At 46.2% G+C, this 144,179-nt stretch overlaps 1 protein-coding gene across 1 annotated transcript; it reads left to right on the top strand.

The window, feature by feature from the left end:
• The first annotated feature begins 61,396 nt into the window (after window positions 1–61,396).
• Window positions 61,397–120,175, top strand: LOC144828923 (nuclear receptor subfamily 1 group D member 2-like). The gene is made up of 8 exons (XM_078687566.1): window positions 61,397–62,085; window positions 92,422–92,706; window positions 96,073–96,161; window positions 100,096–100,240; window positions 112,702–113,207; window positions 113,916–114,101; window positions 118,660–118,870; window positions 119,576–120,175. Exons 1-8 carry the CDS (start codon window positions 62,070–62,072, stop codon window positions 119,770–119,772), a joined length of 1,635 nt encoding a protein of 544 aa, XP_078543692.1. The 5' UTR covers window positions 61,397–62,069; the 3' UTR covers window positions 119,773–120,175.
• The last annotated feature ends 24,004 nt before the right edge of the window (window positions 120,176–144,179 follow it).

The following is a 144,179-nucleotide window of genomic DNA, read 5'->3' as shown; positions in this document are numbered from 1 at the left end:
CATTATCCTATTTAATCCAACAAACAGACTCACATGTCCACTGCTCAAATTAACATATTTCCCAATTTCCTTACGCTATTCATTTTTGGGTTCCGGAGTAGCGTGCTACTCGCCAAAAAAACCTTTGACGCCTCGTCAGTGATAGTAAGCGCTATGTAAATACAATTACAATTTCAAAAACCCTGCCGCAGAGGTACTCACCAGAAGCAAAGAATAAACAAGAACATTACGTCAAGTAAATAAGTTATCAAGGGAAAGTGGCCCACTAGAATATTTACTCTGGAAGCCGAGTCAGTACAATAGTGCTCAACAGAAGTGTGAAACATACTTCAGGGGACTACCTTGCAAATGTCTGGAATTCGGACATTAGATTAAGAGCAGAAGCAACTACCTTGCCTCTGTCAGAATGCATCCTTGGAGTTATCCAGCACAGGTTCATTCACTTTCTGATAACATGCTAAGATACATGATGCTATTCATCCCACTTTGGTCTCCTTTGTAGAAGGCATACCTATATGAACAACCCTCTGATTGACAAAGACCTGTTTGGATTGTCTTGAATCTTTTGGATTTTCTTACGTAACATCTCACAATTCCGCTTACTTTAATGCCTGTAATGTGTGAAGTGTTCTTTGCTCTTGGAAGAAAGGGTCATGGAAAAAGGCAGAAGGATAATCAAATTTATTGAGATGAAAATCTGAGTTTACATTTGTAACAAAAGAGGGGTGAGTTCTTATAAATTCGTGACTGCTATTGACTATCGTATAAGGTTTTTCCAATCCTTCAGTTTGAAGCTGATTTGTGCATGTGCATGGAAGCTCCCTTTAATTTAAAGAGGGCAATGTAGATCTCCCAAAAAGGAAATGATCTTGTAAGAGGAGGAAAGGCTTTTCTAAGGACTTCTATTAAATCTTTAATCACAGCTATGGTGAAAAGAAGATGGCAAGATTGACTGTATAAGTAGTAATGGCTGTTAAATGCACTTCTAGAGTTGAAAAGAAGTGAAATCCAGATTTTCCTAAAGTAAGAAAGCAGTACTGTCTCAACCTTGCATGCTTTGCTTCCACCCGCTTCTAAAGGCATCAGGTGCAAGGTATCTTCCTCTTAAAGATGGGCAATGATTGGGTGAAAGGATATCTGGACTTCAAATATTCATTTGGGAGATTCAGATGGCCCTACTGTAGGACTTCAGCTGCCAGGTAGTCCAGCTCATCAATAGCAGACTACAATGAAGGATAATGGCTGGCATCCTGATGAGAAGGTCTGGCTTGCATGGAAACCTCATGTATTGATGTAGCAACAGGTGAGGCAAGTCTGGACACCACCATAGTGGGAAGAATTCCAATCATTGTCAGCTTCAACTTGGCAATCAATGTGTGGAGTAATATCATAGGAAAGATGCATGTGAATGTCCTCTACCAGCAAAAGGGCATTCCCTAGGGATGAAGGTTCTGTAAACTTAGATGTGAAGCAATTTCATATGTGTTTTTTTTGTGGTGGGGAACAAGTCAACTGGTGGAGAAGACCATCAGAAATAAAGATACCTTTTTAATTAGAATAATTTACCTTTTTAAAACACACTAGGTAGATAAATATATTTGTTTTTTCCAATACAAGTCCCATATTATACTTGTAGCAATAGGTCCAGTAAATACACTTAAAATAGTGAAACAGAGGGGGCGTGGCCAACTGCCGAAGGAAGTGGCCGCACGGTAACCGAGCTCTGTGACGCCACTCCTGCATCATCCGCTTTTAGTCCATCCGCTCTGGCCTGACCCAATCTATGAGGGGACTGACATACCTTGTTGGTGTCGGGCGAGCTCGGGTGGTGGTTTGGTGATGATGCGAGCCGTTTGTGAGAGGAGACGTCCGGGGAATTGCCCGCCAGCAGTAACTGGGCCGAGAAGGAGGGTTGCAAATCGTCCATCAGGTAATACGTGACACACAGCTCCGGCCTAGGTCCCGGATGGAGCAGCGGCGGATCTCTGGGCGGCGAATGCGGCTGGGCTGAGGCAGTGTTCGGCGACCAGACAAAGGAGCTGACCTGCAGGTGAGCGGATACGGAGCTCGCATAGCAGTGTGGGCGAAGGCCACGGCTGAGTTCCCAGGCCGCCATCTTCAAACAGGAGATCATACGGAGTGCTGCCCAGTCTGGGGTCTATTGATAGTGGGGTGGTCTATGCGCCGCAGGACCCGTTGATTTACTGTGGAGACTCTGGGGCTCGGGAGTGACCTGGCTGCCTGGCAGGAGTGGGGTCCGTGGTGAAAATGGCAGAGGATACAGGTGAAGGGCGGCGCAATCCTGGGTGTGTGTTTGGCTGCTGAGGAGGCACTGATTGCCTTCAGGAATCCGGCCCACCTGGCGGCCGATCCATACTGCCCCCTGTGCTGGGATCTATGGTGTAGGATTGTTGGAAGTGGACTGAATTGAGGACAATTTGCTGTGTTTTGCCCGAAACTGAAGTAACTGGCCCTCCTGCAGGGCGGCCAGTGTGGGTGAGGCCCAGTTGGAGGTGCAAATTGTGGGAGTGAACTGGCGACAAAGAGGAACTGAGCTATTGTCTGGCCGCATTGGAGCTGCTGAGCCCGGGGACAGATAAGGAGTGTGTCCCCTTGTGCTGGGTCCCCTTGTGCTGTTATGACTGTTGTGGGGTGGTGATACTGCCTTACTAACAGGGTGCTACTAGCCAAAACCGACAGACTGAGTGGAAGGATCCACTACAGGCGGCGGTGAGTAACAGGTGCACCCCTACTTGGTGTGGCGCCCACCGGGACGAGCATAACATGGCGTCTGGATGCAGCTACCGCACGGCGACTCAGGCCAAATTGGAAACGTTTGCGTGGCAAAAGCAACAAAGCGAGGACCGAGGGGAACAGGCGACCCAGGGTTAGGCCATGGAACCCATGAACAAAGATATTCTAGAGGCCATCACGGCGATACGGATCTCCCTGGAGACTCGGATAGATACAGTAGCAACAGAAGTTGCTCTGATCTGTGAAGATATGAGGAAAATGGTGGAGCATGTGTGAACAGTGGAAAATGCAACCAAGGAACTCGTTACATATACTACCCTGCTGAAACGTCAGATGACTGACCTGCGTACTTCTCATGATACAATGGTCCTGCAACTGGACGAGTACAAAGGCAGAATGCGGCGCAACAATGTCCGCATTATTGGCGTGCCGGAGTGCGCAGAGGGGCAGGCCACGGGTTTGTTTGTGGAAGAACTAGTTCTTAAACATCTGCAACCACGAGGCCTGTCCAAATGCCTTTCCATTGAACGGGCTCACCGCGTGCCAGGGGACTGCCCGAAACCGGGTGCACCCCCACGGCCGCTCTTGGCTCGGGTGTTTAATTTTAGGGACTGCGACGTTATCCTGTAGACCGCAAGAGCGCCCCCCCCAGTGAACCTAGAGAACAGCAAAATCACTTTCTTTACGGATTTCACCTTGAGGGTCCAGAAACAGCGCCGTAGTTTCCTGAAGGTAAAAAAGAGCCCTCAGGGTTCAGGAGATCAAATACGCTATGATGTTCCCTGCTAAACTAAGAGTGGAGGCTAATGGCAAGCTGTGGTTCTTCACTAGGCCAGAAGATGTTTGGGACTGGCTAGACGGATGGCGAACCGCAGGAAAGAAATCGCTCAAGGCACCCTCCGGTGCCGATGGTACGGACGATTAGCGCCAACAGAGACGTTCCCCTCCACATTCCGATTCGGATTCCCAGGGCCCCACTGGAGGGCGCTGACTCTGAAGACAGTGAAGAAGCAGGTGGACACTCCCTAGACTTTGGGTGCCGTACGGGGTTGTGTGGTAATATTATGCATATGCTGTTTTCTTTTAGTATGGTCCTATGTGTTGTACTTCAACTGGGGGGCCATGGACTCCTGGAGACGGTTCACTAACTGTGTCCCATATTTGAAGAGTAGGCCAGTATGGGTCGCTGATCTTTACTTGCCTTTTGGAGGGCGGTGGGGCCGGGGAGGGAACTGAGTACTGTATACAATTGTTTTCAGGGAGTGGGGTTGCCCACGTTCCCGAAGGAGTTTCAGGGTGGGCGACAGGCACCCTGCATGTTTGGGGGTGGCGGGCGGTTCTAGTACCGTTGTGCAGGAAGGCAGGGAGGGGGCGGGGAGTTCAAATGGGGTTGAGTTGGTTGGGTTGCATCAGTTGTGGGGGGTTTGTTTTTATGCATCGGTGTGTGTTGCTTCTGGGACAGTTGGCATCTTACTTGGCATTAATGTTGGTAAGGTCTCGAACTATTGTACTGCAATTTGGTAGACTTGGTTTTGCTGTGCACACTCCATCCGCTGAAGTAGATGAACCGCTGCTATATTTCGATGGCACCTGGTCCTGGTCTTAGAGTGTCCACTTGAAACGTGAATGGATTGGGGGACAAAATTAAACGGGCTATTGTCTTACAATATATTCATAGACATGCACATGATATAGTACTGCTACAAGAGACGCACCTAATAGGGAACTCCTTTATGGCCCTGAACAGGAAGGGATACCGAATGACAGTACATTCCGGTTTTACCACAGGCTCTAGAGGGGTGGGGGTCCTCCTACGTAAAGGCTGCCCCTATGTGATACACAACACCTGGACAGATGCACTGGGTAGATATGCAGCGAGCACAGGTACGTGGGACTGTAGAGTCCTGAACGTGGTCTCAGTATACGCCCCACCAAGAATGCAGCGGTTAACATTGCAGGATGTAGGGGCGTTGATATTAGCCTTGCCCATGGGGTCGCTAGTTTTGGGGGGCGAGTTCAACTTGACTATGGATGGCTCATGTGACCGACTTCCACCCAGAAGGGCCGGGTGCAGGGCTCACAACTCCAGAAGTTCGCCAATGCTCTGGGGGTGGTGGATATATGGAGATGGTCGCACCCTCACCATGTGCACTTCACATTCCAGTCGGGGTACATGGTAGCCAATCACAGATTGATTACTTTTTCATACATGCCCAGGACATACACGCTTTTACTGACTCCACCTGTCTGGCACGAGGCATATTGGATCACTCCACCATCTTGACAAAATTTGGCGCACAACGCACTCTGCGTCCCGGCCCAATCATGATACACCCGTGGGCATTGAAGATTCCACATATTAAGGAAAATCTGCGACAAGACAGATTATTATTTTACTGAAAATGTGGGATCGGTCACGTCAGCAGTAACACTCTGGGGTGCATTTGGGGCAGTTATTAAGGGCAGGGCACTGTCCCTGATGATAGGACATAGAAATGAACGTAATAAAAGGGTGGCCGAACTTGAGAGAGACATACTGCAGATGGAGGAGGTCATTTCACAGACCCCTGATCCTGGCATCCAGCACAATATAAACATAAAGAGACAGGATTACAGACAGCTTCTCTTTGAGGAGGCCACTATGCGCTCGTTAGCTACTCGCCACCAGATATATGAACAAGGCGAGCGCAGTGTAAATTCCTAGCATGGCTGGGTACGCAAAGAACAGGCGGCAAGATGGGTGCGGGCAATAACGGGCCCTGACGGTACACTGATAACTGACACTCAGGAGTTTGCTGATGTCTTTGCGTCTCATTTTGAAGAAGTGTTTAAGGTCCCGCTGAACTCTCAGGTTTCCCTGTCACAAGATCTCCCCGCCACCTTCGAGGTAGTGAGTATCCCACAGCAGGATAGGGAGGTACTAGAGATGGACATCTCTGCAGAAGAGGTCCAAAAAGTGATACAGGATGTTCGGTCTAGTAAGGCGATGGGTCCTAATGGCCTCCCTATCGAGCTCCTTAAACCGATGGCAACAAAATTAGGTCCCTACCTGTTGCACTTATACAACGAATGCTATGAGTCTGGACTTCTCCCGGCTGATATCCATACGGCTACCATTGTGGTAATCCACAAGCCCAAAAAACCGGTAGGAGACTGTAAATCGTACCGACCGTCTCGCTGCTGGCAGTGGAAGCAAAAATCCTGGCCAAGCTTCTGGCCAATTGACTGCCCCCATATCTTAATGTATTGATTCACCCAGATCAGTCTGGCTTCATGCCGGGTAGGAACACATCTCGAAATTTGCAAAGGGTACACGGGGCATTAGGACGAATAGTAACCCTAGAGGAGGCAGCGCTTCTATTGTCACTCGATGCCACAATGGCATTTGATACCATAGAATGGGAGTATCTTTTTGCTGTCCTGGCTCGCATGGGGTTCGGACCCAAATTTATCAGATGGATCAAGTTACTATATACGCAGCCCATGGCGCATGTCGTGCTGAATAACCATCATTCTGCTTCTTTTCCCCTTTGCCGTGGCACGAGGCAGGGTTGCCCACTGTTTCCGCCCCTATTCGCCATGGTACTGGAGCCACACGCTGTCTGGATCAGATGAGACCCAGGTATAAGGGGTATGAAATGGACATGTGACAATGAGGACCGAATATCACTTTATGCGGACGATATCTTGCTATAGTTGGCGTCTCTGGCATGTTCGATGTGACGGGTGTTACACATCTTCCATATATTTGGCGCACATTCGGGTACCAGATATACTGGTCCAAATCCCATATGTATGCATTATGGGGTGCACCGCCAGCCAGTCCTGGGGGATATGACATTCCAGTTGCGAAACAAGGGTTTTGATACCTGGGCATTGTTATAATCTCCGACGCTAATCTCTTCACCGAGCGGAATCTGCAGGCTCCCCTTCAGCGCCTAAGGTCGGATGTTAGGCACTGGAAATTGCTGCGTCTCACTCTCCTGGGACGAGCATCCCTGGTTAAAATGCTCGCTGTTCTGCGCTTTCTATACATGAGGCAAAATGCTCCCAACTCGATTCCTGATTCATACTTCTGTTGATGAAGTGGTGTGGAGGTTGCTGTGGGAAGGCCGACCTCCGTGGATCGCCACCAATAAACTTACCGTGGGGTGGTATGATGGGGGTATAGGGCTGCCAGATATGCGTCTTTACTACCAGGCTTCACAGTTGACGGCCATTAATAGATGGGTGTTTGGCCCGCACGATGATCCTAGTTTCTGAACGGACCACTGGCTCATGGTAAAGGGGGCTATAATAGGGCATTGTATTCTAATCATCGGAAGCTGCAACTGACTGGCCCCACGGCTTGAATGGTAAAAGTGTTGCATTGACTCCAGGGGAAGCTGGGATGGCGTAACCTCCTGACTAAGGCAACTCCTCTCTGGGAACCCGATATATTGGGATGCCGCAGCACCTGTCTGGGGTTCGACAAATGGGACATGTTTGGGATCTCCTCGGTGGGTGACATGTGGGTGAAGGGGAAGAAGGCCACATTTCAGGATCTTCAATCTAGGTATCATCTCGCCCCTTCAGAGACTTTTCGTTACCTTCAAATTAGCCATGCCATTGATTCAGCCCTCCCAAGGGATACCCCTGTAGGAGAGTAGGATCTGCTTACTATGGTTACCCCTACTTTTTGCTGTGTTTCACTGATTTATCAACTTTAGTCTAGCTGGGGCCCTGCTAACCAGGACCCCAGCCTAGCTGCTTCCTCTCTAAACTGATTGCATGTACACCAGGTACACTCCAAATTGGTTACTGGGTTACCCTTGTGAGTCCCAAGTATATGGTACCTTAGGAACCAAGGGCATAGGTACCCCAGACGCCGAATAGGGGCTGAGGCATGTATTATGCCACCCCCGGGAAGCCTTCCAAAATGACACCACAGGTCTGCTACTGCAGCCTGGGTAAGGTGGTGCTTGCACCCCTTACTTAGATATAGTATACCTATATCTACCTTTTAAACAGACACATATAAACCTATAAGTCACTCCTATGGTAGGCTTTGACAATCCTGAAGGCAAAGTGCTTGGTTTTGTGTGAGAGGGTGCCCTAGCATGAGGTGATCCCCTCTGCAGCTTTCGGAACCCCTTCCTTATAGCTGTTCTGTGATACAGTCATACCATATACTCTTAAGTGCATTATAACCTAGTGGTTAATGCCAACTTTGGAATGGCTGCATCAAAACATGTCGTGTTTGGTGTCAAACACTTTGGAATACTACCCCCCTGCCAGTTCTGGCGGCGGGGGTAGCATTCCACCCTTCTAAAGGGAGAAGACATGTACACACTGGTCTAACCGGTAAAAGTTCAACAGAGCCCCAGCATCACAAAATGCCACAGACATGAATCTGACCTCCTGCTGCTGGATAACTCCGGCAGGTGAGGCTTGGACAATAGGTTTTCTGTCCAGAGAGGTGTAATCACCTCTACAGACAGGCTTTAGTGTATTGGAGCAGGGTAGGTGCATTCACTGAATGCTTTTCAGACAGTGCCTGGGGCACACAAGGTGTCCCCATGCATTTCCCAGTTCAAACCGGTTGCTGGGGCACTCAGCCCCAGCTCTGGCACGAAACTGGACAAAGGGGTAGGGGTGTAACCACCCCCTCCCCAGGTCCTCCCATGGGTGGGACCTTAGAGTTACTCCATCCCCTAAACTTAGTATATGTATAGGAAACCAGTCCCTAGGACTTTAGATTACCCTGGACGAAACTCTGAAACATATATCTTGGACCTTCGACATTCCATTTCGACTGGAAGATGGACGAAATCTCCCTTGGGGTCAAGGAGTGACTCCCCTGTTCAAACAGGTACTAAAGAAGCATCTTGCCGGTCTGCATTTTCGAGTCTCCCGCCAGATCCCGAAGAATCTGCGACACAGGACATGGGCTTCCAGACATCTCCGAAGCCGACACAAGTCCCCAGCAAAGCTGAGGCCTTTAGCCATCATGAGAGACGTGAGACCGGAACTCCTGGACATCCAGCACATTTGCTAGTGCATCGACTTCCAGAGCTTTCCCAAAGTTGTGCATTTGGGCATCTTGTAGTCCAAGCCCTGAGCACCTTTTGCATCAAAGATTGTGGGCCTTGACTACGTGAGTGTTCCGTGGGCCCGCTTTTGGCATTTCTGCTCGAGGCTCCTTCGCGATCCCTGGTCCGTTGACTGGTGGGTCCCCACAAAGGTACATCCTTTGTTTCTTGGGCTTTCCTGGTTGCTCCAGAAGTGCCCTGACTTCCCTCCAAAGGGTGAGTCCCTCAGACCTTGCTGGTCTGCACCAAAGTCAATCCTTCCATTCTGCGTGGGTTGCTGTTGCCAAGGCTTGTTGGGTCCAATCCGGATACCGACGCTGCAGCACTCGACATCCGACGCAGGACAGCTCGAATCCAGCTCCTGGTTGTCGTCGACGCCTCCTGGACCTCGTGGCGGAAGAGTCAAGCTTCACCCACATCACCTGAAATCACCCGACATCGGCTGGCATCTTCTTGTCGCCTTCCTGGTCACTGGCTAGTGACCCAGACTATGTCCCCTCTGCTTTCAGGTTCTTCAGATCTCCGATCCACCCTTGGATCCTTCCGGACACTCTTCCTTTGGTCGCCTGCAGCACTTCTTTGCAGCTCTCCATAGGAAACAACAACGAAACCCGACACGAAAAGACACCTATGCACCCGGCTTCCCTAGGTGAGGTAACACAAGTACTTTGGTGCTTCCATGGGTCTTGACTCTCGAAGAGTCCAGTACCGAAGGGGTTTGTTCCTAGTCCACTCCTAAGTGTCCTTATTCTTTAAAAATCTAATCGCGACTTTCTACATAGAAGTCAATGGTGATTCGCAGCTGTGTTTAGACACTGCACGCGTCCCCCGTGGATCTCCTGCGTCTCTACCTTGAGTGGTTCCTGGTTGCCCCAGCGGTTCTACAGGTCCTAGGCCTCGCTTCTATCTCTCTCGTGGTTCTTATTCCACTTTCTTAGTATATGGTTTGTGAGGCCCCTAGGGCAAAACGTATACTGTGCTAATTTACTGTGTGCTATTTAAGTAATTGTATTGTACTTTTGCTTCAAGCCTCATAAAGAGACTAGAGGGGTGTGTTTAGAATAAATACATATATTTTATATATATACCTGGTGTGGTCCTCCTTTCATTTGATCATTCATGAGATTATAGACTGGTAAAACAAGCTGCTTTACATTCCTTAAAGACTTAGGGGCAGATTTATGATAACTGGTGCATCCCCAGGGATGCGCCAGTTATTTTGCGCCGCTGCTCCGCCACCCATGGTGCGCCGCATTTACAATGCGGTGCACCATGGGGCAAAAACGGCACAGATGCGTGACGCATCTGTGCCGTAAAGGTGGCGCATTGCTGGAGTTGCGTCGCAAGCGCGACGCAGCTCCAGCAAGGCTCGGGGGTGCCCCATCTTTACAATGCTGCGTCAAGACCTACGCCTGCTTCAAGCAGGCGCAGGGTTCTGACGCAGCATTGGCCTGAAAGTGACTGAGTGAAATCTTATAGATTTCACTCAGCCACTTTTGCGAGGCGCACCTGCCCCGGAGCGCCCACCCTGCGCCGGAACGCCCACAAGTGGCGCAGGGCTGTACAACGTGACGCATCTGCCTAGATGCGTCACGTTGTAAATGGGTCGTAGGGATGCGCCACGTTTAGGCCGCAGTTGCGTGACGCAAACGTGGCGCATTCCCAACATAAATCTGCCCCTTAGCCTGTAGGCTGCTCTCCACAGCTACCACTAGGATAGCATTCTATAAAGGTTGTCTTTAAACGTACCATCAATAAGGGTCATTTGGACTGGTGCAAGGTGCCCACTAGAATAGTGGACAGCTTATTTCAGGCCAACTTCTCATACCCCCCTTCCAGATTCCTCTCCGTTGGAGGACCGACTGCTGCTGGACCCAAAGGACCACAAAGCTATTTCCCTCACATATAAAAAACTAGTAAACAATCGTACTGACCCAATGCTGAAACTGCGGCCACGCTGGGAGACTGCCTTGGGTGATATAGATGATGAGGAATGGAGAGAGGCACTTGCATATCCTCGAGGGGTGGCGGTCTCTATGCGACTACGGCTTGTCCAACTCAAAGTTCTTCACCGGGTCTATTTTGATGCCACTTTATTGTTTAGGCTGGGTAGGAGGCCTGATCCACTCTGCCTCAGACGCTGTAGGGGAGATATATGCATCTCTCCGACAGTGGAACTGAAAAGGGAAAGGCAAACCTTGATGGCTAGACTAGGAGCGGCTCGTGAAACCTCCCTTCTGGGCAGCCAATAATGTACTGTTATTCTGTGCGAACCAGTGGTCTTTCTGATCAGGCTTTCTTACTCTGTGGTACTGCTGAAGCTATAGACAAAGGGGTGGCCTTGTAGGCTGCGTGTATGTATACTGCTGATACAGTGCAATGTGGTGAATCAATGTAGATGTTTTATATTGCTAAGCCAAAGATGATTGTATTATGCCTTGCACTGATACATTTGTCGTTATCAATAAAAACAGTAACAAATAAATAGTGAAACAATCTGTTTTAGAGTAAGAAGGCTGAAACGCATTGATGAGGATAGATAAGGAATTCATTAAATACATATTCAGAATCTTCAAGTTAGAATTATATCAGAAGTGAGTTGTGATTCATGGGGTTCCTCCTTTTCCCCCTGCTGTTAATGATTGAGCCATCACAGAGGGTTCTTCAGCCCTCAAAAAGGATCAGCACGGGGCAGGTATTAGTATTATAGGATGTGTATGGTTGGGTAAAAATATAATAAAAGGTGCAATTTAGTTTGAAGTCCATACCTACATTAGCTTTATGGACCACCACCATGTGTTGCTAGTAATATAGAAGGAACAGAAGAAAGACCTCACCACTCCCCACCACTGTAACCTGTATCCACGTCTGTGTTCCCTGCTACCTGCAATGTCTTGAGGTGCTCCCTACGTTTGGTCATTTCCCACACTACCCAAACATGCCTCAAACACTGTCACAACCACAGTGCCAGCAGGAAAAGATGCAGAAGTCATTAGCGCCCCTCCCCTACAGGTCTGTTCACCCTATGTACTGGACTCCTGGCCTGTGGGGGGAACCTGTTAACAGTGGAAAGAGGGACAGGAGAGGGAACTCATCCCTGCAGGTGGTAATATAGATGATCTGGGATGGAACAGCAGTACCAAGACTTTTGGCACAGCCCACGAAGGAAGACCCAAAACGCAGCTGATCACGTTCCATGAAGAAAAGAGTACCATGAGCATGGACAGAACTCAAGAACATGAGGAGAGGACAAGAAACAACTGGAAGTATTTCTCTTGTCCAAGTGCATGAGATTTGTATCTTTGATCGCCCTGTTCTATACCTTTTCCATTCCTGATGTCATCTCCATTTTTTCAGGCCTTTTCTGGGTAAACGTCTCATTTGCCTAAACACTTTGGGGTCTGTTGGGTCACAAACTTCAGCTTGCATAACATGAAGAAGTACTGAGCTAGTACTACTTCACACACAACAAAATGCTATTCAGTAACTTACCGGCAAAGATCTCTACCTCCACCTCTCCTATCTTTTCTATGGGGAGAGCTCTACTGACATTGCGGAAATCTCTGCACACGTAAATATAGGAGTTAGGTGTAAATGTGGGAGAGACTGGGGGAGTGGTAGGAAGATGGGCTATATCTACTCCTAAAAGGGAAGTGTTTAGGGAGATGTAAGGAGGGCTTCAGTACAAGTTAATGCAAAGACATCCCCACAGTAAAAACATTTTTGTTCACAAACTACACTTCTAAAGTTACTACAGCCCTAAAGGTCACCGAACAGGTGTAAATGGATCCCAGCTCAGCTTTGGAGTAAGTCAATCACCACACATGAGTACTCAAGTACGTACTGTAACACACTCTCATAATAAACAATGGAGCCAGGGAAATAAAATAATACACAGTAGAAAATAATGTTCAAATTTAATTTACCATTTTGACTTTTAACTTAAATACATATATACATTTTTAAGTGTTTAAACATTCTTTTGAAAATATGAATTACATGTTTTATTATTTTAAAATGTAATAATTAATAACAATGTATTTTAAAAATAATTTGTATTATTAACAAACGAATGATAAAACTAATTAAACAAATTAAAAAATAATTTCTGTTTGTTAAATGCATAACTTTAATTACATGCACTACGTATTAAATAAAAATGCAAGTGAGCAATCTTTTTTAAATTATTTTCTTTAAAAAATAATTAATACAAAAATCAATATATTTAAATTATTTAATCAACTTATTTTGAAGGATTAAAATGCTGTAAATGTGTTTTTGTTTTTTAGCTCTAGGTTAAAATAATTATTATTTAGAATACTTTTACATTTACAGTTTACATTAAAATAGTTTGTTTTTAATCAATAAACTCTATTAATCTTCCCTTGCCTTTTACAGAGGGATCTCTCCGCGAAGAAAGCAGATAGCTACAACTATGTTTGGAAAGTTACTAGTCCCAACTTTACATTCATAACTTCAGTCTTGGAAGTCTGATCGCCCAGAACTGAGGAGGTGGAGTAAAAATCTGCATTTAAGTGTAAATCTACTCTCAGAAATTGGAAATAGCAAAAAGTGTAGCTTTACTCCTAGATGCAGTGGTAAATATACACATGAGTACATATGCAAATGCATATTTACTGTTGTGAATAGGCACTATATGCCTACGTGACAGTACTATTCCCAAAGGAAACTCCTCCTCTCTAGCAAGGTCTGGGTCTGTGAAATGCAGAGACCAACTGCAGTGCATGAAAAAGACACCAGTTCCCATGAGTAGTCCGGCACATTTTACCTGTTCATTCACCAATACTGTAAATGATCCCTATTCTATCTACAATCTAGTATAGCCTCGCCTAGTATTCAGGATTCCCATCAACTGAAGTAGGAGGGACTGAGGGACTGGGTGGCATTGCCTTCTTAGCACGAAACACATGCAAAACTGGATGGATTTTCTTTGACCAGGCAGGTTCACCTTGACACCAACAGGACCCTACTTGTTTTGCTATCCGAAAAGGACTCACTTAACAAGGGGCCCTTTTTTTGGATGAATCACAGTGACGGAGAGGTAATCTGTAGAAATCCATACTGCATCTCCCGCATTAACAGCCAGCCTCAGACTATGATGGAGGTCTGCAATGGTCTTAAATTGTCTTTTGCCAGTCCATAAATGGCTCGGGGTAGAGCTCTGTATTTTTCGGATGTCTTAGGTAAGAGGCTGTCCTGATGGGACAGCAGAGCTAAAATAGTCTGGAGTCCAAATGAAAGGGCGAAACCTTGAGGAACCACAGAAAAGTGTGTAGCCTAAAGAAATATGCAAAACTGTTTTGTTTTCAAACTCAACTATGTGTATCACTGCGCCACTGCATCTGGATAATGCATACAGAATCAGCACAAATATTGTTTCTAAGTCTGGTTGAGCCTATAGGTCTGTCCATCAGTCTATGGTGGTATCTGGTGGATAATTACAGCATGACTCCTAGTTTTGGGATCCCTGTTCTTGCTGATAATTCCTGGTAACCATTGGAGACAAAAAAAAACTCATTTAGAAAGGTCAATACCAATGTGGGGGCTGTAGGGATATTTCACAGAGGAAGCAAGTGAGCCCATTTAGTAATATAGTTTGCATCTAACAGCAATAGTGTTTTAAGTTTGGGGAAAATCAGTGATGAAGCCCATGAAGAATTGAGACCACGATTGCTGTAGTGTAGGTAAAGGTTTTAATATGACAACGTCCTTGACTGGAGCACAGATTGATGCTTGATAGCTAAAACAGAAGGGGAACTCCTGACAGGTTTTAGTTCTTCATCTATATGATTCAAGGCACTAACCTTTCTACCAGTATTGCCTGGATTATAGGTAACCCGATTAAGAGACCACTGAGCTTGTCTAGAGTTCACACATTTCATTGATTTCAGATAACCCAGATTTTTATGAACAATCCAAATGATTATACAATGTTCAGCCCTTTCTAAGTCAAGACTCAAGTGCACCAGAACCTCCTTTGTTGCTAATAGTTCTCGGTCGAATATGGTATAACTAACCCGTTACGTAGTCAGGTTTGTGGAATTGTAAGCAAAGGAATTAACTGCACTGATCTCCGGATGCTTTTGAGAGAGAATAACAACAATATCAAATGAGGAAATATACATTTCCACTATAAAAGAATGAGCAAAATCTGTATGTTTCAAGATGGGTGCTACAGCGAGTGCTTCCTTTATTCTTAAGAAGACGCTGTCTTCTTCAGTACCCGCGTAGTATGGTTGATTGAGTTGACTGTGTATTGTACGTTTATTATGCATGATTAATAAAAACATTTGCATATAAAAGACATTATACAAATCCATACAAAGCGGATTAGAAAAAGGGTTTAAATATAGATCGAGACAGGTTACAAACTGTAAGGGCATTGGCATTGAGAGTATCAAGTGCAAACAACGACTGGAGGTAGGTGCGTGAAGCCACTCTGTACCCTCAGAGTGTTTACAAGACTGTGACATTGTGCTGTAGGCACAGCCATAAAATGGGTAAGATATTGCCCAGGTGACCAATGCTTGGGGTCACGACCCATTAAGGTGGTTAAAGTGCAGAAGAAGTGCAGATTAAAGTGCATAGTGCAGTTCATAGCAACCAGTTAGAATAAAAGTCTTTTGACAAGGTTCATGACCAGTTAGGTTAAACATATCATATGAGCGTGGCCCGTCACTTTCATTAATTTGTTTTCCATCCCCTGATAGTATTTCCCAGTCCGGCATATCAGTTGTGGATCTGCTGAGTGGAGACAGGTGATTACTGCTTGTCTGCAGGAATGTAGGCCTTTTTGGGTCCAGATTGGGCAAAGCAAGGCTCAATGGAGACTGAGCGTCCCTTTACAGAGGCACAGGGCATGAATGATATCCTCCTTTACGTAGCCAGACAGCCTGCAGCTGCCTGTGTCATCCCTTCTTAGCCATGAAGGTGCCTTCAAAGTTGATGGTAGGAGGCCCAGTTGGTCTTTCTGGTACTTCGCTTTAAGTGCACTATTGAAGACATCTCCCAAATATTGTTGCGGCTTCAATGTCTTGTAGCTGTTCATGACCATCCAAGCATTCTTTCTTTTAGCTAATGTGGCTTTGTCCTTTAGTAGCAATATTTGTTTTGCTGTTTTGACACTTTCCTGAAGGAGGCATAGCTGGCAGAGGAGACCCAGACTTCTTCTAGATCAAACATGGAGATTGTTGTATTGAGATATGTTCTGGCAGGTGAAGGTAATCTGTCTTTAATCTCCAGCCATATGTTATAATTTATAGTGTTTTTATCAGACGTTTTGAATTTGTAGCAGCAGGTGGTGATGGTCGCTCTCCCGCTAGCATCTGTTTGACTAGGCCCAGTTCCAGTCAGATCTGTGCTGGGGATGTGTGACTGGCTAACAGTAGAGTTTGCGTATACATCATCACTAAGGCTTTGTCCAGGATCTCCTCATCTAGCCCCTGCGGCACCTCACTCTCATAGGCCAGGGTGCAGGTAATCTTTGCCCGGGCAACTTCCAATATGGGGGTGTTAAGGGCCCTTTTAGTTTGGAAATAGGGTCCAGAGTGCAATTGGTATAGAGGGGGTTGTAATGTGATATACCGGAGAAGTACTTCCAGAGGAAGAAGAGTGTGATGTAAAGAATGTACCATGGGCTCCAGACACAAGATTGGGTAAAGGAGATGTTTGAGAGGCATGTTGTAGGGCATCCACTCTAGGAGTCACAGCTTGCGTTTCTTTTTGTAAATTCGAAATTAAATGCACCACATCGGCTAAGGTTATTGATGTTCCTCTATTACACCCAGGCGGAAATTAAAAACAAGGCGCTTCGCGTTCTGTGAGACTCACCTGGGTTTTCCGCCGGGGTGAAGTGGAAGGAACAGATGCTGGGTCCCAACTTCCCTCACCCACCTCCTTTGCCCCCAACAAAGTCAAAGCAAAAGAGGAGAAGGTGGGGAAGAGGAGGAAACAAAACAAGGAAAGGGAAAAGGAGAACAATGCACTGGTCCTTCCATTGTGGTGTTGCATATGTTTCCTAATGGGAAAAGATACAATTGTCAAGTATGAGTCTAGAACTATGAGACTGTTATACAGAACATGTGGTAAATGTAGGAGTATACCTGCTGAATGTTCTGCTGGTGGTGTAAGGAGATATGAACAACTAGAACTTGAGACTGACACAGTAATATATAAAAAGTGAAAGTATACTTATTAATCACTAGAACTGCAGAATTTAAGACATAAACAATGATAGGTGTGAAACATACAAACCTTAACGGAGACCACCATTTGAATTCCTCAGACTCATACAAATATATACATCCTGAAACACTAGGTAAAAACCCTAAAACGTATTTTCCTATTCAGGATAACAAAAGAGAGAAATAAAAAGTGTCTCAAAAAGGTGCTTGGTCGGAATGGGTAAATTACGTAATTCAAGAATCAGTAAATAATATAATTATCTTCTTTTTTACAGCAAACGAGAGAAAAAAATGAATCAAAGCAGAGAATGCACTCCACAACGCTGAAGGAGTGCAGAATCATAGAAGTATATCAGTTTCAGGACAAAGCGTTGATATATTGCCTCCTACCTTAACTAGGAACTATGATTCTTTAAATACTTCTATAAAACTTTTGCAGGCACAGCAGTAGAAAAAGCTGCCCGAAGAAAAGCAACGAGGCTGGCCGGCGAGGGGGGCAACTTTTCGAGAGTTGGTAAGCGGGCGTGTGCTGTAGACTACGGGCGGGGCTGTAAGCGCTGCTGCAGTCTGCGTAGCATTACACTTTGTAAGAGTTAGTGGTCACTTGTGATAGATACCCATGTCTCCTTATTTGCTTAGTGTACTCACAGCACCAGCAACTTCCCATATTACACCACTGACTATAAACCAGCTGGATAAATAACTGGTCCTCTTGAACTATGTTACAGAGCCATGGAACCCTAGTGGGCTCATTAACTTGACATTAGAACTCAGACCAGTTCCCTTTTTAGTGGAGGAGAATCTTAGTGTGCTGGGTCGTTGGGTTTTGTGACTTTTCCTATTTACGTTGCATGCGGTGTCCCATTGTGGGTGCAGGGAACACCTACATTTGTACACTCCAAAATATTCCCTCAACAGCATGCCCATAGTAGATGAATCGGAGACGTTGTTAAACCTCAGTTTCATTAGGCAATGTGTCCTCAAGATAAGGCACTTACAGCATGTCAAAATATAGTCAAGTAATTAAGGACAGACTCAATTATTGAGTTCTAGAGTGGAAATAGACATTTTAAAGATTATTACAAAAAAGTCAAAAGGTGTGATACAGACATTATAGGGTGCAGATGTATAAGGAACCAATGCCACGAAGGCTCTCAGTAAATAGGACAATACAAAATAATGTACAAATCAGAAACATTCAAAATCAGCATGCCTAGCAGCAACAGAAAGACTTTTTTCTCACCCCCATAACTGAGGTTTATATGTCGTTTTCTTGATAGGAAATCTTCCGTTAGCAGAGAATCATTATGATGTGAGCAGAAAAATGATACACTCAGCAAATGAGAGCACAGTTCTATAAAAAGTTATATTGACTTAGTATCTAAACAGTTGCCCACTACATGAATATTGATTCTGCCCACTCTTTCCTAATATCATCCAGAGATGGCAGGATTAACTAGTTACAAGAACAACAGCAAACTATTGTGAGCTAATGGAGTCCAGTAAGCAAGGGGAAGGGCCTCGGAAAAGTCCAACATTACTGTTACCCTATTGGAAAGTTTATTCGAGAACAGCAAGAACAAGATCAATGGAAATAAACAAACATATCTCAGCATGACTAAGCGCTGCAGAAATAATGAACAGTGAATATGTAAGAGGAGACATCCATTTTGAACAAGATGACTTTTGAGGCCTTGTAAGTGCAAGCCAGGAAAACACAATTTAACAAAACATAGCAAATTTGTTTCAAATGCAATAGAACCCTGTCAGTGAGTACATGTAAATTTGAGAGTAAATCTAAGTTCAGCATGTGATTAATATGCAAAAGTATAACATGCAGAACAATGTTAACACTATGAGCTGCCCACCTTGAGTCTAGAGCCTAGGGATAAGGAGGTATTGCATCAGTTACCTTGAAGCAAACATTTTGATTTTACATTCTGTGCTAGGAGACAGCCTGATGATCCATATAAGTTAAACAGGTTTTGCCATAAAGCATAGTTGCTTCCCTTTGAAAATGGCCTCAAGGGCTTCCCCTATTTATTTATCTGAAACCTCCTGATATTAAAGAGAAGCTATGCATGTCATTGACACCTCCTTTCAGGACCCATGGTATGTAGTTGGAGAACCAAGATCTGGATTGGGCCTTCAGTATGAATGGAGAAGGTAGGGTATCCAGTAAGCAGAACACTTACTAGGCCTCTTTCACTTACCCTAGCAGACAGTTAGCATGTCGGTCTTCCTGGAGAGGACAAATGTTCCAATTGTAGCATGTGTGTAAATAAATAATAAAGGAAACTAAGTTTAATTTCTTGGACAGAAAGTTAAATTCACTCAATCCATTCTCAGCTTCCAAATAAGGTAAAGATAAATGGTAAAATAATATATGTAATCTGTCTTTAATTCTGTCTCCCCCTCAAGCAAACCTGCATACTGGTACATGAGTCAAATCTCCCCAGCTGCACACATCAAGGAAAGAAAAATGAGATGCAACAGTTACATATTACACTTCTATGACAGTGATGTGTTAACTGTGAGCTGTCAGCCTTATAACCCAGAAATATGATTATGAAACATTTTCCATTGAGCAGACATCTTACTCTCGTTCTCAGTGCAATAACTGATACATGTAGGAAGCTGGTTTACTCAATAAGTCAAATCCTCCCACTGTGCTTAAAAAGCTTATAGTCTTTCATACATTGCCTCTCCAAGGCAACGTCTACAACCCTCTTAGTAGTGCAGAAACAAGATGAAAGGATACTTCGGAAAATGTGTTTTAAGGGTTAGCAGTAGCACAGCATTTGGATCCAGAAACCTCTCAGTAAAGCTTCCAGAATCTGGACCAATTTAGTAAAATTAAAATATATTTTATTATAATATATTTTATTAATAAAATAAGGTCAAAATGACAGAAATTGGATCATTCACTGCTCAGTTATAGAATACTAGCAGCCCATCCTGATGTTGTCCGGGTATAAAAACGAATGTCTGCAATGGTTGTAATAGGTATGGATAGTGCGCAAAGCCCCCTGAACCGTCCTGGCTTCTACGAAGGCTGAGCGTGTGTTTCCCCTCTCCGAAAGCGACAGTGTGCAAATGCCCCTGAGCCGTCCCGGATTGGTCGCTTGACGTACTCCTCACAGACGGCGTGGTGCACAGATACGCCACACACGGCGGCAACGTCCGACGGCAAACTTTACCGAACGCTACCCCCCGCTTTACAATGCAGCATGCGTCGCAGAATGCACAGGCCCACAACAACGCTGAACGCCACGCTCACCTCACGACGTGCACAAACGCTAATCTCACTGTGATAGGACGCTGTTCTCAGGCTGCAAGTGTCTCCATGGGTTACAATGCTGAATGATTAACGCACTCGCCCACCCTCGCAGAACACACCTGACGACGTGCTCAAACGCTTTTCTCACGGTGATACAACGCTATTCTCCTGCTGCAGGCTTCTCAGACGTTACAATGGTGAATGCTGAACGCACACGCCCACCCACACGCCCACCTCAGAGCTGGTGCTACTTCCAAGGGACTACTTTGTCAAACAACATACTTTTCCCTTCTAAAGTATATGTTTTGCTGGTATATAGCCTATGTCCATCTGCCTTGCCCGACCTTTCCAATGCTGCATGCGGCGCTCCGGTTGGCGCTGTGGTTCCGGAGCTTACCCGCCTCAAAGGTTTGGTCTCCCTCTTTATTATATTAGTATGGATCAAAGTACTAGTTCTGTATATACAATGAATGACAGTGCCAGCACAGTATTCATAAGTGGATTCTAGGATGCTTATTTACCAAACCCTTGCGCTGCTGGTGTGTCACTTTTAATATGGGAAAAAGTAACATACCAGCAGCACAAAGGGCTTGTAAATAAGCTCCTAGTGGCTTTTTTCCTCACCAGTAGCATAGAACCCCCCCCCCCCACTCCCGGCTGACTCTTACCTTCAACTCGATTAGAGGGTCTGGATGACAGGCAATTGCTTGTGCAGGCAGGTACAGTTCACTGCTTCCAAAGTTCACAGAATTTTTGTAAGGGTGTCTCTGGCTTGTGCACCAATGGCAGACAAACTGCATTCTGGTTCTTGCAGGTCTGCCAAGGCCTGTAGACAGTAACTCCTCCCGAGCTGCCAATTCAGTCCCAGCTTTTTCGCCTTCCACTAGAGAGTTCTTGTTCTAAATTAACACGTTACTTAATTTCGGAAATGCCATAGCTGGTAAAGAATCTATCTAGTCACAGATTGCTTACCTCGGAATAATGTCCAGGCATCAATTTGAATCTGGAAACTTTTTGAGCTTCTGCGTGCCAGTAGCTGGTGTTGTTCAGCTCTGCGCCGTCCGCACAGGAAGTGGCATGCGTGGTGCCTATATAGGCGCCACCCCAGCGTGCACACATTAGTTACTTTACGTGACCTTTCCATGCCAGAAGGGCAGAGCCACGAGGGTTGCTGATGTAACAGTGTGCAGACACTAAGAACCTCATTAAGGTTATCCTGAACTCAGTTCATCGAGCGGGGAAGATGGGAGGGTCAGTAAGGAATCTACGCCTAGATAGAGTCGCTACTAGATAAGGCGTTACCAAAGGTGAGTAACTTGTTTATCTGATAGAGACGTCTAGCTGCAGATTCCTTACCTTAGAATAGAAACCCAAACAGTACCTCTCCGAGGTGGGGCTGCAAACAGATTTAAACTAGGAAGTCCTGGAGGACCGAATGTGCAAAATGCCTGCCATGATTGACCTGACTGTCCAGGCAATAGGGTTTAGTAAACGTGTGCATTCTGTAACCTGGCAGATGTCCAGGATAGGTACTGTACGAGCTAACACAGTTGTCCCAGCATTGGCTCTGGTGGAATGACTATGCAAGCCCTCAGGGGAGTTGCATCTTGGCCAATGCATAGCAGATTTTAATGCAGAGCACTATTCATCGTGAAATGGTCCATTTCTGCATGGCCTTCCCTTTCTTTGACCCAGCAAATCCCAAAAAAAGTTAATCATCCACCTGGAACTAGTACGATCAATGTATAACGACAGCTATGTTTTAGTCCAGTCAGTGGAGTCTCTCCTCTTCTTTGGAAGGGTGAGGCGGAGCAAAGAATGTAGGCAAGGTGATGGTCTGGTCTACATGAAAAGGTGTCATCACTATCAGGAGGAAAGAGGCACATGTTCTCCGAACAGCTTGTCTGGGAAGAAATATGTGTAAGGTGTGTACACAGCAAGTGCTTGCAGATCACTAACTCTCTTGGCCGATGTAATGCCCACAAGAAAGTCTAATAAGTGAAGGGGGCAATTGTGCAAGGGCTGGAAGGATAAACACATAAGGAAGGTTAAAACTAGCTTCATGTCCCACTGGGGCATGATGAAGGGTTTTGGAGGAAAATATGCCTCAGTCCCTTGAGAAAATGTGTCACAGCCGGTGACCTGAACAGGGAGGGCTGATCCAGCAACAGCAAGATTGCTGATATGGATGAAAGGTACCCTTTAACAGTGACCAGAGCAAAGATTTGCCAGGCCAATGATAGAAAAATCAAAACGTCAGATAAAGATGCAGGAAGGGAATCAACCTGTTTGGATGCACACCAACCCATACATTTGTCCCAAATGTCTTGGTTGAGGGAGCCTGGCTGCCAGATTTCAGGAGGGAGGTCAACAATTGTCAACCATTGCTGCTCAATCTCCATGCATGAGGGTGTGCAGGTTTGGGTGCAGGACCCTGTCCAGCTCCTGCAACAGTAGATCTTCTCGAGGAGGCAGCCTGACTGATGCTCATGCTCAGGAGTTCTGGATACCATACTCTCCATGTCCAATCCAGAGGCATAGGAATAACTTGGGCCAGATCATTATTGATCTCTTTAAGAACTCTGGGAAGGAGTGGTATTGTGGAAAGGCGTACAGGATGCCTGAGTGCCACTCAAGATGAAAAGCCTCTCCGAACGATAGTCACCTTGGAACTCCAGTGCACGCAAGTGCTGACATTGCGCATTATCGGTAGTGGCGAACAGATCTAACCAAGGTTCTCCCCCAATGGCTGAACAGATCTTGCACTCCCTCCAGATGGAACTGCCAGTCCTGTTCCGCTATGCATCAACAGCTGTGTTTGTCCGCTGTGGCGTTCAGAGAGCCTGCCAGATATTGAACCACTAGGGAAATGCCCTGATGTTTCAGCCATGTCCAGAGACATAGGGCCTCCTGACACAGAGTCCACGACCCTACCCTGATGTGCTTGTTGCAATACCACAAGGCGGTGATGTTGTCCGTGAACACCTGAACTAGCCTCCCCGTGATCAAAGGAAGAAAGGCTTTCAATGCCAGTTGGATTGCTCTCAACTAAGTTGATGAGCAGTTGAGACCCTGCCAGAGACCAGAGTCCCTTGATCTCCATCTCTCCCAGGTAGCCACTCCAGCCCCGGAGTAATGCATCTGCCACTATAGTCAGCTCTATTTGGGGAGGGGAGAGGAGTCTGCCGCTGACCCAATCACAGTCTGTCATCCACCACTGCAGGTCTTTTGCAGTTCCCGTTGATATCTGGACCAGGTCAGAGAGATTCCCCTGATGCTATTCCCACTGGGATTTAAGGTCCCCCTGCAGAGCCCGAATATGTCAGTGGGTATGTGTTACCAGCAGGGGGCAGGAGGCCATGAGGCCCCAGCAGCATCAAAGTCAGATTGACCGAAATCCAGGATAAAGGCTGAAACATTAGAATCATAACTAAAGTATCCGGGACTCCCCATTACAGAAGATGGGCCAGAAACTGCACTGTATTCAGAACCGTTCTGATGAAAGGAAGCATCTGACAGGAAGACATGTGTGACATCAACACATTTATAGTGAACCCCAGAGAATGCAAGAGCTCCGCCGTAGTCTGGAGATCGAAGACGACTACCTGGGGCAGGCCCGCCTTCAACAGCCAGTTGTCAAGGTAGAAGACTGAAACCGTTGACCTACGCAGGTATGCTGCTACCACCGCCATCACCTCGGTGAACACTCAAGGGGTGCTGGTAAGGCCAAACAGGAGCACAGTGAACTGCTAATGCTCATGGTCCACCCTGAACCGCAGATAGCGCCTTTGGGCAGGCAGGGGGAGAATATGGAAATAGGTGTCCTGCAAGTCCAGCGCAACCAGCCAGTCTCTGGGGTCTAGGGCAGACTAAACTTGAGCTAACATGGGCATCTTGAATTTCTCCTTTCCCAGGAAGAAATTGAGAGGATGGAGGTCTAAAATAGGGCAGAGTCCTCCATCCTCCTTAGCCACCAGAAAGTAGAGGCAAATGCAACCACGACCTACTTTCAATGCCGGAGCCTCTCGATGGCTCTTTTGGCTAAAAGAGCACATATTTTCTGATGGAGCAAGGAGAGACGGTCCTCCATTAGCCAATCTGAAGATGGTGGCATGGGCCATGGGGTTTCTAGAAAAGGGATGGTGTAGCCCTGCTGAATGATCTTAATTACTCACATATCCGATGTTATGGATTGCCAGTGGGGCATGTGATATCGGATCCTGCCACCAACTGGGTACCCGTGATAGTATGTGGGCAACCTAAAGTGGTTTTGAGGCTGTGGCTGCCAGGGGGGTTAGCTAATTGGGTTGACCTCTGGCTGATTGTTCCACAAGGCTTGTGGGAACTGTGTCCACAGCCACAAAAGGACTGAGGAGTCTGTTGGCCGTGGTGGCTGAGCAGGAAAGGATGCAGTTGGTAGCCCCTAGTATAGCCACAGAAGAGGCAAAAGTCAGAATGGGGTTGGTGTGAGGCCATTGGTTGGCTCAACAACCTAGCAGGGGTTAAGCTGTCCTTAAAGAACTTCAGAGCTGAACCTGCCTTGTCTCTGAAGAGAGGGGTACCATTGAATTGAATGTCTATGACGGATGCCTGGACAGCCCCAAAAAGCCAGTTGATCTCAGCAAGGAGTGGCATCTGAGTGCCACCTGCAATGCAATTGCTCTGCCTGGGGAGTAAGTCGTTTCCAGTCCACAGCGAATGGATAACTTTGCTACATCTCTGCCATCTGTAATACCCTGTGATAGTATGGCTCAGGCTTCGTCCGAGACCATCTGCCCAAAAGGCACATAGTGTTCACTGACCACAGTGCAAGGCTGGCGAAGAAGAACATCCTCCTGCCAAAGTTGTCCAGCCTCTTGGATACCCTCTCCAATGGTGTGGTAGGGAATGCGCCTAGGTTGACTTTGGAGGTGGAGGTCAGGATGGCCATACTCTGCGGCGTCAGGGCTGGGTGAGGAAATATGGATCCCCACAACCAGGGCGATGGCGGAGGGCAATTGTCCTGTGCACAGGTGCCCCTGTGCAGGGCTTGGCCTAGGCCCCGAGCAGGACATCAGTGAGGACTTCATTAAAACAAAAAAGGGGTCCTGAGGGGGTGACTCTTGGGTGAAGCACCTTCCAGTACCTCATAACAGTCCTCATCGACTTCCTCAAGGGGTTTGTAGCTATAAGAATCCTCAGATCCTACCCAATCACACTCCTCTCCAGGTCTGTTGAAGAAGGAGAACCTGGCTTTAACTCAGAAGGTTGAATTCTGGTCGAGCCAGATTCGGCAACGCAGGTCTGGCTCCATATTGGAGTCAGGTATGATGATGGTGTCAGTGCTGCTATGAGGCATTGGTGGTACGGGGAAATACTTCATTGGAATGGGTTCTGGGGAAGGTCACAGTTTTCTGACCCATTATGGATCCTGACATGGATCCCAACTGGCACCAATCGCGAACTAGGCAACAGAAATTCATTAGGGCACCCACCAAACCTATGGGACCATAAGGCCCTCACAGGTGTTGGCCCACCCAAAAATAAAGTGTGTGGCCTCATAAAGTTGTGCAGGGGTCACTCTGGCTCAAGGAAACTCAGGAAGGCAGAGAGCAGACCCAGAAGCAGAAGTGAGAGTGGAGCCTAGAGTGACATTGTTCCCCCACCTCGTCTGAAGATTTGGACCGGCGCGGTGAAGTCGATGAGCACTTTGACTTAATTATTTGACCTTTTGTGGGACTTATCAGATTACTTTGAGTGCTATGATGAGCAACTGGAATGACTCCGCGAACGGGCCCACTACCTTTCTCGCAAGAGGGACTTGGAGTGCCATGGAGAGGACAGGCGTTGGGCAACTAGGTGCTTCAAAGAGCGCTCCCTCACAGCTTTGGGTTTCATGGTGCAGCAGTCCTCAAAAGTCTTGGAGTCGTGGTCTGAATTCACACAACACTGACAAACCAGAAGGGGGTATGTCACAGACATCCATCTGTGACATGATCCATAGGGCTTAACCACACTGGTTTTTTGGGGGACATCCATACACACTGGGAGACAAATCTTGAAAAAAGAATCTCGATAAAACGTCCAAAAAGTCAGTCAATAAATGACTATAGGTAGCCCTCTCTGGATCTGCGCTGACTGGCACAGAAAGAAAAGAACTGATGTCATCACGCTGGGGTAGCGCTTACATAGGCACCACACACTTCACTTCTGACATGGACGACACCGAGCCAAAAACACCACCTACCGGTGTGCAGAGGTATTGCTCAAACAGTTTCCCAATCCAGTCTAATGCCAGGGGATTATTCAAAGGTAGGGAGACTGCGATTAGAAGTCTCTATCAGATATCAGCTCGCAGTGAGTGTTAACTGGCTCCACCACTCACTTTCCAGTTTCATCAAAGAATCTTCACCATGTTTACTGCCAGACCACTTACATCTGGTTAACTGGTCTGCTTCAGGCGAGGAGTCTCTGTAGGGTCCTGGGAGCTCCAGGGGATGAGTCTTCCCTGATCCTTTGTTTCGGTAAAGCTGACAGTCCTTGGTTTGGAAGGACATTACTACCCACAGTTCAGCAGTCTCTCGCTCACTTTCAAGTCCCACACCACATATATTTGTGGGTCTCTCTGTCTTCCCTATGTGTTCAGACGTCCACTTGGAGTCTATTCTCTTGGCAGTCACATAAGGCTGGGCTTGAATGCTACTAGGCCACACACAAAATTCCACTAATACCCTCTGGTCAGGACGTCTGTGTGTCCTGCCCTAGCAACTGTGGGAGTGAACAATCTTACTTTTATCTTCCACCCACAGTTCACTGCAGTCTCTGACTTACAGTGAAATCTCAGCTAAATTAGTAACCAGTTCAAAACATTCAAAAGATGACTTTAGAACCTTAAAATGGGCTGCCAGTGCCCCATATATATTGCTGCCCTCCCATGGAAAACCAAGGCTGGTGTCACCCTGAATTGTTTGGTGATCCCTAAACTTCCATAAAAGAACAGGTCAGAACTATATTTCTCTCTGTGTCCTCTGAAGCTTTACTGCAAAAGTGCAGCTAGTCCGCCTATACATATTTTTAATTTACTATTGTCTCTCAGGTCTTCCTAGGAGTGTGGCTGCTAACCAATATTCCAACGTAAGACTTCAGACTGAGGTTGAGGAAATGGAATCTGCCCTCCAGCAGGTTTCTCGCGCAAAGAACAGACAGGTTGCTTGTGATCACGGGGCTGAGAAACTAAATACAATTAACTGATACACTATATAGGAAACACATGCATTCAGAACCAGTTATTAGTTTCACAATGCGCTGACCAAAATTTCAGCAGTATCTAAAAGAGGAAAAGGACGGCAACCGCGTGAAACCCCAGATTTTCAATAATACATCAGTAATCAGAAAGCTTGCTTCGCAGCAGTTACCTTAAAGTTGTTCATTTAGAGGTCTCTGGCACATTTCAGTGCCAGCTTCCCGGTCTGTCAAAAAGCAGCAGGTCAGAAGCACGCCACAGGAGTTGAACTGTAAGGCATAAGCTGTGCCATTTTAAAGGAATGCCCAATTATTTCAGACCACAGACAGAATAGACTCAGACACACATATGAGAGAGCTATTGGCTTTATCAATATTTGTTTGCCAAGTTCTTCAGCACCATGGCTTTTGTGCAGTATTGTCACACAAAATTAAAAATCACTATGACGCGGACAGATTTGGCAGCATCATAGGCCTTTTTAGGTCGAGGGACCGAAAGGCTGCGCTTGCGCAGTCTCCGTTTGGAGATTTAATAATTTTTAGTACGGGGCTTGAACCCGCCTCTCTCTTCCATTGGCTGGCTCCCTAAACGGAGGCCAGCCATTGGATGAGAGGGGCATCTCTCAGTTCAAGCCCCGTCTCTTTCGGATTCGGGGGCGTGTTTTTTTGCGTTCTTTCGACTGTGACATCATCTGTCACGCAGAACGCCAAAAACACGCCCCCAAATCCGAAATTTTCTGAGCTTTGCGGCCGCCATTTCAGGCCGACCGCCGCCGCACTATGTCACAAAATATGCTGCTTCTGTGCAGGCAGTACTTGTGCTGTCACTGTTTGCCCGCGCTCTTTAAATTCGGACTGTCTTACTACTAGCACAATAAACTCGAGTCTTCTCCTAAAGCCGATAACATAAGCGCCATTTGCTTGGATTAACGATAAAACCGTGTATTTACAATAGCACGCGCTGTGTCCCCACATGCAGTTACAGTACATAAATCGCATTATGCAAAAACAGTGGCTTAGAGAGGCAGCGCATTTCGAGATAGTGCTCTGCTTCTTATCATCCGGTCAGTAAATAGTCATGTGGCATAGCAAAGATCTCTTTTACGTTTATTTCCTTACATCTGTTTTCAGCCACAGAAAGCCGACCTAGTCAGAACACAACATTCATAGCTGCTGCACAGGTTTGAATGCCAGCGCCGTCAGCTCCGCTTTTCGACATTTTCAGATCGTTATAACGGGTGCCATTTAGTTGAGATATTTATGAGTGGCATTATGCGCCTGGAGCACTGCTGCCCACCGTGGGCGCTACATTAATTGTGAAAAAAACACATAGTGGTACAGGTATTGTCTATAACTTATTTATTTTAAAGGCATGTTGATTTAATTGATGATCAGAGGAACGCATTTGCCCGGGCGTTGCGAGCTTGTAGCTTCACACCTGCACTCACTTTAACGGCAGGTTGCACGGACGGACTCACCACTATAAAAATGCATCAGTTTCCATGTGTGGGCAATCAGTGTGATCATCAGTTTCATGTACACAGTGTGTATAAACAGCAACTGCGTGCGAGTGCTCTCAGAGCTTCTAGGAGCTACAGCATGCCGAGCAGAGTGCAGATTCAGAGTGCAGAGTACAGATTCAGAGTGCAGAGTGCAGATTCAGAGTGCAGAGTGCAGATTCAGAGTGCGGAGTGCAGATTCAGAGTGCAGAGTGCAGATTCAGAGTGCAAAGTGCAGATTCAGAGTGCAGATTCAGAGTGCAGATTCAGAGTGCAGAGTGCAGATTCAGAGTGCAGATTCAGAGTGCAGATTCAGAGTGCAGAGTGCAGATTCAGAGTGCAGATTCAGAGTGTAGAGTGCAGATTCAGAGTGCATATTCAGAGTGCATATTCAGAGTGCAGAGTGCAGATTCAGAGTGCAGAGTGCAGATTCAGAGTGCAGAGTGCAGATTCAGGGTGCAGAGTGCAGATTCAGAGTGCAGAGTGCAGATTCAGAGTGCAGAGTGCAGATTCAGAGTGCAGAGTGCAGATTCAGAGTGTAGATTCAGAGTGCAGAGTGCAGATTCAGAGTGTAGAGTGTAGAGTGCAGATTCAGAGTGTAGAGTGCAGATTCAGAGTGTAGAGTGTAGATTCAGAGTGCAGATTCAGAGTGCAGATTCAGAGTGCAGAGTGCAGATTAAGAGTGAAGAGTGCAGATTCAGAGTGAAGAGTGCAGATTCAGAGTGAAGAGTGCAGAGTGCAGATTCAGAGTGTAGATTCAGAGTGCAGAGTGCAGATTCAGAGTTTAGAGTGCAGATTCAGAGTGTAGAGTGCAGATTCAGAGCGTAGAGTGCAGATTCAGAGTACAGAGTGCAGAGTGCAGAGTGCAGATTCAGAGTGCAGATTCAGAGTGCAGAGTGCAGATTCAGAGTGCAGATTCAGAGTGCAGAGTGCAGAGTGTAGGGTGCAGATTCAGAGTGTAGAGTGCAGATTCAGAGTGTAGAGTGCAGATTCAGAGTGTAGAGTGCAGATTCATAGTGCAGAGTGCAGATTCAGAGTGTAGAGTGCAGATTCAGAGGGTAGAGTGCAGAATCAGAGTGCAGAGTGCAGATTCAGAGTGCAGAGTGCAGATTCAAAGTGCAGAGGGCAGGTTCAGAGTGTAGAGTGCAGATTCAGAGTGTAGAGTGCAGATTCAGAGTGCAGATTCAGAGTGCAGATTCAGAGTGTAGAGTGCAGATTCAGAGTGTAGATTCAGAGTGCAGAGCGTAGATTCAGAGTGCAGAGTGTAGATTCAGAGTGCAGAGTGCAGAGTGCGGAGTGCAGATTGTGTGGGTGGCTCTGTATGTGTGGCTCTGTGCGGGTGTAAATGCAATAGGTCATGCATTGCGAGCGATTAAGCTATTGGCATTGTAAATGACAATGCCATTTATTTAACGATTACGCTATTGGCAATGTAAATGACAATGCCATTTATTTTTGATTTAAAAAAAAAAACACCCCCAAAAAAGTTATGAGCAATGCCAATATCTCTACCTTTAATAATGCCGAGACCATTGCACTGTAAATGCTTGTTTTTATAGCTGGCGGGGCAGGCAGGCTGGAGGTAACATTGAAAGAAGCAGGAAGGACTTGTGGGGGACAATACACATGTGGGAGGGTGTGTGAAAAAGCAATATAACGTGGACAATGCTGCCCGCTGCAGAAGAGACAAGAGTGCATGAGGCTTTTTACAGTCAAGTCACAGGTGAAGCAACCTGAGCTGCCTGCCTTTGAACACAACAAAAATTGAACTTTCCTACAGTGACTACCTAGAAAGGCTGAGTTTGTCAGTGCTCAGTGAGAATATCCCACTGTCAAAAAAGTGCACAGATTATGCCTGCCACAGTCGAATACTGAATAGGCAGGACGTATATCATTTTTTGGGTAGATAGGTTGCTCTACAACAAGTCTTCTATCCAGTACTATGGATGCTTTAAGAGATTAATGTTCACTGGAACACTTACTGCAGCTGGCTCCAGGGGTGGCAGGCTCCCTTTCAAAGTGGTGGGGCAAGTGAAGTGCCCCACCACTTCACAAAAAAAAAACGCCACTCCAAAACCCCAAAGTAAATCCCTCATCCTTCCAAAAGATCAAAATAAAATACCCCCTCCCTCCAAAACCCCAAAATAAAACACCCCTCCCTCGAAAATTAAAAAAAGCACTAGAATAACATTTTAAATGATCTTTTTATTAGAATAACCAGCTCCACAACAGTGCACATCGGTCAGCATCGGAAGTTCATTGACAATTACGAACAGAATCAATCATAGAATCACTGTAAATAATTGGACCTACATACAAAGATCAAGCCCCTGAACAGACATTGATGTAACGGCAAAGGCGCCCCAATTGCCACAGAAATAAGTCAGACCATCTGCAATCATCATCCACAGTTCGCTCCCCCCCTGTCCCTCCGAATCCATATTGTGTCCATCATGATCCACAGTAGCAGCCCGAGTGGCTCAAAGTAGGCAGGGTGACACAGAACATCATCATAAACAGAGCAGTCAAGAAATAAAGATCCGTACACATACATTGCATTAATCAAGTGCAGACACAGACTGGGAATCCATCAACTCTCCCCTGTACCACCTCCTCCCTATTTTCTCCCATTTCTTGGGACAACCTCGTCTTTTATAGATAACTTTTTCAGCCAGTTGGCACCAGTTCAGATCCCGCTCCCATTCTTCCACCGATGGCAAAAGATCACTTCCCCAAAACCTTTCTATATTTCTCTTGGCTACAATACTCACCAGAGCCAGCCATATCTTGTCCCATTTCGGCCAAGTGATGTCGCTCGTAACCCCCAAGACATGCCATCTGGCTTCCAGCGGGACCTCCGCTCCCACCACTTCCGACATGATGCCTGCCAGTCTGGACCAATATGCCCGGACTCTGGTGCAATTCCACAAAATGTGGAAGAAGGTGCCCTCCTCTCCACACCCCCTTATGCAAAACCGTGAATCTACATACCCTATCCTGTACTGTACCGTTCGTGGGGTGTATGATCTGTGCAAGATGGGTAACTGGACTAGTCGAAACCGGGCGCGAATCGCCACTTACCGGGGACACTGTAAGGCCTCCTCCCAGTCGTCGTCCTACAGCAACCGCAAATCAGATTCCCACTTTTCTCGCAGAGGTCCCAGTGGGTCAGTGAGGTTATTGATAAGCTTCCTATATGTGAGGGAGATAGCTTTGTCGATCATGGGGTCTAGCAGTAGTCTGTCTTCCAGCGGGGCTTACTCAGGTTGTTGTTCCCCCTGGCTCAGGTGTTGGTGCAGGGCATGTCTAAGCTGTTGGTAGTATAAAAACTCCCCACTCCCCATTTGGAATTCCGCCCGCAAGTACGCAAATCCCCCCCCCCCGTTTCCAGATATCCCCCAGGGTGAACAGTCAAAATATCGACTCCAAAATATCGACTGGACATAATATCGAGTTTTAAATATCGACTGGACAAAATATCGACTGGACAGAATATAGACATCAAAAATATCGTTTTTAAGGTAAGTAAAGTAATATCGACTGTTAAAAATATAGACAGTTAAAATATCAAAGTATATAATATAGGTTATTAAAAATATCAAATTTTTAATAATATTGAATTTTTTATAGTGTTTTTTATGTTATTATATGTGTGAAAAGTGTGTATTTATGTTATAAATAATAATAATTAATGATTTTTTTATTTTATTTTTGCGTTATTTAATTCTGTAGCGGGTTGTGGGTTTATAGGGGAATAGGGTGGGAAGTAATTTAATAATAATTAATTAAATATGTAAATTTATTTATTGTTATTAATTTTTAATTATTTGGTAATTAATTTATATTTGGTAATTAATTAAATTTTAATTGGCATTTAATTTAAAATAATTGATAAATTGTAAATTATGTTAATTTTTCTAATTTATTTTCTGTAGCGGGTTGTGGGTTTATAGGGGAATTGGGTGGGAAGTAATTTATTTATAATTAATTAAATATGCAAACATATTTATTGGTATTGTTGTAGAATTCATTCTTAATTAATTTTTTATGGGTAATTAATTAAATTAGAATTGCTAATTAATTTTATTTAATTGATTAATTGCTATTATGTCAATTTAATAATTTATTTTCTGTAGTGGGTTGTGTGTTTATAGGGGAATAGGATGGGAAGTAATGTATTTATAATTAATTAAATAAATCAAATTCAATTTATTGAATTTAATTTGAATTTATTGTAAATTTATTTTTAAATGTTAAATTATTAATTGTTAATTTGTAATTAATTTGTATTAATAGTTAAATAATTGTAATAATTAAATTTAATTTGTAATTTTAATTGATTAATTATTATATTATATTAAATTCGTAATTACTTTTTTTTAATATATATTTTTATTGATTATAACACAAGAGTAAAATATACATATCGGGTGTCATTTGGCGGAACATATTACAGCAGTGAACGGGCCAAGGAGTTGAAGTAGTACACTACAATTATAGGCATCTGAGAAATATCAATACCAGCTTAGAGCTGGGGCAAAACAATACAATACAGATAAATGTAAGCAAACATTATCAGAACCAGCCCACCATGGGTACAGGATATGAAGATTGGACATACGACACCCAGATATGAGGAACAAAAGGCTCAGGAGAATATGCCACATCTCTTGTGAAGAAGAGAAAAGGGAAATAGAAAGGTCATAGAACAAAATAAAGGAAAAAAAAAAACCCACAACCCCCCACCCTGCAACCCTGCAGATGGCTACGACCTAACCCCACTAGCAGCGTGCCTGTCGCCCCCTAAACTACACCCCAAGGAAGGGAAAAGATGGAGGAGGAGATGTAGTACAAAACGATACGAGCTCCCGGACTCCCCTCCCCCCCGCCAAAAGCAGACATCCCCTACCGTGGTATTAAGCGAGTTATAGAAGACTAATAAGCAAACCGATAGGGGAGTCACCGAAAGAGAAAAGGCCATCCCGCCCAGCCCCCGGCACCACAGAGGCAGCAAATCCCTTTTCGAACCTAGCCGTCACACCAAACCCAGACAATCAGAATTCCATCTGGCCCTCACTCCCACAGATACAACCCAGCAGAGCCAAAAGAAAATCACAGTACCGAATTCAAACAGTCAAATTCAGCCCTGGCCCTTACGATCCATTGCACAAACCCCATCCAGCAGGACCAATATAGTAGCAAAAGAGTCAAAGCGTTGTTGAAAAAGGAGATCGATATAGCCTGAAAGGGTAAAAAAGGTTAAGTCTCGAAGTCTATCAGATACACGAAAGTCAATCCAAAAAGTATTTATGGAGGTCTCCAGAAACGAAGAAAGAAATGAGTCCTGTGCGGGCGATAACTTTGCCGATCTTGCTAGTTGCTCAGGGGCTCCGGTAACGTACCGCTGTAGCTGCGCGGATACAATTGGTACCAGTTTCTGATTATCTTCGGGGTCCTCCTCTCGAGGTAGATCAAGCTTCGCGGGGGTCACCGTATCTTGCAGGTCTGACACAAGGCTGGAGTCCGGTCTCAAACAAACAGTCTCGATGCTTGCAATCAAATTGTGGAGACAGCCTCCATTTGCAGGCAAAGAGCCCCGATGGCGGCCATTACGGTCCCCAGGGTCGGTCCACACATCGTCCGATCCATCTCCGCGTGAACGATAACAAAGCAGATCTTCAACCCCGGAGGCCGGCTACTCCGGGGAAACCAACAGGCGCGGAGCGGACGGAGGCGACTGGCGACTCTCAAGCTTGGCACTCTTTACACCGCTGCCGAGAGCGGGGTCCCCACCCGCGGACCCCGAGGGCTGCAGCAGGGTCCCGGGACCTGGCCCCCCACCCACCGCGGCAACCACGTCTCGTCGCCGCTCGTCTAGTATTCGCCGGGACCACCAGGATCGAGAATATGTTCCACTCCGATGAGACCGGACTCCGCCGGGTACCCGCGGCCGATGTTGTTCAACTGAAACCCGGCTGGGTCAGTACTCGAGGCCCCGGCTCACACACTGGAGTAGGCCCGAAAATGAAAGACGGCGTAACTTCTTCAAGAAAAGCGATAAAGACTCTGGGATTGTCCCCCTGAGCTCAGCAACGATTCAGACACACGGGAGTCTGGCGGGAGGTCAGGATGAAGTTCAGGATAAGTCCGCCAGTAACGGAGGTCGACGGAGCCGGGAGCTTATGCGGCCATCTTGGTTGCTTGCGTAACTCCTCCTCGTAATTACTTTTAATTCATTTTTGATACATATTAATTTATATTTATTGATATAATATATGAAGTATTTAATTTCGCTACTGTTGCACTCTCTGGAGTGGGAATAGTAATTTTTACCCCTATGCTATCCAACGCTTTCCCTACTGTTGCACTCTTTGGAGTGGGAATAGTAATTTTTACCCCTACGCTATCCAACGCTTTCCCTACTGTTGCACCCACTGGAGTGGGAATAGTAATTTTTACCCCTACGCTATCCAACACTTTCCCTACTGTTGCACCCACTGGAGTGGGAATATTAATTTTTACCTCTACGCTATCCAATGCTTTCCCTACTGCTGCACTCTTTGGAGTGGGAATAGTAATTTAAACCCCTACACTATCCAATGCTTTCCCCACTGTTGCACTCTTTGGAGTGGGAATAGTAGTTTAAACCCCTACGCTATCCAACGATTTCCCTACTGTTGCACCCACTGGAGTGGGAATAGTAATTTAAACCCCTACGCTATCCAACGCTTTCCCTACTGTTGCACTCACTGGAGTGGGAATAGTAATTTTTACCCCTACGCTATCCAACACTTTCCCTACTGTTGCACTCACTGGAGTGGGAATAGTAATTTTAACCCCTACGCTATCCAACACTTTCCCTTCTGTTGCACCCACTGGAGTGGGAATAGTAATTTAAACCCCTACGCTATCCAACGCTTTCCCTACTGTTGCACTCTTTGGAGTGGGAATAGTAATTTAAACCCCTACGCTATCCAATGCTTTCCCTACTGTTGCACCCACTGGAGTGGGAATAGTAATTTTTACCCCTACGCTATCCAACACTTTCCCTACTGTTGCACTCACTGGAGTGGGAATAGTAATTTTAACCCCTACGCTATCCAACGCTTTCCCTACTGTTGCACCCACTGGAGTGGGAATAGTAATTTTTACCCCTACGCTATCCAACGCTTTCCCTACTGTTGCACCCACTGGAGTGGGAATAGTAATTTTTACCCCTACGCTATCCAACGCTTTCCCTACTGTTGCACCCACTGGAGTGGGAATAGTAATTTTTACCTCTACGCTATCCAATGCTTTCCCTACTGCTGCACTCTTTGGAGTGGGAATAGTAATTTAAACCCCTACGCTATCCAACGCTTTCCCTACTGTTGCACTCTTTGGAGTGGGAATAGTAATTTTTACCGCTACGCTATCCAACGCTTTCCCTACTGTTGCACCCAGTGGAGTGGGAATAGTATTTTTTACCCCTACGCTATCCAACGCTGTCCTCACTGTTGCACCCACTGGAGTGGGAATAGTATTTTTTACATTTTGCTATTGTACGTTAATAATATTGGATATTATGTAATTATATTATGTTAATATATATGTGTTTTAACAAAGATGATTGTTACAAGTATTTTTAAGTATATTTTAGTAATTAATTTTACATTTTAATTTAATTTAACACTGTTTTTAATAAAGTCGATATTTTTTAAAACTATATTTTTGTAAACGATATTTTGTACTCGATATTTTTGTACTTACCTGTTTGTACATACAAACTCGATATTTTGTCTGTAGATATTTTTTCCTCGATATTTTGGGTAGTCGATATTTTGTCAGTCGATATTATGTCAGTGATCCATCCCCCAGCACATCAATGCCAATTAGGCTCCATTGACGATGACCCTGTAATTTCGCAACCTCCGGGAGGAAGTACCCAACCCACAAAGGAGTTTGTGCCATGAGTTTCGCCTCCCATCCAAGTAGTTTCGTCGCCCACACTCCTACCACCACCGCCGTTTGGGTGGCCGGCCACACCTGCCCCTAGTGTAGAGAGCTGCTAAATAAGTAACACTGCCGAAGGCCATACGGTCCACCCTGTAACCTGGCTCCTAGAGCGGGGCAAACACCCACCCATTGATATTAATCAGTTGCGTCGCCCAGTAGTAAAGGCGGACATCCGGTACAGCGAGTCCTCCCTCATCTTGCCCACGCTGTAGCTTCCTAAGAGCTATTCTCCGGCAACCCCCAGTCCATAGCAGGGAACGCTGCTCCGATTCGATCATTCTAAAAATCTGTACCGGGACCGGAAAGGGCGTACTCTGCAGAACATATATCAGTCGGGGAGGGCCATCATTTTAAATAAAACAGCGCGCCCCATCAAGGAGAGCGGGAGGGTCTTCCAATGTTCTACGTCCCTGTGTAGCCGCTCCAGTTGTGTCGACGTGTTCAGGCGTACGTACTCCCTGTCCCTTTTGTGACCCAAATATCGGAATACCTCCTTCCAAACCAGGCCTCTACAGTCTTGAGTTAACTGTGGCTGCGGCCCTGCTAGAACATGTCCTAGGGACTTGTCCCAGTAGATGCGATATCCGGAGTACTCACTGAACTCGCGCAGAATTCCCATCAACCTCTGAATGGAGGCGGCCGGTCTCTGTACATATAATAAAATGTCATCGGCATATAGCGATATACGCTCTTCCCAACCCCCTCCCAGGTCAATGCCCCACACCATGGGGTCCGCCCGTATCCAGTGTGCCAACGGTTCCAGCGCTAAGGTGAACAGGGTCGGAGAAAGTGGGCAGCCCTACCGCGTGCCCCGGCTCAGTTGAAACTCCCTCGATAGCACGCCATTGACACGGACCCTTGCGAGCGGTTCAGTATATAAGAGCCTCACCCACGATCGAAAGTTGTCACCAAAGCCCAGTTTCTCCAAAACCGCATATATGCACTGCCACTCCATGCTATCAAAAGCTATGTGGGCATCGAGGGATAGTAGGGCCGCCGGCACGTCGGGTCGTGCAGACACCGCCTGCAATACACCAAACAGGCGTCGTAGATCTAGCCGCGTGCTTCTATGAGGCATAAAGCCCGACTGATCCGGATGGATCAGCGATTGGACAACCAACCCCAGTCTTGTGGCCAGGATCTTTCCGAGAACCTTTGTTTCATAATTAAGAAGGGATATGGGCCTGTATGAACTGCACAGATCTTGCGGTTTACCGGCTTTATGGATTACTACAATCGTTGCAGACCTAAGATCCTTCGGAAGCTTCCCGACCTGTTTGACCTCGGTGAACATGCGCAACATGTGAGGCGCGATTCTACTCGATACACACCCAAACGCCTCTGCCGGGAACCCATTAGGACCCGGCGCCTTCCCCTCCTGCAAGTCCCCCATGGCTTCTTCCACCTCCTTGACTGTAATATCGGATTCCAAGATGTCTTTATCCGCCTGATCTAGGGTAGGCAACTGTAGGGGGCCAGGAAATCCCCGCATTCTTGCTCTCGCCTGGTAGTTTGCGACCTATAAACTGCCTCATAATAGAATGTGAACTCCTCCGCTATACCCTTGCCCGTGTCCTGCACAGTCCCGTCCGTCAGTCTAATCCCAGGCACCCAGTTACGTTCCCGATCCCGTTTCTCCAGCCAGGCTATCATCTTATTGGCCTTGTTCCCTAAATCATACACTCGCCTCTGGGTGGTAGAATAAAATTTTAAATAAATAAAATGAAAAGTACTTACCCATGGCAGCATGTCCTGCGCCCTCCTCGGTGTTCCGCTTCTGAATCTGCAGTCGAGTTCTCCTAACCAATCCAGACGCTGCTCTCAAGCTGTTAACCAGCATGAGAGAAGCACCGGGATTGGATGGAGGGGGCTGGCTGGACGCTCCTTCAGACCATGTAGGCCTGTGCTTGGTCTCCACCCAGCTGTCTAAGACAGGTGAGTGGAGAGCTTCAAAGTGCGCATACCATTCTGGCCGACACAAGACAGCTGGCCAAAGTCACATGCACACTTTGAAGCATCCAGCCAGCCACTGCTCCTGTCCTCTGCTGCCAATCGACAGCAGAGGACTCACTTCGTATGTCTCTGGACTCGGCTGGCTGCTGCAGTGCGCACGTCGGAAAAATAAAATGGCAAGGAAATCTTTTCAATGTCATTTTATTATTCGTGCATGGCTGGCAGCAGGCAGTTAGGGCACCCCCTCCCCCCCCCCCCTACCCCACCCTAGTGCAGAAACAGGTTCTGGCTAGATCATGGGGATCTTTGAGTATTTGAGGATGAATGTTAGACCTGTCACTGACTGTTGCCCAGACTCACTACGTTGGCTTCTCCTCCCAGGAAGGAGAGTATGTTAAACTACTTGAGCTGTGGAAATCTAGAGACCCAGAGAAGGAAAATACCTGTAAAGTTTTAAAGGAAGGCACTGAGTGGTCATAACGTATTGAGGTAATGGGATCTAAAGAAGATGAGTGCTAGTGTACAAACAGTTTTTGGGTCTCACATCTGTGATACACAAAATCACAGGGTTTGAGACAGCAATTAAAAAAATGTCTGTGTCTTTACTGTGAAATAATGTTTATACCTGCTTAAAGTACTACTACGGTACAAAAGGGGGTGGTGATGGACGGAGCATCTGAATCAATCAAACACTCACACCCAGTCCAAAGATCTGGGTTTAATCCATCACCGTTCTTTAGCCCACTCTGCCACCCCAGTTCAGACATGGCTATATGCAAATCAGTCTGACCCTGTGCCTCATGGGAACAGTCCAGCCCGAACTGCCAAGCCATGTCTTCCCTGGACCGGAAACAAGCTTCCGAGGACCGGTTTCTGGCATTCCAGCCGTCTTCAGCCCGGCTTGCTTGAATCCAGTGGCAAAGTGAGCAAGGGACTCACGTCTGAGCATACCCTGCCACACTTATGGCGGCCAAAAGCGGTACAAAAGGGGGTGGTGATGGACGGAGCATCTGAATCAATCAAAAACTCACACCCAGTCCAAAGATCTGGGTTTAATCCATCACTGTTCTTTAGCCCACTCTGCCACTCCAGTTCAGACATGGCTATATGCAAATCAGTCTGACCCTGTGCCTCATGGGAACAGTGCAGCCCGAACTGCCAAGCCATGTCTTCCCTGGACCGGAAATAAGCTTCCGAGGACCGGTTTCTGGCATTCCAGCCGTCTTCAGCCCGGCTTGCTTGAATCCAGTGGCAAAGTGAGCAAGGGACTCACGTCTGAGCATACCCTGCCACACTTATGGCGGCCAAAAGCGGTACAAAAGGGGGTGGTGATGGACGGAGCATCTGAATCCGAAACCGGTCCCAGGATGCTTGTTTCCGGTCCAGGGAAGACATGGCTTGGCAGTTCGGGCTGGACTGTTCCCATGAGGCACAGGGTCAGACTGATTTGCATATAGCCATGTCTGAACTGGGGTGGCTGAGTGAACTAAAGAATGGTGATGGATTAAACCCAGATCAATTGACTGGGGGTGAGTGTTTGATTTGTTCAAACGCTCCGTCCATCATCTCCTTTTGTATCGTAAAGTACTACTACAGCATTTGCATTTGTGTATATGAACATGCATTTTAAATGTACTACCATCTTGTATTTCGGGGTCCACATTGCACTATTAGCCTGAGTGCTAAAGTAAGGGTAGCCTTGTCTTGAAGTTGGCATAGACAAGCAAGGAAGTGCAGAATTAGTGAAGCCAACTTTCCACTGTACTTCTAGCCCAAATTATTCTTGTAGGCTTCCCAAGAGAAGAGCTGGGCAGATGTTCATTTGTGACTATCTTGAATTTCCTATTAGATCACAAAATCTATCCTCGCAATTCTATTCTCTGCATGGTGCATTATAGAAATCGTTTTCAAGAAAGTAAAAAACTAAAAGAATGTAACATTTTATGCTCCAACAGCTCACACTGTGAAGAACTAGTCTGTTGAATTTGCAAATTCACACTTAGAATATTTTTGCATTAAACATATATTGGACTACAATGGGCTTCTCAGAGTGTTTCTTTTATTCTACAGAACCTGGTATATTGTGTGCCAAGAAGTGTCTAAAGTCTGACTGTTAGAAATGGGATTCTCTAGTTGGTAGAGGTAAGTACCTTTCTCCAAATAGGGACCCTTGCTTCTAGTCTAGCCCTGGGTACCGTGGCACGAGCAGACAGACTTATCCCAAAGGCAATGCGTAAAGTATATGTACTCTAACACACAGTAATATAGTGATAACACCACAAATGGACATGACACCAGTTGAGGATAAATAAAGTATGTTTATCTAAACTCAACAAGACCAAAATGACAAAAATCCAACATACATGTAATAAGATTATGACTTTAAAAAGGTTTAAAGTAAATGGGTTCATAGAAAACTATCGATGCGTGATTTCTCACCAAGTACCTGTGGATGCACCAAAATTCACAAGGCCGAACAGCAGCAGAGATGGGAAGCATTGAGAAACAAAGAGATGCGTCAGTTCCTGAGACCATGGGGAGGCAATGTGATAGTTCTGCTGCACGCCGGAGAAGTGATGCGTCTAATCCGGTCTGTAGGGGGAAGTGATGCGTCGACTCCCGGACGGTTCTGGTCCGTGGGTGATGCATCGGGAAAACTTGCCGCACAGGTGCGATGCGTGGAAATCCAGGATGCGGCAGCGATCGATATGGCGTAGTCAAGCAGCGCTGTGTCCGTTTTTTCAGCAGCAATCCCTCGATGTGTTGTTTCTTGCAGTGGCGATCGGCACTGCGTTGGTTTCAGCAACAGCGCAGCGATGCGTGGAGATTCTTCTCTCACAGCGGTTCTGCGTCAGAAAAACAGCCCCCTAACAGTAGGGACAACCTCCAGAGGCCCAGAACTGGAACAGGCACCTCCTGGCAGGTTAGAACTCTTACCAAGAGAGTTCAGGAGAGCTGGGGGTGAAGTCTTTGTGTCCCTGAGACTTCAGAACAAGAGGCCAACACACACAGGCCCTTGGAGATCTTCAAGCAGGTTCAAAGCAAAGTTCCAGTCTTTGTCCTTTCCTCAGCAGAAACATCAACTGCAGGCTAACTCCACCCAGCAAAGCGGCAGTTCTCTTCCTCATAGCTCTTCAGCTCTTCTCCTTGGCAAAGGTTCCTCTTGAGTCCAGGAGTGATCTAAAATACTGGGGTTTTAGGTATAATACTTATAAAGCAAAATGTCTTTGTTCTCTTTGTGCAAGGGTCTCTGTGCCCAGTCCAACCCAGTTATGTCCTCAATGGTGCAATATAGCCACAGGGGGTGGAGACAGTATTGTGCAAGGGAGACAGGCCCTATTCAGGTGCATGGAAAACTCCTCCCACTACTTTAAAATCAGCCACGGTCTATTCAGCTCAGCTCTTAGTCATCTAGGAAGGGGTAGCCCCCCGTCCCCCAGTGTCTGTCTACAGTGAATGCACATGCCCAGCCCCTGTCACTCCGAAACCAGACAGCCAATACACAAACAGGCTGAGGCACACGGAATGGTTAAACAACAAAATGCCTACTTTCTAAAAGTAAGGCACACAGATGATGGATGAAATGCAGAGCAAACCAAACATTCACCCCCAGTCAATAGATCTGGGTTAAATCCATTGTTCTTTTGCTCACCATACCACCCTAGTTCGGAACCAGCCATATGTAAATTACTCTTGACCCTGTGCCTCATGGGAGTAGTGCAGCCTAAACTGCAAAGCCAGGTCCTCCCTGGACCGGAAACAAGCATCCTGGGACCGGTTTCGGGGCATCACCCATCATCAGTTGACTAGCTTGAATACAGTGGCACAGTGAGCCCAGGACCCACGTCTGGGCATGACTGGCGCACTTAGAGCAAGAAAGCAAAATACACACAGATGATGGACGCAATGCAGAGGAAATCAAACACTCACCCCCAGTCAATAGATCTGGGTTAAATCCATTGTTCTTTCGCTCACCATGCCACCCCACTTTAGACCCAGCTATATGCAATTCAGTCTTGAACCTGTGCCTCATGGGAACAGTCCAGCCCGAACGACCAAGCCAGGCCCTCCCATATCTCTGTACTGGGGTGAATGTATGACATTGTTCTGCATTCTGTCCATCAATTGTTCTTTTTGCATTACTTTCTAAAAGTGGCATTTTCAAGCACACATATTAAAAACAATCTTTATTGAAAGATGTGTTATTAAATTCTGAGTTCAGAGAGCCTAAACTTTATTTCTCGTTCTTGTCCCAATGGTAAGTTATACTTGTAAGATGTTCCAAAGTATTTCCCATTCTATCCTATGGGACAGATAGTCTTTCAATAGTGAAAAAAGAAATTGTTGATATTTCACTATCAGGACGTGTCACACACACCAGTACACGTCCTGCCTTTTACATACACTGCACCCTGTTCAGGGGGGTTCCTTGGGCCTACCATGGGGTGCCTTACATGTAAGAAAAGGGGAGGTTATGGACTGGCAACTGGGTGCACTTGTCAGATTGACATGGCAGTTTAAAACTGCACGCAGGCACTGCAGTGGCAGGTCCGAAATACCTTTTCGGGGCTACTCATGTGGGTGGCAGAAACAGTGCTGCAGGCCCACTAGTAGCATTTGATTTACAGGTCCTCGCACACTCAGTGCACATTACTAGTGACTTACCAGTAAATCAATTATGCCAATCCGGGAAACAACAATCCATAAACACAATTTATACAGAGAGCATTGGCACTATAGAACTGATCAGCGGTGGTAAAGTTCCCAGAGTCCTATAGCCAACAAACACAGGTCAGGAAAAATAGGAGGAAGAAGCAAAAGGTTTGAGATAACCCCGCAAAAAGGGCCAAGTCCAACACCGACACTAAGGTGGCAGGAGCTTGACTGGACTCCACACAATGACACCAGGTACCAAGGGATGGTATGGAGACAATGATGAATTTGCCTTTCAAAGTATGTGTATAGTGAAAAAATAATATATAAAAAACCTTTTTGTACAAAGAAAAATTTAAGAAACTTTAAATTAAAAAAAAATATTTTGTGACCAATTGTTTCGCACAACAGTGATGTTGGGGTTGGGGCAATCTTGAGCCATATATGGCCATACCAAAAGAGATATAGGTCAGTCTAGAGGTTTTTCTTGTTAGTTTCTTTGCTTCCCCCTCTTCTATGACCTCAAAGTAATTAGGGAGTGCCTTCATTTCATAGTTGGTGTGAAATCCATGATACAGAAAAGCAGGTTCTAGATAATAGTGTGATTATAGGTAAGATAGGCAGGAGCCCCAACATGTGAAGGACAAACTCTTGAAGAATGCAGTTATTTGTGGATGAGGCTCTTTGTTCCAGCTGCACTGGCCCCTTCGCACAACCAAAGACCAGCCAAAAGCAAGGGGAACTTTGAGTTTGAGAGCACAATACCATTCATTACTACTCCACCAGAGGCGTTAGATAAATTTACATGAGAGACCCCACTTACCTTACTATCTGCTTCCTTCCCACCGCCCTATCCAAGAACACATGGCCAGAAGACACCTGTCATGGATAATGGAGTTATGATGAGATAGGGATTTGTTTCTAGAATAATTGCCATTGAATTTGCATAAGATAAGTGGTACAGCTATCGAAGACCAGTCTAGTGGTGGGGAGTAAGGATCACCACTAGGAAAGGTCATGGCAAGCTACTTCTGGGTCATAAGTGGTAACAGAGCTTTATAAGCAGTTGCACTTTCCTTAGGTGGTTGCCCGTCAACTTTCCGTATAGAATTGCCTCCTTCACTAGTGTTTCAGTGTGTCTGCCGTTTTTGACTCCAATTCGATTTTCTTGGTTCCCTCCCCTTTTTGCCTGATCACTGATTTTACTTTGGAATGCTGTTTGGTTTTGTTTGCTCACTGGTTGCCTAAAATATGACTTGCTTCTGGTTTATGATTTGGTGTTGCTTGCTGAACAGATGCCGAAACTCTGACATGCCTCTGGGTTACTCTTTGGTATTAGTTGCTGTGTTTGTTCTCCTGTTTCCTTCCTGAATTCCAGGTCTGCTTTGGACTTGAAATGCCACCATTTATTTATTTGAAGAGTTTTATTTAGCGCAACCATGACCCATCTGGCTATCAGAGCGCTGTAAAGATTGCAGTCCAGACTTACATGAAGGAAAAACCTGCAAAAAAGGAATAAACAAACATCATTACAGGTAAAGTGCGGACAAACATCCTGGTAGATCAAGATCCAAGGGTGTAAGCCTGAAGATAGCCAAGATGGGTGAATCCAGGTGTGGTATTGGAGAAATCTACTCAAAAAGAACATTTTTACTTCTTTTTTGAAGAAGCTAGTCAAGGGGTTTGTCCTGATTTCTGGAGGTAGAGCGTTCAATATTCTTGGGGCTAGACCAGAGAAGGCACGGTTAAAAGTTCTCTATTTGTTGAACTTCTGTGGTTTCAGCACCACGTAATTGGCATTTCTTGTGGTGCGGCTACCACCAGATAGTTCAAGTTTTTTGGCCAGGTAGACAGGAGTGTTGTGGTGGAGGGCCATAGGAGTCATGCATGCTATCTTCAGCTGGATCTTTTGCTTCAAAATGAAGCCATTTTAGCGGCTTTAGGTCTGGTGTGATGTGGTCGAATGTTCTGGATCCTCTGATGAGTTCAGCATCTGAATTCAATGTAGCCCTTAGTGGCGCCAGTCTTGCTTTAGGTAAGCCTGGAAGAGTAGCGCTCCTGTAATCTAATAGGGAGATTACTAAGGCTTGATGTTACAGATGTCCTTCTACTGAGGTTTAAGCTTGCTGTGGCCTAACTTTACAAAGCGGGCAAGCACTATTAACAATATATTCTTTTCTAAGATCGTTCTTATTGTATTTGCATCACCTTAAACCTTATTTGTTTTTCATACCTTTAGAGTACGTTTAACATTCAGCTATGAAAACCTTATATTGTATTCATGATGAGGTCGGGGAGGCAAAGGGACAACACGGACCATACTGCACCCCAAAATCTCACGAGAAAGCCCAGGCATACAAAAAAGAAGCTAAAGAAGGACCTGATGGACACGAGCGACGCAAGCTGGGAGGGCAGGGAAGAGAATAAAGGAGAGGAAGAACCCTCTCAGTTGTCTCCTCTGCTCCCTGGACTCGTCAGTCCGGGAGGCTCGGAGGCGCAAGGACACCGACACAGCCAAATTAGTAGCAAACCGTCTGTACAACCCAAAATCTACACAGAATTCGCATTTATTAAAGATCCCAGCACGCTCCTCTATCTGAACAACAATGCCAATAAAACCAATCTACCAAGCCCACTCAACCCAACCAAAACACAAAGCGCAGTATTAGAGGTGAGTCATACCCAGAATTCACAAAAAGGGGGCCACACCGGGACTTCTAGACCTCTAGAACCAACCCCGGGACCCCAGGAAAGTCAATCGTAACTAGAACTAGCATTAGAGAACAGAAGAAAACCAGAGAGGGGGAACCAAGAAGCCACCATAACGGAAGACGTGAATATTAATCAAAAAAACAAAGACAAGGAGGACCCAACGGGGGTCCCAATGGAGAACCCGGAGAATCCGGAGAATCCGGGGGGGAATCGAACTGCAAACCACGAAGCAACAGGAACCAAGGAGTGCTACAACATAACCCACACAACCCCCCGAAGTCCCGTAAGACCAAGAGAAATCCATAACGGGAAGGAGGGAGGGAAACGCGACCCTCCAGCACTCCAGTTAAACTCCCAGGACCCAAAAGGAGGGAGTCCAGTAAGATCAAGAGATAACCATAATGGGAAGGAGGGAGAGAAACGCGACCCTCCAGCACTCCAGTTGAATTCCCAGGACCTAAAAGGAATTCGCGAGGCTCTTCGCGGTCCAGACACGATGGCAGACCAAGCAACAAAAAGGGGGCTCACGGATGAACCCCTCCGGGCCAGGACAAACAAAGCCCAAACGACAAAAGCACAAGAGGGACAAATAGAATCATCACCCCCCAAGTACACATGGAAAATGGAAACGGGGGCACAAGCGATCACCGCCCCTGGCAACAAGCACGGCCCAAGTATAGCAGACGCTGCCGACAAGGCTTGGCAAGCAAAGGATAAAACTACTCAGGAGCAACGGGATGGGATTATGGCTGCAGCCTCCCCCACATCACTGACCCGGAACAACTCGAAGAAATCAACCCAAAAAAGGCGGGGGGAGAGCCAGCACCACAACTTCCAGACATAAAAACCCGGACTCAACCAGATGTTATGTTATGTTATGTTATTTATTTTCTTCTATAGCGCACGGCTACTCCGAAGAGCATCCCGGCGCTTTAGCGAAGAGAACTTTATGCAGAGTAACAACACAACAACTAAAAACTGAAGAGAAAAGAACCCAAGAACCCCTATGCAGAAAAGAGCCAAGTCTTTAATTCCTTCCTAAAAGCAAGAAGGTTACTTGCCCTTCGTAAGACCAGAGGTAGCTCGTTCCAGCCCCGCGAAGCCAGATATCGGGAAGCCCGGCCTCCAGTTCTGGATCGCTTAATGGCAGGCACAGCCACTTTGGCCAAAGAAGCAGATCGTAAAGCCCTGCTAGGCAGGTAAAAGCCGAAGCGTTTCCCAATGTACTTAGGACCGATACCGTGGAGAGCTTTAAAAACCAAAGTTAGGCTTTTGAATAGGATTCTCTTAGAGATGGGCAACCAATGCAAAGCTTTGAGTAACTCAGCGGCATTGGCCCGTCTCGGGAGTCCAAAAATGGCTCGGGCTGCAGAATTCTGCACCACTTGCAGGCGGGTTAAAAGATATTTGGGTAGAGCCAAATAGAGGGCGTTTGCATAGTCCAAACGCGACCCTATTAGAGCCTGCACAATGTTTTTTTGTGGTGAAGTGACAGCAAACGAAGAAATTTCCTAAGCATCCTGAGAATGCCGAAGCATTTCCCTGAAAGCCCGATGATATGGGGCCTAAAGGATAAGTCACAATCAATCAGAATTCCAAGGTTTTTCGCCTTGACAGAGGCATTGTCCGGGGGAAACATATCCTGTGGCCACCAGGCCTTCCAGCTAGGATCGGGAGTGCAGCCAAAAAAAAGCAACTCCGATTTATCGGAGTTGCATTTGAGACCCTGACATCGGAACCACTCGAAGACAGCATCGAGACAGTCCCTAATCCGTATGCCGTCAAAAGTCCCACCTCTGTCACATGTGAACAGAAGCTGGGTATCGTCAGCATAGGATATGATCTGGGCGCCAAAGGATTCCGCAACTGCCGCCAGAGGGGCCATAAAGATGTTAAACAGCATGGGGCTAAGAATGGAACCCTGGGGCACCCCCACCTCTAGCGGCGACATATCAGCAGAAAAAGGAGGCGCCCAGATCATTTGCCGGCGGCCAGTCAGAAAAGATTTAAACCAGCTCAACACCGTCCCCCGTAGGCCGATTTCCCAGAGTCTTGTCAGGAGGCCTTCGTGGGGCACGGTGTCGAACGCCGCCGACAAATCAAGCATAACCAACATGGCCTTGCCTCCAGAATCTAAAACCTCCCTGATGGCGTCGGTAACCTCGAGAAGGGCAGTCTCCGTGCTAAAATTCGCACGGAAGCCAGATTGAGACATGTGAAGAAGGTCATTCTCCTCGATAAAATTGGAGATCGACCGGTGAACATGCTTCTCGGTTACTTTCGCCAGCGCCGGGAGGAGAGGGATCGGCCTGTAGTTTGCGTGTATGAGAGGGTCAAGGTTTGGCTTTTTGATCAACGGTAGGATCAAAGCACATTTCCAGGCCTGAGGAACCACACCAGTGGACAGAGAGGAGTTAAGAAGTGGGTTCAGTAAGGTGTTAAGAGCTGACGCCACTCTCCCCAGACACTTCGCCGGACAAGGGTCCAGCGGCTAGCCAGACTTCAAACGGGACAGGAGGTCAAGAGAATTAGTAAGGGTCATAAGAGGAAATTCACTCATCAAAGGACCATTGCCATCCAAAGGAGGCAGGGACGGCCAACAGCTAACATCCAACAAGGGGCAGGCAGGAAGGAAGGAGTCCTGAATAGATTTAATTTTATCAACAAAAAACTCGGCTAGTTGCTTTATCCAAGCTTCTGAGTGCGTGTGAGAGGGAGTGTTTAGGGAAGGAGAAATAAAATCCTTTACAATTCTAAAAATCTGTCTACTAGCGTTGTCGGCCTCATCTATTCTGCGCTCCAAAAACGCCTTTTTCCCCACCCAGATTTGCCTGTGGTATGATCTTGTCACCACTCTATATTGCAATCTCTCGGCTGGATCATAGGCTCGTCGCCAGGCCCTTTCCGCCTTCTTACACTCCTGACGTAGGGCCTTCAGATGCGGAGTAAACCATGGAGCGGGACTACGTCTCTTAGTAGATTTAGTCCTCTTCTCAGGAGCCAGCACCTCCAATCTGGCCGAAAACCAATTCTGGAAGAGAGCAAGATCCTCCTCCAGATTGCCAGAAAGTTGGCAAGGGAAAACTGAGGAGGGCTTCGGATAACATGTCCGCAGAGATCAAGTGAAAAGGCCGAGAGGTCCTCACGATGTTTTTTAGAGGCCTCGTCCGAGATGTGGCAGTAGAGAGCAGCGCAAAGTTAATTAAAAAATGATCAGCCACAGGACAGGCTGCGGGGGAGACACATTTATTGGTCTTGTAGAAAAGACCTGATCCAAAGTGTGCCCCTTGTTATGAGTCGGCCCCTGAACGAAAGGTACCAGCCCTAACGGAGCCGTAATATCAACAAGTTTTAGAACCTCAGGGTCTGAGTTGTTATCCATGTGCAAATTGAGATCACCAAGCAGAATACACTGCTCTGATCTGAGACACAGCACGGAAAGTGCCGCTTGCAAGTCATCAAAAAAAAGACCCACGGGTCCCGGCGTTCTATAAAGAAGGATCCCAGTACAGGCTCGCGAGGGAGAAAAGTGGAGGGTAAAACCTAGGGACTCACAGCCCTGAATATTGTTTACAGGAAAGGTCGTACAGAGAAAACGATTGTCCACAATCAAAGCCACACCTCCTCCTCTACCAGTCGCTCTGTCCCTCCTAAAGATATTATAATTAGGAGGTAAGGCATTAGCCAAATCCGGGGCAGAGCCTTCCCCCAACCAGGTCTCAGTGGGGAATAGACAAGATGTATTAGTTTCCCTCAAGAGATTCCAAATGTTGAGGGAATGGCAGCTCAATGATCTGGTATTGAGAAGGAGACAGTGGTAGTGGGGCGGCGGAATATCCAACAAGGGACCCCGCAAAGCTGGAAGACGCCAACCGCACTCCGTACATCCCTTCCTGAGAGCCCGACCACCGGGAAAAACGTGGTGACAAGAACCACGAGCACCACGTAAGGAGAGGAGAGCCTCCGAGGAGTAGGAGAGCATACTTACTAAAGCAGCGGTAACACTGAAGATAGTCCTGCCGTCTCGCCCCGGCCGCCTCCGAGACGCTAACGGGCGCAGACGGGCAAGACTCAGGCACAGCGAAGGCACGCCCGCTGCGCGGAAAATGGGAGCATTAAGTAGATATCCCTGAGGGCGTGAGGAGCGCTAGACCGCTCACTACTGGTGTTCCTCGGCGTCCACACCACTCCAAGATGGCGCCCGTTATCACCCCACCACCCGGAACCGGACCCGCGAAAAATGCGGTGATTTCCGATTATAATGCAGGTAAGGGGCCCTAAGTAATAGCAGCTAAGAACAGGGGATAAATGTAACTCAAGAAAAAATAAAATAAGTAAAAGGAGAGTTAAAAGAGCAGCGCGATCGTAAAGCGCTTAGCGTTATGCAGCAATCAGTGTCTTCATCATGTCTTCACCGCCTAGTACAGGACCCATAATTCCCACGTCGCTTGACCTGAACACCTCGTACCTCACTTCGGAAGAGTGGGAAGATCTGGTAGCATCATACCCAGAGGAACCGGAACAGGGAAAGCAACGGCTCCTGCGACAGTACGAAAAAAGAAAGAACTAAGAAGAATACAGACATCTGGGCATCACTCCTGCAGACAATGCAATCTTCAGTAAACGCCATCCAGTACCAATCCGACAAGATGGATCTGCAACTTTCTGTCCTCAACGCTCTGGCCACACACGTGGCAAACATTGGCGGCAAGCTAGCAGACCTGAATGACTTGATAAAAAGGGCGCAAGCAGAGACACAGCTGATAGCATCTAACTGCTCCTGCATCACCATAGTGGACAAACTAGCAACGCTACCAACAGCACTAGGAAACCTTCTATCTGATTTCAGGACGGTAGTTAAAAACAGCCATCCCCTCAAGCAACCTGAGGTTAAGCAATTAAACACAACTACCGGGCAAGATGATCCACAATCGACACAGCAAGAGCCCCCAAAGACGCCTACCAATTCATACCCGACAATGGACAAAATAACTCAAATGAAGACACCGATCATCAGTAGTCATCAAACCGGTCGAGGGCAAAACTCCGCAGCATCCACACCAGACTCAGATAAAAGTAACCCAAAAGGGGGAGCAATCTCCCACCAACCATCGCAAGGAAAAGTGCGAAGAAAACAGAAAAGAAAGGGAAGAAATCAAAGGAAACTGACAGGGTGCATAGCCTGGGGTAAGGCCCGCAACAGTGATCAAACAGTAATCAACCCCTCACAAGCAAGTGCAACAAGGGAGATGGAAGAAATAAACCCCACGACCACCAACTGTGAAAAAACTGGCCCAGAGGACAAACCTGGATCCGGCCCAGCCCCACCCAGTGGTTCAACCACTTGCCCTGTGCCCAAAACCCAGAAAGACATGTTGAGCACGCCAAAAGGGGAAAAAAATATAGGGCCCGCGGAGAACGACAAGGGGCACAACCTACAAAAAACTTCAGACTCACCTGACAGTGACACACAAGAAAGAACAAAACAAAGTATGGTACATCTCACCAAAAATTGCCCTGAAAACAGGGCTGAAACGAAAACCCAAGGAAGCCTCAAGTTGATCATAACAACAAGGCTAAATCTCTCAGGCCGCAACCTGCGAGAAAGCACCGTAAAAACTGACCAACCCAAAAAAACTGTACCAAAGGCAACCCCCACTCAAGGGGAATCCAAACCCGCTGACAAAGAAAATACTACGTCAAGAGAGAGTGGGCTAGACGGTTCAACAAAGACCGTAATATTCCATCCTGAATACCACTCTAGAGGTTCAATGGACTTTTTAAACAGGGGAAACATCTTGCGGCTATTAAAAACAGTAGAGAGCCTTAAAACTATAACATCGGCAGACCTGGAATCCGTCGAATTTATTGAAACTCGGAGTCACCCCGGGGTAGAGTCGACAAAAAACCATATGGACCACAGGAGAATTCCCGGAGAGAATACTAAAAGAAAAGGAAAGATTTGACTCTTGGGGTATAGAACTTCAAACTCTCTCGCCTACAAGATACCCGGAGCCCCTCTTACATGACAGTCTCCAAAAGAAGCCCAAGGAGACGACTCTCAAAAGAACAGTCTTAAGAGGAGCTCGAAGCAAAACGCCAGAGAGACAATCGCACTTGAGTCTGGAAGAAACAAGATCACTGACTAATGACAAGAGGGCTTCACCCAATTGGAGCTGGCTCGCAAAGTCCCTAAATGCGAAAGAGACAAGCCAATGACAAACAAAAACAAAAAAAGTCACCAAACTTAATACCCTAAGCATATGTTCATGGAACATCAATGGTACCGGCGATAAGTTTTCAGACACTGACCTAGGCAATCACCTGACAAAATTTGACATCATCGCCTTACAAGAAACTTGGACTGAATCGCCTCCAACTTTGTCAGGGTACACACTGAACCTCCTACCGCCTACCCAGAGCTCGCTTTTCGGCCACAAGAAAGGAGGCCTTGCTACTTATACCGCATTAACAACGATACTAAAAGTAGACCAGCTAGACTACAAATTACCAGCCCCAACCGCAATGTTAGCTCTACGACTGTCACCCCGTGTGCAAGATCCAAATGAGAATATAATCTTTATAAACCTCTATCTGCACCCCAGGGAGAAAAAGAAGGGAGCTCGACTACTGAAGGAAGAACTTGTGAAACTGGTGAAGGCCGAGCTCACGAACAACATCATTATCTCAGGGGACTTTAATCTAAATTTGCTGAGCGAAGCAGTCACGGGCACCAAATACGACGAGGACCCATTCGCCTGGGAACCTAATCGCCAAGACCGCACCTCGGGGGGCAGAAGCACAAAAACCACAAGGACCCTTCTGGATACACTAGAGGAGCTAGGACTTAGGGCACTTAATGGAAGATTTCCAGGGGATCAACCGCAGTCAGCAACATTTCACAGTACCCAGGCAAGTTCCACCATTGACTTTACCTTTGTATCTCGCAGTCTATACCATTGAGTTGTAGACTTTAGAATTGGCCTCATTGACTGCAGCGATCACCTGCCTCAGGAAACAGTAATGAACACATCAGCGATACTAAAGCCTCCCAGCACGAACAACGTAGGCACAGACTTTACATCAAATGAAAGACGGGTACAATGCAAAGTCTCCAACCCAGAAAAATTACTAGAGCAAGCGATACGCTCACTCAACGAAGCTCAACGTATCACGCATAACCCGATAACAAGCTGGGACGCGTTTGTAAAACAAATGAGAGATAACGCGCTGAGAAAAGAGCCTGTAACACGAACAAGAAATAGCTGTAACACGAAACAGAAAAGATGCAATTACTTCCGAAACACCAGTAGGCTAAAAATACTGAAGACAACGATTAACCGGACTCTACGAAGAGTAAAAACAGATCCATCCTTCCTCCAAGAGCTCAGACAGCTAAAAGGAGAGCGCAAGAAACTAATATGGCAGCAAAAAAGGGAAGAGGAAGAGGCATTTTGGGGAAAACTCCTACATGACGTCAAAACAAATCGCATTGCTCAGTTCTGGCAAAAGATCAATGCTCAGATCAATGGGAAAAACCGAGGGATTGATTCCCAGGTGACAGAAGACGACTGGATAATCCACTTCAGCACTCACTTTAGTGAGACTAAAGAACGGGGGAAAGAAACAGGCACCGACAATGGAAAGATAGACGAACATCCGCCCCTACACCAAGAACACTTGAGAACGAATGAAGCTGTAATAATCACGACGGAACAAATAATTAAAAGGATCGCAAAAGGTAGAAGAGACGGAGCCCCTGGTCCAAATGGAATACCACCAATAATATTTAAGCAGGACCCAAAATACTGGGCAACTAACCTCAAACCAATGTTCGAAAAAATCCGGCAATCATCTACAATCCCACAATCATGGAGGGGGGCAATAATATCCCCAATCTATAAAAAAGGAGATAGAAAAGATCCCAAAAGTTATCGGCTAATAGCCCTTCTAGACAACGAGGCAAAGTACTATGCAGGCCTCCTACTTCAGGAACTAACTCTATGGGTAGAAGAAACTTCAACATTCCCGTTTAACCAAACCGGCTTCAGGAAAAACATGGGGACATCTACCAACATCCTAGCCCTGTCACTACTGATCGACTCAGCCCAAGAGGGAAACTATCCCTTGTACCTGTGTTTCATAGACTATAGCGCTGCATTCGACCGGGTAGACAGAAACCTGTTGTGGAAAAAATTGAAAAGAATGAACATCCCAGACGATCTACTGAATCAGCTAATTCTCCTGCACAGCGACACGTGGGTCCAGGTCAAACTAGGCCCTGGAGAGTTCCTAACTAAGAAAATTCAAACCTACACAGGAGTAAAACAAGGCTGTGTGTTAGCGCCAACCCTATTCAACCTCTTTATGGCCGACCTTTCCATAAAACTTAACGCTAACAACACGCATGCTCCAAAACTAGGGGGCAAACAGCTTTCCTGCCTATTCTACGCCGATGACCTGGTGCTGATTAGTCAGACCCAGATTGGGCTACAGCGGCTCCTCAACATCACTGCGGAATACTCCAAAGATAATAAACTCTGTATCAACTACAGTAAAACAAAAATCATGCCCCTTAATTATCGCAAGCAAAAACTACCATTTAGATGGTACTTGGACTCGAACAAACTGGAAACCACAAATAAATATTGTTACCTGGGAGTGATTATAGACGAAAGGGGTAGCTTTAAACCACAACTGGAGGAGATTAAGAGGAGAGGCCTAATGATAGCAGCATCACTTAGGAACCTCAAAAACAAAATCGTTGGCCAAAACCTCGCTCCGCTCCTACAAGTGACCCAAGCCAAGCTGATTCCATCTATCACATATGAAAGTGAAGCAATGAGAGGGAGGGACACGGGAACCCTGAATAGAGTAGTCTCAAAAGCAATGCGGATCATGTTCGGTCTTCCGAAATACATCTCACCGGCGCAGATCCGCCTAGAATTTGGGTTGGCCAAAGAAGAACTTGCACGAAAGGGAACTTACCTTAAGACCTGGCACAAAATAAGCAGAGGAGAAGAAAATACCCTTAACGCGCTCCTCTGGAAAGATCTACAAAGTAAAAGTGACTGCCCAGCAAGACTCTTCTTGGAGGATGCCATCAATCACCTTGGGGCAAGGCAGTTATGGGATCTCCAAGGGAGCCCGTTAGGTTTCAAAAAAACTATAAACAAAATCGTCAAGAAAGAATCCCTCCTGCAAGACAAAGCCTCATTAGCTAAGAGAGCACATGGCTGGCTGACTGTGCAAACATACAACAAACTTACTCCACAGGCGTACCTGGTGAACAGTTTCTCCAAAACAACAAAAGAATCGTTTTTAAAACTACGAATTGGAGTGCTACCAGCAGCGGGCCACATGGCCCCGTGGCTGCGACCATCAAAACCAGCAAAATGACGCCTGTGCGGAATGCACGAGGAAAATATCATACACCTCATAACCATCTGCAAAGAGCTGCAGCAAGACCGGAAGAACCTACTGAGACCCTTATTTTTAAACAAAGGAATCAGGTCCTGCAGAGAAGCAGTTTTGAGCTGCTTTAGAGGAGACGACTTGCAAATGGCCTGCCGACTGGTAAAATATCTCGGATTGGCAGAATCCAGGCTCAAAACGACGAGAGCACAAGCGGACACTGACATCACCTATACAATATCATCCACCTCCAGCCCTCAGACCGGGCAAGAGACCCACACTGACCAAGACCATTAAAGTACTTTCCCCAAGAAGCACGAACACTCTGGGAGATGCCGGTCTGAAGGGGAGCGGAGGAGATAGAATAACCCACTTGCCGAAAACAAGCGCGTGGACATATACACAATTTTTTTACCTAAAACAGAAATGTATCTGTACTTAATGCTGGATGCTCATTGTCCCATTTTTTTAATGGTCTTAGACCGACCTTTTTAACCGTTTTCCTTTAACTGACCATTTTATTTGACTGCAAATAGCTATTTGTAATGGTTTTTATTAACTGTACAATAAAGCATTTACTTACTTACTTATATTGTATTCCCTGAAATAAGAACGATGTTTGGTTGATGAGATTTCAACACTTCAACTGTCTCTTCTCTCATTCACTCCTATTCCCCCTCAAGCATTTATTACTGCTATTCATGCTCACTCATGCATGGGCAGGGCTGCATTCTGGAGAGTAGGAGGTATTGTCTTCAGACTCTGTTGATCAAGGCCCAAAAACCCTGACAAGGGTTTCTTGTTTTCTGTGTAAAAGTGAAGGAGGCAAGATGGAGAAATGTAAGCTAATGAACTCCCACCAATGGGGACTCATGTCCACACCATCTACCACCAGTACAGTAAAAGTATGTGCACATTTCTCAAACGGTGAGTGGGACTCAGTAATTGGGATGGAAAGAAATCTGTTCCTCATAGCGGTACCTTCAATTAGGCAAAACTATTTACCCTGTGTTGTCACAAATGAGATGAATTTGTACTTGAAGTACTGGTGCAACATCTAGGTGATCAGAAAAAGCCCGTAGGATACTATTCCTCTGCTTGAGACCCTGTAGCAGCAGGGCTACCTTCATGCCTCCACTTGATACTCGTTGCTGCCCACCTTGTAGAAGCCTCTGAAAATATTGTATTGAGATCTACTATGATTGGGGCTATTTCCCATTCCATTGTTGCTCTCCACCTCACTACCAAGACCCAACACCTTTCCACTGAGAGGTTGCTCCGATACAAAATACTTTTATTTTCTCCTCTCATATCATCCTGGTCTTCTACCCCACTCTAAACCTCACATCTCTAATGACTGGCGAGGAGAACTACGTGAATGTCCTGTAGTACCCAAATATATGACAAAGACCGCATTGATCTTACAGCTGCTCTTATTCAAAACTGGGAATTCATTTGTGGTGGATCGTGCCCTAGAAATGATGGAGGTGAGTTTCTAATCAGATAACTGTATGAATAATATATCAAGCTGCCTACCCAATATGAAATCTGCCCAGGTTGCTAAGCGTGCTGCCATCACCAGAGATGATATCCTTGCTGAGAAAAAGAGTGTAACAGCGTTCAAAGACTCAAAGTATGTGCATTCAGAATCGTGCACGATGTTGGCCTTTTAAGAAACCTACTGAGCCCTTTACTTTTACTGCTCAGGTTTGCAGCTGTTAAATGTGCTGCTCACCAAAACTCTCTTGGTGTATTTTCTCAGGGAAATACCCTTGCTGATTCTGCTCCTAAAGAAGCTGCTTTAGCTTTAAACAACGAAGATGCTATGCATGTTGTACAGAGCTATTGACTTCCTATATTGCCTCTTTAAAAAATCTGTCTTTGTTAGAGGAGTAAGCCTCAGAAGTCCATACATTACACTGGGGAAAGCAGAATTGTACAAGAGACCCAAAAGGCATATGGAGAAACAGCTCAGGTCCTATGGTCACACTGGCATTTCTGCTCCCGAACCTTGCACAGTTGTACCAAGGAGGGGCCGAAGTTGGAAGGGACACTATGATTTGTGCCACTGCAACCCAGTGGTATGCATCCTTCTTTCTTTCTATTGTCCAAAACTATTCCCACTCCTGTGTCATCTACCATTCTCACAAAATTGGTAAGGGGATCTAGACCACCCCAACCACCTCCTTGTGGTCTGCTCGACCTTATTTCCCTCTTCACTGTCATCTTCTGTGTCCACAATGAGGACTTAGATTTCTGCATCGGGGACATTGATCCACTGCGCCTCTCATCCTGGGGCTATGGTGACCTCCCTCACAGCCAGTTGCTGGTGTAGCTCTTGGAGAGCTAACTGAATTTCCAGGTTTGACTTCCCCATGGTGCCACCCATGTCATCACTGGAGTCAAAGGTGATGTACTTGTCGTCCTGTTTCTCAGCTTGGGAGGTGATGAGCTTCTTTTTGGTGGTGGTGTAGAAGTCCCCCTTCCTTTGCCTTTTCCTGCCCGACCATGCAGGGTTTTGGTCCGTCCCAAATTCCTCATCTGCTGGCATTGCTTCTAACTCCCGATGGGCTTCCGTTACTGGTGCGTCACGAGATGCTCAGTCCTTGGATGGTCCCTGTTGCATCTGCATTCGCAGTTGGGGGGCGCTGGGTCCACCACTGTAGCTGGTTCCACTTTGGGGTTTGCTATTGCCTATGTCTCCTCTGGGTCGGGCCCTGTTCTTTTTTGGCCCTTCAAGGCCAGTCCTTTTGGAGAGCCATTCCTGGTTGGTTCTGGTTTCTTCTGCACTTCCTCCCTTGCATCCTCCAGGAGGGCAATCACCTAGGTGTTGGCGACTGGGTCCATCATCAGTGTGGGGGTCTTTGGGGTTGGGGCTCTGGCTGCCGCGTAGGTCCTCGGCCTGTCTGACTTGGGGCATCACTAATAGGTGTGGCCTTCTCCTCCACAGAAGTTGCACATCTTCTTGCCGGTGCCTCGCTCGCTTTGTGTTTGGCCTTCTTGCAGATCCTGCAGAACTTCTCTGGAAAGTCTTTTTCTCATGTGTCCCACTGCCTGGCAATTTCTATAGGTGAAGGGTTGTTCTGGGTACCCGATCTTGCCCTCGTCAGCTCCCAAGTAGAAGCTTGCCAGATGTCTCAGTACGTCCCTTCCTGCAAGGCGTTTGTGGAGGTTGAAGATTGCTTGCCAGGTCGTGTTCCATATGCCTCTTTTGTCTCTGACCCTGGTGGGTCCTTTCATGAGGGTGCCGTATCTCTGGCGAAGTGATGCGATGTCTCAATCTGGGATGTGGGGGTATGTCATCTCCACTGTTACCCTCTTCTCTGTTGATGTTGACTCCCATTCTGCAGTCCATTGGAAGAACTCCCAGTACTTTCTGTACAGGCCTTGGGTGACAAAGCTTACAAGGAAAATCCATCCTGAGGATGAAGCTTGGCAGCTCAGCACCTCTCCTTCTGGGATCCCTGTTGGTTTGATGACCACATCTAGGAATAGGTCTCTATCTAGCTTGGGCCCCTGCTTGACTTTCAATTCCCATGGCATAACCTGGGCATGTCTGCGGGTGAGATTCTACCCACTGAAGGGTTCGGAGGCATTCCTGTCTAGTCTCCTCCTCGCTCTTCCCTTTGCCCCCTGGTTTGGCAGCTGTGGGGTTTCAGGCGTCCCCTACTTAGTCCCTGGTGCCTTCTGGTCAATAGACTTTCCAGCATTGGTGCTTACTTTTTGGGGGGGGGGGTCTGCCTTACTCGCCGCCTTGCTGCCCTCCACAAAGGAGGTTGGGGGTGGGCTCTGGGGTGTCCACTGGGGGTATGCCTTCAATACTGGCACCATTTTCGATATCTTCAACCACCAGGGCTTAGGTACTACCTGTGGCTATCAGGGTCTCTCTGGGTTGACCTGGGGATTGCTGGTTTGCATGCAGGTGATACCTGACCTGTACCATCTAGCAGGCAGCAATGGCCTGCTGTGCAAAAAACATTGCCTAAGCACTCCCAACCGCTAAGGTGAAGGTTATAGGCGTTTCCACCTAAGCATAGCTCCCCTCATCAGAGGTCTGGGTGCTTGACAGTCCTGTGACAATGTTAGGAGGGTTGTTAAGCCTCCAACCTATATCGACCCAAACACTAGGAAAGATAGAGGGAGCGCAATGTTACCAAGCTCTAGGAGCTGACCACAGGGTCTTCTGGGTTTCTACTCTGCCCCCTTAGTGAGTAAACTGTCACCAGCACACTGGTGTCCTTCCTCCACCTCAGGGCACAAGTCCTAAATAAAGAAGTGGGGGGGACGCTCACAGACAGGAAGTGACGTCACGACCGGAAGTGACGTCACGAAAGGCAAAAACCTAGAAGTGGGGGGATGCTCAAATACGTGAAGTGACGGCACGACCGGAAGTGTCGTCACGAAAAGGAAAAAACCTGTTAACATAGGTATGTGTTTAATAGTTGGTGTAGCGCTTTTGCAAAGGGGGGACGCCATCCACCCATTGGTTGAAGATCTCGGCGTCTATTGGGTACCCTGGCAACGGCGAACCTGGTAGGTGAAGGGGCGTGGTGACCGGCGTGGTGTCCTGCGGCAGTCCGAGAAACTTCCGATTTCAGCCATCCACCCGGAAATGCATTGTTTACTTTGAGCGCGCTCCTATTTTGTAAGGGTGGGCGCAGTTTTGATTGAAAATGGTGGACGGCGTTTTGATTTAGCAGGGTGGACGGCGTCCATCCTGGAAAACCCTCGAAAATAAGTGGGGGGGTGCCGTCCACCCGCGTGGTACCCCGACTCGTGCCCTGCTCCACCTTCTTAAAAGGCAGCGGGCCCTTTTCCGAAAATGTACATACATTTGCAAATACGAAGCAGATTTACTTCGCTCAAAATTCAAGGACGTAGATCCAGAAATGATCACGTTTACTTCCACTTAACAGCGGTTTCAACTAATAAGAACAGATAACACACTTGAGCTTAGCTAAAAGGCCGAGAAGCCAGTCTGGGCACTAGGCCTCAAGTAAGCAGGAACTGGCTATTGACCTCTCAGAAGAGAAAAAAAAATGTCTCTTGTCCACAGAAGTTGCTCGGACCTTCTGTTGGCATGTATGGTAATTTTAACAGTGCCAATCAACCCTTCACTTCAGTTTCTGTACGTTTCTCTAAAACATGTTGCACCAAGAGCTGTGTGTGGAGACACGTTGTGCAGAATCGTTGGGGCCTCTGCCTGGTGCAAGCCTCATTCTGCTTTGTAGTGGGCGTCCTGGTGTGTAAATAGGCCACGCTAAGCTCTCAGTAACATCACATAACAGAAAAGCCGCATGAGGCGCCGGGTCAGAGCTTCCCTCATCCCGGCGCGTAACATCACCCGACGGTTCATATTTTAATAATGTCGGGAGCCGAGCTCACGGTAGTAAATGGTTGGAGGACGGGGGCAGTTGCGCGTCTCCCTCTAAGCCCCCCCCCCCCCCCCCCAGGGGCTTCTCTGGCGCATTACAACCCCCGCATATCCGAGGCCGCTCGCTCCACACCGCGGCTGCCGAGGCCGAGCCTGCTCGGTGCATTTCCTCACTCGGCGCGCGCTGTATTTACTCGCCGCCGCCCCTCCCCCGGCACATGTGCCTGTGCAAGCTGAGCTCATCGCTCCCGTGTGAAATGTGTGTCAGTGGGCCAGGCGGTCACATGCCGCCGACACGAGCGAGCTGATACTGCAGCGGCTGCCAGCGCCGCCCGCGGGCACACACACACGGGAGGACGGAAGGAGGCCGGGCGCCGCATATATACACCGCGCCGAGCGCCGCCGCGCCACTGCAGCCAGCGCCTCCACGCCGTCCGGACACGTACTCTGCGTGCGTGCGTACGTGCGTGCACCGACCCTGCTGCCAGGTGCGGAGCAGCCTGCCCACGCACACGTGAACGTACCACCGTCGCCGCGCATCCACCCAGCCTGGACAGGGCACACTGGCATCCGACGAGCGGGGGCACCTGGCATAGAGGGCAGGGCATCTGCAAGAGACCCCCGGTTCATATCGAGCCACCTGCAGGGCCTGGCGTGTCTCGCTGCGTGCTTTCAAGCCCTTCTGCTCGGTATCCGGAACCATCACTTGTGGTTACATTAGGCTCGGCGCCTATGCGGTGGCACGTGGGTGCTGCGCTGCACTTCCTGCCGTTGGCACCCCTGAACCCCGGCCTCTTCTGACGCCTGCCCTGCCACCCTCCGGAGCCACCACTGGACCCGACTCTCGCTCGGCGGCACCCCGGGCCCTGGCGGGTCATCCTTGGCGTCGCTGCCGGGAGTGAGGAGCGTCCTGCCAGCCGCGGAGCCGGCAAGGAGGCGATGGACGGCAGCCCAGGTAGGGGTGTCTTCATGTCTCTGCAGCTGGGCTGGGGGGCGAGCCGGCAGTACCAGGCTCTCTGCCCACGCTTCACGATGGGCATCGTAGCATGCCGCAGGGGTAGTGCTGTTAGGGACGGCAGTTTATGATAACGTATATTGTATTTTATAACAAATTGGAGCGCTATGAAGAAACATAAAGCAGCACGCAGGTGCTTTTTAAAACACACCAATGCCGAGATCTGAAGCTCTGCATCACGTTGCGACCCTGTGCCAGCTGAACTGCCTCATTTGCCCCGTTGTTAAACACAGAGGTTTAAGCCTAGGGCTCGGGAGTCTTGACTGGCAGGGAGTCCACGGTGCCCCAGGGCCCTCCAAGGTGCCACGGATGGCAGCTAGCCATGCGTGCTGTCCTGACACTGGGTGTCCTGTGGCAAGGCGCGTCTGGTACCAGGGGGAACAGATGCTGCGGAAGGCGGCCTCCTCTGCGGTGCCAAGCGAGGGCCCTCGATGCCCTGGGCATGTGGCAGGTTGCAGACAGGTAGCCTTGAAAACCCTTTGCCTTGCGGGCGCCTGCCACCAGCGGGGGCTGCTTTTGACATAAAATGTGGTGAAAAAGAGCTGGTCACTCCCAAGGGGGGCTGCACATGTGCCTTCCTTAAATAGAGACTGGGGTTTATTCTAGCTCCCGACCCACGCCCACTGCTCGGGCTCCGTAGGGGCACCAACGGCTGGCATGAGAGAAAATGAGTAAAATGGAGTTTATTATAGGCACGGGCGAGGGGGGGGGGGGGGGTAAATTGGTTTTCGCCAGGGTGTGAGGAGATGGGAGCGGCGTGCCCGCAAAGGGTTGGGGAGGTATTTGTAAAGGGCATTCCTGTTGGCAGAGGGATGTATATCCGGAGGGAGCTGGGTACATGGTGTCACTGCGGCTCGGGGTGCAGGCGGCACGGCAGGAGACAGCCGAGGTGCGGGCAGGGCGCGCCCCCGGCGGCGGTACCAGCAGCCGCAGCTCTACGTGTGATTCACACCTCGAGTGTAAAGTCTTGAGGGAAAGCTTCCTGGCCTCGCGGTTCCTAGAGAGCGCGCGCAGGGTAGAAGGGCACTGTACAGCGAGGGCACCTGACACTAGCAGTGCAGGGCAGAAGTGACTGCTAGGGCACTGCAAGGATACAGCCTCTACCTGGAGGCGCTGCAGCGAGAGAGTAACCACAAGAGACACTGCAGGAGATAGTAAATGCCAGAGGCATCCATGACATTTGTGGGACTGGAGGAACTTATTACTGTTCGAGGCACTACATGTCTCTGGACAGCATTAGTGACTGCAGAGCAGACAGTGATGGTGATATTTACCAGTGGTAGTGACTCTCGGACGCGAGGGAGCTGTCTCAAGGGATGTATGCGGAAATTAGGACTTTTTTGCAATACATGGAGTCCTAGGATAAACTCCTGGATGTTTGGGGGATCTGTTATGTACCTCACTTGGCAGGTCGGGATGGTCTCTTCCCATGAAGAGGAGAGTCAGTACTGATTTGCATAAGGCAGGTCTCCGTCTAGAGTGGCACAGTGGGCGAAAAATGATAGTTCGATGGTACTCAAGAGCGATTGCCAGTATTTGCAAGCATTCCTCTCATCACCTTTTGTGAGTTTGGTTATGGAAGTCAAGTCCCATTTTGGTGGTCTATGAATTCTTGGGACTTTATGGGGTATTTGGAGTTGCGTGTGTGACTTTATGGTGTGTGTACACTTATTTGAAAGTAGTAGCGATTAGGTTCTTCAGACTATGATTATGCACAGTAAGAGAAATGTCCTCCTGAGACAATATGGGGACCGAAACTCATATGTCATCCTCTGGGTTTTCACCCTTATTGAATTTAGAACTTGCTTGATCACAGCAGTCGTGAAGAGAAGTTTGAACGTCTTCTGTTACCAGTCTGCAAATGTTTTAAATTCTGATTATCATGGTGCTCTGGATATCAGGAGCACCCAACTCGCCAAGGAAAGGTTTTTATTCCTGTATATATTGAGTTGTGCGGGCACTGGAAAAGAATGTAGCCCAATCTCCTATTGCACATGTTCAAGTTCTAAGGTGGTAACTCCCCCTGCTCCTGATACTGTGATGGCAGACATGAGAGCACATGTAGACAATGTATGCTGGATTCTAGTACACACAAGACTCCAGTTCAAAATGCTCTGCTTCACATCGAAAGTTTTCATGGGATTAGCCTCGAGCTTGTAGTGAAGAAATTCTCCCATTTCAGCTTGAAGTGTGCCATGCAGCCAGTTTCACTGCGACTACTGCAGGACAAAAACTTGAATACATAGCAAGTGAGCGGCTGCCTTCCCAGAATTAGCTCCAGCTCCCAGGCACACTCATGGACCTGGTAGCAGCCGAGGATCATTTGATCTTTCTTAAAAAGCTTCTGACTTTGCTCTTCCTACTGAATTCCAGGGTGGTGAACGCACCAGTTCAATCTAGAGCTCAGTTTTTTTCTGCGCCCTACGGCCACTTCAGTGGTATGTGGCGCAATATAAATAGCTTTCATACTAATAAATTGGGTAATAGTAAAGCCGACTATCTGTGTCGCTTAAAGGTAGCACAAACTGTGGTATGAAGCAAGATACTATTATTGTCCTCACCAAGAAGACATTTTTAGGGTTCAAAGTGAACTTTTGGCGTCACTCATGTTTAACAGTTAGATAGATGCCTTTAAGCACATAACAAACACAAGTCCAAGAAGAGAATTTCCAATTGTTGTTGGTATTCAGATTTTTCGTTACACAAACATCCCAGTCTAGCCATTCAGTTGTTTGGTTTTAACCAACACATGTGTGGAAGTTTGGCCTGGTATATGATGTCCACTAATTAAAGTGGGCACCGTGCATCTGTCCAAACAACACTTATGGTGATTTAAGAAGTCAAAGATAGCCTTAGAAATCTATCCAAGTGGTAGCCTTGGAGAGCAGCCTTCAGTCTTAGTCTTGAAGGAATGTTAAGCAGCTTCTTTTACCAGAATGTAACCTTAATGTATTGGTTAAATGAAAGGAGAACCACACAGTAGTTACAAAAATATGTCTTTATTGTTATAACACTCCTTGAATACCTCTTAGTATCTGCTACATGCAGATAAACACAAAGCACACAATACTGTAGCACAGAAACAAATGTAAGTAGCACTAATACACAGTGGGCTCTGGGGGGGGGGGGACCATATACTAAAATAGTGGTATAAGGACCACGATTCGAGTCAAGACAATGTCTAGGTAAGCCCTTTTGTACCCATGGGAGAGGGTTGGAGAGATTCAGGAGACCCACCCAGGAAGGGTCAGGACAGTAGGGAGGATACTCCCTTGTCCTTTGTCCAGTTTCGCTCCAGAGCAGGAGCCAACGGCTCCCAGGACTGGTTTGAACTGGACTATGCACAGGGACACCAAGTGTGCCCCAGATGCAGACTTTCAGGCACTTTGAAATTGCACCCACCGAGCCTCAATACACTAAATCCTGTCTGGGAAGTGGTCACACCTCCCTGTGACAGGATGCCTATTGTCCTGCCTTACCCTGCTCGAGCTTGGCTCAGCAGCAGGGGGGCAGAAGTGTGTCTCTGGTCGGCAGCAACCATTTTGTACTGCCCGGGTCGAGAAGGCTGGTACAAGGAAGACCCGTAACCCCACGAAGCTTGCTTCAGAAGGGTGGAATCATACCTCCCACACCGGTTACCGATGTGGAGGTATGAATCCAAGGTGTTTGATACCAAACACAACATGTTTTGTTGCAGCCGTTTTCGAGATAGCATTTACAGCGAGGTTATAATGCACCTCTACCTATATGTCTGGCTGCGTCCCAGACAAACCAGGAGAATGGTCTCCAAAGGCTTCAGAGGGGCTCTGCTCACGCAGGGGCACACTCTCACGTAAAATCCAGCACCCTGCCTTAAGGATTGTCAAGGCCTGTAAGAGGGGTGACTGATAGGTTTTAAGTGTAGTGACCTATAGATATAGTAAACCTATATCTAAAGTAAGTAGTTCATGCACCATCTTACACAGGCTGCAAGGGCAGGTCTGTAGTTCCATGTTGCTTGGCCTCTCATGGTTGGCATAATACATGCTTCAGCCCAATGGAGGCCTCTGGGGTACCTATGATAAGCAGGATCCAAGTCACCCTAGTCAAAAACTAGCAAAACACCAGGCAAAAAGTGGGGTAACCATGCAATCAGATCCTACCTTCCTACAACATGTTTCGTCAACAGACTCCATAAGAGCTGTCTAATTCTAAGCTCAAGTTATCCAATTTCTAAGACTGTTTATCACTGTCCGGTATCCGGACATATCATCAAGTCAATTTTCCATATACAGTAGTTGTCCTCTACAATGTCTTGCTGAAAGAGAGTGCTCAAATTCAGCTACACCCACAACTGGACCTTAAATGTACAATCGTTATAATTGTTGTACAATTGTTGTAAATGTACGTGTCCGATTGCCGGTGTAGCTGAATTTGAGTACACTCTTTCAACAAGACATTTTATAAAACAAGACTGTAATTGGAATTTAGGATTTGATGCTATATCATGATTTTGTAGAATGATAAACATCCTAAGTGATTGCATAACTTGTGCTCAGAATTGGATTGCCCTGGTGAAGTCTTTTGACGAAACACATGTTGGCAAAACCGAAACAACTGAATGGCTTGGCTGGAATAACTGAATAAAGTACAGTCAGAATACCAACAACGATTGACACTTCTATCCTTGGACTGATATATATGTGTGTTGTGTGCTCGAGGGTATCTGTTTAACTTGGGACCTCTTTTACCTTTGTGGAGTGTTGAGTAGCCGCCCCTTCCATCTTGCGTGGTACCTTACTTATGGAACTTGGTTTGATTATGGCCTGATTGTGCGTCGACGTAATCTTCCTAGCTACTGGACACTTGGCAACTTTTGATAGACAGCTCATACAGACATCCATGGCCAACGGGATGGGATATAGGAACCTGCAGGACAAGCCCTAGGATACAATTGTGACAGCTGGGACAAACTGTGCTGATTTCTTTTGTTCAGTTGTGCACCACTCACTTGCGTTGGTAAAGGGTGCTTTAGGAACATTTTGAAATAAATAAACATAATAATTTAGCCTGCTTCCTATGCTAATATTACCATGCTCTATGTTGGCCCTCCAGCTTACAGGTTGGCCGTTTTCAGGACCTGCATGATACATGGAATTCTCTTTCGCAGGAGATCGATTACAAGCTTTTAGCAGGGGGTGGTGGATATTCTCTGACAGAAGGACCTGGTTGATTCCCCTTTAGCAGGAGGTCAACATGCTCCCTTTAGCAGGACCTGATTAGTTCCTCTTTAGCAGGTGCTGACCCATGCCCCATTTAGCAGGAAGTGACTGATCTCTCTTTAGAAGGAGCTTACTGATGCCTCCATCACCGTTCCTCCACCAGTGGCCACGGTACACTGAAGGCCTCGTGCCAGCACTCTGGAGTGGAGTTTGCTGGCTGTGGTTCGCAGAAAGATACCCTATAATATTGGGGTCAGGTCTGGGTGGAAAGCAGCGCCCCTTCGTGGCTTATTTTTTAAATCAGCCATTTCTATTCACAAGATTACGCTGGGGGATTGGAAAGTCGACCCGCCATGAGGGGAATATTTTTATCCAATTCACTAATCAGTCGTTAATGAGGGCTTAGGGCGACTCGGATGGTGTAGGTGGGGATTATCACAAAGAAGCAAAAGATGAATGGACGGGGGAGGAGAGGTCAGAGGCAAGCATCAGACGGGAGACGGAAAGAAGTAAAGGTCTGCAGTCCAAATGAGAGCACTTGTTACAGAGGAGTGGGGGGGGGGGCAGAGGACACTGGCTCTAGAGGGAAGATATGGTTCCAGAGAGGACCGATTCTTCTAGAAGAGCAGTGGTTCTAGAATGGAGCGCCTGTTCCAAAGGGGAGAAGGATGGTACTGGTTCTAGAGGAGAGATTTTATTCTAGATGGGGGCGCTGGTTCCACAGGGGAGTGCTGTTTCTAGAGCAGTCAGCTGGCGGCATGGATAAGTGTTAAACCAGCAGCTCTATATGAGTCCAGATGAGAGCACCGGTCCCACATGGGTGACCCGATTCCAGAGGAACCTTTCATTCCACAGGAAAGCTCTAACATCAAACAGACACTCTGAATTCTGAAGAAAGCTAAACTGCCTATTGGGAGCCCTGATTCCAGAGGAGCCTCTAATTCCAGAGGGAAGAACAACTTGTACAATGGAGTGCTTGTTCCAGGAACCCTTGGTTACCCTAGTGTAACCAGGAGATCCCAGATGATGAAGCATCTCACCTCGGTGAGTGATGGGAATCTGTCCTCCTTTTAGGATGTCCCTTTTCCTTCTACTTTGACACTGTTGTAGTTTCTTCACAAACATTGGTCTATGAGATCACTACTACCTGACATTCAATTTGAATTTATGTAAGGCTTCCTGGGCCCTGTAGACCCGTGGATCTTTTATAGTGTTATGCTTGTTCTAGGAACCCCTGATTTCGGAGGGAAGTTCTAAATGCAAATATGAGCCCTGATTCCAGAGGAATTTCTGATTGCAAAGTGAAGAGCTGATTGTAAATAGGAGCTCTGATTCCAGAGGGAACATTTGGTTGCAAATCAGAATTCTAATTTTAGGGGAATACTTTCATTCCTGATTGGACCTTTTGAATCCAGAGAAGATAGTAATAAAATATACGTTTTTTATGTGGCAGCCCCCACTGTGCATTTGTTTTTTCTAAGCCTTGGAAATAAGTCCGTTTTTATGATCTGTTTTCTTTAGTGTGTCACAGCATACTACCGTTAGGAGCATTCAGGAGATACGTTAGCTTCATTTCATTTTCTACTAAGAGAGATTTAACCTAGATTTAGAAAGGACGAGTGTGATTGCTCAACGTATTGTAAACATGAGTAAAACGACCAGAGAAGATATGAGCCAATTTTGTAACTGGAAGCAGGAGCAGAAATGGTAGCTTCGTCCACTTGATCGAACTATATCACCCTGGACATATCACCTAAGTTATCTGTGTCACATTTTTCGTACGTGAAAAACTCAGCGCACTACAAACAAAAGCATCACTCATATACGGTAGAATTAGCTATAGTGCTATCCCATACATAGTGCTAATAATAGAGATAATGATTGCTGTTATAACCTCCATCGCAAACTGAATTGTTAATTGGTTCTCTTTTATAGCTTTATTGATTCACATCACATTTAAATGCTTTTTATTAGAATTCCATCAGCTTCATCAAAGTTGCTCCTAAATCTAACCTACATCTTTATCTACGCTTTAGAGGGCGTGCTGTGGGCTAGAGTGGCACATGTTTAGAGATGGTGGAAACAAACAGGGCTTGAGAGGATAAAATGTACTTTGCCTACTGCATCAAATTGATGATCTTGGGGGCATGCAAGGAATTCTGAATAAACAGGGAAGCGGGCATAGAGTCAGACACAAGTAGACGTGCAGTAGCAATGGTAAGATTTTAGAATATTGGGTTGTTAGGAATTAGGCAAAGTCGAATACATTTTAGACCTATGGAGAAATTGAGAAAGTTTAGGACAAGCTGATGCTTTTCTGAGCAAATAATGCTGGGACATAGCCAGACACAGGTGGAGATACAGTGAAATTCAGAGATTTATGGGGCGGAGCTAGACCATGTTATGCCAGGCTACCTAAGTCATTTGTATATGTTTTATGTCATGCCAGGTTTGCCAAAGAGTGCTGAAGGAGGACTAGGGAGATCAAAGGAGAGTACAAGAGAGATGAAATGAAGAAAAAGTATTGGTATAACGCCAGGATCTCAATGTGCTGTGGGTACAGTACAGTACAACAGTTTGTTTAGTTAGTTAAAACCATAAAAGTCTTTTATCACAATAAAAACATTGTACATAGTACAGCAGAGTTCATTGCTGGAAGAAGCTTAAGAGTGTTAGGTCCATGTGCGGAAGTAGCCCAGACATTGTGCATTGTTTAGGTATGTTATTTGACTTCTGGCTGGTCGTAGCTGTGACCGCCAACTTCATTCTTAACAAAAAAAAATTAAATTGAACAAGAAAATTAATACGTTTGATCTGCGATAGATTGACTCTCAGCAATCTTTGAATAACTCTTTTGCAGAACCTAGTGTGGAGCTTTATATTAAAGTGGTTGTGTTTGTTTGATTATCTAGTCTAGGCCATTCTGCCCGTTAGAATGGCTGGTGCAAGCAGGGATGTTACAGATATGATTGTATAAAAAATGTAAAATCTGTGCAAGTGCGCAAATGTAAAAAACGGCTAATGCCCGAGTGTTTAAATAAATGTCAGAAAGGCAAATGTCAGAAAGGCATGTGCCAGCTTGTTCGAGTGTGCATGGTTATGGGAGTATTGGCTCGAAGTCATGCAGGTTTATTGAGTTAAGACGTGTGGGTGGGTGGGGACTCCATTAGAGATTTATAGGATTGTCAGTTCCCCCTGGCAAGAGGCCGTTGTTGTTGATCCAAACTCTCTTAGTAATCTACCCGCTTCTGCGAATAATTTGCCGAACTGTGCTAGGACCTTTGGGTGTAACGGATGTGTATATGAGTAATAGTGCTTCCTTACATGATCTTATCTCATGCTACATGAAGATAGGCCTCAGATACCTGCGTCTCTGTTGTGATAAGCTTGCGATGCAGCATACAATATGGGCAACTGATTCAGAGTGGTATTTACACAGCTTACATTGCTCCTGCCCGGAGCCCAGTTTTTCAAGTATGCTTGTACTCCCTAATGGGTGATGTTAGCAGCCTAACTAATAGAATGTTCTTGAATGCGTACTTTCCAATTGCTGCTCTCAAGTATGGTTGGCAGAGAGGCTTCATGGGATGCTGCAAGCTCCTCCGCACCTCTGATGCCTCTTGCCTTGTTTAAGTCCAGATCCCTTGAGGCCTTATTGGCTTGTGCCTTTACTTTGCTTTTTAGTTGTACTTTGCTGATTGGGAGAGGTAACAAGAGAACTGGGTCCAAGTTTAATGGTGATCCAGCTAGTTCCAGGTACTTTGTCCAGGTGCTTATCTTGTCCAGGAACATTGCCATAAGGGAACCTCGCAGGGACTCAGGATCAGCCCAGCTCACCTGAAGCTAATAAAGAATGATGTCCTTTTTGCTTGCTACATCCATATTTGCTAGATTGAATTCCAGACGTATTAAAGTCCACCAAGTGTTCCTTGGCATGCCAAATAGCTTCTTGTATGACAGTGTGTGTTGTGGGTAGCCAGCCTAGCCTGCCTTGGCAATCTGTCTGCAGTGAGCGACCAGAGCAGGAGAATTAAAGGGAGAGAAGCGGAGGGAATGAGGGAACAGGAGAGGAAAGGAGGTGGAATCAATGGTGTGAGTAGTACACTGTTTAAGAAACACTAACAAGGTCAGGATACTGCGAAAAGTGGTCCGCAGAGCACTGAAAGCTGTAGTACTCGTGTGGCCTATTGTGGTTTGACCAGAGTGCCTTGCTTGCTGCTCCAACTAGGGCCATGTGATGTGCCCAATGAAGTATGATGCCCATATTTAGGGCACGCCAGGCGCACGCCAGGCATACGCATGGAATAAAGGATGCAGAACTCTAATCATTAGCCCCAGGATTTCCAAGGCAAGAACAGCACACAGAGTTGTGGGATCGGTTCCTAATATGACTAATGCACTGCCGAGACAATGTAGGGGAGCATGTCGCTGCAATACAACACAAACATCTTACCAAAGTAAACACATGGGGCACCAAAAGTGATACAGCAATCATAGTTTTTAGTTTTATGTGTTGTCTTTTCAGACTGTGTTCTGTGAAATGCTGTTGTTTCCAAATACATTGGCTGCCACCTGTTCTGTTCTGAAGGCCTTCTTTAGACAATTGTATTAATCTGGGCTACAGCAATGGGTCCAGTTCTGAAGGCCTAATTTGTAACAATATACCCGGTTCTGGAGGTATGCTTTGATACACTCTAAAATTTGGGGGGGGGCCTCTGGAGCATTCCACCTAGTTCTAGAGTTCTCATATAGACCATTGTTTCCAGCTTGGTGGCCTCCAGTACCGTGTTGCTTCTCATTCGGTGGGACTTCCTCTGTGAAGGTCACTTCTCAAGTGTTTGTTACTAGTATCTGAGTTTGTTTGTGTAGTTGTGTGGATCTGGGGCGTCATGAACCCTCTCCCTTGCCCTCCTCTTTACTAGCTTGAGTGAGGTGGCTGCCACTGAGCAGTTCTGTGTAGCATGAAATACTAAATGTGTTGTTTACAGCTCCTTTGATGTGAGGGGGGAAAGAAGGAGAGAAAGGGAGAAGGGAAGAGAAAAGAAGAGATGGAGAGAGGGTGGGCGGATGGATGGGTGAATGGTTGGGTACAAGAAATGAAGAAAAACGAGAGAAAGAAGGATAAGAGAAGAAAAGATTGGTGTGGGTGGATAAAATCATGGATGGAAACAGAAATATGAAGAGAAGGAAGGAATGGTTGAAAACAATAAAAGAAGAATGGAGACAAGCATAGTGAGATGAAAAAGATGCGAAGAAAAAGGAAAGAAAGGATACAGGTGGAAAGAAACACGAAAAAAGCACTAAGAGGAGGAAGGAAAGAAGCCAAGCAGATAGGGAAAGAGGTCTGAAGGCCTCTGCGAATGTTGTTTATTTTCCCAATACCCACTGAGGACCCACTCGCCTGTCCCATAATATTTATAGTTGGGTGAGTAGAGCAGCGGAGAACTGATAGAACCTCAGCCGTAGAGTCCCTAAATGACTGGGAGCGGATAGGCCTGCGCCCGGTGTCTGCCACCAAGTGTAATGGACGTTGCGAGCGAGTGAGGAAGGGAGGGAGCTTTCTCCGAGCGCCAGTCTGCTCCCTGGCACTGGCAGCAGGGGGCGGAGGGTGTATGCGCGCGGGGGCTCTGCCCTCGGATCTGTGGAAGTGTGTCACTGGAGCTGCCATGTGAGGGGTGAATGGCGCGGGTGCCACGGGAGGCGGGCCGGGAAGGCTGGCTGACCGCCAGGCTGCCGCTGCCGCCCATCCCGCTGCAGGGCTGCGGCTGGCGACACGTGAGGCTGCAGCTCCACGCACGGCTCGGCGCGTGCGTGGGTGGAAGCGAAGGAATCCGACCCGACCTGCAGCCGGGCGGGAGGCGCCGCTGTCTGCAGTGCTGCACGTGGGGTCTGTCGCACTTCCCGCGCAGTGTGCACTGCTGCCTGGCCGACCTGCGGTTCTGTCCTCTGCCCATGCCATGCGCAGTGCTGTGTTCGACCTGCAGTGCAGACAGTGCTGCGCGTGAGATCTGTCGGGCTGCCCATGGTGTATGCAGTATTGCATGTCGATTGTGCTCATACCACCTGTAATGCTGCATGTGTAATCTTTAATACTGCTTTAATACTTGCAGTGCTGCCTTTGGAGCCGGCAGTGCTGCCCATGGTGCCTGCAGAATTCCATTTGAATTGTCTGTGTAGTAGTGTCCATATCACCGCAATGCAGCCAGGATACCTGCAGTGCTGTTCATATGGAGTGCATGTCTTCACGTCAGCAGTGCTGTCCTCGATGTCTGAAGTGCTGCCAGTAGTACCTGCAGTGCTGCCCCTGATATCTGCAGTGCTGTCCGTACTACATTCAGAGCTGCATGCCAGACCCGCAGTGCTGTGCATAATGTCTGGAGTGCTGTTCATACAAGCTGCTGCTCATAATAATACCTGTAATGCTGCCTGTGACATTGACAGTGATAACTCTTGTGATATTTGCAGTGCTAGTATAATACTCGTGCAGTGTACAGTGCTGCTATGATGTCTATAGTGCTACCGCACCATCTAAATCTGCAGGGGTGCCCGTAATTTCCAAAGTGTTGCCTGTATACTACCTGCAATGCTCCCCGTGACATACAGTGCTGCTGGGGTGCCTCTACAATCCATGGGCCCTGCAGCATAGTTGTCTGAAGTGCAGCCTGTCACATGTGGAGGGCAGCTCTTGCTCTCTGCATTGATGTCCGTGCTATCTCCATTGCCCATCCCTTCTGCAGTGACTTCATGATTCTGTGGCGCTGCAGCACACATTCTTTGCAGCGCTGGCAGTGCGTTCTGCAGTGCTCCCCATGCAGGAGTACTTGCCACAGATTCAACAATTCTTTCGTTCTTGTCCGGGCTGTAAGCCCCACTGCTGGAAGACCTATTCCTCGTGTGCTGTAGTGCCAGACATACTGATGTCTGCAGTGCTCCTCATGCAGCTGACCATATCGCAGACACATTCATTCCAATAGTGTTGTCCATACAGTAGGACACACACAGGCACGCGCTGTTTTCTAGGCTGCAGGCTTCTTCACAGTCACAGTGATCCCTGTAGTGTTGCACATGCAGTAGGCCCTGTTATAACCACATGCGATTCCTGCAGTGTTTCATTTGCAGTTGCCTGTACTGCAGCAGCACACTCTGACGCCTGCAGTGGTTTCCGTAGACATGCAGGCTCTTAAGTGCTGTCAGTGCTCCATGCTCTGCGATACACCGCCTCCTGCAGAATCACCCACGTTGCACACCCAGCCGCTCATATTCCCGTAGTGCTGCAGATGCACATGAGGTGACTTCCGCCAGAGACATTTATCTGCACTGCTGCCAGTGCATTAGGGCATGCGACGGACCCTCCATCTTTCTTTAGTGCTGCCCATGCAGATGCCCCTCCCAGGCACACAATGATTTCTACAGTGCCATTAATACCATTCTCCGGCTCTCCTGCTATTCAAAAGGCAAACTGTAGGCGGTTATGACGCGCTATGAAAATGTGACAGTACAATACACTATAATAAGATGCTGTGTGGAGGAATGCGGAGGATTCATGAATAAAGGATGTGACTTGTTCCCATTCCCAGAAGTTCATGATTCAGCATCCAATGAGGAATAATGAGTCTCCTGGACTTGGGCTTCATCTGATGTCCACCGGACCATCTCTGGGAATTAATAATTCATTACAGAGTGGATGAAAGTAACTACTGAAAGCACCGACTCCTCTCCCAACAGACTTAGGACGTTTGCAGAAAATAAAGGTTACATCTAAGAAAATTATGTTCTGAGAATAAAGAAATAAATCTTTCAACTGACTTGGTGATTTTAATTGTCAAAGGGGAACATCTGCTACGTTACAAAATATATTTGAGGAATCTGGTCAGAGCATGCTCTCTTGGGTGATTTTGCCATTTACCAATCTCCAGCTAGATTTAAATTGTAGTTTACAAATTCATTATCCTCCCTGATGATGTAAACTGGAAACCGCCAGAAACATCCCAAAGCAGGTGAATTTACCTCAATGCTTAATGTGCCCTCAAGGCCACCGTCTCTTGGTTTTCGATGCTGTCATAGTAATGCACGACTTTAGGGGCCCTAGAGGATGGAGACACTTGTATTAGCAGACCACATGGATTGCTTGCACAGCCAGGTTTTATGGCAGTCTCCTGGTTTATGTTAACCATGTTTTCTCCTCTGCCCTTACATTTGGAAAAACCAAATGTTTGGGGAACTCGTCTTACAGTAAAGTTCAGTTATGGGAACACATATCTGATGATACCCTTGAAATGTGAAGAAACCATATTTTAGGGTACCTGTGAGTTGGAGGAATTCATGCTTTGCTGTACCTTCGATGTTAAGGGACCTTGTAGTTTTTGGAAGAATTTATCATCTACGTAGAGTTTTGGGGTACTCTAGGATGTGAAAGAACCCACGTGTTAAAAGACTTAGATTTGCAAAGAGCCCATATCCTAATGTACCTCTGAGTTTTCAATAACTTATGTCTTAAGATAGGGGTAACCCATGTCTTCTTGCACCCGTGTGTTTGTGAAGCATGTTTGATGGTTCCTTGGAAATAAAGGAACCAATGTATTTTAGCACTTGTGAAAGTGGAGGAACCAATGTTTATAAGGTACTCTGGAGATTTAGGCATTTCTTGTCCTGGTGTAGCATTGATTTTGGGGAATCTAAATCTTAACTGCTCTCAAGAAAAACTCATGTCATATGGCTGCCTTCACATTGTGGAGATTGATGTCTTACAGTATTTTTGAGTTTGAAAGGATCCATGTCCTATGGTAGGTAATCTTGGGATTGTGTATCTCCATGTCTTATAATCGTATCCTTGCGCTTGGAAGAAGCAGGGTCTTGTGTCTTCATTTAATCTGTAATTACACCAGTCTAACTATACTTTTGACTTTTGGGGTCCACCTCTCACATTTAAGATTGGAAAAATGCATGTATCTACTCTCTTACAGTACCATTTTGCTTGTCACAGGATAGTCTTTAGTGTAGAGGAATTCATGTGCTACTGTAGGATTGAGTTTGTGGGGATTATATCTAATGGCAGACAGATATTGCAGTGAACCAATGAATTAAGGAACACATTAATTTATGGTTTTACTTATGCATTTAGCTGTACGCTATGTTTTAAAGTATCCTGGAGTTGGGAAGAAACCATATCTTCCCTTACCAGCAAGTTTGCGGGTGATCATGCCTTATGGTATCCCTGAATTTAGAGGAACTCAAAACTCGGGGTATCAACGAGTTATGATATGCCTGGGTTTTATATTTACTTTGCTCTTACAGGAATCTTTTTCTTACTTTTGTGCATCTGAGCTTGGAAGAAGCCCTCTCTTACAGTGCCATCGTCTTTGCAATTATGATTTTCTTGTGTAAGCTTTCGGTATTGGGGGACTTTTAACCCATTTCTTGGAGCACTTTTGGTATGTAGAATCTATGTGTTGTTTACTTTACCTTGGAGATCCGCCTGTTCATTTAATTTTGGAATTACCCATGCCTTTTTGTACAAGTGGGTTTGTTAGAACTCAGTTCAAGGTAACCGTGACCTTATGAGAACTGCCATAGAATACTCAGGAGTTTAGAAGAAAACATGTATTGTTACCCTACAACTTTGACCACCATCAGGGTTGAACAAACACATCTCTTTTAGAAAACTACGGTTTTGAAAACTCTTGTTTCGAGTTGATTGTGTTCGGGGCTGATTTCTCATTACTTTGACTTTGGGGAGACCTCTGCTTGCAATGAGCATCTGTTTTTACAGTACAATTGAGAACTTGGGCTACCAATGCTCCATGGTTCCCTTTAGATTCTACCACACTGGTTTCAGGCAGAAAAACTATTTTTAAAAAGGGAAAGCCTAGGGAAGAGTGAACAACAATGTGTGCACATGACAAAGCTCTGCCAACTCACGTGCAAGGCAGAGACAAAAACCTGGGCTGACCTCACCTTTTTCCTGTCTCGTGCAGGGCTGGGCCTGAGGCATGGGTGTGTGAAGTGAGGCAGGCCATAACATGCACGTTGCGGAAGCATGTGCCACATAACCCAAGTCCGGACGACTAGACAGAAGTAGTAGGCTGCCTTTATTATACAAGGCACCTTTTAGGAGGAACTGTGAAGCAAACTCAGTTTGCAAGCGTTGTTCTTCCTGAAAAGCCTCCACTGGCCTTTCATACCAGTTCTCATTAGTAATTTTTTACTCTCTTCTAGATTCATATAGTTTCTCTTTGAATTTTCAAATATTGGGGTAAACGATCAAGTTCCTGCTATTGTATCCCCCACACATACAGAGAGAGAAAGGAAGAGAAAGAGGGAGGATGTATACTGTTATGTTATGTTATGTTGAATGTTTTTTGTAGAGCGCACGGCTACTCAAAAAGAGTGTCCCGGCGCTTTTAATTGAAGAAGGCTGCAGTAAACTAACATAACACATTAAAAGAGAAAAAGACACCAAAGTAAAAAAAAAAGCACACAAAGAAGGCCTACTGGACAAACAGCCAGGTCTTAAGGTCCTTTCTAAAGGCTAATAAGCCAGTGGATCCCCGGAGGGAGAGGGGCAAAGAATTTCATAATTGGGGCGCCAGTAATCCAAAGGAGCGACCTCCCAGACGTGCTCTCTTCACTCTCTTACTGCTCATGTTCTTCTAAAGATCCGGAAAACCGTTTTTGACTTTTGAAAGAGGAGTGACTCTTGGAAGAGGAACTGACAATAAGACTGGAATCTAAGGTAAAAAGCGCACAAAACTACTGATACCTCTTTGCCAATAGTGGCACGTCCAGTGTAGAGGGGCTTGAAGGGCGTGGCATGGATTCATGCTTGGAGATCTCTCCATCTCAAGATTGTGCTCTTGTTTGCCCCTTGCTCAGTCAGGAGTTATATTTTAATATGTTTCGATCTTCTGAAAAATACAGCAAGGGAATACAAAGAAACCAAGACATTCTCTGAGCATGGATCTATAACTGTGGCTCTGATGCCTGGACCCGAAAAAAGAAGTGGAAATTAGCCACTGAATACCCGCCTGAAACACAGCAGGACCAAAGCATAGATGCTTATGTCTTCATTCGAATGGCACAGCATATTAGAAACTGAACAGACAGAATGTGAAGCGTGGTTGCATGTATGTATATTGGGCTTGATACTGGCCTTTCAGGCGCTTATAATGACGTGTTACATAAACTGGAGCCACAGAGCTCGAAGCACTAAAAACATGAGGCATAAAGACCTTATTACTAAAGTCAGAGAATTTCCTAGTACTAGGATAGAGATTAAGGCTCTACTCTCTGTGTTTTCCTTCGCAAGATTAAATCGATTCCTAATGAACAACAAACTCCAGTAGATATACGATAAGTACAGAAAGAGGACAGCCAAAGGTTTGTGAATGAAGTCCTTGTTTATTCTCAGCTGTTGTTTCATCAAGAAATACACAATTGAGAAAAGGAGTAACCTAGACTAGACCGATTACCTGCAGTCAATAACTTGGCAGAATCCAGGAGACAAAGAATGAAACAGAGGAGGAAATCACCCCTTGAGAGCTTTCCATGGCCAATGGATTATTTCAGCCCATCAGAAACTGGAACTGCGTTGACTAATGTATCACACAATAGGCAATTCTCTGGGCTGGGTGCAAATGGTGCGTAAAAGTCAAATAGTTAAAGTTTAAGGACACTTCCGCTGAACCTAGAGGAACAAAACTTAACACACAGACCCTAGAGGTGTGCACCAGTGTGGGAACACCGGCGGAGCAAAGTTACCTCACCCACAGGAAGTGGGTGCACAGGGTCGAAGTGGCGTCGGGTTTTGACACGCAGGCTCTTGGTGCTTGAAGCTGAAAGGGCTGCAGGCAGGGTGAAGACGAAGTGTCCGGTGGAGTCCAAGGGTGGACTCAAGTTGTAGAGTACCTGAAAGCAGAGGGGACAGAGTCTGGGTCACTCAGCAGTGACCAGGGTGGAACCAGGACGGAACCAGGCAATGTCGGGCGCAATCAGGTGGTCGTCGAGGCGCTTCTCTTCGCTGTCACGTGGGCTCTGGGGCATCTGCGACGTCCAGGAGTAGGTCACGATCTGTCCCACGCAGGCTCTCACCGTCGGTGCAGTCGGCTTCCGGTTTGGAGCAAACAAGCCTTGGTAAGAGCAATCCACGCGGGATTGGAAGATGGCGTCTCACTCGGACCAGGAAGGTCAGAGTCGGGGCTCCCTTTCAGGGGAGCTGGTGTGGATCTGGAGCAACCAGAATCACGAGTCTTCTTTTGTAGTTCGTCGGCACAGGGACCACAAGCCAGCTGGCAAGTGACCGGGCCAACGCGTTGAGCCAAATCGTGCCAAAGGGCCCCACGCAGCACTCGTCGAGTGTGGAGGGCTGAACTTCGGCTCAGGAGTAGCTCAGAGTGGGGGCTTCTCAAACCCCGGTGTACAGCTTCGAGGGTCACTCGTGGGCTGCACGGTCAGCGTCTCGTGGTCACTTCAAGATGGCGTGCCCCACGCTTCCGGTCGCCTCCACGGGTCTCAGCTTTGCAGGGACTGTGGATCGGGCTGTTAGAAGCTGGGCAGGCTTGATCTCGTCGATCTCAGTCGCTCGAGTTCCGGCGGGAACTGCAACCAAGTAGACGTCGAGGGCTGGATGGTGCCTGCTGCTGCAGGGTGGTCACTCCTTGACCACAAGGGAGATTCTTCGGGCTTCCACGTTGAGATGGAGGGCGAAGGGTCCAGAATATCGTTTCAAATGTTTCTTCCAGGAAATCTGATGTGCATTGGCACTGCTCCCACTCTTATTCGAATCTGGTGGGCGTGATTACCTGCTAGGTCCCCTCCTATGGGTGGGACCCAGGAAGTGGGTGGATACACCCCCTTCCTTTGATCCAGGCCGCCCTGGCACGAGGGCTGGAGTGCCCCAGAACCGGTTTGGCCGGATTATGCAAGGGGCAGCCTTGTGCGCCCCAGGCAGTGTCTGGTTTCTTTCAAACCTCCCTGCTACAATACACTATCTCCTGTCTGGAGGGCGGTGACACCCTCCTGTGACAGGAAACCCTTTGTCCAGGACCCCCTTGACTGGGTTTCGGTCAGCTCCAGGGGTCCAGACATTTGTCTGTGGCAGAGGCATCCATTTTGTGGATCTTAAGGCCTTTGGAGAAATCAACCGCATTAAAGTGAAGTAACATGTCTTACCCCTCTAGAGGGGTGGAATGCCATCCCCGTCGCCAGAACTGGCGAGGGGATGGTATTCCAAAGCGTATGACACCTTACACGACATGTTTTGATAAAGCCAAACCAGAGTTGCTAAATAACCGCGAGGATTATAAGGCACTTAATAGTATATGGTATGGCATTATCCTGAAACAGCTTAGGGATTTGTTTGGTCAGGTAGTAGGTGGTTCCAGAATTGGAAACATCCCCTACCAGGCCAACTTCTCACAATTTCCAATTAACTATTTCTTACAATGAGCAGTTTATTTCTGAACTAACTAAAGTATTTGAGATGTTAGGAGATTTAGAGATAATCAAAACTGTTGCACTGCAGTGGTGGCGGGATTACCACAAACATTTAAGCAGAATGTCCATGTACCATCCAGAGGTGGTGCTAGTACATGGTCAAACCTCCTGACAGCCACCACCATCCGGGCAAGAGCCTGAAAAGCTGATTATAAAGAAAGAAAAGAACATTAAGGAAGACCATTTAGGAGTGCAGTCCCGTCATTATAAGGCAGAGTGGACACAAGCATCAATAGTGACCTGAATGTGGGAGAAGGGGTTTGACTTTCCATAACTGATGATATATAACAAACCTTTTGGAAATGCGAGAACAGGGAATGACAGCTGTCCCAAAATCCCTGTGGGGACACTGAAGCTAAAACAATGGCTTCCGCCTTCCTAACATCTAAGAATTAGTCTTGAAAGACCAGCTACAAATGGTATGTCTCACTCCATCCTTGATGCTACTAAATCCATATTTCTGCATTGCGCTGAAACTGCAGAGTTGATACGTGTATTGATGGAATGTGGGAGATAAACACATTTTGGGTAAGCAATATCAAAATTGATTAAAAAATGGTGGTTTACTCCTAAGTCATTCTCTTTTTATTTTGTTAAGAGTAATATACAAAATCGAACATCACAATTTGATATTGGCAAATAGGACCTTGACAACGTACCCTGTATCACTATAAAATAACCGCCTTTCTGGGACAATGCAGAATTTTTTGCAGGAGCAAAGAACTTTTTGGCAAATGAAGCGGAGAAAGTTTATGGATAAAAATGGCCTAACACCTAGACCTAACGGGCATTGTCAAAGCCAATAGGTCTTGCCTTTGGGACCTTCTGGCTTTACCAATCCATTTTTCTGATTCTGTACAGGCCCAGCAGAAGATTCTATGCAACATGGCCAAAAGACAAAAAATAGTATTAACAAAGTCACATTAGCTCAGCGGCTAGAGCTGGCAGTGTCATTTTGTAGGCATGCGCATTCGTGATGATGTACAAGTGCATATGTGTCTGCGAAATGAAGCGGGAGCTGTTTTTAAATTAACATATTGAAGATGGATTGGAAGGTAAAAAAAAATTCAACTAAAGTAGTGTGAAGCCCCTTTTTTGACATGGGGACTGCAGCACTTTGCTGCCTAGCCCTTCCCCCAAAAAATATATTTAAAAAAGGACCTCGTGGTGGGGAAAGAGGGCCAACGGAGGAGTGAGTGGGTAAAAAAATAAGAATAACGCCAGGAGGAGGGGAAAAGCAGGGCAGGTGATTAAGAAGCAAGTATATTTCACTGACAATAAAGCCAGCCGATGGTAAGCACTGAGCGGCTCTGAGCCCTCTGTAAGTTCAGAATGGATCTTTTATAACCAAATGGCTTATACTGTCTGCCGAGACCTAAAAATGATGTCTTCTCTTAGGGCGGAACAAGATCAGTTTGTACAGATCCAGGATGTTTTTATTATGTGCAAAGACGATAAGGGAAATGCGAAGGTACATGCATCTATCTTCACCGGATTCCCACCAGGAGTATCGATCTCATAATGTTTCCGAAGCCAGGTATATTTATAAAGTGGGCAAAATGTGAATGAGTGATGCAGAGCTATTAAGACGCCCAGCATTGAGGATGGAGCAAGGACGACTGGGGAAGCCAACTATAATGTTATGCATTGAAATAGAGATCTTTTAATGTCATAATCAATATGGAAGTGGAAACATGTTGATTTGGCTTATGCTATAACTGTCATTGCGTCTGTATGATAACGTAACGCTCAACTAAAGTGGCATTTTAAATTCAGATAGCCACTAGGAAACACTGGCAGGCCTAATAAATTCCCCACAACACCCACCAGTTTGGGTAACCTTGTCTGCACAACACCAGAGTTCATTTCCTGGACAGCAAACACTCATCAGTGTCCCTTCTCCGAATGGCACCCAGAGGCCAGGGTAAACTGTTCTGGGGGCCTAGGGTTCCCCACAGGCCAAGAGGCCGAGGTCTGGCTGCTATTGGCCAAGACATGTGCTAAGTCACACATACAATCTGAACCGGTCCTTGGGTCGTGGCGAGTTATCTGTGCGGTGGGTGCTCCGGCCGATGGGTGTTGCAGAGGTACCGGCCTCATTGAGACATCTGCGGTCTCCCTTTGCGGCTGATTCTTCTCTGTGCTTGCAGAACAAGCACCCGATTGAGTCCCCCACAGCCCGTGTGACTGACCACCTCAGTTGTGCCTGTATCACTAACCTCCCAGAGGTGACCGACTCAGCCACTGTTTCAGATACCCCACCAGTCGAGGGTGCTTTAATTCTCCCCAGGCGTCTGGCTCCAACCCTACCTGCCCTGCGACAGCCCCTTCAAGACTTACCCATGCGACCACCTGCTGCTGCCTGCTCTGCGCGCGCGCCGGGCACGAGGGAGGCGGGGCGGGCAGGAAGGGGTGAGAGCCGCGGCCTGGCACAGAGGCGCGCGCGCTGCTGCCCTACATTCCCAGTTCTTGCTGAGCTCGGCTCCTCTGGTGTCAGAAGTGGGGCAGTGTGATGGATTGTGGGCCGGGGACTGCAGCACGTTCCCGCACAGGGGCCCAGGGGAGGGGGATAGGCAGGGAGAATGCTGAGGTAACGCTGTGAAGCCTCAGCCTGGCGGAATCTGGGCCCACCTGCTACGTGTGACTGGGACGGGAGGAAGTGAATGACTGGGGAACGGGCAGCGGCGGCACTGACGCTGCCATTACAGACTGGCTGAGAGACTGGAAGGTGGCATTCCTGCACGCGTGGCAGCGCTGGCGGCCCTTCTAGCAGCAGCACGTGCTGCCCGTGCCGCAGCGTAAGGCAGAAAGCATCACCGTGGTGCTGCAGGCACTCTGGCTAAAGCACACCAGCGTCCGGGCCTGGTTAGAGCTCTGTCTGCACACTGTTTGTCCGTTCAGTGCCTCTTAGTCTTTACACCCTCGGCTGATGATGCTGCTCCTAATGTTCTGGTACATATCTTCGCCTTCCGGGTTACCACAGAGTGTGGCTCTTAACTCATTACCAGTGAGAGGTTCGCATTTGCATTTCAAAGGCTACCACCGCCCTCTCTGGTTGAGTAAATTCCTGAGTAAACTTGATTTGGTCCAGATCATCGGACAGACATGCTTAGTATATGATCTATTAGAAGACATTACATTTAGAAACCCAGGGAATGGAAAAAGAGTTTAGCCTCTATCAAGGCTATCGATGGTTTACTCAAAATCTTACATGACCCGAGGAGAAGGAAGTCATTTGGAATTAAATGAGACATTTCAGCTATATTCAGCCATTTATCATTCCTTAAAAAATCAGAGATTTTCCCAAAGCCAGCCTCGGCCCATTTTTGTGTGATTACGGAGGGATCCCTGATCCCAGATAGTAAGATAGGACCAGATAACAGCGTTGAGGACTTAATTGCAGGGATAGAGTATCTTCTATAAAAGACCTGGCGTTTATGGAAAAACAACTCTATACACTTATATTGTACTAATTTAGGAGATTTAACAATTGTTAGTGGTCAGTGGATCTGATTCTCTTTGCAGATTAAGTTAATAAAATAATGAATAAAAAGACCCGATTGTAATTCCGGCTTAAATCTGGACATATATTGTGCAAAGTATACAAAATAATAATCCCTAAAATTTGGGAGAGCTAATCCACAATTTTCCAGCTCCTCATATAAAGTGCTAAGTGCAATTCTGGGGACCTTCTTACCCCACAGAAAGGATTTGAACATAGACTCTAATTTAGAAAAAAAAGAGGTCATTAAAACACAGGGGATTGCAGAGAAAAGGAACTTAAACAGCAGAAGAACAGACATTTTAATCAATGCAACCCTGCCCAAAATGGTTTATGGAAGAGAATTCCATCAGGGAAATAAATCCTGGACTTTTTCGCAAAAGTGGGGCGAAATTTAAATCATATAGTTCAGAAATTCGCGCCGTAAAGTAAACACCCAGATATTTTTTCGGTTTGGTTTGGCTTCTGCATTCAAATATAATTTCTGAACTAGACCCGTAATTTTGGGAGGTATGCCAAAATGAAAAATAAGGTCTCTCAGACAACTAGGTCAAATGCCTTTTCGGCGTCTAATAAGAGGACCAGGGCTGGTATCTTCCGAGTCTCAAAGTAGTCAAGTGCTTCCGCTAAATAGTGTGTATTAGTACCGAGCTGCCTCCCGGCAATAAAACCGTTTGATCAGAATGGATCAGGTGAAGGGGTAGAATGACTGATAAGACAGATGATGAGGTAATACTCAGATTACTTAGCGGTAATTCTTAGATGACTTACTGGTAAGCTTCATTACTCTGAGTCATTGACTTAATCGTCACAGTCCTGCTCCCCCACACCCTGTGGTTGAGTTTTAATAACATTGCTAGCCTGTATTTGTTCTGTGGAACATTTGTATTTCAGGAAGGGTAACCGTTCACCCTGTCTTTGTAGGTTGACGCAGGAAGTACTTGCATCTGCCACATTGATGGGGGAATCATTTATTACCGTTATAAGAGACGTCTGCGGAGTCTATCCAGACTAGACTACGGTAATGCAGCCCTCACAGGTACATCTAAATGCCACTTCGCTCCCCTCAGAACGACACTCAATGCAGCAGCCAGAATGATCACAGGAGCAAAGAAATACGATCACATATCACCTGCACCCAAAGAGCTAAAATGGCTCCCAGTCGAAATGCGTGCCAATTTCAGAACTGTTTGCCTCACGCACAAAGCCTTGCACACCAGGAAACCAGCCTACCTGGCCTCCAAACTTTAGAAGGTCGGCCAGACTAGGACCTTCAGGAGCTCCAATACGCTTCTCCTCATCCCGCCGAAAACCCGTAAACAAAAAACCGCAGCCCGCTCCTTTTCTGGAAGCGCGCCCAAAATCTGGAATTCAATTCCAGTCCTCATCAGAACTACCCCATCCTTTCCAAAATTTAAAATGCAGCTCAAAGACCTCTTTCTCAATCGTCCGCCCATGTATTGATAGTTGCCGATGGAGCACACTAGCCGGAACTGGACAGATGCAAGATTCTCTGCCATCAAGTCATCTACCTCCGCCAAGCCACCGGACTCCTTCCTCATCCCCACACCCATGAAGGGGGCTGGCTTGAGCCAACGTACACACCGCTATGACTCCCTCTGACATCCCTGCTTCAAGGCGGTACAGCATACCCATACCTAAACGAAGCGCCAGGATCCATTATACTATTATATATACTACCACGCTGGATGTACGTCATTACGACGCACACTTTTACAACGCGTTCCATTACAACGCGGTTGTAACAACGCAAGTCGTTGCAACGACTTGTGTTGGGGGGGCGCAAATTAAAAAAATTTAATTTACTATTCCAACACCAGTCCCCGTGGATAGTAGGGAAGGTGTTGGGATAGTAAATTAAATGATCTACTATCCTTGAGCGCCCCCCAGCGCAATTCGTTGTAACAACTTTCGTTGTTATGACCGCGTCGTAATGGAACGGCGTTGTAATGGTTGCGTCGTAAACGTCGCATACCTACCACGCTATTATGTTTTCCTCAAGACTATTGCGTTTATGTGATTTCCTGACTCATATGTTGTAACGTGCTCTGATACCCTCGGGTCTGGTCAGTGCTATATAAAACTCTCAAATAAATAGATAATAATAAATAATAAATAAATACATAATGAAGCTTACCTGTGAGTATGCGAGCATTCTCAGCCACTTCCGATAGTCTCTTCAGATGGACAATGCTACATGCCCTGCGTAGAGCAGTACTTGGGACTTGCAGCTCCTCCTATAGGACTCCATGACACCCTACATCAGGGGTATTCAAACTGTGGGGCGCGACCCCCAGGGGGGCCGTGGAGTGATAGGAAGGGGGTCGCACATTCCCTTCACACTTCTGCCCAGGCCCATAGCTTCAGCCCCCTTCCTCTCCCGTCGTGTGTCTCAGCCAGGGCTGCTGGAGTGCAGCTGGAGCTGATGGGGACTCGGCAGGGCAGTGTCTGGAGTCTTATCTCCGGCACACCCCGAGTTTTTCACAGGTCATTAAAGACCATTAGCATATTTGCAGGCTTCGGGTTTTTTCTAGTTCCAGTACCCCCTGGGCCCCCACTCTGCCTATTCCATACATTTGCATTTTACATTTACTGGGGTAGTGTGAGAATGCATTTCATGAAAAGTAATATACAGTAGGTTTGCCAAAAGAAAATGTCAGCCCTGTGTTGTTTAAAGAGCCTGAAAAGACGTCCTCTTGACACTAAATAGACTTCTAAATAAAAAAATATGTATTCATTTGTTATGTGACTTTTCTGTCTTTGTTCCCTTTAATTATCAATCATTGAGGCAGCCCTAGAACACAATTAAAAGTGCTTTCTATTTATATTTGCTGTTCGAAGTATGCACCGATAAGTGCTGAAAATACAGTTTTAGGTGACTGCTTATTTTGTAACCATCTGGGACATCAAAATAATAAGCTGGCAACTCTAATCATAGGACTGGGTGCGGGACAGCAGTGATAGGGGAAGAGAGGGAATACTGAGGTGGGTGCTGAGCAGTGATTAATTTGTAATAAAACATGTGTCAGGGCCCTCACCAGTAGGCCTCTGCAACTTTAACCAACCACTGATTGCCTTGCTTGCCCGGCCAATGACCATACCTATGCAACTACGAACCATAACACTTGTACAAGTGTGACTATTCAGACTATTTCAAGCCTCCAAAGCTATAAGAATGGCATGGGTGTTAGGAGTTTATCATTTTTAATGTACATTGAATATTGAATTAATAAATAGCTGTTCTGCTAATCTCTAAATTACACAGATTAGACAGAGCCACTATGAGGCAGACTCTCATAGTGCCAGTGTGCACAATTAGGTGCCAGTGCCAAGCACTGGAAACCACTGCTCAAATTAGGCACTGGTGCTGAGGTAACAGGGGAGAGGGACGTTGGTTCAAGAAGGTGTGGAAGAACAAAGGTGTGGAAGGTGAATGGGGGGACTGAACAGGTGTAAGATACAAATAGACAAAAATTTGAATGGAGAGACTTGAGGTGAATGAGAAATGCTGAGGGGCACAGGAGGTGACGGGGCCAGAGAGTCCATGCGATAAATGCGAGCGACTGTTAGAGATGAGGGCAGTGAAAAGACAGAATGTGGTTAAAGGTGAAGTGAGAGGTTGAATGGGGAGAGTTCGGAAATTGTAAAAAGGGGTGATAGACGTGGACTGCTAATTGAGAGAGGGATCTGGGATTAGGAGAGGGGAGGGGGTGAGAGGAAAGCGGCATAGGTAAACTACTTAACTCTGCACAAAACCGCCAGGGTTGTAAGGGACACCTGCTGGTCCCGGCCAGGGCCAGGTGAGCTTCTAATGTGGCAGCACGCATTCCTGTGGAGTGTAAGGCCCATCGCAAAGGTTAAATAGACATCTTTCTGACGTTAATTGCTGAATTTTGGTTATAAACTGGTACTGATAGGGTGAAATCGTTTCTTAGTGTTACGGTGTGTAAAAATGTAGCAATGCTAGCCCAAAATACGCGGCATCACATAACATTATTGACATTTTCTTCCCACACAATTTGATCAAGCCTGTCGTGTAATATGGTCCTCACCTCACCTGCCTCAATTCCAGCAGCCCTGCCTACAGGTTTAGAAATGTTTGTCCGGAGGGGGTCCTTATGCCTGAAAATGTTGAATGGGGGGTCTCTGCATCCTAAAGTTTGAAGACCTCTGCCCTACATTGTGGCAGCCAAGGAAACACTCTTCAAGAGGACACCAATTAAAATATTCTAGCTAGACCTGACACCAGTGAACCGGCTCTGCGGGAACCTCACCCGTAACACACTCTCCCTGCAGCCACAGCCTCACCTTCTGCACAGACCGTTGGACAGTCATAGGTGCAGCTGGGTAGGACTCTAGATTAGCTAGCATAGTGGACACAATCGGGCAAATACAGGAGAACTGAGCAGCAGTTGCCATCCCAGATTAGCTGGCGGCTGACTCACAGGGGTCACCTGAAGGCAGGACGCACACTCACGTAGAACTCAGGAGCAAGAACAGTGAGTGTGCTCTAGGAGACCCAGCATAGCTGACGGCTGACTCACAGGGGTCACCTGAAGGTAGGACGCACACTCATGGAAACTCAGCAGCAAGAACGGCGAGTGTGCTCTAAGAGATCCAGCATAGCTGGCAGCTAACTCACAGCAGTCACTTTCAGCAGATACTGTTTTGCCAATAGCACTAAGCATCCTTGGACTTTTAGTTTCACTTTACAAGCCACAGCATGCTTCGTGATGTTGATCCAACTGCTGAAGCCCATCAAGGGGGGATTCTGTCTGACTATTGGTACACGGAATGCTGCAAGAGCCAAAGAGGAGGGAATGCTGCCACGTCCTGAAAGAAGGGCAATGCCCAGCAGACTTGAAGACAAGTGGAAGGGCTGCAGGGGCATGGAGGGGGTGAGTGCGGTGAAGAGTGTGAAAGGAGGCAACGCTGACACATCCTGGAGGGCGTACTACAGTAGTGCATGTGTTGGGAGGGAGTGCGGCTGCAGGGGACCTCTGCGACTGGAGCGGGGGCTGCTGCTGCTTCATCCCGAAGAAGTGCAGTAGGAATAGAGTGACAGCTGCAACTCTGGAGCTAAGGCAGCACAGAGAGGAAACCAGAACTGAAGACCAGTTTTTACACATATTTGAGATGTGCAGAGCCGACTAGGCTGCTAAATAGAACGTCCTATGTATACATTTGTATAAATGTATCATTTGCAACACTGCGCTTCTTGAAGGGGGGGGTCCCATTAAAATGATTTATTGCGATTGCTTCCTATGTGATTTTCAAAAGTACACCTCCAACGTTAGGCCGCAATCCTAACCTGCAGAGTATTCTGGGTTTCCAGGTAAAAGAATGCCTTTACGAGCGAATTGTCTCAACATGATTAAATGTGTGTCACCTGCCTGTGTAGATGAGCTGATGAGGTTGGGAAACAATTTGTAAGAACTCTGGTGGAGGAATGGAGGACAAAGGGAAAGGGTTTGAACTGCCAATGGGTTTCCTCATGCTGAACATTAGGGACTAGTATTTTTCGTGTGAATGTGGATACTAAACTAAGCGTCATGAAGTCCAGCACACACGAGGCCCTAGGATGTGGCATCCATCAAGGAGCAGCCGCATTATCACTTATATTAAATATATGCCCCCATGTGAGAAGTTTGGCGGCCCATGGCCTTTGGTGGCAGCTGGGTGTGGACAAAACCCAAATCTTAACCTTCATGAAGACTACAGTGATACTAAAGATTTGTCAGTGTTTCTAATGTCATCAAGAATCCAAAGCTTGTAACAATTTGTATTGAATTTAAAGTCTTGCTGGTAGGAAATATGTCAAATGAATGACCTGCTCTCGAATTTCCTCCCGCGTTGGGGTTTATGCCACAATCCGTTGTCTCAGTGCAGAGCCCGGGGCACATTTTAATGCTGATTTTTCCTTCACCCTGCGAGCTTTGGCCTACACCAGTGCTGCCCATTTTCACTTATATAATCTATCTAAAATATGCCCGCTTCCAAATGTATGGCAAAGAAAATCGTGGTTCAAGCTATTCTGTTGTTTTCATTGCTGAAGTGCTCAGCTTCTTATCTGAATATTCCACAACGACCTATAGGTATGTACAGAATAGAGCCACAAGGATCATTTTCGGCCTCCACAAATTGACCATATTTCAAAACTCTGAAGAATTTAAGATGGTTGAGAGTAGAGAGACAGTGCTTTCATGGAAGGCCATCCATGTATAAGCCTCCTAATACTTCTCCAGGCATTTTTCTGTTAACAAACTATTGGGATTGTTCTCAAACTTGGACCTTAAACTATGTGTCTTGAAGTGGCACTCTAAAAGTTAGTAGATAAATATCCGGAGGTGGCACGACCCACACTGTGGAATCAACTGCCTACCTCCAATGATTGTATTAATAGTGTAACCGTTTTAAGAATGGACTGAAACGTTATTTTTCAACCTCGACTGTCCTTAAAATTAGGATACAAAGCATCCATATGTCTGATAAGATTTCTTCCCACTTTGAGACGGGATGGTAAATGCCCCTCGCTCTGCAGAGTTGTGGCTACATAGGTTGCTTCTGCTGATAGCCTCTTGGCTGGCTACCTCCTCTCCTGGAATAGTGCAAGGATGTGATGCTTTGCTGTCCCAACTAGACATAATCTAGTCTGGCCTAGACATCTGTGCAAATCAGAGCAAGAAGCACTTCATCAGACTTTTGTTATGGCACATATAATGGAAGTCATGTCTTCAAGGTTCAATGACAATTTCATAACCTGCTGGGAATTAAACCTTTCTTCAGATTCATGCTCCGATTTGAAATATACTACATCCATTGCCCTATCTTTGTTTAAGATCCTTTGACCTGTGTCACACTTGGGACATCATGGAAAGTAGCATAACATTTGTTGACGAGGAAGGTCGTCCTCAAAAGTGTTCCTCTTGCAAAACTAGCCACAGGCATTCTTTTTTAGGATCAAAAGAAATCTAACTGGCCACTGTACAGGACTGTACATAAGCACCCCTCCTCAACAGTGCGGGTGTGCCTGTTAAATCCTCATTTCTTCTGCATAGAAATGTCAAATAGAGCGATTTCTTTGAAATAACCAAAACCGTTCCAGGCACAAGAACGAATCTGGCTTGGACGAGTTCAAAGCACACGAAGTATTGTAATCTCCTGGCTTAGGTCTTAGAAAATGACATACCATATTTCCCATGGTTTGTGCCAGAGGATTCCTAGCTTTATATGGAGGAATGTTTTGGAATGCCGGAAAACCAACGTCCACACCAAATACAAGAAAGAGTCTCAGATCCTCTGCCACAGCTACCCCAATCATGGCCAAGAAGATGAAGGCAGTCTTGGTTAACATTATCGAGTGATACTATCAGCTGTTTTACGCCACAGAGCAGGTAGTGTACCTCTTGTTACTCAAGTTTTTTAAATGTAAATTTTTTTTAGAGTTTTACATAGCGCGTACTAGACTCAAAAATACCAGGTATCAGGGCACTCTACATGAGCACCAGTTTCGTTACAGATGGACACATTCATTTTTGTTAGGCACGGGGAGATTAAGTGATTTGCCCAGAATCACAGGATGTTGAGCGTTGTTGCCGAGACTCGAAGCTGGTTCCCCAGCTTCGAGGTTGACTGCACTAGCTGTACGACTACATCCTCTCACCCAGACCCTAGGATCTGGATGAAAGAAGTTTGGTCTTATTTGACAAGTGTTGATCTACTACTTAATTAAGTGCTTAGAAAGTAAGATGAATACCAGAGACCGAGAGGTGAAGGGGTCAAATTAAATACAGCAATAACTACAGAAATATCTATTGGTGTCTGGAACTGGAAAGCAGTGCTTTCTGATAGCAGCAATGTGTATGCTTCGTTTTATAGCAGGTAGCATTAAACCATGCATTGAGTTACACAGATAATGTTCCTTTCTCCAATTTATGGATCAATCATGTCTTTGAGGGCTCCTACGTTATTTGAGACTAATAAAGACAGTATTGTCCCTAAAATTGTACAGATCTGTTTGTGGGGGCCATCTGACTGACTGTTCTTGTTGTCTCTTTTTAGGTGGCGTCATTTTATATGTGGGCTCAACGGCCTGTTCCTCCCCCGACAGCCCAACCAATGGCTACCTCGTGCCCTCTCCTGGCTCGCTGCCCTCCTCGCCTGAAGAGATGACGCTGATGGAGATCGGCGCAGTGAAGCCACAGGAGGCTGCCACCCCACCTTCGCCTAAAGCTGGATTCCAGTTTCCAGATGGCGTGACGCGGTACCCAATCAAGGGACAGGCGTCCTCTGCCCCTGGTCGTTTGACGGGCACCAAGCACAATGCAATCAGTGGAAGCTTCACTAGTAAGTGGACATTCTTGTTCTACTGTCCTTCAGAATAACAGGTCACTGACGGGCCATCTGAATCTATGACATGGGCCATGTTACTCTGCTTTTTCATTCTTTATTAACAGGGAACAAGTAAAAAAATGCAATGGCAGCAATGTTGTGGTATCCTGGATTGAGTTTAATTTAATAGCAACTGAAGGCAATTGTAATATTATTTCTGATATTGTAATCAATAGTCTATAATCCTGTTATTATGTATTAAAAACCAAGATGCACATTAAATATGTAATAATTTCCTTAAAACGTAAAAATTGAACAACAAAACCCACTGGAGAATAGTTGGAAATCTGCTCCTCTGCTGTTAGTCCCATGAATGGATAAGATTTCTGACTTTTTAATGGTTCATAAAGCAATCTAGGACAAATTGTATGTTTGTGGTATTTGTATTTACCACACCTAGCCAAAAGGCAATGGAGTACTTTGCAGGGTCAACAAGTGATTTCAGAGGTAGCTGGTTTGTTAAATGTTATTACAGTATGATATAGTGTGCTTCAAAGAGGTGTGTCTTCAACTCTTTCCTGAATTGGCGCAGAAAAAGGCCTGGCCACCTTGTTTTTTTTACACCTCTGTGTCTCAAATCTGATGGTAACCTCGTTGATGGTGTGCCCCAAGCCACCATGGAGATGGTGAGCTTATCAGCCAGCTATGCGGACTGCAGGTCATGATAGCTTTGTACATGATGCCGCTGGTTTTGAAGATGGTGTGGGCCAGTAAGGGAAGCCAGTGAAGTTCCATCTGGATGTGGGTGATGTGGTCATATTTCCTAAGACACTGAATGAGAGGTCGTGAGGCATCTGGGATGCCTTTAAAGGAGGCTAGAATGGTGTCTGGGAGGCCTTGGAGCAGGATGGTTGCATCATCTCGATGCAAGATTACAGAGCCTTGCTGAAATTGCTTGTAGGAGGATGTTTCACTTTCTTCAGTAGAGAGAGTGTTGATATCAGGCTTTCTTTGTTTTCTTGGCATTGGGATCTTTGAAAGGTTTTTCCCTGGCTGAATCCAAGTGACTTGATACTGGGTGAAAGTTGAGGTTCGGAGCCATCATGGTTCTTGTCTATGAGTCAGCTTTGTACTATTTCTTGCTTGTTTTCTTGGCCAATAACAGGAATTGTGTTTTGGTGGGACTGAGCCTAAAGTAGGTGCTGGACATCTAGGTCAGGATGAGGCATGGACAGTGTTTAAAGCATTGGAAATCTGGAACGGAGGAGATTTTCAAGTAGAGTTGCGCATATTGGTGAATTATGAATTTATGATGCTGCTATCAGTGAGTTGAGGAGGCCAAAGGGGCTCTATCTAGAGGTGAAAGACGACAGGGACAGTATGGACCCCTGTTGTACTCTGCCACTGATTTTCTTGGACCAAATGGTGTGCATAAGAATAATCTGATGTCAGTTGGAAACGTTGGAGGAGAACCATTGAAAGATGTTACCAGTGACTCGTTTGCGACTTCAAGATACGGATGAGCATGGGATGGCTGATGGCGTCAGATGAGAGATCGAGCAATATTAGGCGTCCGGGGTCCTATTCATTTGTGGTCAAGAGGGTGTCATCTTCGAAGTACTTATAGAAATGAAGTCATTAATGTCCAGGAATACTTAGATGTTCAAAAGTTACGTGAGCGGAATATCCAGTAAGAAATTTCTGCAGCTGAAAATGATGCACAAACTCTTGTTAGCACTCGTATCTCATTCCTCGGATGGAAATTAAGTTTATCCACGAAGAATTTGACTCCTCTGCACCTTGTTTAGGGTTATTCCCTCTTTTCCCCAACATAGAAGGCACCAGTTTGTGTCGTTGGTGGCAAATTTGCTTGATTTTGCAGGGTGGGGATCTGCCTTCAAAAGGTTACTCACAGGGTTGTTGGCGTTCACTTCTGCTCAACGCCACACTAATACGTCTACAATCCCGTCTCTAGCCCTACAACTGTGCCTGCAGCAGTCCTGTAAATAGGAACATTGGATTCCTTGAATCAGGATGCGGCTTAGACGTTTGGAAGGTGTTTTTTGTAAATTAAGTCTGTGAATCAGGCCCGACTAGCAGCTTTAAAACCTGATAGCCTATGTGTACGTTGAAATGACCTATTGACATGTAAGTAGGAGCTCTCTACCATGAATGGAAGGAATGCTGACATGGACTTGCAATGAACACTAGAATAAGTATGGGACAGCAAAGGTTGAATTTCCATAACTGGCTTTAGAAATGGCGAACACATGGAGAAAACATGAATCCAAGACATTCAAAGAAAGACTATAGTTTAGAACCGGACAGGATGTTTTTATCATTTCTGCAAAAATACTTCTTCCGGGCATGTTCAGCTCCGAGATGAAGAACCGGGGCAGTGCTTTACATTTCTGCTGCACCGCACATAATTCAGATACGGTATTGTGATCCTGTGCAGGAAGGAGAATGCAGACTCTGCAGCACATTCTGTTTAAAACAATTCTGCAGTCTTTACAGAGTTCCAAGGAAATCTGCACACTTGGTTGCACAATGTCACCTGGCCCCCAAAACGCTATTATGTGCAGTCTGCAAACATTACTTTCATTTGTATGCGCTCACTGCACTGCGGGTGGATGAATTTAATGTTTAAAAGAATTCGCATGATGAAATATCTACAATGGAGCTTTTATTTCGCTCATATAAAAAAATCTTTGAAGTAAGAATGACGACCTGCTGGTCTCCGTCTGTGGGAGGTATTCGCTAGCAAATACATACTGATGTTTGTTTTCTTTCATTGGATGCGGAACAAATTCGAAGGTCCTAGACTCCAGCCGAATTACGATTTGAAATGCTGTTGTACACATATTTTGAACTTGTGAAAAAAAGGGCCGGTCATTAACCACATATTGCTCACACTAGATGAATGTTGTTGTTGCCGATGTACCGTCTTAATTAAAAATGCTTGGGAAGCCTTAAGGACCAAGGAGGGAACCCGACTATGCCAGCCAGAGAACCGGGCAGACAGAAAGGTGCGGGCAGGTGGGGTGGAGCAAAATGACATTTCTGGCCTCTGAAAGGGGATCTTATTGTCATAGACTCATAGAGGGAGGTGCAGGGTTTTGGGGACACCACAAAGCTCTGAAATCCACTCAGTGAAAGGAGAGCAGTGAGAATTTGGTTTGGGGTTAACTTTGGCTAGTAGAGTAGAATAATGATCTCCTGAACAGTCAGTTGTTGCTTAGGAATACCTCGAGGTTATCCTCGCGTTTGGGGTATTTTAAAAGATTGACTTGTAATAGTGGCTTGTAGCTGTGCATCTGGATATGGGTATGGTTATTTTGTCACGTTCCTGTAATAATGATGTCCTGTCTTCCTTTTCAGAGGCTGGTGGGATGGTCTTACTATGCAAGGTCTGTGGTGATATCGCGTCGGGCTTCCATTACGGGGTGCATGCCTGTGAAGGCTGCAAGGTGAGTAATAGTCTTGAGTGGACGTACTGGGTGAGCAAGGATTTCTCCAAGTTTAGTGGGAGGGGTATAGAGACTGACGAAAGGGTGCTTTCTATTAAACAGGCAGAACGGGGAATAATGGGAGTAACCATGTAGGGCTTTCAGTTTACAGGATGAATGCGTGAATATCAGCCACATGTGCTAAGAGGGTCTTGCACCCAATAGGCAACATTTGCAATGTTAATAGAAACCAAGATATGAGGAGTAGGGGTGGGTGGTTTTAAATGTGTTGCTGTCTGTACTAGATACTGTGTAATGTATAGCAGGAGTCTTTGCATATTTGCGTTATTCATATTTTTAGTTTGAGGCAATCTGAGATAACATGATTGGATTAGAACCACACACGTGTTTGCTAAAGTCAAAGTAGCTATTAGGATCCAATTCTCCAGGTTTCTATGTCAGCAGCTTCGTCTCTGGACATGTCGTTGCTGTGCGTGTGTGCAGCTCATGCATCTGGGCCCCAGTTGAGGTGCCCATCCCTCTGCAGGACTGAAGTTGTCCTGGAATATTCATATGACTCTTGTGGTCATGTGGGCAGTGCTTATTGAGCCCAAGTTGTTCTGGGGTTCTGATTTCATTTCTGTGTCTCTGCGAGAAGTGCTTCTTTGATCAGAGTTATCCTGGGGTTTCATGCTGCTCTGGTGGTTGTGTGGCCAATGCTTGCATTTATCCTGGGGTTTCATGCTGCTCTGATGGTTGTGTGCCCAATGCTTGCAGTTATCCTGGGGTTTCAAGCTACTCTGGTGGTTATGCAGCCAATGCTTGCATTTATCCTGGGGTTTGATGCTGTTCTGATGGTTGTGTGGCCAATGCTTGCAGTTATCCTGAGGTTTCATGCTGCTCTGGTGGTGGTGCGACCAATGCTTGCAGTTATCTTGGGGTTCCCATGCTGCTCTGGTGGTTGTGCGGCCAATGCTTGCAGTTATCCTGGGGCTTAATGCTGCTCTGATGGTGGTGCGGCCAAGGCTTGCCATTATCTTGGGGTTGCATGCTGCTCTTCCTGCAGTTATCCTGGGGTTTCATGCTTCTCTGGTGGTTGGGCGGCCAATGCTTGCAGTTATTCTGGGGTTTCATGCTGCGCTGTTGGTAGTGTGCCCAATGCTTGCAGTTATCCTGGGGTTTCAAGCTACTCTGGTGGTTATGCAGCCAATGCTTGCATTTATCCTGGGGTTTGATGCTGTTCTGATGGTTGTGTGGCCAATGCTTGCAGTTATCCTGAGGTTTCATGCTGCTCTGGTGGTGGTGCGACCAATGCTTGCAGTTATCTTGGGGTTCCCATGCTGCTCTGGTGGTTGTGCGGCCAATGCTTGCAGTTATCCTGGGGCTTAATGCTGCTCTGATGGTGGTGCGGCCAAGGCTTGCCATTATCTTGGGGTTGCATGCTGCTCTTCCTGCAGTTATCCTGGGGTTTCATGCTTCTCTGGTGGTTGGGCGGCCAATGCTTGCAGTTATTCTGGGGTTTCATGCTGCGCTGTTGGTAGTGTGACCAATGCTTGCAGTTATCCTGGGGTTTCAAGCTACTCTGGTGGTTATGCAGCCAATGCTTGCATTTATCCTGGGGTTTGATGCTGTTCTGATGGTTGTGTGGCCAATGCTTGCAGTTATCCTGAGGTTTCATGCTGCTCTGGTGGTGGTGCGACCAATGCTTGCAGTTATCTTGGGGTTCCCATGCTGCTCTGGTGGTTGTGCGGCCAATGCTTGCAGTTATCCTGGGGCTTAATGCTGCTCTGATGGTGGTGCGGCCAAGGCTTGCCATTATCTTGGGGTTGCATGCTGCTCTTCCTGCAGTTATCCTGGGGTTTCATGCTTCTCTGGTGGTTGGGCGGCCAATGCTTGCAGTTATTCTGGGGTTTCATGCTGCGCTGTTGGTAGTGTGACCAATGCTTGCAGTTATCCTGGGGTTTCATGCTGCTCTGGTGGTTGTGCGGCCAATGGTAGCAGTTATCCTGGGGTTTCATGCTGCTTTGGTGGTTGTGCGGCCAATACTTGCAGTTATCCTGGGATTTCATGCTGCTCTTCTTGCAGTTATCCTGGCTTTTTGTGCTTCTCTGGTGGTTGTGCGGCCAATGGTAGCAGTTATCCTGGGGTTTCATGCTGCGCTGTTGGTAGTGCGGCCAATGCTTGCATTTATCCTGGGGTTTCATGCTCGTCTGGTGGTTGTGCGGCCAATGGTAGCAGTTATCCTGGGGTTTCATGTTGCTCTTCTTGCATTTATCCTGGGGTTTCATGCTGCGCTGCTGGTGGTGCGGCCAATGCTTGCATTTATCCTGGGGTTTCATGCTGCTCTGGTGGTTGTGCGGCCAATGGTAGCAGTTATCCTGGGGTTTCATGTTGCTCTTCTAGCAGTTACCCCGGGGTTTCATGCTTCTCTGGTGGTTGTGCGGCCAATGCTCGCAGTTATCTTGGGGTTTCATGCTGCGCTGGTGGTAGTGCGGCCAATGCTTGTAGTTATCCTGGGGTTTCATGCTGCGCTGCTGGTGGTGCGGCCAATGCTTGCATTTATCCTGGGGTTTCATGCTGCTCTGGTGGTTGTGCGGCCAATGGTAGCAGTTATCCTGGGGTTTCATGCTGCTCTGGTGGTTGTGTGGCCAATGCTTGCAGTTATCCTGGGGTTTCATGCTTCTCTGGTGGTTGTGCGGCCAATGCTTGCAGTTATCCTGGGGTTTCATGCTGCTCTTCTTGCAGTTATCCTGGCATTTCGCGCTTCTCTGGTGGTTGTGCGGCCAATGCTTGCAGTTATCCTGCGGTTACATGCTTCCCTGTTGGTGGTGTGGCCAATGCTTGCATTTATCCTGGGGTTTCATGCTGCTCTGGTGGTTGTGCGGCCAATGGTAGCAGTTATCCTGGGGTTTCATGCTGCGCTGGTGGTTGTTTGGCCAATGCTTGCAGTTATCCTGGGGTTTCATGCTGCGCTGGTGGTTGTGCGGCCAATGCTTGCAGTTATCCTGGGGTTTCATGCTGCGCTGTTGGTGGTGCGGCCAATGCTTGCATTTATCCTGGGTTTCATGCTGCTCTGGTGGTTGTGCGGCCAATGGTAGCAGTTATCCTGGGGTTTCATGCTGCTCTTTTTGCAGTTATCCCGGGGTTTCATGCTTCTCTGGTGGTTGTGTGGCCAATGCTTGCAGTTATCCTGGGGTTTCATGCTGCGCTGTTGGTGGTGCGGCCAATGCTTGCATTTATCCTGGGTTTCATGCTGCTCTGGTGGTTGTGCGGCCAATGGTAGCAGTTATCCTGGGGTTTCATGCTGCTCTTTTTGCAGTTATCCCGGGGTTTCATGCTTCTCTGGTGGTTGTGTGGCCAATGCTTGCAGTTATCCTGGGGTTTCGTGTTGCTATGGTGACGTTGCGGCCAGCGCTTGAAGTTATCCTTGGGTTTCGATGCTCCTCCTGTGGTTGGGTTGGCAGTGCTTCTAGGGTTAAAGTTGGTCTAGTGCTCCCATCCGTGCGCGCTGTTGTTGGAGCGCAGTTATCCTGAGGTTGCTGTCCCTGCTATGGCTGTGCTGGCAATGCCTGCTGGTCTCCAGTGATGACGGGGCTCTGATCCCGGTCTTATGGCTTAATGGGTCAAGATTTTTGTGCAGTTGAACTATGGCGCCATGCCCCATCCTCTGATGCCATGTGGACAATGCATGTTTGGATGCAGTGGTATAGGGATGCCACCCGGTGCCCTGGATGAAGTGGGCAGTAGGTTTTGGGTTACAGTTGTCCCGGGATTCCTTTCCTCCAGTGGCTCTGCTTGGGCAATGCTTGTTTGTCTGCAGTTATCTCGTGTGTGCACCCACCTCCAGTGACTTTTTGGTGGCAGTGCAGTGTCTGCTGTGCTGGGCTATGGGGATGATGATCACTTTGCTGTGAGCTACCAGCGCAAACCTCTTTCTACCTCTTCCACTCCGTAGGGCTTCTTTCGACGTAGCATCCAACAGAACATTCATTACAAGACGTGTGTGAAAAACGAGAACTGCATGATCATGCGCATGAACCGCAATCGCTGCCAGCACTGCCGCTTCAAGAAATGCCTGGCCGTGGGAATGTCCCGCGACGGTAAGTTGTAATACCAGGATGTGCCTTTGTAACGGGGCTTCGAGGACTGACTCCTGCGGGACTAGGGACTTACGACACAGACAGGGCATGGGAAGCAGGACCTCCTCGGGGTCTGGTAGAACCTGGCCTGGTCCTGATAGAGCACCGAGCCACTTAGGCCTGCACTGGTGGGATCAGAGAGGACGTACCTCCTCTGAAACTGTAAACATGGCGTCTGGTGGGTCATGCAGGCAGGCGCCCACCAACCTCTTCTGGAACAAGTGTGCATGATCTACGTCACACAAAACTCCTCCTCTCAGAGGCTGTTCTGGTCAGAGCAGTCACGCCCCAGGTCCCCGGCTGTCTTCTGTGCAGAGAACTGAATGAAGTCCGGTTTGCTAGCCAGTGGGTCCGATTAAATCAACACCATGCGCTAAGTAATAGATCGGGCTTGACTAAGTGGGATCGTAGTTGTAGAGTGACGTGTTGAGTTTAACTTATTGGCGCATATAAATAGAATATGCCCTAATGGTCAGGTTATTTTCACGGTACTCTCCAGGATTGTTTTCATTAACTAATGGATGAACATGTCTCTTTAATGAACAGTGTGTGTATGTGTTAAAGCTGTTAACTGCGTGAGGGGAGTATTGTATCACAAGGATGCATTGTTTATATAATTTGAATCAATTATGAGTAAGCTTCTACTAATAACGAGATACTGAGCACTAGCCTTATATGCCTTACTATACTCGCTTGTCAGGCCACCTCCACTCTTCTCCAGATGCATGGCCAGGGATAAAGGGTTTCAGGTGATGGGAAAGGCCTCACAAGACATGGTGACTCTCCTCGTCCTGGTGCTGCTCCATGGAAACCCTCGGAAGATAAACGAATGCTGGAAATGGTTCATTAAAATAAACACACCGAACCCAGGAGAACATTTCTAATGGGTTTGATAAGTGTGCGCGGGCTCCAGCTAAGCCAGACTGTGGTCGCTAGTGGGTTCAGGGGTAGACGCCATCAGCTGCATAAGGAGTATGGATCAAAGCTGTGGGAGCACGAGGCACTGTTTCCACGGTTGTGGAAGAATGGTGCAGAGTGGAAGGTGATGCAGAGTGGAAGGTGGTGCACAGTGTAAGGTGGTGCACAGTGTAAGGTGGTGCACAGTGAAAGGTAGCGCATAGTGGAAGGTGGCAGACAGTGGAAGGTGGTGCACAGTGAAAGGTTATGTACACCAGAAGGTGATGCACAGTGAAAGGTGGTGCACAGGGAAAGGCTGTGCACAGCAGAAGGTGGTGCACAGTGGAAGGTGGGGCACTGTGAAAGGTGGTGCAGCAGCAGGAGGCGGGTCTGCGGAAAGCAAAGTAGTTCAGTTCGTATAGACAAACCAGATGCAACAGCAGCAGGGTCTGGTTTCACAGCAGGTACAGTGAGCTGCAGAACTAATTTGCCTAGTCTCTACCTACAGCACACACACACCTAAGCACACTTTCACTACATTCCAGATGTATCTACTGTGGTTGAGAAAATGTTCTATGTTACTTTAAGACACTCCCACGCACACTCACATGCAGCTATGACTGTTGCGCTCTCACACATGAGCGATATACCCTCAAGGGCTCCTGGCCTTGACACAGAACCACGTCACTGGTAGAGGGCTTGATCCACACTAGCAAAGGGCTTCAGGCACACTGACTGAGCCTGCCTAAAGCAGACAGACTTGAGCCAGAAAAATGCGCGCCAAAAAGCTCACTTACCACGTAACCACATCCGCTGCCCCCCTCTCTTCCCTTGCCTTTTGAAATAACGAAGTATCTTATTTTACAGTAGCCATCGTGCGACGTGCAGCCGCAGGTCGGCTTCTACGCGCGCCGGACAGGCTCCTCCCACTTCATTCGTCCACCTTCGCTGTCACTTGGGGTTTCCTGTCCCAGGCGACAGGGGCAGTTTGTGGGTTCTCAGCTCCGGGGCGCCAGATGGAGTAACTTTCAGTAACACTTGCTGGCTTGCGGCCGCATATGTCAAAGTCTACAACCCCTTCCTTCCTGCGTCATCAGACGGAGCAGATGTCAGGGCAGCGGGGCTCGGCACGGTGTGTGGGGCCCTCCTGGAGGGCGGAAGAGCATATTTCAGCGCTGACCAGAGGAAACCATGACATATTGCCTACTAAATGTGGGGAGGTCGTTAAGACTCTAAGAAAGACTGCTGGCAAATACCCCGGTGCTCACTAGTACCCTCAAGGTTCTCCTTATCAGATACAATTTCCTTAAAAATCTCACCTTTAAAAAAGTATTCTCAAACTCATTTAATCAGGGCGTTAAGTGAGAGGAGAAAACTGGGTGGGGTCTCTCAAAGGGGCGTGGCCAATGTACTTAAGGGTTTCGCTTAAAACACGTAAGCTAAACATCTGTACTTAGCATAGTGTGCCGCCCGACTTGTATTTTGCTGTTTCTGTCATTGCATTCGAATATATGATACAACAAGTAACATCATACCTACAACAAGTCAGGACTATTGGCTTTGTCAATGGTTGTTAGTTGTCTAAGATAAATAAGCAGCAGCTATGATAATACTGAAAAAGCTTACACTTAGAGCCCTGGTGACACCACCACAATGTTGCTGCTCTTGAGTTTCAGAAAGAGGATGAAAACCCAGAGACAAAATGACTCTCTTTAAAGGATTTCCCTTCTCCTACAACGTTCACCTGGCATGACGTCATGCCATAACCTCTCCACCAGTGAGAAGTGAGCAGTGTGAGCAGCGCACATCGCACATCGATGTGCCTGTTGTCACTGCAGTCCGGCAAAAATCAGACGGCCTGTGCCAGGGCACAAAACAGAGCCCGATAGAGACCCGTTTCAAGGCCTCCTTTTAAAAACTGCTGGTGCGCATCACCGGTGAGACCCGGTCCACTTAAAGCCATGCATTTAATCCACACAAAGAAGGGGGAGAGGTTGCATTCCTACCCCGACCTCCACAGTCAAAATATAATTCACACAACAGAGAGGTGGTAGTGGCATGTGCTCTGTGAAAAAAGACTGCCCTCACTCACAAATTGTGACATGCTTCATCATCAGCAGGGTCCCATTAAAGACATATCATCCATAGATTACAGAGTTCAAAGCTTCACCTTTGAATGAGGAGCCTCAGAAACATTCTTAAACTTGCTGGCGACCGGTCTTTTTCTGTATTTAAACTGGTCCGAGTCCATTCTCGCCTACTAGACCGAGCAGCCATGTGAAATCGTATACTGAAAAGCAAAGTGGACAAACACATCTACTTAAAACCATCCAGTACCAAATTCTTGGCTGTACATCATTTTTCTATGGCATTTGCAGGTATGTACCAGATGGAGGGTTTAGGTGCATAGTGACATTTTTAAAGAGAGACATCTTCGTGTGGTCCACATTTTGTCATGCTTTCGTTTTTAACTGTTTTTGCATTCTGTTTTTTTCACTCAATGTTTTCACATTCTACAGAAGCTTTGACACTTATTGTATGTTGTGCCTTCGTTTTTTGCCGCACTTAAAAAACGTAAAGGCGAAGTCCGCTTGACACTTCAAAGAATGATTGACCTCAGTTACTGCGATCAGACGCATTTATTTCCAGTGTGTTAAGTATAGACGTATTTAGGTTTCTGGAAAAGGATTTCCACCCTGAAAATGTGCACTGAAGATTTGGCCAGCACCACACTGCGGTCGCCTTGACTGTGTGTGGCTTAACTAATCGGTTATTAGTCATAACTGTCTTTTTAAAACTTTATTTTCAGTTTTGGGCAAATACTATAAAATACATTCAGATAATATCACCTGGGATCAATAGCTCATACATATTGTACATCACAGGTTGAGTTTCAATATTTAATGCTGCATGCAAAGTGAGCCTCAACAATAAATGATCTTGTAATCTTCACAATACATTCCCCCTGGTATGACAGTCCGCTTCAACCCGTATCAATTTGTGATTCTCTTGGAGATTAGTCCATCTTGTTCATTACTCTCTCAACATGTATAGTAGACCCATATGTCTCTTGGTCTAGATGTACTCGAAGTAATGTAGCATATATCTCTAAATGTGTGTTACATTGTATTACATCTTGTAGTTAGTCATCAGACCTAAGGGCGGGGGCGCCTTTAACCCAAGCCAGGGCCCCTATGCGCTTCCACAACATGAATGCCATTGCGGTATATTTCCTGCTCCCCTTCTTGAGGATATTCATCAACAGCTTAGTACCATTTGAAAGCAAGCACTGGCTAAGCCAATAGGTCTTGGCAATGCAGGAGTTATTGCTGTTGTCAATATCTTTTAGCCATGTATATACACATTTTCATATCAAATGCATACTTTTCAATTTTGGTATACATATAGTAATTCAACCAAACAAAAGCTTCTAATTTAGTAGGCTGGAGTGCATACCCGAATTACCTAACTATAGGACCTAAACGAAAGGACCTAGCTATAATGTCACTTTACCCTTTTTTTTCAGTGAACATAATAATATTATATATACACATATAAATATAATATTGGGATGTTTTTGGTAAGAATGCAGCTGGCAAGACAGCTAAAGTGACTGGGTAGTATCTAAAAAGAACATAACATGTATCCTACAAAGGAGCCAGAATTAAGAAACTATGTTAAAATAAAGTGTAAAGAATTGTATATGGTTTAAGTGCAGGCACTTACAATCACTTCCTTAGCCCCCAGAGGAATTAAAGTCGAAATAATGTGTTTTTAATATGAGTCCTATCATATTTATATTTGTTTCAATGTATTGAATATATTTATGAGCAAACGAATTCCAGCAGAAACCCATTACATAGTAACAAGGGGGTGCGTTAAATAGAAGGGAGGAGAATAGATGCAGATCAGTGGTAGAGGTCATTGATGATAAATGGGGCTTGGTAATGACAGTATATGAACATTATATATGTGGTGCACGTTCAAGCTACTTTTTCATTACACAAGCTTACAATTTAAGAGAGCCAGTGATTAAATAATTTGCCCGGAATCACAAGTTTGTTCATCTGACAAAGCTGGGGATGCAGCCTAGATCCCTAGACTTCTAAGTGAGCAGCTCAACTAGGAATATATAAGTGGCTATATCTGAAACCTTGGACAGGTAACCATTTTATGATGTCCTGCAGCTAATTAAGCAACTTTCTGCAGCCTTATATAATCAAGTTTACATTTTCTATGCTTGCTAGAAAGTCCCTGCAAATCATATTTCAATACCTGCTGCCTTAACCACCTTCGAAAACAAGAAGTAGCAGAAATTGACAAAAAAGGCAACATATTGATTTTCATGGCCATGCATCTACTTTTTATCCAGCACAACATGATTTGGCTAAACTCCTCCATTTGATTAACAGGATATTCTGAAAAACACATTGATATTCTCAAATTATAAACCCTAAAAGGCACATATGCCTCAGTAGTTTGAATAGCAGCAATTGTGCCACCAACGCAACAAGCAGATAGGCAGCAAGAGATAATATGGACTTGGACTGACTATGAACATGTTCTGCACAACGACTTGCTATTGCAGGCTGTCCTTCAACTGAGTTGAGTGTATCATACACATCCTCAGTTGTCCAAGGGTCTGAGTCATGTTATAAGCACAAAGGAACACTTGCCATAGTACACGCACTAGATGCATTTTTCTCTACATCTGCACTATAAGCATGCCAGGCACTGTAGAGCATTATAAACAAACCTAGCCATGTACAATTACCAGAGACGTACATAGGACATCGCATGGACCATGTACACCCTGAGCTGCAGGAGGAACACGAGAAGCACATGGCACTGAGCAAGCATAACATAATCATCCAGCACTGCACGAGCAGCAGAAAAGCACCTAAACTGCATGAGTACAAGTCGGATATCCCTGCAAATGTCCAATGTGCAGCAAATACACTACTTGTGTAACCAGTGCTACAAATGCATAACTTATACACCGTATGCAGCTAAAACACAAGTCATGGCAAGGTCGGATATTGAAAGCACTACACTCGCAGTAATCATGCACTTACCATTGCAAAGATCTGAAGCAGTGTACCAGTACTGATCGACACCCCTCACGTACTGTTTGGTTTACATAGCCGAGAACTGCACCAATCGCTGAACATGGGCTACTAATGCTCCCTTTTCTACACACACACAAGGCACTGCACACACAACTCTTACCCCTGCAGCTGCACTAGCACCATAATGTACCAGGACTGCACATTCTTCACCCAGACACCAGATGACTCAGTACATGCTCCACTCATACACCTGGAGCACTGAAATATCCAGTCCAGCTCATTTTTATGTGGCTGCCAATATAATTCACCTGGAGTTTTTCATGAGTACATAGGAAGTAGTTCTGCAAGAGGCATTGCATCAATATCGCTCACACCAGTGCTGCGGACACCAGCCATGTCCTTATATTTCGGTCACCAGTCGTGTCCCTATATTTTGGATACCAGTTCTGTCCCTATATTTAGGACGTGTACCATTCATGCCCCCTGTGTTGCACATGCACAAACTGTGCACATGCATCATTCATGCACACCTTATGCTACAAGCTCATGCATATCTCAATGCAGAATATGCGTCACACGTACCCAGTGCTACACGTGCAGCAGACAGCACATGTATCAAGCACACCCAGTGGTTGAGCTGTGCATAAAGCACCTAAAAATTCAATTGGACACACATATTCATATTACACAAGCACACATTGTGCACCGGGTGCCTGATAACACTTTCCTGGGCTTACTTGTTCAACATGTGTATGTGGGGTGGTGGTGGTGTTTGGAGCGCTGGGACGGAAGCTCAAAACAAGTTTAAATCCTTGCAAAAAATGAAACAAAACAAGCATTATTCCACACAGCGAAAACGAGAGTTATACAAAAATACCCTCACACATCGAGTATTTAGCGCAACACAATGACAACACAAGTTACACAAAAATACACAGACATTTATTACGCGATTATTTTGCGCGACCTAAAAAATTTAAATGTTTGTCTTTGGAGCAGCAGCGTTTATGACGCGGTCAGAGTGAGTGAAAAAAAGAGCGCTTGTGTAAAACACTCTTTAACCCGTTAAGTGCTGGGCACGTTCAGCGGATGTCGTTTGCACTACCTCGGTAGTGCTGCGCACGTCTGCTGAACGCCGCGGCCCCGCCCACGCAATAGAACGTTCCGCACCAGCGCGGAACGCTCAGCGCAGCGGAGGGGTTAACAAAGAAAAAAGTAGTCCCAAAAACATTTCCTAAAATGGCCGCTGTTTATGAATAGTAGTAATTGGATCATGCTCTCGGGGAGGGCTATAGCCAGAAAGAGGCATGACAAATGCATGCCATGGACAAATGGGAAGGAAGAATAACAGAGCCCTATGGACGGGCTTAAGCCCACAAAGTAGATACAACATGTCTCTTTTCGAGACAGCGCATGCGCTGGCTAGAGCCGAAACCTAATGAGGTGTCTGGGTTACATCAGTGTCAAACCTCGGTTGCTAATGGAACAAACCTGGGCGAAGTCAATAGCATTAGAGTGCTGACAAAAGCAGCAATAATACCAGCTGCATTGCAAAAACGATTAAAAAGGGATTGCTAGGTGTATACAATGTATGAATGAATTAAATCATTACATTTATGATTAGAGTGTACTTTTAAGATATAATGTAGTCCCTCATACATTCCAGTAGAGACGGAATCACATACCCAAACAGGCAAAAGAAAGAAGGTGGTAAAAATATTTCTGTGGGCTGCTCTAAAATGTGATTGACAATGTTTCAAGCCAGTGGTGAGTGTTCTTGAGTCAAAGATACCAATGGCTGAATGAGGCTAAACCAAAGCGCCTTAGAGTTTGTATAGAATACAATATGTTCACCATTTATGGCGCAATACACATTACATGATAAAGTTAACAAGCATTTCCAATGCAATAGGTCTCGCATTAGTGAAAGTTTGAGCTATTGGCGGTGCTAATAATAATGTAACAACAATAGCTCAAAATGTCAGTGATTGCAGATCTATTGCATTAAAAATCAACTGCGGCACTCGCACTTTAGCTTCAAACATCTTAAGCTAAAGCGCGGGTGCTGACATTGCTTTAAAAGTAAACAAATAGAAAAAACATTTTTTTCTATTTCTTTACTTTTGAAGCAATTGCTGCACTGGCACTTTAGCTTGAGATATTTAAAGCTAAAGCACCGGTGCCGTGATTGTAACAAAAATAAACAGATAGTAAAAAAATGGCGGCCACACACTTTAGAGGCAACATGCCGGTAGAGAAAAGAAAACTCTATGATGCGGCAAGAATTGTCTGTGTCAGGGCGCTTTTTGAATGTCAGTAGGGGGCCAACATGGGCAACAGAAGGAGGGTAATTGGGTGGGAGGGGCAAGACAAGTTATAAACAACAACCTCACCACGTTTCAAGTTCTAGGAAAGACTGTCGGAGTCCAGATGCCTGTAGGAAACCCCCGCCTGCACACTGAATTAAGTTATAGGACATACTCGCGGGACCAGCCGCGCAGCAGCTGAAGGCGATGAAAGTGCAGTGAGTGGACTCGGAGACAGAATGCTGCGCGTGCTCTGGTGAATCCCGAGTCCAGATCACGCACTGTGCTCTAAAGGTGACAGGCGGATGCCTAGGGACTCCGTAGAGCAGAACTGACATGATAAAAGTGGGCCTGACATGTTGTCAAGATGTCGGGCAAGGGAGAGGATCTCGTTTTACGACCAGAGCTACCAGGTTATTCTGGCCAAATCCCTAAATCTCTCCGTATCTTATGGAAATATGAGTGACCTTGTGTGATGTAACTAACTAGCGCTTATTATGTAAAGCGCTTCCATACCTTCGGGTGAAGTTCAAGTTATATAAAATGCAACAAAACAATGTCTTGAAAAATAAAAGGGCGAGGGAAGCTGCACTGCGGACTAAGCGCTATGGCTGCAAAGATACGCAGTCTCCGTACTCACGGCTGAGCAATCTATTTGGCTGCAGTGTGCTCCCCGTGAAAAAAAAAAAATGGTCCATGAACCTCGACACTATTACGCTCACCCACCTTACTGCCAGTACACCACTGCTCTTGCCTCCATTCTGTAAACCCGGGGAGATTTAGGATTCTTAAGGACAAGATCGCTAGTCTAAAACAAACAAACCTGCGAGTGATGCGCACGCGCCACAGCGAACCATGTGGTTTCAATTATCGTGCCCGTGTCTGGGCACGATAATTGAAACCACATGGCGACGGTGCGGGTAACTGACACCAATAGGCCATGGTCGGAGCAATGCGTCCGCCTTTGGCAAATTGCGTGCTGTCTTTATTATAAAGTTGCACGCAAAGGCCAATAAAGTGGCACAAAAGGAAAAGCACACGCTTGTGCGTGTGCTTTTCCTAAATCAGTTTTCAAACCCCCTACAAACCCCAAATTCCAAAATCTTTATGGAATCAGTTTCCCACCCTGGGTCTGCTTGAGCCTGTGTACTAGCCTCTCCAAAGAAGGAAACAATGTGGAATGTCATGTGATTGAAATGCGAACTGCTGTACTTGATCTTGTTTACAAATATATTATTTACTGAGGTAATCTGGTGCTCCCATTGGTGGATGCGGAGTGCTTCCCACAAGAAACAGGAGGCAGTGTTAGGTCAAGGTTGTGTACAGGTTTCCTGTGCCACCTCACGAGGGAGCACAGACCCCCAAGCAAAACCTGTCTAAGAGGCATCGGGAAGCATAACAATTCCATCCTCTCGCCTGTTTTATAGGAAACGACAATCAATGCAAGATTTTAAAAATCACATTTTGCAAAGTAGGCTGACCGAAAATGACTTATTCTAAAGACATTGCCATAGCTTCAAGGGTTTCCACAGCCCTTTGCAGGCTGGGAAGTTTAGGCCATATCTGAACTGGCAAATGCAAAACGAAATGCCTCGAAATAAAAAGTGCTACTGGCTACAAAGCCTTGTGACTGTGTCCTGTGTGACATGAGAAGGTGACCTGTGATTGCTTGATAGCTCAGAAATCCACTCCTGCAGGAGACTTTGGAGATATCATCTGTCAATATGTTCACGACAAAAGTGTGAAATTGCACATCTCACCTAGTTCCCCGGTCAAAAAGGATTTACGGTTGTAGACAGCTGGTATTGCAGGGGTAGTGGACTCACTTAAGAGAATTCTTGTGGAAAAAAGAACCAAAACTGGTATGTATCCGTAAGCGTGTTTGGGTCTCTACCTGAAAGTAAACATAGCCATGAAATTCATCCAAAATATACTTGGTGAATTGCTTCGAAAGCCGGGTGACTTTAATAATGACTCTTTCTGAAATCACAAAATGTAGAAGGTGCCGTCCCAGAGATTACTGGTCTTCAGTGGCGCGCGTGAGACACATTCAATACCACCGAAGTTTATAACTCAATGACAACATTTCAAAGGTGTGTTCCCTAGAATGCGACACACTAATAGGTTATATATCGCCTTAGGTGCAGGTCGCCGGAAGTTGATAGAAATAGACTAAATATTTATAAAACACATTACAGCAATAGTCATGAAGTGTTTAAAATTTAGCCACACTAACTGAAGTGAAAAAAACGATTCAGGGGCCTAGGAGTGAGCCTTGATGAATGCCACAAAGAGTGCACAATTTACTGTTTTCTTAGGTCGACGCTTGTCTCTGTATTAAATGACACACATTGTAGTTTCCAGAGGAAGCCTGAATAAAAGATAGCCTTTACACTGCAGGATTGACTATCGACACACTGTGCCGGACCATTCCATGTGTTGTTAGCACTGCTGTACTCATTCTTGTGAACTGAGAGCTTTAATTCGGCGAGGGGGTATACCAGTTTTACATTGCTTTCAAGTAGTACACAGTGGCATTGACTTAAAAAAAAATAGTGTTAGAAAATACAACAATCTGAAGCACTCACGTTTTGAATTGTGCATTGATTGTGGTTGATTAAAATAAGCACGCATATCTAAAACCCTTTCAGCATTCCAATGCTTTGCCGATTGATATGCAATTCATACAGTTAGTTGCTTTATGTTGCGTTGCAGTGCTTTGGCATTTACTTGGACTGTCAGCACTTTTGTGCGGAACCTGTCTGTGTCTGCGAGTTTGCCTAAAGCAAGGGACATTGTGGAAAGGGGGTGACAGGGACTTCCCTTTTGCTGGTAGGAGTGAGGGTGGTTTTGAATGGGTATAAGGTTTTCCCATGTGGCGAATGAGAATACAAGGCAGCACTCTGCTGCTATTCCAGATCTCATCTTTTTATTGTGCTGGTCCCTGTCTGCCCGTGCAAGGCCGAGCCTTGCCTCGGATTACCAGACTCTGCCCTCCAGCCACAGAGTGTGTGGGCAGCGTTTAGGGTGTGTGGAACTATCCCAGCTCATGCAGTACTGTTGGATGTTTAGACATGGAGGATCAAGTTCTCCTTACAATTTTTGGGGAGCAGGGGTTCGACACCCTTGGAGCAAGATGAGCCACCTAAAATAGACTTATAGCCTGCTGCTGAGGGCTATACTAGTTGTCGACCCTGAACCCGATTTGTAGGCCTGCCCGTACGCGAGGGCCTATAATGAGGGAGAGAGTCTTTAACAACCAGCTTAGCCAGAGGCAGAGGGCTATAATGCTATTAGAACGTTCCACGCACTGAGGGAAGAACGTTCTAAATTAAAGAGGGAGAAACAGAAAGACAAACATTGAAATGTTGGAGCAGAAGCCTATATCAGCCATTTTCAGTCCTGATCCACTTTACTGTCTTCAACAGAGCTCCCAACATGTCAATGTTCTAATATAGGCTTATAGCTATGCTGGCCATTAAAGGAAGGCCTGCTCCAGGGTTAAAAGGCGAGGGACTTTAACAATGGTGCAGGACTTTAATGCTGGTATAGCCCAGCTACAGAGGGCTATAAGGCTATTAGTACAATTTGCCACTATAGGGCATAATGTTCTAACAAATTAAACAAAGGCCACACAGAGGCCTTTGTTCACAGCATCAGCCGTGAACCACAAACATTGGAATGTTGGAGCACCAGGCTTCTACTGGCCATTAGAAGCCCGGAGCACTCCATTTTTTTAATTGAGGCTCCCAAGATTCCAGTGTTCTGATGTGCATTAAACCTGTTACAGGCAGACCTCTGGATGCTGCACCTTGTTCCACGAGTGTGTAGGCTTAAGGGAATGATAGAAGCTAATAATGGCGTGTATAGGCCTTCTGCTCCATCATTCCAATGTTTGTTATTTTGTTTCCCCTTTTTTAATTTAGAAAATTCTTCCCTCAGTGGGTGGCATGTTCTAATAGATTTGTCTCGGGCTCGCCCTCGTTATAGGCCCTCACCTACAGCTTTGGCCTATTACTTGAGTTTAGGGCCTTAAACAACTAGTATAATGCTCAGCGGCAGACTATATATTATGTGTGTTTCTTTGGCCTTAGCACTGTTTTTGTCCATGCAGCACCTTTTAACTCATTCTTTTTCTTGCTTTCTGCAGCTGTGCGATTTGGGCGCATACCCAAGCGTGAAAAGCAGAGGCTCCTGGATGAGATGCAAAGTTACATGAGTAGCATCAACGAGTCACCCATGGACCTAGACCTGGGACCTGACACCCCCCCAAGTCCTGACTCCCAGGCAGAGGAAGCAATTGGAGCAGTCTCTCGTGCCTACCGGGACATCTTTGTGACCAACCAGGATCACATAGGCAAATGCTGCAAGGCCGACAGATACTCCTCACCCCAGCCTGCGGATCACCAGCTTAGCAACTGGCCAGGCTTTGAGACATACAACCAGGCCTCTCTTCGTCTCTCTGGCTATGTTTGCCCGCAGGACTCGCCAGGTTTTGTAAATAATAGCCAACATGTTTTCGGCAAAGATGTCTACCAAACACACCATGGGGGCTTCCACCAAAGTTCTGGCTGCTATCCGCCATTCGAGAGCAGTGTTGCAGAATCCACAAGCCAGAGGTCTTGTCCCTGGAGACCACTCACCAATAAAGGCATTGTAAGTGTGAAATAGTGGAAGTGCACTGAGATTTACTGTGTTTATCCACTTAAGATGAGTAATCCTAGACCTGCTTTGTTCATCTGTGGGTGCAGGGGAAGTCCTTGGAACATGCTGTGTTCATATGCGGGTGCAATGTAAGTGCTCTGATACCTTTTGCATTAGCCCAAAATGGTGCTAAAGTTAAGATATTCCGTGTGCTCCAGGTACTGCCTTGTGGTAATCATGAAGTTTTGATGTTTTTGATTCAGAAGTTCTTATTATTTTAATAAGATTAGAAAACCACATTAGGATAAGGAAACATATCCCTAATACAAATCTCCAAAGGGAAGCATGCTTAATCTATGTATCGCCCAATTAAAAGAGTAAAAAGCATTCCATTTTCAAAATTCATATATTGACTGACTACCATTGACGGATTTCAAGTAAGTAATTGTTTTCTGTCTCGACAATAAACAAGGTTCCATATTCAGATTCACAGAGGAAGCAGATTATTTTGACTTCCTGCAATTGGCTGGTTCAAGGAATACACCCGAGAAACATTTTAATTGGTCTGTTTCATAGAGAAAAGCACATCCCTCTTTCGGGGCTTGGACGTGCTTCCATTGGCTGAAGTGTTTGCTCGCACCTCTTTTGGTGGCTGGCTGCTGTGTTCATCACTGCTGGAGTTGATATGGGTCTTGACGCTCCTCTGTGTTTGTTTCCTAGGCTTGCCCGCTGAACTCCAGCCCCTACTGCAGCAGCTCGAAGACCAGCCAGCAGATCTGGGAGGAGTTTTCACAGTGCTTCACGCCCGCCGTCAAGGAGGTGGTGGAGTTTGCCAAGAGTATCCCGGGCTTCCAGACGCTGTGCCAGCAGGACCAGGTCATGCTGCTGAAAGCAGGCACATTCCAGGTCAGCGCGGAAGTAGACGTATTCATGTCCATGTCTCTCGTCTGAGTGCTCCCCTGTGTGTGTGTGTGCTTCAGTGTATCCTGTGTGGCTGTTACCAGACTGCAGAGACAGGCATGGAACCTTGCTGTGGGAGTAATGGTTTGAAAGCACTGCAGCACGGATCAACCCCATGCTCTAATCCACTGCGCCGAATTTGCAGCAACAAGGAGACCCAGGAAATTTGAAATGAAAAACGCGCGCCTTTAAAAGTTCAGTGAAGATAAAGAACAAGCATTTGCAATGCAATAGGTCTCGCATTTACGCAAGTTTAAGCTATTGGCATTGTAAATGACAATACAATGCCTTTCATTTATGTTTTAAAAACCAAAACATAAATAAAAGGCATTGTCACTTACAATGTCAATAGCTCCAACTTGCGTAAATGAGAGACCGATTGCATTGCAAATGCTTTTTTTTGTTGCTTTGTCTCCGAGAAAGTTGATCAATCATTTCCTTTGACCTTGATGCTGCTAATCTGAAGACAGTCTTCTCTTGTAGGACATTATAAAAACTTTGAGCTAATTTTGTCTAAAACGGATGATCGGGTTGTATTTTGCAAAATTAAAAAAATTGCATGAGAGGTTGTAGTCCTCGGAATGGCAGTACTTCAAAATGTTCAATTAGTAACAGACAAGAGGGATGCAAAAATAAATAAACATCCTAGATCGGTTCCATTGTACGTATCCAGCACGATAGACGTCCGGATCACATTTGGGTAATGTAGTTGCATATTACATATGTCATTACTGGTTTAATGTACATTAGTAGTTAATATCACAAGGCCCGCCACCGCAATATTTAACATTCCTCTTTCAGTAAGTCCTGAAAAGTATAGAGCGCATCTTATTTTCACTTTAAGGACCTACTCATTTCCTATCTTGGATTAATAACGGGAATAAAGACCTTCCCCTACGTACTGTGCACCTAAACAAGCTGTCTGCGCCAGGAAGCTATTTTAAACCAACAGCTATTTTTTTTGCAATTAAAGATAGATGACTAAAACATTTAGGGCACTGCTTCGAGTACAACTACCAGCCACTTCTTTGTATTACTTGCGTTTTTTTATTTCAGGTAGATCGCTCGCTTTCCTTCTATTTCAAAATCTATAAGTCAACTATTATTTTTTACTTTCATAAGGGGACATCCTGAGTAACATTTATTTTTTTACATTAAAGACGTATAGGGACAATTATAAGTAAGCATGCATACCTGCCTGCCAGTGACCAACAGGAAACAAGTGCAACCCGGCACTTTGAGCTATGGGTTGCATACAGACATATCCCCTGAGAGGGGCTTTTGCGTTATAGTGCCTCTGCACGTTTCGCATAAAATCTTGTGACCTTCTGCAAGACATGACCTGCGCCATACCTTCACAGCACCCCTGTTAAGTTTACCACCTCCACTACCTTCCATCCCAGCCCCACAGCCGCCATCGGCCCTGTTGCTGACAGTCGCAGCAGCCATGCTGACATGGCAACGATACCATCTGCAATTGCCCCAAAATGGGTCTGGGCAAGGACATACGTCAATCAGACTAAAATAAAAAAGCACATCGATAGCGTCGGCATGGTCTCTGGAGCAGCATAAACAGCCACGTTTTAGTAAGACCTGACTTTGTTAATGGAAAAATCAGCTTATTTTGATCAAATCGCGGATTACTCACACCCCCATGTGTTTAGTCAAGTAGTGTTTTCTACAGCCTACTCTTAAAGGGCGAGTACGCCTGCGCAGAATTTCGAACTAAGGCACTGCACTCTCTAAATTAGTTTGTGCCTTGTACGTGCAAAAAGACCGACTGGCAAGTAGATGGGAAGCAACCAAACGTGAGCGCCATTTTAGAATAGTACCAGGCTGGCACTCCTTAGGGTACTAAAACCATGAAGAAAATGAGGATTTATCAACTGCCATTGTCTCATTTCAAAATAAGCTATATACAATTGCAAATAAGACGTGTGCATTAGATGTGTATTAGAGCAGATTTATAATGAAACATATCTTGTCTGTTTAACAACATGATTTGCAACTTAAACAAGTTTGCTGCACTTTAGAGAGCTGGGCTTTATTTAGTGTAAATAAAGAAGCTGTTGCCGCTTGTTTATATTTACATCGTGCTTCGTTGCCGAATGAAAAAAAAAGTGCTTACCGACTAATTGAAGGAGACAGTATAACGCTGCAAGTAAAAGATCCAGTCCTGATGGGCGGTCCCAAATGGAGACAGGGCGGTAACAAGGAGGAACTAAGAAGCCTCATTATCAATCAGAAGCCAGCATTTACCATGGACGATGACGCCAGCCAATGAAATATATGGGCGGGGCTTCCACACCACTTAAAAAAAATATCCTAATACCGTATGCCTCGCAAAGCGATCAGCGCATGCGCTGCAATGCTAGGCTCGACCTAAATATGCATCTGGCTTGGTGGCTACTGAGCTGGCAGACAAAGCTGCTAAATGCCTAGCAGCGTGACAAAGAAGGCTGCCGAAAGCCATCAACATAGAAGAAAGCTTGACTCTGCCCTTGCCAGAAAGCTTGTTAACTCTACACAGCAAAGAACCAGTGCCTTCTTTTGCGCAGTTATTTTATTCTTTACCCTTTTAATTCAGTATATAATGTATAGTCTTGCGTAAATTCAGACATTTTGTAAACAACTCTAGCTTTGGCAGTATTTAGACATCTAGCTAGGCCTGCCATTAGCACGTTGTATTTTATTGACTCTCAGCAGGCCAGAGCAGGACTTTTCCAAGCTACACATCTCTGTGCCTGTATATTCCAGTGTCACTTATATGTTTCAAAGCTCATTTGTGGGCGAGAACATGCTACTTTGTGGGGGTACGTTGAATTTAAGACTTTGACTTGGGGCCTATGTGGATAGTGTTCTGAATTCATACATAAGCACTAGAGTTCTGCTCTTATCATTTTTGTTGCTGTGCCTAAGAGGGAATTTGAGGGTAATGACCCGTAAGCATAATTTGTTGGTACACCAGCCATGCTGTATGACAGGGGAGTCTGCCCATGTGTGGTAAAGAGCAGCCAGTAGGCATGGGGATTGTGTGCGTTGTTGGTGTAAATTGTCTACCTTTGTGCGTGTGAGTGGGGAGACCCGTGCTCTGCTCTCTGAAGTGTCTGAATGTGGGGGCGTTAGATACTGAAGAGAGGGTCACCTTTGTGCTCACCGCTCCCTTACTCCTTAGATATAGTATCTGGCTCATCTAAAGGAGCGGGAGTCCTTGAGTGGCTAATGGTGGAGCTTGCTGTGAGGTACATTACTGAACGTTATCCTCAGTCCAGGCCTCTGCAGTAAAGGAAGAAAAAAGCCTTCCCCTGGCACTGCCTTGTGTGATTCCATCACGCAGAGTTTTATTTCCCTTCTTGGGTGAAAGGCCATGATCTTTATAAGATTTAAGAGTTAGCATTATTTTTCTCCTAACTTTGGAGAGAAGTATTTTTACCAGTTAGAAAATGAATGACCTCACCAATCCAAGTGTTTTGCTTAAAGTACCACTTGCTTCATTTGCCTGTTTAGTTCACTCTGCCTCTTTCAGTATTTTGCTTTTCAGTGTTTCTCTCTATGCCCAGGTCTATATTTCTCAAACCGCACTTTGTTGCTTACAGCTATGTAAGCCTCGGTTTCTGTTGGCTGCTTTTTCTCAATGCTGCCTTAGTGATTTTTTTCTGGTATCGCACCCTCAAACACAATATATTAATGTCTCTTTAAGTCATTCTTTCTGTTTATCCATGCATCTTGCAAGCTTTCTTTCTGTGGCTTCTTCTCAAGGACTACCTGCCATGTGTCTTTCTGCATCGTTCTCTGTTCCTTCTCAACTCTCCCACCTTTTCATACATACCTCCTTCCTTCTCCCTCTATCAGTTCTTTCTTGCTTTTTCCCAGACCCTTTTTCGCTCTCTGGTACCATGTACTTTTTCTGAATTCTCCTTTTCTATGTTTGTCTCTTACCCTCTGTCGGTTATTTTCTTTCATTTTCAGAGTTCCATTTTCATTTTTTCAGTGACTCTGTATCCTTTACGTTGGTAGATTTGTTCTCTATATCTGGCAATTTCTCTCTCCCTGGTTTGTCTTCTATCTCTCTCTGGTTGACCAGGAGTCTGTCCTTGTCACATTTCTTTCTGTCTGTCTGTCTTTTCAGATTCTTCACTGTCTCTTTGTGTCTCCTGTTAATTTATCTGTGGAGTGGATTGGGGTGGGTTAAAAAGCACTGCATAAGTGAACAAATTAATTTTCTCTTATGCTTGGAGAGAGTCTGGCTGAATTGTTTGAGGGGAGTGGGCTTCACAGACTATTCTCCTTTTGGTTTTCTGTCTGTCAATGGTTTTTTGCTCTCACAGCTGTGTCTGTAAGTCTTTGGCGCATAGGTAAGCACTAGAGAAATCAATTGCAAAAGTTAATGAGGCTGTTTTTAGAGTGTAAAAACAGCCTTTGTGCCCCCTATCTGCAGCACTGGCAGTATTCAATGCTTGTGGGTGGGACGACTGACCACTAAATGCACACTTTCCTCTTGCAGGTGCTGATGGTCCGCTTCTCTACGCTGTTCAATGCCAAGGACAAGGCGGTTACCTTCCTGAGCGGGCAGTCATACTCAGTGGGCAGCTTGCGCTCTGTTGGGATGGGCTCGCTACTCGATTCCATGTCCGAGTTCAGTGAAAAGATGAGTTCGCTGGGTCTGGATGCCCAAGAGATGGCACTCTTCATGGCTGTGGTCCTCGTGTCTGCAGGTGGGTTCAGAGCAAGCCTTGTGCCTGTTAGTCGACTCCTCCCCTCCCATTCATCATATATATATTTACATACACACACATTTCCAAACCCAATGAGCTGTCCTTTGTTAATACTGATGTCCAATGTTAGTGACTGATGGCACGCAGTGTATGGGGAGTTCAGAGATGGATTTAGGGCGGTGCCAGCGGTGATGCCGCACATGGCGCTGACCTAGAGGGGGGGCACTGACCTCAGGAAGTGGTGCTGTGTTGAGCAATAACATGATTTATAAGCACCTGCTTCAGAGTTCCTTGTCATCCAGTTTTCAGGCAGCAAAAAATATGTCAAGGTAACTCATGTGATAAATGTTCCTGCTACAGAGAGAGATCTGCGTTTTGACTAGTGGCGGATTTTCTCCCATAAAGGGGGAGCCAAGAAAGATTGTTGCACCGGACGCCACCAGCGCTCAAGCCGGCCCTCGCAGAGTTTAAACTTAGACCTCAAAATGCTTCTAAAGAAAGCCTTGCTCTTCTCTCTTTGAAAAGTCTAGCTCTCTTCATGTAAATGTAGTTTAGCATCATTTTTCGGCTATTTGCTCACTGTTGCCGGGTTACAAAGTTAGTGTAGGATGGTCAATATATTTTCTCCTGCCCTTTGCTGGGTTTGGACTAGGTTGTACTGAGCTTGCATTAACAAATGTTCTCTCTCTCATTTATTTTTTGCAGATCGCTCAGGGATCTCCGACGTGGATGCAGTGGAGACTCTGCAAGAGACCCTCATAAGGGCCTTGAGGATGCTAGTGAACAAGAAGCATCCCAACGATTCCACACTCTTCCCAAAACTCTTACTGCGGCTTCCTGACCTCCGTACCCTCAACAACCAGCACTCTGAGAAACTGTTGGCCTTCCGCATTGACCCTTGAAGGAGGGTGGGTGGCTGCCCTCTTGAGGTACAGGTTGTCGCTGTGTAGGAGTGAAGTCTGGGTACCTGAGTATGGACTTTGATACGGAGTATCTGGCACAGCCTCCTTGAAGGAGGACAGGCTTCTAAGCACAGGAATGCACAGATTGTGTCCGCTAAGCGCCTTCCGAGAAGGACCCAGTGTGTGACAAAAGCACTCATAGAAAATAGAGGCGACGGTAGGACCCGCCTGCCCAGAAACTGGAGATGGACTGATAAAGGAACTTGGAATGCAACTGGTGTGTGCAGACACATGCTTGCGTGTTCAGACACACACCTAATGCCTGGATATGGTCTTTAGAGTTTCATTTGTATATTTGCTGACTCGAGAATCTTTGTAAATAAAATTATCTAAGTATCTCATATCCCCAGAGTGCTCTCTTTTTTCAAAATACACAGGTTTTGATGTTGCATTCACCTGTGCACTTTATTGCTATCCATACACAAATAACCATGGACACTATCCATGTTAGGGAACTAGAGGCTGTGTGGTCTCAAGGGTGAGCTGTCCTCCAAGCACAACGTTTTTAACACAACCGAGCCACCCGAGAAACTATTTAAATCAATGCCACACCTCACACCAGCCTATTTCTGGCATCTAGCATCTTCCAACTTTCATGATAGGCTTCACAATTCTCTCAGTTGACTGCCTTTAGCTTTGTTTCTGTGTATGTCTGCATTTATCAATGAGCTAGGTCAAGCTTCATAATCTTTAGCATTCCAAGATCTGGCATAGATTTCTGGTGTAACTTGTGAAGCTCTGTAAGTGGAATCTCATAGTGCCCATTGTTCGCCTAAGCCCAAATACTGGGATCATGGGAATGGGGTTGAACAATAGGAGAATGGACAAGCAAAGCAAAATGTTCTCCAGCTTTTCTTCTTCCTCACACTTTTACTGAACTGTCCAGCAAACTCAGGGCTGAACTTGAGCTGTCTTGTTCCTTGCCTAAAGCTAGTTCAAAACACATCGCTCCAGCAGGTCATGTGGCTTAAAGTACGAAGTTTCCGCCTTCATTTGGTGGAGATGACCCTCTAAGGAGTGTTGCCAGTAAGGTGAGTTTGGGGAGGACAAGAATGACTGGGAACCCCACCCACCCCAACTGGGTTTTTGCACCCCCTACAACATGTAATAGCAAGACCAACCTCCCTGCAGGTCTCTTGGGGATTCTGGCTACTGGTTTCTCAAATCCATATGTCTGGATTAAAGCGGTGCTGCAAATGTGGAACAATGTTTCATTGTTGGCCTCCACTATAAAGATTGAATCTTGACCTAAAATGGGTAAGAGTAATCGTTAACTCATCGGCATCAGAGTTTGCACAAATATTTGGCTATATGAAGGCCAGAGTGCCTAGAATAAAATTACAAGAGGTGAGTTTCAGTTGTTGAAAGTTTAAAATGCTTCCCACGTTCCATAATAATGTGTTTCAGGTTTAGAAACATACAAGAACACGAATTTTAACTATAATAAATGAGAGTATGCAGAAAGGTTACACAAAGTAGTTGTTTTTGTACTCCTAGTAAGAAAAATATGTACGACAAAATTAGAAGGAAGGATGTAAATTTACAAAGTTGCACGAGGCATCTGTAGGCAGCAGTAGACATGGCCAATCGCTGGTTTTGAAACAGGCAACCATAGAAAATAATGGAGGTAGGGAATTAGCACGTAAGTGTAAGTTACTACAAAAGTGCAGTTTATGAATACCAAAAAGTAGTTTTGCGATAGCACAATGTGTAGTTTGTGAATCAACCAAGTTATGAATAAAGCAACAGGAACTGTGGACCAAGGGAATGGAAGGAGAGAAAAAGTGAAAAAGAGTGAGAAATGACCCACGCAAATGCAATCATCATTCTCTAAACAATAGTGTCTCATCTGATAAAGAAGTCATGGTTTTCCTACAGCTAACCTGTGATGTCTAACCTGCTAGCTATCTAGGAAACACCATTACGGGAAAGAAGGTTTGATAGCATGATAGACAGCAACTGGGGCCAATATTTTGCAAAGGCCAAGAAAACATTATGGATAAACTCATGTAGAGAAAACAATTAAGAAATGTAAACCTTTTTGAGTGATAATGAAGACATTCCATCGAATATTGTAAACATATTTTGTTCTTTTTGATGATTTCATCATTGCAGTGCTAGGGCTGGGGTAGGGAAGGAATTGTTGGCAGAATTATTTTTGGGTTATCTTAATATTTAGATTTAGTGCTGACAATTAGGCTAGGCAAAGGGTTAGGACTAGCATTTAGATTTGGATAGTGTAAGGAATTTGCCTTTCCTTTGTGGGCTTCCCCGTTTTTTTTTCTTTTTATCAACCATACTTTTTCCGAGTTTATAATTCTGTTCACTGTCATTCATTGCCTCAGCGCATGTGTTTTGTCCATTAATCTGGCTAAAGCCAATTGTTTTATTGAACTTGTAAGGCCAGGTTAAACTGCCATAGGGCTTGCTCAAATGGTGCAAAAGTTAAGTGTTGTTTGTGAGTAGCCGTTTGTCTTTACTCCAGTCACATATATGACCAAAGTGAATGGCTCCTGGAAACACCAATGTGCTGTTGCTGGGCTGCACTTTAGAATTACTCCAGTGACACGTGACAGTGAAAAGTGCTTTGCCAAGTAGGAAATCCTACTACCCTATATTAGCTAGGTCACCCATAAAGTGTTGATAATCTGCGCTCAGCCCTAGGGCCTAGTTTATAGAACTGTTATATGCTAGAATTTACAGAAGTGTACGCTCCCCACATTTGATCGTTACACAAAGCGGTTCATCGCTTTGTAGGCAAAGCTACATTTTTCAGGAGCAGGTCTGGTTATAAATAAAAGACAATTTGACCAACAAAATCACAAGACTCATTCAAATGTATTTTCCTCTTGATTTAGAAAACATTCAAGTGTGGAAGTTGAGCGGAAAAGCAACTGTAGTTTGTGCTGCCTAGGAGCAAACTGGTTAGGAACCAGGTTGAGCAGTAGCCTGGACCCAGAGACTTGAATACATGCCCCAGACTGACTGCTAATGACCCTGCTCCTAGAGGACAGAGGGCCTGCCTCCTGGAGCAGGAAGGCTGAAGTGGTATCAACGTTTACCACCAAGCAGGGATTAGCCACCTGAAAGGGGGAAGCAACAGCTGGCCACACAAATGACAGTTTTAACAGTTATTCCTGTGCAGTCTGAACAACAGATATCATGTCTAGACGTTCTACTTGTGTTTCAGCAGGAGGGAAATCCAGTAGACGACTGGGAGAGGGGGAGCTACCTCAACTTTATTTTGGACTGGCTGGAAGGGAGGATAATGGTGCTGATAAATTAGGAATGTAGGAGGAAATTTCTTCAGAAAAATAAATGACTTGCTCCTCTCAGCGGTAGGATCGTCAATTAATGGTACACACCACACTGACAACAAACACGTGAACAAACTACAAATGACAAAGACTCAATTCAGATTGCAAAGCTTATGTGCGATATATTGCTACACTTTTTTATTACAAATTTCTATCTTTATTCTTATGTTATGTATAATGTGTATTTGCCCTATCTGAGATTACTATTGATCTGTCTTTTACCACGTACGATATATGGATTTCAATATATCGCACACGAGTTTCTCAATCTGAATTGAGTCTGTCATTTGTAGCTTGTTCACGTTTGTGGTCAGTGTGGTGTGTATCATTAATTGATGACCCTACCTCTGAGAGGAGCAAGTCATTTATTTCTGAAGAAATTTCCTCCTACATGGCAGAACCACTGTCTGTGTATTGTTGATATCCCCCAGGTTCTGCATGATACCGGGATAGTCTATTATTAATATTGATAAACTCGGAAGGCCTGGGTCATCTTGGAAGAGGAATTCTCGGGAGGTTTGCAGAACATTGAGAACATTGAGAAAGGAAGTGCTGGAAGAGGAGGCTCCGTTTAGATAGGAAAGCTGCAAAGATTGGGTTTTGGAATTCTTCAGTCACTGGATAATGCACAGGATACGATTGTACCTGACCACCACCACCTTAGAACGTCTCTTGGACCCGATAAGAAACGCCCAGAATTAAAATAATCTTTCTGCAAGTTCGGTAATGGAGAATGAATGCGTCGTCATTCCTGCCGTCACCCAGACACTGGAACTGCTCTTAAGTGGTTGGTCTCCTATTGCTGCAGGCGGAAAAAAGGTAGAAATGTTCACTGTTGTGAAAAAAGCCCAGTTGACCACTTGGGACTGTACCCAGAGAGGGTCCTGGTTGGAGAGAGACCCTCTGATCCTCAGCCTTTGTGAACCATAATAGTTTGCGGGTTAACGTCTCCTTAATTTAATTTATGGTGAAAGAAGGACATCTAGTGGTTATTTGTGTGTAATACACAATTACTACGTATATTGCTCCCATGGGTTCTTTAACCTTACGTTTTAACAATCCTTTAGATCCCCTTATCAGATTGTAACCATTTTGTGTCTATTTATTTCATTTCCTTTCTTTTTTAAGTTACTTTGGAAATGTTACTGTGTTCTTAACATTACTGTTGCCTTGCACCTGAGCCTACTGTTCTGGAGAATTGCCTGCTGCTTGTGCCGCAGCTGCGAGGGGTTCTCTCAGAAATGTGTTGCGCCCCACCCAGCTTATTTTGATTGAGTTGGTAGGAGACTCCTGCTCCCAAATTAAAAAAACTATTTCTGACACGCATGATTTGGGATGAGGGGAAGAGGGAGTGTTATGTTAATGGTCGAGCATAGAGTTATGTCAATGGTGAGGCTTAGATTTATCATTTAGTGTTAGTGCTGGGGCTCTGGTCAGAGGGGCTGTTACACTTTTATGGCTGTCTTTAGAAATAGGGTTTGGGATATTGGCAAAATAAGAGTATGTTTTCTACTAAGAGTTATTTTTCTCTATCCAGAATGTTCTTCATGCTTGTTTCCTTCATAAGTGCTAATGCGATGTACATTTATTTTTGTCTACAGTGAGTTTTAAGTAAGGTTTTCATGAATTCATTTCTTAGTTTTTGCATTATTCATTTGCATATATTACATGGGTCCACAGAGGTCAGATAAAGCAGAAGCTCCCCTTTCCCCCAATGCCCAGTGTGTGACTTTTAAAGTTGCCTCTCCCTAATCAATAAAGTTTCATGTGATGATATAGATGAAGGCAGGAAGGGGTGGACCCTCACTTCCATAGTTGTTCATGGTTTAAGGAAGAGCCCACCACATGGTTCTTGAGACCAGATCGTGTCTCATGAGTGGCTCAGGAGGCCAGTACTAAGTTTCCTCACTCTTGGTTGCTCGCATGATTGCTGGAGAGAGAAAGGCCCGTTTGCTCTTTAGCGCCTCTCCTCGGTGTGTCACTGCCACCAGCTCTGTTGTTTTGCCATAGTAATGCCCTGAACAGCAATCCACGCCCTTTTCCTCATGTCAGATATACTGTGCAGTTAACTGAAGGCCACTAAGGGGATTAGGGGGTAAGACCAGGGGCAATGCAGTATCAGCAGAGGGCAGGTAGCGCTCCTACAGAATCCACTCCACCACCCTACTTCCAATGGTGCCAGAATGTCTACCTTTGTGGCTCATGCAAGCAGGCATAGAGCGGTGACCTCAGCATCCCTAAAAGACGTCACGGCCATTCATTACCACGGCACAAGATGCTTGCCCATAAGCCGTCTGCTGGTTCCCACAAGAGTGGATCCCACAAATTACAGACTTACAATATTGTTCTTGGAAAACTACTAGTAATTGGAGTCATTTCAGTGATGTTGCGTTACTCTTTTGACACAAAAGTATCAAAAATTACATGATTACGCCTTTTTCATAATTATGAGTAATTTGGCACAGAAATCCTCTTGCTGAAGCACAGGAACTATGAACTTAACGAGTATGAGCAGCTGCTGGCTGCTACTGTTCATGTTATTTTGCATTCAGCGCTATTTTCTTACTGCCAAATGTGTTCTCAGACCCATTTTGGATGCAAGGGTGCATGTTGCCCTAAGACAATAGCGCAAAATTCAGGCTTACACCCATCTCATAATTCCATGTAATCTCGCGTAATTTTGATGTCATTTTGCATAATTATGCTACAGCAAATTACGCGAGTTATGACCACCTCTAATGGTAACTCCTTAATGATACTCATGGACATGCTCATTCTCAGAATGCATTGCCTGTGTAACTACAGAAAACAAATGCCTTATGCTCCACTAGATGCATACGAAGCTTAGCATGTGAACCACCTCTAGGCAGAACTCTGGAAATTCCTGAACCTTTGGAATGACCAGTCTGAATTGTCTTGTTGATGGCGTTTATCCTCTCTGGCGAAAGGAAGGACTTTACCATGTTGAAGTCTTCATGAACTGAGTCCTTTTGTGGGTCATTCAATAGGAGGTAGAGTTTTTCGCACAGAACCGGTTGCTAACGGTGGGTGCACTGGAAACTTGGTATGTAGGAATGTTTTGCGACCAGGAATGTGGTTGCAAAACACTCACTGTTGCCACCAACTTCAAGTTGGTGGTAACCCATTCGCAAATGGGAAGGGGTCCCCAAGGGACCCCTTCCCCTTTGTAAATGTGGGCACCAACATTTTTTAAGAAAAGGGGCACTGCCTGCTCTTACTTTAAAAAATGAAAAGGTAGCTTTTCCCTTTTTAGGTCTCGCGACCTGTCAATGCGCATGCACATTGAGCGGAGCGAGACTATAGGGGCTTAAACAGACTTTAACTAACTGGCGATTTGATGCTGTGCCCGTGCGCTTTTAGGTCAATGCGCAAGCGCATTGACCTAAAATGCCCGTGCACAGCATCAAATCGCCAGCCATCTGTTCCCCAGCAGCTCTTCTCGCTCCGCCCCACAAGCTTCCCCCAGCGTGCGCTCTGGCTCAGCCGAGCCGCACTCCTCCCACACCTTTGAAGTGAAGCTTCACTTCAAAGGCCCCTGCTGCTTCACACTATATCAAGGCATGCCGCATTTCTCCTCCCCCCTCCCCACAGCAATGCCGGCCGTACTTTCACTTTGACGGCCGCAGGCCGTCTCTCGTGTTTCTCCTCCCCCTCCCAGTGTTTTTTTTTTTTTTTTAAACTGGTTTTACTTGCGGTGTGACACAGTGCCTTCTAATTGCTGGGTGAGCTTACACTCAAAAACTTTCACTTTGACGGCTGCAGGCCGCCTCTCGTGTTTCTCCTCCCCCCTCCCAGTGTTTTTTTTTTTTTAAACTTGTTTTACTTGCCATCATGCATCCTAATCCAAACTTCTGCAGTTGACTGACGTTGTGTGATTCTGTGTAAAGGACTTTATTTCACTATGGCTTCAAGTGTAAAACAACCATTGAAAATGCAATAGGCCTCGCCTTTTATTAAGTTAAAGCCATTTGCTTTGCTAAACAATACCATTAGCTAAGCAAATGACTTTAACTTAATCAAAGGCGAGACCTATTGCATTTTCAATGCTTGTTATGTTTGGAAATGTATCCCATTTGCCTTTAAGGAAAACGGGCTGCATTACAAAAATAAATTGCTTTATTTAAAAAGCAATTACAGACATGGTGATTTCCTGACCCCAGCACACCACCCTCCCTGTGAATGCAGGCCATTACCAATGGGTCGCAAAACATGGCCTACCTCATGAATATTCGTGAGGTTGGTCTATTTGTGCCCCACTGGGAATCGCAAAATATGTCTAAGACACATTTGTACATCAGTGTTTGTGACTTTGTAGTTACAAAACACTAAAATTCTCATTTAGAAAATTGCAGAATGGCTTTTATAAACACGTGGCCCTATTTTCTCTCCTTTTTTTAGTGGGTGAAATATACGCTATTCTTCCTATGAAGATGAGTCTCTCAGTCGCCTTAAGATATGGACTGTGGTTGGGATGGTGTGACTGATGGTGTCTGAGGCAGCAGTAGAGCAGAGCCTTTCATGGCTACTGAGAGGACCCACACCTCAGTGGTAATCTTGGTTCAGTGATGACAGCAGAGAGATAGCCTTGCCTCCCCGTGGAGTGGGCCTCCTGAGCTGGGGCAAAGGATGACAGCACATCCCGGTAGAAGATATTGGGACTCCCTAGCCTCTGTTCTGGCTGGCGGAGTAGGCTCTATCTTTCTCATGAAAGGTCTCCTCCTCCACAATTGCTGGTTGGAACATGTCGAGGTATATCATCTAGGAGCTTTGAGGAAAAGCAGCTGGCCTAATCTTGAAAGGCTGGGAGACTTGAAAGGAGCCGGTGCTCTTCACCTTGGTGCTTGAAAGCTGCTCGTTCATTTGGTCCTGCCTCCTCCATTTTGAAGCGCTGCAGACATCAGCAGCTAAAGGAGCAAATTACTTTTTGTTGGAGCTTTGCCTTAAGGTCTCATGACTTATACTTTGCTTGTTGAAGAAAAGACAGACCATAGTTCTAGTTCCAAGGGCCAGTACTGATGAGACTCTGGGACAAGGCAAATTTCGGGTCAGAGACCTCCTTGCCAAGGTTAAAAATAGATCTGTGACCTTCCTGTGCATAGTTTGTGTACAAAGGGTGCAGCAGTTACACGTTTACAACAGGTGCAACGCGTAGCTGGTCATGAGAATATTCATTATTAGCCTTTTCTAGGGAGAGACTGCCAGGCTATTGCATTTTCTTCCCATATGTTTTGAGAAATTTTGCCTCTTTTTGAATGTGAGAGAGGGACACCTTGCCCTTTAGGAAAGTGTCCATCATCACCATAGGTTTTGCTAGTGGGCTCCCAGAGGTAAAGACCTTGCCATATGTGCAAACTGGGTACATACTGTCCAAAGACTTTGAGATTGCCGTCATTTAAAGTACAGTTTCCTCGTATTTCCTAAGAATGTTGGAGGACAAAGCACAGTTGTCACCTCAGTATGAATGCCCTCACTCTCTGCTATGGGCTGTAGGGCTTCAAAGGACAGAGGGGCATATTATCAAGACAGGCGATACAATTATCGCCGTTTTAGCGGCAGAAAACTGCCGCTAAAACGGTGATAATGGGCTTGATAATATGCTCTATGGAATTCCAATTGAAGCCCATGTTAAATGTGAAGGACATCTAACATGGGCTTCAATTGGAATTCCATAGAGCATATTATCAAGCCCATTATCGCCGTTTTAGCAGCAGTTTTCTGCCGCTAAAACAGCGATAATTTTATCGCCTGTCTTGATAATATGCTCCAGAGACCTTCCCAAGCCTTGCCAAAGACAATGGTGGTGCTTGGTTACCACGGATTCACGTTGTCCCATTTTCAGGTGTCCCGGTCACTGTCCAGACCCCTCAAGCTTTGTCTTTTGCATGAAAGAGGCTAGAAGGACTGAGACCTTGCATCAACGCCCTTCCTGGGGGATGGTCCTCTGGCACCAGATTCTGCATAGGCTCTTGCACCGTCTCCATCAGCACTGGCTGCTGAGGAGAAGAATCTGCATCGTCATCATTGGCTTTTAGCTTCCATACATGAAGCATATAAGAAGGTGTGGAAGCTGAACCCCCGAGGCCAACATAGAGGAAAAGCCTGCAATAAGGTCAGAGGGAAACTGGGAGCTGTTGGGCGATTTGGGTAACAGTTTCTCTAAGCCTAATGGGTCGCCTGAGTCTGACCACCAGAGAGTACACCTTAACCAAGAGAAATATAGCCAGGGAAGAATCCAGATGAAACTGAGTTCAAAGAAGGACAAACTCTGGTACCCATAGAGATCCTTGAAAGTCTGAAGCCTGTAGATGCAGCCGGGAGCGTGGCGCCAAGCGATGCCCCTCCAAGAACTGTTATAACGTAGCATGGCCATGGCGACAATGGAGGCATACACTTAGCCTGGAGCTGGCCTTCTGGTGCATGTATCTTGTGCTGTCCGCCCCAGGCCCATCTCCCCTTGTAGTTTATCAGAAGTCGACAGAGGGCGCCTGTGAGGATCTGAGTAGCCTGAGACAGGCATTGAGGCTGCATTCCTGGAACCTCAGCGGGCTGGGACTTACGCGGTGTGGAGGCCAACGTGGTGAGCGGGCCAGTGGTGGGGCCCTTGCCATGGCCGCTGACTGCAGATGGCTCAGAGGAGTGCCGGACGGCATAGAGGAGCCAGCGGGACCTAGAGGGGCCCTATTCGTGCGCTATGGGGACCTCGGCTGGCGAGGTTTGTTGAGCCAGCTGGTGACGCACTCAAGAGACTTTAGGGGATGCATGGGGCTGCCCCCAAAGGGAGATACCAAAGGGGGCCCAGAGGAGTGTGAGGAGCCCGTCAAGGGCCTGGCACAGATCTTGAGGCCTGTGATATCCTGTGCTCGTGTGGCGGGGTCCAGGAGGGGGCATTGGGAGGGATCAGGTGGTCCGGATCCCGGTTTGGAGCTGTTGGCGAACCTGGAGGAGGGACGGGCCCTCTGTGGTGCTGGAAGAGACTTGCTGAGGAACCTCCCGATCTGGCCCAGGGTGCAGGGTCTCTAAAGGGAGCTGGATGAGGGCCATTCGGACACTTGAACAAATCAATAGCCTCCAGTGCAGACGGTGAGGAGATGGACCTTCCGAGTTTCACCCCCTTGATGGCGAATGATCTTGCTTGATGAGCCACCTGAGGGGAGGGGTGCCAGAAAAAATCCTGGGGAGTATCTGGGACGGTGGGGTGGATCTGCCCCGGATGGAGCTTGAACCAGCCGGGCTGCCCACGCAGTACTTCTGCTTGGCAAGTTGGACATAGTGGTAAGCAATAAGCAATAGTCAAAACTGATGGGGCGACAGGCACCTCGAGCGTTGGGGGGAGGGAGGTCATTCAGTACTCGCAGTATAATTTAACAGGAAGGGGGGTTGGGGCAACAGTTGAATGGAGCTGCAGCAGTTGTAGCTGAAGTGGAGACAACATAGTAGATGGGGGAATTGTAATATCTCAGATCGCTACCGATCTCAGATTACCCGTGCGCAACTCATGGACCTTCAGTACCAGGGCGTTAAATCGGCTTGTCAGTCAACACTAGATCTTTGCTTCACACAAGCAAAGAGGGAGGAGGAAATGACCCTCCTGAGGGTAAACTTATCACACACTTAGAAGTAAATAGAAGCTAAGACAGTGCTTGATTTTGTTGTTACAAACATCCAGTGTTATCGCATAATGAGAAGTAGGACATGTAAATCGCTTCTTTTATTAGAAAATTAAGGGAAAAGGGTAGCAAAGTGCAATGTTTTGAAAAAACTGCCCTCACCCACAAAAGTTTGTGGCATGCTTCATCATAGGGCTGCTTTGTCTTAGCTTCTATTTCCACTTTAACATTTATGTTGGTCCTATGGTCTCTTCCTCAACGTCTGCAGAGTATATACCTCTGGTCAAAGCCACTAGTCTTGCACCCCACAGCCAGAAAGAGCTCACCGGAGCTCTGCTTAAATCCAGGTTCCTCATAAAACACAAGGTTGAAATACACGATATGATTCTAATCCTAGCCCTGGACTGTCTTTTCATAAATGATACTTGGGCGAGAGCGGACTCTGGCCCTGACCTGGTAGATGCCACCCTGCCAGGTCATTCCATCTTTAGACTTGACCGCCAGAGTCCTACGGGAGGTGGGTTGGCAGTCATTGCACGGGATGGTATCATCTGTACTCTAGATCCTGTGGCCTTGACCAAGGAGGATCCCCCGGAGGCTGCTTTTGTCAGGCCTAAAAACTCGGCCAATTAAACTTTTTCAAGCCTTTTGGTATACCATCCTCATTGTTCAAGGAACAATTGTCTACAAATCTGGGGCCAGATTGTGGAACCTTATCTAGATCACGATCACATTAGCATTCTGGGGGATTTTAGCTTCCATCTTAACGACTCACTGTGTAAGGATGCAGCCTCCCTCTTTGAACTTATGTCTAATATGGGGCTTTCCCTGCGGTTTGTGTACGTACTCATAACTCATGGACACGTTGTTGTTTGGCAGTTCGGTGGGGGCGGGTGGAATCACGGCAGCAGCTGCGCGCCGATGCCATCATGCCCGTGCCCAGAGGCGCTTAACAAATTGGCTGCTGAGCTCCCGCAGCACGGGATGTGCGTGGGTCGCGCCTAGGCGTGTGCCCGTGTGTAGACCAGGCCAAGAGTGGGCCCGTCTATGTCAGTCAGAGGCCAGTAGAGGCTGGGCTCAGCCCTCACCCCTTGGTTCAAGTCAAGCATAGAGCAACCTAATAAGGTGAGAGTGTCGTTCTGCTGTGTGAAGTAACTAAGGGGAAAATAACTGGCCCATTAGCTTTAATTCCAGCCTCTACCAGGACTGCCCGGCCCTCAGTTACTATTAACAGCATGCTGGCCAGGGCAGTTAATATAGTATCCGGCGAAATAGAACTCACGGAGTGTAGATTGTCTGTGGGTTGTGAGGCACTACCTTTTGAGCTACACCAAACTCTCAATATGATGGTAGCACCCCCTTCATATGGTTATTGCTCCAAGTGTTGTTTCACAAAGTGATGGGTCTGTTCTTGGATGTGGCTCATTTCGACCCAACATTTTATGGCAGCCCGTTTTGCACCTCTGGCTGGCATGGCAAAACGCAAAAGGATACAAGAAAAGCACACCTGTACAAAGAGGAAGCAGCCCCCATGCATGGGCACAACACAAAGTGACTTGGCTTCCTGGATACACCCTGCATTGAACTCTGACCCAACGCCCAAATTTATGAATGATACCGTTACCCAATCTTGTAGCACTCAAACTGAAGCAATTACTTTGCTACCTGATGTAGAGTGTGAACTCTTATTGGCACATTTTGTTCTAATTTTGGTGATTTATTAGATAAAAAACGTAATCCTTTGCTGGACCACCTGACGAACTTGGAAACTCCTCTGAATAGATGCTGCAATCATGTTGCGGCTGTCATCACGCCCACTCCTGATGCTAAGGTGGGAGGGGGCCAATTGACAAGTGTTGCAACTATTGATTGTGTCACTAAGTTAAATCTTCGACCCCTAGGAGGCCCCCTTATTGTACCTCCCCCCAAGAGATGTACACAGCGAGATGTTCAACCACCCAAATAACACGGCTTTGCGCACCCTTGATGGAGGCGGTCAACCTGAGTTGAGCTTCTAGTTCCTCCTAGGTCCGCAATTGGCTTTAATCCTGCACCTATACCCACCCACCACCTAGGAACATCAAGCAAAAGTAATAGTGCCATCCTTAGCCAACTACCCTCTAACAATCCATCAAGTGGGTTCAGCCCCCATACCAATCCGGATGTGTTGGGTCTCGCCTCAGCAGCCTGAACTTATGTGTTGGTACTGGCAGGAGTGCCCCCACTCAAGACACAGCAGAAGGAATCCTGGGCCGAATTACGCAATAAATGTGCTGATTGGTTATCTAAGTGTGAGAAGCTGGCCTGGTATATGATGTTCACTAATGTAAGTGGGCACCTTACACCAGTCCAGACAACACTTATGGTGATTTAAGAGGTCTTAGACAACCTTAGATGCTCTCTAAGTGGTAGCTGTGGAAAACAGCCTCCAGGCTTAGTCCAGAAGGAGTGTAAAGCAGCTTGTTTTTCCAGAATGCAATCTTATAGTATAGATTAAGTGAAAAAGAACCACACCAAGTATTTATAAAAATACCTATTTATTATAGACTACTCTCTAGTCCAATATCTCCAACATGGAGATAAACACAATGCACACAATACTTTAGCAAAGAAGCACCAGAAATAGCACGAAATACACAGTGGCCCCAGGGAGGAACCAGACCATATACTAAGAAAGTGGTATAAGGACCACTACTTGAGTCAGGACGATGTCCAGAACCACCCAAGGTAAGTAGATAGAAGCCCCATGGAGAGCATGTGCAGTGTGTGAACACGACTGCATGCTCCATACAAGTCTATATGCAAGTCGCGTTTGGAATTTTAAAGATTAAGGACCCTTCCCGGTGGACCCTGGAAGAACCCCATGGAAGACAGAAGGTTGTAGAGCCACCCCACCTGTGGATACCCTAGTGCCCACGTTACCTACACCAGGGAAGCCGGATGCATACGTGTGAAGTGGTGTTGGAAACCGCGGTAGAACCTAATGGAGGACTACAGGAAAGTGTTGCTGCTGGAAGAGGGGAAAGTATCTATGGGATCCAAATGTGGATTCTTGAAGAGGAGTACCTGAAGGCAGAGGGGACAGTTTATGTAACTCAGGCGTGACCAGGAGACTTAGAAGACGAATGCTCTCCAATGTTGGGTGCTTCAGGGAAGATGACCATGACCATGACTGCAGCTGTGAGGATGCTTAAGAAGACAAGGACCTGGGTACGAGCTGTCCCACAAAGGATGTTGAGTGGTGGGTGTCCGGCGGGAGCACCAACAACCTTGGCAAATCCAACCCACTCAGGAAGTCGAGGAGGCGCAAAGTTGGGACCAGCAAGGTCCAGGGGACTCACCAAAGGGAGGGGTAGGCCGAGCGATGCACACGGTGCGGTGTTGCTGAAGACTCTGGTCACTGGAGGTGCGAGAGATTGGGGCTAGCCCGAACATCTTCTTGCAAAGAAGCCAACAAGCCTTTGCAACTGCAAGTTGGACGAGGTGCACAGGGGTTCAGTTATTGCAACCCCCACAAGGGATAATGGCCTTAACCCCTTCGATGCTGATGACGGAACCGTTCCGTCATCAGTCACCGCTGAGCTGTGCTGATGACGGAACGGTTCCGTCACGACCGCGCCCTGTTCTGGAATGTCCAGCACAGGGCGCGGCTATGGCGCCGCGGTCAAGGTGTTAAACTTGGTGAGTGGACAGGACAGGCCTCGGGAGCTGTGGAAAATTACCACCTGTGTTACAGGGCCCAGAGGAGCTCAGGATCTGCAGACCGGTCGACTTAGTTGCCGTGCCTGCAAATGCGGGGGAGTGACTCCTTCACTCCAAAGGATATTACTTCAGATGTCTTTGATGCTTCACAGGCCTTGGAAGTTTCCTGTTTGATGCACAGGCACAGATGATGCAGCAGACGGGAAGGGAGACGAAGCCAGGCACAAACAAAGTCCAGAGTGCCAGACGGTAGAAGTGCAGTGGTGTCTTATCTGAATCTTATCCCATGATGAATCTAGGGACCTACATCCAGGTAAGCCCTTAATTTACCTAGGGAAAGGGTTGGGAAGATTCAGGGGAGGGTCTGGACAGGGGGGAGGTTACTCCCATGTCCTTTGTCCAGTTTTGCGCCAGAGCAGGAGCCAACGGCTCCCAGGACTGGTTTGAACTGGACTATGCAAAGGGCCACCAAATGTGCCCCTAATGCAGACTTTTGGCGCTGGCAGGCATACCCACCCAGCCCTAATACACTAAATCCTGTCTGGGAAGTGGTCACACCTCCCTGTGACAGGATGCGTATTGTTCTACCTTCCTCTGCTTGAGCTTGGCTGAGGGCAGAAATGTGTCTCTGGTCGGCAGCAACCATTTTGTGCTGTCCTGGTCTGAAGGCTGGTACTGGGAACACTGAGAGCCTATCGGAGGGCTCTTCCAGTGCTTGGAATCATACCTCTCACACCGTTTATGGTGTGGGGGTATGATTCCAACATGTTTGATACCAAACATGATAGGATTCGTTGCAGCTGTTTTCGAGATTGGTCATCGCGTAACCACGCAGTGCCCCTCTATATAGTATATGGCTGCTTTACTGACAACCCAGGAGAATGGACTCCGTAGGCTGCAGGGGTGTCCTGCTAATGCAGGGGCACCCTCTCACTTAGAACCAAGCACCCTGCCATCAGGATTGTAAAGGCCTGCAATAGGGGTGACATAGGTTTTAAGTGCAGTGACCCTTAGATATAGTAAACCTACATCTTTAGTAAATGGTGCATGCACCAACGTACACAGGCTGCAATGGCAGTCCCGTAGCTCCATTTTGAATGGTCTCTCGTGGGTGGCATAATACATGCTTCAGCCCATGGGAGACCTCTGGGGTACCTAATCCCTGAGTACCCAGGTGAACACACGGGGGACCTTTATACAATCCCACTCCAGCTGCATGTTCATATAAGAATATTCATAAACAGGAGGTGTTTCCACATGGCACGACTTTTATTTAAAATTCACCCAATGCATTTCGGTAATGATCCCTTCGTTAGGGGTATCGTGCCATAATGCTTTAAAGACTAAACATTGCTCAATCCTCACGTTGCAGCTCATTCATTATTCGTCAACTCTCCCAACAAATCCTGATGAAGAAATCATTCCCGAAATGCATTGGGGGAAATTTAAATAAAAGTCGTGTCATGTGGAAACACCTCCTGTTTATGAATATTCTTATATTGAACATGGAAATGGGTAAAATAAATTGACGTAAAGTGGAAAAGTGAAAGGTGAAGAATAATTGAGTAAAACAATGGATGAAACGAAGAGTTGAAACATAAAATTGATTTATTGGATTCATTTGACTACAAACATGGCTGTGCAGCTGCAGTGGGAACGTATACATGTCCCCCGTGTGTTCATTTGATATTGTTAGCGCAAGTGGGCGGAATACGCATCCAGCGGGCACGCCTGTAGACGTTTGAAACAGTTAAGCACGGTAGAAGTATGGTAAAAGCAGGAATGACCGGTGTGCATCTCACCATATACTAGGGACTGACAAGGGTACCCCAGTATCCAATCTGGGGTGTACCTAAGTACTGAACACAACAGTTTAAGGAGAAGGCAGATAGACTGGGGTCCTGATTAGCAGGATTCCATTCAGTCTAGTCAAAAACACAATCTCATCAAGCAAAAAATGGGGTAACCATAGAAGCAGATCCTAATTCCTACACTAAGTATAAACAGTTAGCGCCTTAAATATGAATGAAATAATCATGGTGCAGAGAGTTGGTTGGCTGGGAGATTCACCTAAAAACATTGAAGGTGATTGTGTTGTAATCAATTTCTGCAGACCTGCCCTGGTAAGGGCGCTACTGAATCGTCAGGAAATTCCTGTTGGAAGGTATACCCAAAATTGGTTGATCCCACTGGGATATTTCTATAAACATTCTGCTAGATGTATTATGTCTGGAACATCTCCCTTAGCCAACCAGAGCAGGTACACAGTTTTAAAAAAAATATTTTTAAATATATTTTTTATTTTCCAATTTGCACAGATTATACACCATAACACACTTAACATCCAGCTGTGCCAGCAGTTAATAAGCAGTACCATTTTGTTTGCAATTAAATTTCATTACAACAGCTTTATTTGCCATGGCCGAGCCTCTTGGCTAAAGTAAAAAAACAAAACAAAAAACAAACATAACAACACAGAGAAAAAAAATAACTAACATGTAAAAAGACAGACCCCTAAACATAGGATAGAGGAATCACGAAATAGAAGGGTCTTATCGCATCTATCTCCATCGTTATTTCGTATCCTCAAAGTAACTCAAGCCTCTGCTGCCATCTACTAATGGGCTCCCATATTCTTAGGCCCAGTTGCCTCCCTTTCCTGCCTTTTCGTGCATAGATGGGCTTTTCCAAATTATATGCTGCCAGAAGATTAGCCAGCCAAACTTGCATTGCTGGAGGGTTTTTATCCAGCCAAGCCCTAGCTATACTTAATCTATACACTGCCATTGCAATAAACATGAATTCTCTCTGCGGTGCATTTGTCTCTGATCCTATCCCTAGTAGTATTCTCGTAGGATTAAGCGTTGTTTGTATATCTAAGGATATATCCAAGAACTTCTCTATATCTCTAATGAGAGTATGTAATTGAGGACAGGTAGCAAAAATATGTATCATATCTGCCTCTGATGAATTACAGCGTGGGCAGGATGTACTCGTGGTGCCACCCCATTTTGCTATTCTGGCTGGTGTAAAGTACAATGAGTATAAGGTTTTATAATGTTGTGATTGCAAGGGAGCAGAGCAGAGTATTGTACGTCCCAAGTCCAAGGACTCCTCAAACCAGCCTATATCCTCCATCCAGTTTCTCTGCCCACTTCCTACTGTATTTCTCTCTATCGTCAGGTTTCCCAACTGCAAGGCTTGCGTAGAAGCTGCAGATAGTACAATCCCCCCCTAGCCTAATTTTCTCCAGTATTTCAATTTTGGCAAAGCCTGTCGGTCCTCCCCGTTTAGTGTTTAAAAAACTCCTCACTTGTAAGTATAGTCCCGCCTATCTACTCCAAATTTATTTACTAAATCAGAAAACTGTACAAGCCCCTCCGAATCCATCACGTCCCCTTCTCTGCCCATCCTGCAATTACCATATCTGAGAAGACTGCTAATGGAAAGGACCTGTTTTTGTACAACCTGGTGTACCAATTGAATCTCCCCAGACCGGTTCTCTTTAGAAAAGCATTCCAGGTTTTGATAGCTGCCCCTACTGTCTTAAAACGTGTCCTTTTATAGTATCCGAAGTCAGTACAGTTTAAAAAGCAATTTTCCGCCTCCCCCCCTAAAACCGCAGTATAGATTTTAGTGGAGTAGTTCATAATTCTTTGGTCGGTACCACTGCCGGCCAACAACCCCTGCATATATTGTATGGCAGCTGCCCAGTAATACAGTCTAAAATCTGGTGCGCCCCAACCACCCCTCTCTCTCGGCAGTGATATAAACCTATAAGCCCTCCGCGTCTTGCCCTGTGCTCATATGAATCTGTTAAGAATTATCTCGAGTGCATTGAACCAACTACCTTCAAAGAATAGCGGGATCGACCTAAAAAAGTATAAGAATTTTGGCAGTATTAGCATTTTAATGACGTTGGTGCAGCCCACTAAGGATAAATGCAAATTGTTCATTCTTTCTAGGTCCGTCTTTACCCTATCCATTAAAGGGGCCATATTACTCTGTACCACTGAATCTAGATCCGCGGAGATCGACACTCCCAGATATACAGCCAAACTTACCACCCTTTTATCATTGCGAACTACTAACCTATTGCCTACTATCTGGGTCTTGTTTCTATTTAAACTATAACCCGATATCTGCCCAAATCGCGCCTCGGCTTCCACTACTCCTATAGCTTCGGATGGGTTAGGTGTCAAAATGGCCACATCGTCCGCATAAGCCAGCGTCTTTACCTCACACCCATTTTCTCTCATTGTGAGAATCCCAGGGTTGCCTTCCAATCTCCGCAAGAAGGGGTCCAAATACAGCGCAAACAACAGGGGGGAGGATGGGCAACCTTGCCTGGTCCCTCTGCATATCTTAACTGCTGCCGAGTATCCCCTATTGACTCTGATCCTTGCTGTTGGATCTTTGTATAGGGTCCGTATAGCTTTTATAATAGCCCTCTCCTATGCCGCTCCATCTCAATATTTGCCACAAGTAGTCCCAGGAGACCCTATCGAACGCCTTCTCAGCGTCTAGAAAAAGCGCTGCCATAGGGTCTCCCAGGGTACCAGCCGCATCGAACATTGCTATCATCTGCCTCACATGTTGGGTAGTACCCTTGGCAGGGATAAACCCGTGCTGTGCGGGACTTACCAAACCCTCTATAATCCCAGCAAGCCTCATAGCTAACATTTTGGAGTACATTTTGGCGTCAGCATTCATTAGTGTGATCGGTCTGTATGAGCCAGGTGTAGTTGCTGGTTTCCCCTTTTTTAAAATCACAATAATGTCTGCTCCCCCCATGATTCAGGTATCGACTCTCCCTTCTGTGCTTTAAGCATAACATTAAACATCTCTTCAGCCATCGCCCTTTGGAATACCTTATAGAACTCTACCGGCAGTTGGTCCGGGCCAGCTGCTTTGGCCGAAGGGAGACTAGTCAGGGCTAACATGAATTCTTCAAGATGAAATGAAGAGTCTAACCCCTCCTTTTGTTCCTCTGTGATAAGCGGCGGGAGGATATTCCTTAGGTAGCTCTCTATCTCTTCTAGTCCTCCTGTATTACCGCTAGCATATAACTCCGTATAAAAATGCCTAAAGACCTCCCTCACTGAATCTGCTTTGGAAACAGTACTACCCTGCCCATCCTCTGCTTCCTTGATATCTGCGCTGCTAATCTCTGCCTAGTTCTTATGGCTAATATATGTCCCACCCTCTCGCTTAGCTCATATGTGACTTCTTTTTTAATCAGGTAGTTCTCCGCTGCCTTTTTGGCGATATTTTCCGTAGCTTCTGCCCTGAGAGCTACAATTTTGAGCAGATGTTGGTCTAAGGGTAGATGCTGCTGTATAGCTAATGCTAATTCGTCCTCTTCTTTAAGTAGATTTCTACATAGTTCCTCTATCCTCTCTTTTTCTCTTTTCTGGCTGTTCAATACAAAACTCAATGTCTCACCCCTGATCCCCGCCTTAAAGGCGTCCCATACCACTCCCATGGCCGCGGTTTCTCTATTGATATCCCAATAACTCTTGATCCACCCCTCCATATGTTTCCTATATGCCTCATCCTTCAATAGCGCTCTTTCAAATGTCCATTGGGTAGCCCTTCTTTGTGTCTGCCCTAGTGTAAGCGTTAGAATTAATGGGCTATGGTCAGAGACAATTCGGGGTTTCCTTTCGATTTGTACATCAGACATCAGGGAGTTGGTAATCAGAAAATAGTCCAACCTAACCATAACTTTATGGGGAAATGAGTAAAAAGTACTTCCATCCATGTAGGGGTGGGTCTTAACCCATGGGTCGTCCAGGGAGTTATGTAGCACCATATCTGATAGCGCTCTGTGTGACCTCTTCTTCCTCCCTGTGTATTGACCGTGTGGCTGGAGAAAAATAATACTAGGATCATGTATATTGAAATCGCCACAGCATACTATAGGCTCTGGCCACTGTGCCAGCTCTGTATCCAAATATTGAAAGACCTCAGGGTCGTCTTCCGTTGACCCATAAATTGTGGCGAGTGTTAACTTCTCTCCTTTAAAGCTTATCTCCAGTAACACCCATCTGCCCCATTGGTCCTCCTTCTTCCTTATCACCATCACGTCTCTACTTCTCCCTAATATTGCTACCCCTCTAGTTCTTGATGTCTGTTTAGAGTTTGCCAGAACTGTAAACCCCAGGTGTTCCAGCAGGTGCCCTCTTGATGCCTCTATGTGAGTTTCCTGCATGCAAACCAAATCCAATCGAAGTGTTCTAAGTAGTGCGGTCACCCTGAGTCTTTTATTCGTATCATTTAGACCACAGACATTGATTGTGGCTATCCTACACGTCATTTAAAACACATAAAAAATCTTGCCCAAAATGGAAAACCGTTCAAATAACATTGCTTGGTACTTGTACCGAAGATCAATTAGGCTTTCAGAGAATAAATGAACCATACCATACTGCATTTGCTGTGTTGGCTTTAAACTGCTGATTCCTGTTCTGTGCTGTTCCTTACAGCATATAACATTTAACATTTCGTACTCGTTTCCCCCCCCCTTCCTCCCTTTCTCCCTTTCCCTCCCTTGCCCCCCTTCCCCCCACCCGGCTACCCCACCCCCCTCCTTCCCCGGATATTATTTCGCCTCTGGTGGTTTTCAAAGTCTTCAAGTTTCCACTGCAAGTCCTCCGTTAGCTTTTCTTGTGTTTCTTTGAACTCCTGCCAGGCACCCATGTCCTCCTCCAATTTCCCTGTTCTCTCCTCCACCTCAGTGACTCTGTCGGCAATCTCATCGTATAATTTATTAACTTTCCTCAGTGTATTATGAATTGTTTTTGTGGCTTGCCTTGCGACTTTCCGTCCTTGCCTCCCCCTGCATCTGCTTAAGCGTGTTAAATAATAAGTCAAAGGGGGCCTGGAAGGGGGGGGGGGGGGCGGGATCGAGGAGTGTTTTATTGGATGCCTCCAAAGAATTATTGTCTTCCTGTTAAGACTGTGAAGTAGCAGAGTAGTCCCATACCAGTTTATTCCCAGGGTCTATAGGGGCCCCCGAGCCCGAACCTGAGCCATGTCTCTTTAGCCTGGGCCTTCTCTTCTTTGGCGTGCTTTCTTTGTCCGATGTACTAGACCCAGAGACTGACCCCTCCTCCGAGCTGAGTTCGCTAGTTTGGGTTGTGTCTGTATCCTCATAGGGGGAGAAGAAGCGTTCCCCTTCGCCTGAACCACCATTGCCTCTCCTTGCCAGGCTGTCATTGCTGCCCCAGGTGCCCTTGCCTGCCGTGGTGATTTAAGCTCAGCCTCAACCAGCACGTGAGTCTCCAACATGTCTACATTCCCTGCCCTGATATTCACCACTCTTGCTCCTGATTCAGCGGAGTTTGCCCCCCCGCAGCAGTGGCTTTCTCACCGTAGTCAGGATCTGTTGTTACCGTCTCCTTGCTTGCAGGCGCGCTGCTACCAGAGCCGCGATCGGGGTCTGAGATGGAGCGTTGCCTGACAACCATAGCTTCTGCGTTCTGAGCGTCCACAGCGTCCTCGAGGACGTTTCTGTTCTGAATCTGGGTCGGCTTTCCGTCAGCTTGAGCGGTAGGTCTGGGAGTAAAAGCCCCAACCAAGGTAGGCTGTCTTAATCCGATGTCTTTGTTAGTATTTATTTCGCCCGTTTTCCATTGTTTTTGTTTAGCAGCAGAGCTGGTCCGATCCTCGACAGGGCTGTCTTGCTCAGCCTGTGCTTTTTCTTTCCCCCGCGTCTCCGTTTTCTTTCCTTTGCCTGAAAGAATTGTTGTTTTACGAAGTGCTCCCGGTGCGCGCTGTGGGGGTCCGGCTGCATCGCTACCGACCTCCTTGCTGTTAACCGCACTTGATCTTGCTGTGCCAGAGTCCGTTTGTATTTTCGTTTTCTCTTGCCTCGCGGGCCGGGGAGGCAGGGGGGCCATCTTTACCGATTGGTGTTTTCCCCGTAAACCGAGACCGAGACCGATAGCCCAGTTGGAAAGTTTTTCTTTTAGCCGGATCAAGCCTAGCCTGAACGGTAGTTGGTTCTTCACAGGTGCACACGCCGCAAATCCTGCCTGTATCCAGAGTATTAAGGCCATCGGGGCAGCACAGCATCTTTCTCAGTGTTCCATCAGCTAGTCCATATGAGGGAGAGTGGCTTGGTGCGACTGCTCACCACGACCTCACGGCAGCCATCTTGCCTCTGCACAGGTACACAGTTTTGAATGACCTCAAAGCCTAGGACTGACTGGGTCCAATTGATGTTGGGGAGGGGGATTTACCATCCGCATGTTTATCACATGCAACTCTGGTGCATCCCTTAAAGGCCACATCAGGGGTTTCGGTACATGACAACTAGGTTATAAAAATATTAGGCTGGAACGTGGCTGGCCTACAACCAAAGATATACTTAGATGATTGGCTTCAGATAGTTAGGCAATATGACATCTTAATGTTTCAGGAAACCTGGGCCACTAAAAAATATCCACCTTGAAGGATTTGAGTGTTACAACACTTGCCTCATCACCCGAAAAGGGCCTACCCACTGGTGGCTTAGCAATATGGGTGGACATTACTGCAGGGGGCTGTACAAAAATAATACCTACCCATAATGACAACTTCCAAGTTTTAAGATATAAAAGAGGTATGACATTTTATTTGCTAAACTTTTATAATAATGATTTCTATACTAAACCTAACACTAATTTTATTAATATTTTTGATTACATCACTGCCCTAAGAAAATTAAAGTATTTTGATAATACAGCAGGTATTTGTTTGGTCGGCGATTTGAATGCTAAACTGGCAGTAAAGGATCCTTGTCTTAGCAACCCCAGCATCTGCTTAACAGGGGTGTAGAGCTAATGGAACACTTGCTAATCCAAAATTTGAGCAATGTCATGGATATCGCCGTGTTGTTAGTAATGATATATTGCTCCTGACGTTTAGAGGAAGGGGCTGAGCTACAACAATTGATTATATTTTTACCTCCCCCACCTGGACGATCTTCTATTGTATGGCAAAGTCGTTGCGACACTGCATAGTGACCATAACCCAATAGAAGTGGCTTTTAAATTGTTGCCTAAGCCTTCATATAAAATAAAGTGAGGCGCAAGGAACCTGGAATCTTCCACAGATAATCTTCGATTGGTGTGGCGAGGGGTTGACCCTGAGCAATTATTTGGTAATTATGGTAAGGGAGAATCTTGCACTGTTTGAGGTTTGTTTGACACCGGCTGATCTTAATCCTCACATAGTCATTGCATTCTCTCATCTTTGTTGGAACATCAGGACTGAGCTTATGAAACCTATTCGCCCCTTACCTCACACTCCTAGATGGTTTAATCATGAATGCTCAGCTGTAAACCAACAGTTGTGTAGGGCCCTGGTGGTAAACCCAAAGTGTCCACAGACAGTACAAATTTTGAAAAAATATATGTTGGTGATTACATCAAGGAGGGAAGAGATATTGGTCTCCCAATCTGATTCGCTTGCAAACACCATGCGCCAAAAGAATGGTAAACTCTTTTGGACCGCCATAAAAGAAATGTGGGCAGTGGCTCAAGTTCTTTCACCTATAAGCTGTTATATAACTAGCAAGGCTTGGGAGGCCAATTTCTCAGCAATATATACAGCCCCATCACACAATAAAGAAAAGTCTGAGCTGCCAAATCCTAAAGGAGTCATCATTTTTCTTTTAGAAGTGGAGGAAGCTATAACCCATAGCATAGGCAAT

This window comes from Lissotriton helveticus, chromosome 1_1 (assembly GCF_964261635.1).
Source record: "Lissotriton helveticus chromosome 1_1, aLisHel1.1, whole genome shotgun sequence".
Classification (NCBI taxonomy): Eukaryota; Metazoa; Chordata; class Amphibia; order Caudata; family Salamandridae; genus Lissotriton; species Lissotriton helveticus.
This window is presented reverse-complemented; position numbering and strand designations above follow the sequence as displayed.

Excerpts from the sequence above, each read along its gene's own strand:
- LOC144828923 (XM_078687566.1), top strand. Across the intron at positions 96,162-100,095 it reads ATGCCTGTGAAGGCTGCAAG|GGCTTCTTTCGACGTAGCAT; the intron begins GTGAGTAATAGT and ends TCCACTCCGTAG. Across the intron at positions 113,208-113,915 it reads CACTCACCAATAAAGGCATT|GCTTGCCCGCTGAACTCCAG; the intron begins GTAAGTGTGAAA and ends TTTGTTTCCTAG.